Genomic DNA, 144179 nt, shown 5'->3' on the forward strand with positions numbered 1-144179 from the left:
TAATGTCATATCAAGGAAAATGAACCCTTGGAGATTAAACTGACAAACGAGCTTAAAGTTGATTGCACAGGCCACAGTAGGGAAGGCAGCTAATTGCCCCTAATTATGTCGAGACAGTGAGAATACAGCCTGACATTTAAGGAGTTTTGCATGAAAACATGCATTGTTCTATGATCAAAACAAATGATGCTATTAGTAATATTTAATTGTAGTGTATGCTTCTGACGATGTGGAATATAGTCGTTATTTACACTCTTGTAAAATGTCCCAACTTGAAGACATGATATTAACAATGATATTAATGCAGTTACACTAATGACTTAATGACTCAAACCCTGTATTTAATTCTAATGCTAGTTAATGATGTGCGTCAGTTTAATATGAAAAGATGTTTTTTGGTTTTTTTAAAAAAAGTACATTTCTGACACAAGCTACATTTCATTTTGCTATGATTCTTTTTAGTTCAGACATAGTACCTACAATATAAAATACAGGAATTTAACATTAAATTGATAAAACCTAACTTTTCTATGAGATGCAGAGATCTATTTTATTTATTTTATTTTATGTATTTTAGTTGATAATAATAATAATAATATTCAACAGCAATAACTTTACATAAGATAGCGATTTCCTCTAATTATGTCTGAAATTTGAAGAACACTAAATGCTGACAGGCTGACAGGTTTTTCGGTCTGAGAATCTTTACCAGTGTCCAACAGAACATTCCAATTTCAACCAGCAGAAGAAAAGCATTTTTAAGGGTTCTTCCATTTTTTTTTCTTCTAGAATAAATTGCAAAGTAAATGTTGTTCTAATTGATTGATAATACGGTATATGTGTAATGTTTAGTCAGCGGTTACCTTTAACAAAACATTAATTTAAGATCAGTTCCAAAAGCATACATGTGTACAGCCAATTCATTTTAATATTATTACATTAATGGCATACTGAAGTAGTATACTGAAGGCTTATTACTTTTCTCGCCCCAGCCGCCGCCCTCCACATCCAGCATCTTTACTGCATTAAAAGATGATGTGGGCCTTTAAGACACGGAGCACTGGGATATGATGTCATTTGTCGGTGTGCAGTGCCTTTTAATGCAATCTATGAAGTCGACACAGCCTCCATAGTGTAAATGAGCTGGTTGGGGAGATCAACGAGCAGCAGCATAACGGGCGATCCACAGCAATTGCAGCAATTGGCCGAGGCCAGGATACGTATCCACCGGACTTAAGGACTAAGATAGATATAGGAGGATACCTAGAAAGATAGATATACATAATGAAAATCCTGAACTCTGTAATATACAGAAAGCCACTACTTTATCTGAATTTGGTCTTGACACTATTAGAATATATATATATATATATATATATATATAGTGGCATAATTTATATTCAGGCTTCTATATATTCTGCAAGCTATACTAATATGTGAGTTGCAGGGTTTTTTATCAACATATTTCTTACTTGCTGTTATTAAATAAATGCAGTAAGGTTAATGCTAACTTCTGCAGAAATCCTTTGCGTTAAGGGACTGCCAAGGTATTTTTTCAATTCCCAGTGGAATTCATATGAATAATTTATAATCATCAGCTGTCAGAGCATAAATATTGAGACATGATATATCCTATAGTAAATTCATGTGATCCATGGGATGTTACAACTGCATACAAAAGGAAACCAATATCAGGAATCCAACAGTATAAGAAGATCTATGAAAATAATCGAGCACAACCTTAAATGACTTTGCTGGTAGCAAGTGCTTACTATTGCACAATTTACTTGTGTAATTCTTTCAAAGGTCATTTCAAGGAGACAGCAGAGTATTATTGGCCAATGCAATTTCTCTGTGTTGTTTTACCACTTACTAATAGGTCTATTTTATTACTGCAGAAGTAGATCTTATTTAGGAACAGGAATCTCTGATATTCTGCTCTTAATGGCTAAGAAGCATCTGATGGCATTCTATGGAGTATTTCTTCAACAGGTTGGGGTGAAGGTTATCTGGCATTGAGCTTGGTGGACTAAATAAATACAACATGCGTCTTGACTTTCATTTGACATTTCCTTCTCAACCTGCCCTTCATTGAAAACTTACAAAAACCAGAAGCATAGCATTTTACTGAAGATAAGACCCATTCAGCCCATCTACTCCATTTTTCCTGATGTTAAGACTCAAACCTTAATCAGTCCTTGATCTTGTCTTAGATTCAGGACAGCCATACGCCTGTCCCATGCATGTTTAAATTCTAAAACTGTATTAACCCCTGCCACTTCTGATTGGAGGCTGTTTATTTATCTACCACTCTCTCTATGTAAAAAAGCAGACTAACGAGAGATCATTTTAAGCCATTGAATGCAGAGCAATATAGTGCTTTGAGGGAATGAGAATAACAATGTTAATAGCAATGAAAAATGGCATAAAATCCAACAGCACATATGATGGTAATGGCAGTTATAACGTTCTTTAGTGGAGCGTTGATGATTTCAAGGGCAGCAGTTAACACGGTCTACAACTAGAAAAGGGATGAGCCAGTTTTATGAGCTGACGCATGAGCCGTGCTGACTCACTCTCCGGAGGCACAGGTCCTTATTCATGCCCTGAAGGACACGACAATGACCTACATCTGTAGAAAGAGGTAGTTAATCTCCATGAAGCGGGGACAGGCACCTGGCTCAATCCAGATAGAGCATGAACCAGTTCACCAAACCATACCCACACCAGTTAAAAACTAACATAATCTCAAGTACGAATGACTAATGGAGGCCAGATGCAGAAAACCCCCCAAAACAGCATCATTAAGACTATCGGAAGCATTCTACTCTTTCTCTAGAAGTGAGCAATTAATACCTTGTCCACATTTATGTGAATGATTGGGAAGTTCCAATGAAGTCCCAATGAACATATTATAGAGGGCCCATAATTTATATGACTCCACTCGTATTGGTAAAGAGATAGCAAACATTATTATTATGTTATTATCAAAACATAAAAAAATCTAAATAATGGTAATGGGCTCTAGAACTTTTACAATTAAATATTTTCCTCTACATGTCTGTGTTTGAGATTAAATATTCCTGATTCACACTGTGTTGTTAATTCAGGGCAAGTAAGCAGCGAATTTCAGAAGCCTGCGTAAACTGTACACATAAACCCATAATAGTCGTTTTAGGAGCTAATTAAGTAATTTAATTACACGGGATTATGGCATAGGAGATTTGGTTCAAATTTTCTGTAGCAGTAAAGATGACTAGAATGCTTAGAACACGTTTACAAACCTGGTTTGTTGTGTTTATTATGAAAAATGCAATTCCTTTATCTATTTGCTATTCAGCTACCAGAGATCTAAATTATATATATATATAGGTATATTAGGTAAATGGATACAGCCCTTGGTGTTTCATTTTTTATTTTATTTATTGATTATTGATTAATTGCTATTTGAATTCCTTGTAACATGCAGTCTTAGAGATCAGTGATGTATCCTGTCTTAGGCTGACTTTACCCAGGGCACCTGAGCCGATCAATAAAATGCTCTATGCATATATGGTGCACCGGCAAATTATGTCATGCAGCGACTTTTATTGTACCGAAGACACCGACCACGGCAAACACATAACTCAACGTCACGTAACAGAATTTCACAAGTGGTTCTCCTTATTCAATGCTCTTCAACGAAAATGGTAATTTGTTGATTTCTTTTTTCTTGTGTTTTTGTTTACATTTTTTCTCAATCTAAAGACTAAATCAAATTTTGGCATTGATGGGCACCCATGGCACCATGAGAATGGTGCTACATGACCAAAATGTACACACGCATGAAAATCCTGAAAGAGCTAAACAAATGCTACTGGAAATATTGGACTTCACATCTGTCAACAATGTTTATTATTTCTGATATTATAATCCAGAATAAAAAATGCTGAAACATGAAAAAATTTAAATTAATTCCAGAATAAAGCTGACAATGTTTCGATTCTCACAGACCTTTATCAAGCCATTCATTGAAGAGGTGTGCTGTGTTCTTTTTCTGGTGGATGTATTGGGATGAAGTGGAGTCCTGGCATTACTTGCACCTTTATATTGCGTTGGCTGATTTTTATGAAGTATCAGCTGTTACATACATTTTATGAAAACAATGATTTTACACCAAACCCTTCTTTATGGCGTATGACCCGTGTGGTCACACAGGTCACCATAATTGGGGAGTTCAATCAGTGCACAACCTAACAAGAACGTGGATACTGACTTCCTATCCCAGAGATCAGCGTTCCAAAGCTGCTGACAAGCGGACTCTGATACAATAAAAAAGTTTTTGCATGATTGACCCAGTCTCCTGGCAAAGAATTTACTGAAAGCTCTACTGTATATCTCTTTATTTTATGGGTAGGGATTGGAGCCCCTGAAATATTCACACAGGGTGTCATAAATCCAGTAGGCCTTTCTCAGTTTTAAGTTTGGCTAATTCCCAGGAGATATGTCAGTCTGATAATTACATTTAAAGAACACAGAAACATAAACCAATTTTTTAGCAGCAGGCCAAAGCAAACCTTTTAATAAAGCAGAACATGCTGGCCCTAGCGCTATATAATTTTGAGGAATAAAAACCCTTCATTAATATTTCACAGGTTTTAACCCCTTCGTGACAAAGGCTGATTTTACTTTTTGTACCCTTCGTGACAATGGCCGTTTTAACATTTCTGCGCTGCTTGTGTTTACCTGTAATTTTCTTCTTTCCCGTTTGCTGAACCCACACACATTATATATTGTTTTTTTCAGGACAAGAAGGGCTTTCTTTAGATGACATTGTTTTGATTGTATAATTATTTACTATTAAAAAAAGTATAAAATATGGTGACAAATTTAGAAAAAAATGACTGTTTCTAACTTTTAGTTGAAAAATCTTTTACTCATCTAAAAAAGGTAATGAAAAAACCTGCTAAATAGATTCTACTATTTGTCCTGAGTTTAGAAATACCCAATGTTTTTATGTTTTTTTGCTTTTTTCTACACATTATGAGGCAATAAGTACAGGTAGCGTTTTGCTATTTCAAAGCCATTTTTTCCAAATCTGGTAATTCTTCCCCCCATGTGCCATTTCGGGTATATTTGAAGCCGGCCAATGCAATTTACCCCATCAAGTCATATATTTTTGAAAACTAGACAGCCCAGGGTATTCCAAATGCTAGTATTTTAACCCTTTCCAAGCACTAATTCTACCATCAGCCTTTGTCAAACTTTATGGTAGTAATTTTTTTTGCATTTGTTTTTTCACACACGTTTTACTTCAGGTATGAATAAACAGGTTCTGGTATATGTCAGTATCATAAAATACCCCAATATGTGTTTAGCAACATCTCCTGAGTACAGCGATACCTCACATGAATGATTTTACCTGGCTGTTTGGGGGCATGCGCATTTTCAATGTTGAACTTTGGCGTTTGGCAATCAACTGCCTATGCCCTATTTGGTACATCTTTGAGCCGGGCCATTTCAGTGTGCCCAATAAAGCCATATATTTTTGAAAACTAGACACCCCAGGGTATTTCAAATGCTAGTATTTTAACTCTTTCCATGCACCATATCTACCACCAGTCTTTGTCAAACTTTGTGGTAGTCATTTTTTTGCATTTGTTTTGTCACACACACTTTACTTCAGGTATGAATTAAAAGCTTCTCGTATATGTCACTATCACAAAACACCCCAATATGTGTTCGGCAACATCTCCTGAGTACAGCGATACCTCACATGAATGATTTTGCCTGGCTGTTTGGGGGCAAAAGGGCCACATTTGGGACATGCGCATTTTTCAATGTTGAACTTTGGCATTTGGGGATCCACTGCCCATGCCCTATTTGGTACATCTTTGAGCCGGGCCATTTCAGTATGCCCAACAAAACCATATATTTTTGAAAACTAGACACGCCAAGGTATTTTAAATGCTGGTATTTTAACTCTTTGCATGCACACATTTTACCACCAGAATTTTTTCAAAGTTTGCAGTAGTATTCTTTTGTGTGTATTTTTCCCCACACACACCTATGTAATGTATGAATTTACAGCCCCAATATGTGTTCAGCAACATCTCCTGAGTACAGTGATACCCCACATGCATGGGTTTGTCATTTTTTGGGGGAACTAAAAGGCCACATTTGGTACGTGTGCATTTTTCTAATTGGAAATTAGATGTGTGGCCATCCTTCCCCCTGTGTTAATTGGGACATTGTTGAACCCAGCCAATTCAATTTACCCCATCAAATCATACATTTTTTAAAAGTAGACACCCCATGGGCATTTAATATGCCAATATTTTAACTCTTTCCATGCGAGAATTGTTTTAAGCTAATGTGCTAATTTTAGGACTTGCTCACAAAAATATATTTTTTATATATATATATTTTATTTTTTTGCCTTTTTTAAAAAAAAATGTAAAAAAACTTTTCAACTTGAAGGCTCCCCTGATAGTGACATCAGTGGGAAATTATTTTTACATTTTACTGTTTTTTTTACTATTTTTTTCTAATTATTATTAATTTTATTTTATTTTTTAACTTATTTTTACTAATCACACTGTGATTAGAAAGCTGGGCTCCATTGACTTGCATGGTTGAATGCAGTACCTGTATTCAACCTGCAAGTGGAGCCAGAGTTCTCTAGAGGGTCTGGAGACCGTCTAGCGAACTTTTTCATCTTTATTAAGATCACTGGCAGCTGCGGCTGTGACCGCTCTCCGGAGCGGTCACAGTCCATCCAGAGGTAAGTGTTTGGTGTCGCTGGATGCCTCCTGATCGAGGCATTCCAGCGACACCATTTAAGTTTAGGAGGTAATCGTTGATCGCCTCCTAAACGCTTTTAAAACGGGTGTCCGTCGCCATACAATGTATGGCTGTTGTTGACGCCCCGGGGAGTGGCCAGACACGGCCCCTGGTGCCTATCGTGGCGATGCTGAATGCCTCGAGGTCGAGGCATTACAGCAACGCCGTTTGGGTGCAGAAAGCGTCATTTGTCGTAAACGACTTGTTTTTCCGTGTCGTGCCAGAACCGGCAATTGTCATTAAGGGGTTAATGTACATTGTAAAGTCATTGAATTAAATCAAAATTCAGTCAGCAATTGGCTTTAAGCTGGTTATCAACCTGAAGCTAGAAATGATAGTAGGAAATACTCAGTAGATGATACGTTTTAACAAGAACATATCCGTTTTATAGGGTCTACTCCCGTCAAAGCCTATTCAGTGTTCTCTTATAATAACAAGAGACTGTGATCATGTCTTCTAATAGATGAGAACTCCAGAGTATGTGACTTCTTCTTATTAAACAATGTTATCATCTACAACAACAGAAAAATAACTTTCTCAGAACAATAGAGTGATAATGCCATTTGATTATCATTGAAAGTGTATAATAAGGCAGCATAAGCCTTCAATTACATGTCTTTACTCCTATTTCTTCTTCAGTAGTTTGCTTCCTCATGTGATTGTTGAAGCAATATTTTCCTTGTGATTCTGCGTGTTATTTCATGTCTCTATTTACGTTCCATGGGGGAGAAAAAAGTACTTTTTACTTTAATGCCTTGCAGGAAAAAAGTACAGCCGTGTATTCTGCATATGGTTGTAATGCAAGCACGTGCCAGCAGCTCTCAAAAGCTTGCAATGTCTGGCTCCTGGCATCACTTGCATATGGTGTGATCACCTTCGCCATGCTGCGTTATGTGACATCACTGAGCTCTAGCTGCCCAAAGCGGGCCAGTCCACTGTTAAGGGTCATGGTTTTGTGTTATACCAGCTTATCCTTCCCTTTATTCCAATAATTTGGACTACTCAAAGACAAACCCAATGAAATGGGTTATTTCTACTTGTTTTTTTAATTTTACAGCAGATAAGAACCACTCGGCCCATCTACTCTGCCTGTTTTTCCTGCTGTAACCATAAAACCCATTAAATCTGTTCGGTTTTGCTCTATGGAGTTAAATGAAATATACTACTTCACGGCAAAGTCTATGTTTGTAGGATACTAAGTTTTAGAAATCATCCTATATTCCCTATTGTGCGGGGAGAGGCTAGGACAGAATGCGAGTTGCAAAAAAAAAAAACGGCCTATGATCTTATTTACCTATGTTAAGGTGATTGTTACTTTCCCTTAAATGTCCTTTTTCTATTAGTCTGCCCATTGAAATCATTTTTACTATGTAATCCAATGACACGTTATCCTGGTGAGCTGCAATTCATATCCGTGAGAGGATTGGGAGCGAGTGAATCTTATAGACACGGTTTCATGTTTCAATCTGAAGGTATAATGTTTTACAGGGAAGTTCAAGTAATTTATGTAGCATGAATAGCAGGTGCATTGGTGACCATTTTTTAGTGATTCAGAGAAATTAGCGGTGCGGATTCATCATGGTATAGCTTCAGTGTGAGGGGTGGCTTTATCAGTAAGATGTCAACCATGAACACATGGCGCAATGTGAAACCATGCACCCTGCATACATTTAAAAACTTTGAATTTTTATTATTATGAGCAGCCTTTGTCTATCAATGGGTTTAACAGAAAGGTGGACATATCCCCGCAAAAAAGGCAGATAGTTGAGCAGTATGTACAGATACATACTGGAAGGGTAGGGTTATCGAGCATATCATATATTTAAGTATATGCATCGGTAGTACGTCTGTATGATCTAAACAAAAGGGCTGCCGATAATGTGATATTAAATCTTTGGCAGGGTGGGAATCTCACGTGAACCTGTGATTATATGGCGCATGCACACTGGTAAGCAGGGGATGCATTCAGCAAAATGTATCCTCTTTAAGCCAGAAGTCTGGGAATACAGGCAAACCGAGAAGGGACACGCCAACCATCATATACATGTAAATGCATATGTAAATTTATAGTTGTGTTCCCCTTACAAACCCTCACTATGAAGGAATTCTACTGCAGCTTCTCCTTAAGGGGAGGGATTTTGTTATTCTTTTTAAAGAATGCCTTCTTCTTTGACGAGGCCGTCTGTGACATTAAACTGTGCTTTAAAAAGGGGAGAAAAATCTTTCAAAATTGTAAAAATTTGTAAAGCAAAGTCCCTAAGTGCCTCATAGCCCTCGGAGTAGAAATTTAAAAATTTAAAAAAACCAAAAACATATCTGGCTACTTACCATCAAAAGTATTCTTTAAGAGTAGACTTACCAACATTGATATATTTTTCTCCTCTTAATTTTATTTTAGCACTAATCAGTATTTCTTTGCATGTGTGAATATTCTTTCAAACAAACACTTTTTGTCCTGGGGTAAAAAACAAAACAAACGAAACGAGGAATCGTGGATGTACAAATATATGGTAAAAAAATACCTTGCTCATGAAAGTGTTAAAGTCAAAATGTCCAACAAAATATGAGTAAATCATTTTTGAATTTGTACTTAATGTTCCAATAATGTTATTCAGAATGATATTTTTCTGCTCTGACATTTCAATTCCTCGTTGAAGATTGCATAGAATCCTACTGTTAGCCCAAGTAAGAAGTCATGACACACTCGCAGGACTTTACTCTGATAATTTTAGGATGCTTAGTATGAACTTTACATGCTACAACCGGTAATCAGCAACATGACCTTATACACTATCCAAAGGGGCAATTACACAGATGCACAAAACAGATTTCTGGCCAAAAGATTAACCAGAGAATTTCAATAACCACTGATCAGTCACTTGGGTGCTTGGACATCAATAACCGTGCAGGACACAAGTGCAGAATCCCCATGTGTATCGCTGGGTAATTTGGTTATTTCATGGTGAACACACAAGCCAGACATAACTACATGGAGAACATGTGCAAGGGACACAGGATGAAGGAAGCACGCTTTCAGCCACTATCCAAATAAGACACAGCCTATTCCAGAGAGCTCCTGACGAACAAGAAGTGCTGCTGACATGGACAGGTAATTGAACATTGTGTTAAGAATTAATTTCAATCCAAAAAAAAATATATGTAAAACATAACAAAAAATCCACAGACACAACCCTATTTTCATGTTAGATGCTACGTGAGAAAACATTTTCACTAAGAAATTGGTGGTTACACACAGGGCCGGCCCGACAATGGAGCCTAGTGGGGCGACACTTTTGAAGGGGCGCCATTTTGCCGCCCCAAGCCCTTTTTTTTTTTTTTTAAAAGCGAAAGAGAGAGAGAGGGGCGCCGAGTGGTTTTCGCTTACCAAGCTGTCAGTACCCGCTCGGTGCCCCTCTCTCTCCTCTGCGGCGAGTCTCCCTGTTCGGTCTCGGTGCCGGCTTGTAATGCTGAGTGCCGGAAAATTTCCGGCGCTCAACATTACAAGCCGGCACCGAGACCGAACAGGGAGACTCGCCGCAGGACTGCTGAAAGGTAAGTACGGGGGGGGGGGGGGCGGCATTTTAAAATTCGCCCCAGGCGGCATTTTGCCTTGGGCCGGCCCTGGTTACACAGCATCGGGTTAAACCCAAAGACCACATAAAGACTGAAAGTCAAACTAGCAGACTAGACAGGTTACATGTCTGTCTTTCTCGTTCTCTTTGATGTATACACCGAATAAAGCAGATAGAAACCAATTCATATATTTATTTTAAATATAGAAACCATTCATTCATATCTAAATGAAAATGCCAAAGAAAGCTTTTCGTTCATAATACCTACATCGGCGTTTGCTTACATACAATGCATTTGTATGGCAGATTCACAACTCTGCATACCCCGATTTGCTTTATGAAAATCCTACAATTAACTGATTATGCAGAACATTATGTGAAAAAGAACTACAGTGAACAGGTAAACAAAATATATATATATATATATATATATATATATATATATATATATATATATATATATTAGTCAAAGCTCTTACAGAGATCAAAAACATGGGAATGAACATGTAAAATAATTGTTTTAAAAAATAAAAAAAGAACACTTATGCACGCCTATTTCCTGTTATTTTTTTCTAAAAATGAATAATACTTTTAAGTATATATGTGTGTATATACAATAGCATACATAAAAACGCATACATGGAGATAATGTCCCCACGTATATGTATATATGTATATATATATATATATATATATATATATATATATATATATATCTCTATGCATTCATCCACACGGACAGGATAAAAACAGAATTGGTGGCTCTCATTCATCTGTAAAATGTTTCTTAAATCAGATGTTCATAGTTACTAATTACTGAAAAACCTCTACATATTAAAGTGGTTTTACAGATGCATTTTTTCTTCCACAAAATATGTAACAGGTAACAGCACAGGCGTAAAAAAAAAAAAAAAAAAAAGGCTTTTACAGTTATTCATGCCCACTGTTTTCTGTGTAGGTATTAACATTTCATTGTTTGTAAAGCAAAATTCATTAGTACCAATCCTTTATTTACAGTTCATTGCGTCATTTATTTCTAAAACTATCACTGTCCCCATCTTTTGTAAAGCCCGTGGATACAAACACATTATTAGCCGGCCGTCAGGATGGCCTTACAGGTTCAGAGTAGTGTTAATACACATACGCAGGATCCATTTAGCTACATGCAATGGTTTCAAGCTGTTGCTCTGCTTCTGCTGCCATGGCCGCTGCCTGTAACTGTTCGGTCTCGCTCTGTATGGCACTGGTTGTGACTTGCTTGCGTTGCTCGCTATGCATATTGTTCTCGTGGCGTTTCAAGTCAGAGGCTTTTGCGAATGCTTTGGTGCAGGAAGCACAGATAAATGGTTTCTCTCCTCGGTGTCTCCTCTCGTGGTCTTTTAAATGAGACTTGTGCTTGAACGCTTTGTCGCACAGATGGCATGCAAACGGTCTCTCGTTGCTGTGTACCCGCTCGTGCTTTTTGAGATCCGGAGCTCTGATAAAAGATTTGGCACACACGTCGCAGCTGTACGGTTTGTAGCCCGTGTGGATTTTCAGATGTTCTTTTAGGTGAGCTTGAGTAGTAAATGCTTTGGCACACATTTCACAGACAAAAGGTCTTTCTGCAGTATGCAACTTCTCATGCTTTCTAAGCCTTGCTTCATCTGTGAATGCTTTGCCACACGCCTGACATGCAAATTGTTCCCTGTGCCCATACAATAAGTATTCAAACTTCATATCGCCGGTGGCAGTGGTCCATGCGGGTGCTTGTTCATCCTTTACTTCACTGATGCTATCATTGTATGTTAAGGCTTGTGGGGTCTGCACGCCCAAATCCTTTGGTTCGGTCGTCTCCATTGCCTCAACCTCCTGGCCGTAACAATTAACTTTCCTGACTTCCTCACTTCCTAACTCTTTTAGAATTGCTTCCTGTACCCGCAGTGTTGCAGTGGGCGATTTCTCCTCATGGCCCTGGGGAGTGCCCCCAACTGTGTCATCCGAAGGACTATCATCTTGATCGCCAATCTCCTCCACATCATCATCCTGACTGTCATTAGCCCCACCAACCGGACGTGTTATTTTCAAGCTTGTCTCATATGCGTATTTATTTTTTGGAGAGGAAGGGTTCTCGTCTGTCGTGGAAACATCACGCTTTTGAGAACAGAGTTTATCCAAAAACCTAATGCCAAGTATCTGGCCCGATGACATCATCAAATTGACATCCTCCTTTTTGACTGCAATCTTAGCAGTATACATGTAATTGAGAACTTCCTCGAATATATCAGATCGCAAGAAATCAATTTCAATTACTGAAGAGCTGTCAACTTCCAACTTCTTAAAAAGCTTCTTGAAGTAGGTACTGCATGCTGCCAGTACACATCTGTGGGCTCGGAATTTTACATCTTCCACCACAATAGCAATATCACAAAATTCACCTTCAAGGCGTTGTTCATTTAGAGTCTTTAAAAATACTGTTTTATGATCATCATCATTGTATTTTAGGGTTTCAGACATACTTATGAAAAACTCCTGCAAAGGAAGAAAAAAAACAAAACAAAACCATTATTACAGTACATTGAAAGTTCATGATAAAAATGCTCCTGTTTTACACAGTACAGAAGTAACTCATCCATCATAAAGTATGCTGCAAGCAAAATGTGTTTCTGAAGTGTATATACAATAATTCTCTTTACTGCATAGGGCAGAAAAAAATGACGTTTTAAAAACCATTTCCTTCTGCTCCACAGCTTCATACACCCATGTGGAATGGAGGCGTTATTCACTAAAGCATATGTTTAAGCAAGTTCAGACGAGATGGGACATTTCAACAAGACCTCATTGTGCATTATGAGGGTCTGACCTATCCTGCAGGAATGGCTGAGCTGACCCCCTGCATAATTCACTTGAAAAGTTGTGTTAGTTTTAACTATGCACTATGCATGCCCAGCCCAGCCCAGCCCTTATTGGAAGGGATAACGCTCCATGATCCACCCTAACGAAGCTGGTACGCTGAAATGATTATATGTTGGTACGTAAAGATCCAAGCTTGGGAATTTTGTGCACACCAGCCTATTACATGTTTTTATAAACTCGTGGAAACAAAAAATTGATATTCTGAAGACAAGGCTGTCGTTTCACCTCCACCATTAACATCGTCTTTCCGCTTACTTTCATTTACTCTTGAAACATACCATGAACGTTGAGAGGCTGTCCAAAACGAAGACTGACAAGACCCAAGACCCAAGTCACCTGAAAAGAAAAAAGAAAAAAAAATCATAGGCGGTTGTCAGAGAAAATATAGACAGGCTTTACTGAGGTTAAATAGGAATAAAACCGGAAAGAGATGTTACAAAAGATAAAATAAAGAGTATTAACAAAGATGACAACCCAAAGGGTTCTACCCATATGTAAAATAATCATGGTTACAAATAGAGAAATCACCACAATGTGTCAAGCTTAAAACAAGAAACCAATATAAAGAAATAAAACACAGAAAAGGTGCTAATGTTGCAAGGTGTCCCTTGTTTTTCTTTCTTATTTGATGCAGATTGTGATTGTTATATATCATATTACCGACAGTTTAGCTGCGATGGTTTGACGATATCTAGCCCGTGTAACGTGAGGAGTTGTAACCGCTGCAACAGGTGCATTTAAAACTTGGAAAACAAATTCTGCTCAAAAAAAACTCTTGAGCTCATCCTTAGAAGCATCTGAAACCATTATCCTCTTCGCCTGTCTTTTATCTACCATGACCCGGGTCCTGTGTGTAAACCTGCCTTGATTTTAATAGTATGTAGAATATATTTTTGGTTAAGCGATCAGAAAAGGGGGTTTTCAGATGTTCTATTGATAAAAGCAGAGGGTGCCCAAAGCCTTGTTTTAATGCTTTCTAAGACAGCTATATTTTTCCCCAAATACCTCACGCTCCACGAGTGCAAGTAATGCTCATTCGTCATTATTAAAAAAAGTTACTTTTGTTTTTTTGTTTAAACTGGATTATAGGAGGTAGCTTGACTTATACACTGTCTTCCAAATGAAGAGACTCGTTTACCAGTTAGCTGTAACCATAGTGAAAAGTCGATATAAAAAATCTCACGTCTAACTGAAATAGGATATTTTTGACATATAAACAGAATTCACTAAGGACTCTTAGCGTAATTAATTTAGATGCAAACCACAGAGCTAAAGATATCTTCAATATAAATGCATTCTGCACTCTATTATTTAACCCCTTAAGGACCAGGGCCTTTTTTACACTACAGGGCAGAGCAATGTTTGTGCCGTTTCTTTCTTCAATCATTATTTCCCTCTTTCTAATTTAGTGAACCCACAAAAACTATATATCGTGGCATGTAAGGATTTTTAAAAATCATTTTATTCATATATTACTCGACATTTTTTAAAACAATGCGATGTAAAAGAAAAAAAAAACATACAAACCCCCCCCACACATTTATTCACTGTTTTACGGTTATATAAATTACACAACTAGCAAATGCGGGAATAGCAAAAATATATTTCGCAACTTGGCCTGATTTCAAAACCGGCCTATATTCCTATAGTTTTTATTCATTTTAGCTTTTTTTCACTCGACCTAACACTAATTCCCCAATGAATAACCCCCTCTATACTAATTACACAATATATAACCAAGTAAAGGTAAAATAATCCCTGAGGACTATATAGATACAGTAATAAAAATATATTTTCATCTGCGTACGTGATTGGTCGTAGGAGTGATCACATGCACAGACGCACGGGGAATCCGCTGCAGACCAACCCACTCAGGGTCACGGAGCAACAAAGGTTCCCGGTGCATCGGAGACACGCAGGAGTGTTTTTAACCAACGACAAACCAGTACCAAGTACTGGTACGTCGTTGGTCGCGAAGGGGTTAATACTAGGAGAACAGGATGAAATACTCGCCCCAAAAACACATATTCAATGACTAATAATATCACCAGGTGGGATGTAGCAACCAGAAGACAGCAACGTATACACTTCACTTAATTGTTGTATACATGCAGATGAAAAAGTAACACAAGGCACTAATGTTGTTACTTATTGAATTATAAGGCACCATCATATGCTGCAGCGCTGCACAATGTGTCAACAGGACAACTTAGACTCACACAATCTATAAACATGGGTTGTGTGGGGTGAAAAGTGTGTGTGTGTGTTGTGTGGGGTGAAGTGTGTGTGTGTGTTGTGTGGGGTGAAAAGTGTGTGTGTGTCGTGGTTTTGTTCCGGTTGCCACGGTCCCTGGATACGGTAATAGAGGAGTTAAGGGAATACATATGCTTTACATTTCGAACAGACGGTACGCGCGACTCTGCATTTGTCTGGCACTATTGGGATAAGCACGAGCCGCTTTACGTGCGCTCTCCTCGCACCCCGGGTCAACCTTCCATCAATGTCGCGCGGGGAAAAAAAAAATCACGCGCACCTGCCGCTAAACAGGCACCCGCAACCATGAACCCGCCGCCATGACGGCTCCACCTTCAACGCATGCTCACCAGGGCGGCCCCACGGAAACGGACTTATTTTCACACTCCGTGAAAGAGAGTTTAGTACGCGACGACAGAAAACTCAATAATGCGACCGCCATTAAAAACAACAACAAAATAAACCTAACTCTAGCCAAGGATGACCCGTTAACCGAAAGCTTTGCATCGAGAGCGCGCGAAGCCGCGCCGCTCCCTGCCCTTAAGACAATGCACACGCACCGTTTTATTGCGGCGCCTTCTCTACGGGACTTACCTTGTGCGCGGTGGGTAGTTTGGAATGTAACGAGCGTTTGTTAAATTATAGAAATGTGTGAAAATAGTGTTTGTGAGTTATGCACTTCTTTCTGGCCCTCTTGCACGAGCGTTGTGAATTTGTGCATGCGCCGTAGAGAAAGGGCGCGCTGCGCAGGCACGGAACAACCCCCACGATGGGGGATGGGGTGGCATCCTTTGAGCGCCGATTACCAACATGAAGGTTCTGATTGCATCGGTTTATTATTTAATAACAAAAAAAGCACACAATAGATTCTTTGTTATTCACTGTACGGTGAATCTGCGTTGTCATCGTTGCATTGACGTTTACTTGATATATAAAAGCCATCATATACCCCACGCTGTTACTCCGTATATCCTCATATCTGATTTCATGCTAGCAGCCCGTTACCGAAAAGCGGGCTCCCGGAAGCACGTGCACACAGATGACACGCGTTTTATGTTCCCATATAGTGACATCGGCGATCTCACGCATATATTAAACAGTTTAAAACACACGAGACGTAACACAATAAATCCAGTTTATTTAAAACGCCGGGCGTACAAAACACCAAGCTCGCAGTAGCTCAGTTATAATTCATATGTAACGTATCTGGTGCTGTAGATATTTATGGGAAGGCTTTTAATGTCAACACGGTCTCTAGTGCTTAAAACTCGAACTCAGGCGGGAGCTGTTCTCACGGGTTCGGCGCTAATCTATGACATCAGAGCGCGAGACTTCGCTGTCTGGCTAAGCGCGAGCTGTGGGTTACGTGAAGTGCGCGCTGGTGTCCTGTTTTGACTGTCGCACAGATAGGTGGCTTGTGCGTGTGACTGGATCCCACTTAACCCCTTCCTGACCAGACTTTTAAAATGTTGTACTCTTCGTGTTTTAACATTTCTGCAGTGTTTGTGTTTAGCTGTATTGTACCATATTACAAAAAAAAATTATAAAATGTTTTTTAAACTTAAAATATTTTACACATTCAAAAAAAGCCAATGGAAAAAACCTACTAAATAGATTCTAATATTTGTCTAGAAATACCTTTTTTTTTAGTTAACCCAAAGGTTATAAAGAAAATGTAAATAAGTGATTTTGAGTTAACCCCTTCAATCCCAGGGGTTTTTGGTACCTCAAAGCCCGGAGCAATTTTGCCATTTTTGTCAGGGTTCAGCGATTATTCACTTTTCCTGTGAATAGTGTACCCATGTAAACTATATATTGTTTTTCCAAGGAAAGATGGAGATAGGTAAAGTGACAGAAAATTCCATCCAAATTTATCAATTCAGGTGTCCTGATTTCAGAAATACCTAATTTATATAGAATTTTCATACTTTTCCAGCACATAAAGCCAACATACTATAAGGTGTACATTACTTTATACAAAGCCGTGAAATTTTTACATTAGGTATAATGGGACTGTAACTCTAATTTTAAACAAATAAAACAAAAACACCCACAAAGGTATATATTTCTGTAAAGCAGACAACCCAGGCTATCCTATCAGGGGTATTTGGGCATTCTACATGCAGGTATTTGGCCACCAATTACTGTCAAAGGTGGCCACAGAAATTAGTTCCTGCGCTTTTTTCAACAACGCGTCTTAGTATTTTGTAGTATTCTTAGGATTTTTTGTACAGGCTATGTGTTACGGCAGAGAAATCTATCCTAAATTGTTCAGCCACCTCTCCTGATTACGGAAATACCCCACATGCCTAGTTTTTTTGTGGTTTTCTGGACATTACAGGGCACAAACGGGACCATGCGCGTTATAGATTCCAAACGTGAAATTTTCACCTTTTGCTTTAGTAGACCTATGTTTCATTTGGGGCTGTTTAGCACCCCCCCCTAATTATAAATATCCCCATAAAAGTATATATTTCTGTAAAGCAGACAACCCAGAGTATCTCATCAAGAGCATTTGGACAATTTTCATGCAACCATGTGGCCGCCAATCCACTGCCAAAGTCAGCCGTAGCAATAATTTCATGCGCTTTTTTCGCCAACACATCTGTGTTGCTGAGGATATTTTGCACATGGTATATGTTATGGTAGAGAAATCTAGCCTAAAGTGTTCAGCCCCCTCTCCTGATTACGGAAATACCCCACATGCCTAGTTTTTTTGTGGTTTACTGGACATTACAGGGCATAAATTGTAAAGTGCCGGCATACTGGATCACTGATTACGGAAATACCCCACACGCATAGGTTTTTTATGCATATGGTTATTTATGGGGTTTTTTTTAATTTGCAGGGAAAAAACTTATGGAATTGTGCCAATTGAAAATACCCCCCTGTGGCTCACCCTAACACAAAAAAAAAAAAAGAAGTATAACGGAAATGTAATAATCTACCTTGGTGTGGCAAAGAGGGACAGGAAGGGCAGTGGTACCTGAGTCCTTCCTAATACCCTTTTTGTAACAGACTCTGCATCTTTTCTGAGGCTTCTGTTTGGCAACAGTGGTGGGGATTGTAGAAGGAAAATGCCTGCCGGTAAGACGCAGGACATTCTCATCCTGCACATTAGGGATTGGCTGCTCAAAGAGGATATCCCTCAGGATTTTGAGCTGGAACTCTAGGAAGATGTAGATCTTCCCAGTAGCACATTTCTTGTACAACACATATGTGTTGTACATGGCAACCTGGGTGAGGTAAATGGCCACCTTTTTGTACCAGGTCTTGGTCTTACGCAGCACCAGGTACGGCTGCAGACACTGGTAAGAAAGATCTACACCCCCCATGTTCCTGTTGTAATCGGTGATGCACTGAGGCTTGAGCCCCTGAGCATCACCTTCCCCACGTACACTGACAGGTACCACCTTCTCGTTGTGTATAGTGGAGAGGATATACACATCCTTCCTGTCAGTGTACCTGAGGGCCAACAGCTCCTGCCTGCGCAGAGCACTGGTAGTGCCGCGCCTCTGCTTTGGGTATGTAAGGCTTTTAGGATAACCCTTGCGGGTTGGCCTAACAGTGCCACATTCCGGGGTCTGCTGAAAAAATAAAAAATGAAACAAATCTGGGCTGGTATAAAAGTTATCCACCCAGAGGTGGTAGCCCTTATTCAAATAGGAGGACAGCAGGTCCCACACTATCTTCCCACTAGTACCCACAGATTGTGGGCAGCCAGGGGGATCAAGGTGACTGTCCTTCCCTTCGTAGATTTTGAAGGAAACAGTATATCCCGTCCCACTCTCGCAAAGTTTATATAACTTTACACCGTACCTCGAGCGCTTGGACGGGATATACTGTTTGAAGTTCAGTCTACCCTTGAATAGGACCAGGGACTCGTCTATAGCCACATTTTTATCGGGGGTATAAATTTCAGGGAATTTACTTGAAAAATAATTAATAATGGACCTCAATTTATATAAACGGTCAAATTGGGGGTGCTCTCTAGGGAGGCATTGGGAATTGTCACTAAAATGTAAACATTTTTAGGAGCCCAAAGTACCTGTTCCAGGGCATTATTTGGGAAAAAGCAGGGGTGGATATGATGGGATCTGTGCTCCAATATGATCGTATAGTGGGCTTTTTCACAATACCCATCGTAAGGGTCAGGGCCCAAAATTTTCTAATTTCATGGGAGTCAGTGGGGTACCAGGTCTGGCTTCTGTCTCCTTGGTCAGCTGCCTGACACTGGGCTGCATAGATGTTTGAGCTGCTAGCAGCTTAAAAAACTCGGGGGCAAACATTAAATTGATAAATGACTTTGGCTCACTAGCATCAATGTCACATCTGATGCCAGGAGTCCCAGTAAAAGCAGGGATTACTGGGTCTATCATATTTGGGGGCACCCAATTATATTTAGAGTCAGGCTCTCCACGCCTGGCTTTAGCAGATGGACCCTGGCCATCATCTTCTTCCTCTGACTCGTCATTATCTGACGCACAGCTAGATTCATCAGATATTGGATCAATATCTGATGCAGTCAGAGTGGCATCGTCGCCTGACGCACTCAGAGTGAGGAAGTCATAAGCCTCCTCAGCGCTGAAGACATGTTGCGCCATTGTACACGACACCTACCTACCCAATTTCTAAAACTACACTATCCCCAATTCCCTCTAACCACCCACCAAACTAAACCCAATTTTTTTTTTTGAGGATTGTGGGGAGGAAAGGGTGCGTTGATTTTGGGTAAGACAGGTATTTGGGGGTTTATATATGATGTGGTTTTGCACTAAACACTGCAGCTCTGCAAGATAATCTCTCTCTCTCCGATCACAATAATGGAGGAGAGAGGAAGAGCATCTGCAGTAACAGTCAGACGATCGCTGTGATTGGTCATCACAGCGATCATGTGACATTACTGCCGGATGTGTGGCACTGCGGTACTGCCCCGGATGTGGGGCAGTCCCCCAAGGCTAATGACACACTGGAGGGAATGTATCTGTAATAGTTTACCGGCATTCGTGCCGGTAACTGTTACAGCTCTCTCATCGGAGTGATCGGGTAGCCCAGCAGGGTCTAGACAGACCCTGCAGGGATACCCGATCCTCCCGTGAACTTCCAGGTGACGTCACCTGGAAGGGAAAGCCTGATCGCGCGATCGGGCATTTCTATCTGTAACAGTTTTCCGGCTTCGCGCCGGAAGCTGTTACAGGAGATCGGGCAGCAGGAGTCCAGGCTGTCAAACGACAGCCTGGTCTCCCGTGCAGCGGCAGGGATGTGTCCCTGATGCTGCACGAAGGGCTAGACGTACCGGTACGTCCATAGGGGTTTCTTAGTGGGCGTTTTTTGGACGTCCCGGTACGTTAAATGGTTAAAATCCATTGGGCCGCCTACATTACAGTATTTATTTGAAGGGTACACTACACTTCATGAAATCCAGCTGATTCCCATCTGGCCCAAAAGCACTTTTGTCCACACGATGTGTGCATATTAGGCAAACCACCATGTTTAAAGCTTTTTGAATAAGGAGTTTGAGGGGTCTAAATCCATTGGGCCACCAACAGTATGTTATGGATACAAGGGATCCTCTCGCCTGAATAAAACCTAGGGGATTCCTGACTGGCCCAAAAGCTATTTTGCCCATAAGCAGAGTGCCCAGTATGCTAACCCCACAAAGCATTGTGAATAAGTAACTTAAGAATTTTAAGGGGTTAAAATCCATTGGGCCATCAACATTATGTTATGGATCCAAAGGGTCTCCCCTTCAGAAAACCCAGCTGATACCAGCCTGACCTAAATGCTGTGTTGCTCATAAAAAGGGTGCCCAGCATGGTTACCCCAAGGTCATAACCATTTTGAAAAAGCGTCGAGTTGTTAAGGTAAAAATCGGTTGGTCCGTCCACATTAAATTACTTGAAACCTGGTGGTTGGTACTCTGTGGAACGTTATTCTCTCAAAATGCCCTAAATCCTTAGCAGTTGCACACTGGGAACCTTCTTACGAGGATTGAAATCAGCTGGGTTTTATGTAGGGCACTGGGCACTTCGTACTCATATGTGGGTAATGTTGATTTTAAACCCCTCTTCTCCGTTATCGAAAACACTGGGCACCATGTTTATGGGCAAATACACTTTTGGGCCAGGCTGGAATGAGCTGGGTTTTATGCAGGGGAGGGGACCCTTCGTTTCCGTCCTATAATGTTGGTGGCCCAAATATATTTGCTGCTTAAATGTTAAATGCGTTGTTAATGTCATTTTGATGCCACCTTTTAGTGGGGAAAAAATGTCTCATGCCAAACTTACTTGTACCTTATAGAGGGGTCTTCATTATCGATACAGTATCAATATTTCTGAGATGATTTTCATATAGAAATATGGTGTATTCTGGTGAAATTCACATTGATATTATGTGACGTATCACTTACACATAAACAGTTTTATTTTCCTTCGTAGTTGGTTTTTATTAATGTATTTTAATTAGGTTAATAAACTAAATGCATGATTTCATCCTTTGAGTGAAAGTGTAATCTCTGTATCCTCAAACCTGTTAACCTCTGCCTGCCCACATGGGTGTGAGCATTCGTGGGTTAAAACACTGTCCGAATTAGAACATATCATTAGGCCCATCTAGCCGGCCCATACATGTAGAGACTCAGACCTTACTCAGCTCATGTCCTAGATTCAGTATAGCCCTATGCATATGCAATACCCTCTCCCACTTCTGCTGGAAGGCTGTTCTATTTATCTGTCCTCTCATTAAAATAAACTGTTCATTTAATAGTGTGTGTGCACATTGCATTCTATTAATAGTAGGATGATTTCCAAAGAAGCACACATTTCTGCCCTTTCAAGGTTGTTTTTTTTGACTACAAGACTTACCAAAACATATATCAGACCCAGCGTCTCAGTCTATATCTCAGTTCTTGAAGGCTTAATGTGGCCTTCTTTATATAAAACTTCCTCCTCATTCCTTGTGTAACCAACCTTAAACAGGAACAACATCTCAGAACGTATGTGCATTCTGGGGAGGGATAGTTGGGCATCCTTTCTGTCACTTGTAGAATTCTCTTAGAATTCAGTTTATCATTTACATTACATTTAAGCAGGAGACGCCATAGTGCCAATTACAATAGGGGACAGCGTGGCAATCAACACACGTTAAAACATACAGAGGCAGAAGAAGAGCGCCCTGCTCTTGCAAGCTTACGATCTATTGGACGGAGGAGGAGGGAAATAAGGAGGACTGCTTGGGTGAGGATGAGTTGTAGCGAGAGCCACATGGAAAATTCTTTTGAGATCCTGCACGCGGGGATAACGGATGGGTTCTTCATGATACCCGACGTTCCAGTTAGTTGCACATAACGAGTTGTGGCGCCTTTTATATTCTTCCATTGCTGCTCACATCATTCAAAGCCCAAAATATAAGGTCAAACTACTGTAAGTGTAGGTCTGAGGTGTCAGCGTTCCATTCCCAGTTCAATCATTTACATTTCTGTACTGAGGAGTTTAGATGTTTTTGTGTCATTTATGCTCTAGCTTTGCCTTCATCTTAGTCCCAAGGCTAACAGAGTACCCACTGGCTCAACCTCTGGGGAAAAGGCTCTGTTTCCGGTGAGGAGTTCTAGCTTAGTAGCCATGTGCTAACGTTGGGTCTAGACCTTAACTACTACTGCTGCTGTAGATGTGGAATCCTAAATCTTGAGTGACTGCACCGAGGGAACCACTGTATAATTTCACAAAACTTTATCATCATACATCATGTTTGCACATGAACTGAGCTATTTATTCAATGCAATGGATATATACATTTTAAGAAATATATTTGTATTGGACAATTTGCAGAAGGGTTGTGGTTCCTGCTCCCCAACTTCACCATTTATTATGACTGGGCCAACACTGGCAAGCGGTTTTAAGTTCTTGATTTCACTATAGCTTAAGACGGTCAACCAAGCTCTTTCTACAGCGGAAGCTCACTGAGATGGGTCTTCATAAGGCTTACGAAGACGAATCTCAGTGAGCTTCTGCTGTAGAAAGAGCTTGGTTGACCTTCGTAAGGTATAGTGAAATCAAGGACTTGAAACCACAACTCCCCCTTAACTGTATTAGCCCCAATTTTTTTTATTTTATTTCTTATTAGTTTATATTGTACCAGTTGAAATTACGATAAAATGCTGAGGCAGTACAATGTGTCGTACAGCATTTATTGGCAAAAAAAGAAAAGGAAAAAAAACTACGTGGGTCCAGAAAATTCAACGATTATAAAAACAAAATACAATTTGAATTCAGTTTGATTAAATTGCTGCAAAACAAATGACAATGCTGTTTCAATATATATATATTTTATTATTTAATTTCATGATTTGCTTGGATAGGAAACCATGGCTGGTGCAAATTAGAAAAGCGGATTATTGTGGGGGGTTTTTTTTTTTTTTCCAACAAGGACAATACATTTTAATGCATTTATCACATTTGTTTTTAATTTCACTATGCAGAAACAAACATTCACCATGTGTTGTGATGCAACTGACGATGTGATGAAAAAGATGCCCAGGATGTGAATTATTAGCAGAACTTGGGACAATATATATTTATATATGTATATACTGGAATTTTGTACAGGTTAAGGCTTGGCTCTCAACTAGGAAAGAGATGTAGAGCAGATTCTGAAATGAAACATTTAGGCTCAAAAGGAAAAAACTATTAACCAGACTATGCTAAAGTAACTATGATGAGAATTGTTAAACTATAGGAACACGAGTGCTCTTTCCAAAAAGACATATATAATGTAACACATCTAATTTTTGTATATGCTAACTTCACGTCGGCTGGATCCAGTTCAACAATGCTAACAAAAACAAACAAAATATTGATTCCAAGTTAAAATACTAAAGTAATTACCACCTCGTGTTATTAAATCGGATGTACAAACTGCACTTTATCAGCATTTAAATAGTTTCACAAGACTTAAGGAGTCATCCTTTTTTATTTTTTTATTTTCTCGGGTAATGATAATAAAACCAGATAAAACGATACAATATTCAAGTGGTTCACTGAGTAAAGCGAGTTCTTGGCACATATAAGGTATGGTAAAACATACATGGTACCCATAAAGCATCTGGGCATTTTAGGGTATTCTTCAATTTGTTTGCGTTTTCTTTTTGTAAACAAAGGCTTGTCACCAAACGAAATGGCGTTCTGTTGAGAATTTAAGGATAAAGGCATGGACTGTTTAAGCTCTACAATAGGTTGACTGCTTATAGTATTGTCATGTGTGAACGTGCAGGTATAGCTGGAAACTTAGACAAGGAAAATAAGAATGCTGCCTTGTTTTTAAAGTTGCTTCATGCAATACTGATTTAATTATGCTGAATTGCATTGCTTTCAATGGGAAAACATGTCGGTCGGTCTCTTTATAAATGATCAAGCTAAATCCTTCTGGACTGGAATTTCCCAAGGACAGAAGTCAGCCAAGTTGGGTCTGTCATTCCGCATAGGCTTTCATATTCCTCTTTACATGACAGCTAATTTCCAAGCTTAGTTATTCTTGCTGTAAAAAATGACAAACGACATCCATGGTTAGAAACCGAGCGGACTCATTTAATCCGCCAACGAGGAGAGTAGACGACTTCACTGAAATCACAAATTGCTTATTTTTCAGGGTGTAGCGCTGTTAGCAGGGATGCACACACAAGCCAGATATATATATATATATATACTAAAAGCAAACAACTTCATTAGTTTCACGCTGTAACAAAGAAGCTGAATAGGCAGCCATTAAGAGGTCATTCTGCACCCAAAACACAACGCAAGCGATAAAAAGAGACACTTATGTCCGTGTAAAACTGATGCAATGGAAAATAGTATGATGACACTAAAGCCACTGACCAATCACTGTTTTAAGAGCCACGTGTGATGAGATGTTGGACGCAGACTGAATTAGAAGCAAAGTTATGATGGGATACAAAACCATGACAAACACTGGTTAAAGGGGCAGTTCATTCCAAAATGTCCTCATTTATTAAATAGCAATTTGATTAAAAACATTGATTCCCCCCCCCCCGAAGGTAATGCCCCTTTAAGGTGAATGAAGGAGAAGTGTTGACACCAGCCACTGAACCCTTACTTTGAGTGGTAGTGGTGCATTAGAATGTATACATGCACTGAAATGTAAGATATAAGGTTCAAAGCTTGACAGCCTTCCATGCAGATTGCCAGGATTGGAATATGTTAGAGTTAAAATTTCATTGGCTCATGCAAAACAGAGAACAGAAATTCAGGGAGTATATCGTAAGCAAGGGGAGGATGCCTTTTTTTGCACATGCTAGCCTGCGGGTTGCTCATGAAAGTCAGCTCTTATTCTTACCTGTGGTCAGTCCTCCCCATCTTCAGGTGTGATTTCTGTTTCTTTATGTACCACTACTTTGGTCACTGACATGTCAGGGTGCTGCTCTTTGGCCTCTTTAATTGCCTGAGCCAGCGCCTAACGCAAGGAAATCACAAGGGGGCGAAAACAAAGAGGAGGTGGAACATGCATGATCAGTGGCAGGAGAGAGTTACACAATTTACAAATGAGGAAAGACAATTAAACACAAATCATTTAGAAAATCATACCAATTACAGGTGTTTGACAGGTTGGATGCTTAACCCATTCAAAGTGACATTTATGTGAGCGTTCACATGTGTGTCTGGTACACATTTATATTTTGGAGGAATTGGCTGGTTTTAGAGGCAATAGTCAGATATGAACCTGTTAAGTCATACTTTGTTACTGCAAATTCTACCTGGCTCCTAAGTAAATAGTTTACCTGATCGTGGTCAATGTCTGCATCCCCTGTAATCACTATTCGCTTTTCGATTCTGGTTTCAGAAATGCCCCCTTTCACAGTCTACAGGAAAAAACAAACAAAACACAAACGGAATAAGAACCAACTTTGATCATTAGGTAATGGTTACATCTTCCCATGCCTATTGTTTACGGGGTTAGCAAAATCAACAATTAGTACGCTGGTTGAACATGACTAAAAGGACAGCTTTTACATTTATATATGTACATTTTAGAGTTTACAACTCGGAACCCTTTTTATGCAAAGAAAACCAAATAATTAGATTTTATTCTTTCCCCCCCAATCCATGCCTTGTGCAGTTATTAACTTCCTGAGCTCATGTTCTCATGTCACTAAATCAAAGAGAATATCTCTAAAAATAATATTCATGGTTTAGCACAATTATTATAGAACATACAATGCATACAACATCACAAACACTTACCTTGGTGATATGTGTGGTAGTCGTGGTGCCAAGAGTTTCTGACGTAATGGTCTGAGCACTCATTAATACGCCGGGATCTGTGTCTACACGGGAGCCCATCTACAAATAAAACAAAAATGAAATGTTAAAATTGGACAACCTTCTAAATCCCGCAATTTGTTTTCTGAATGGTATTCGCTGGGTATGACTTTAGTCTTGCTTTGTTTTGTGTATTTATTGGTCGTTATTATTCTAGTAGCAACCCGGGAATGTGAATGTGTCTTTTATGCTTTAGAGGTTGTGTGCTCCCTTATTTTGTATATATTTTTTGCGCACTGTGTATTTGTAGGTTCTGACCAAACCTTAGGGCTGAGCAGCCCCTCCTGCCACACAGGAGCCTCATTAATGGTGTCCAGAGGAGGCTTTAAATTGCGTCTTTTTTTGGGTAAAAAATGCAAAGCTGTCCTACTGATTCATCTCCTTGGTAAGCAATATAGCCATAAAAAATTAGGACTCGTCACGCCAAACTCGAGGTAAGCAATATATGGCTGCACAGTGTGACGGAACCCGCAATATTTATGCCTTAGATAGGTGGGGTTTTTTGTGATGGTATATGTTTTGTGTATAGAAAATATGTACACTCGTTTGATCCGGGCCCTCCTCACCTGTTGTTCCTGTAAGTCAAAATGTTATGTTATGTATTACTTATTATGTCCTACGGAATATGACGGAGCTATATAAAACAAAAAATAATAATAGGCATTGAAGACATTCTTGTGCGTGACCATGAGGTGGCAGTGTCCCCCCCACATTACAAAAACTTATCTTTTTGATTATCTTGGGAATCTATGGGAAAAGAAAACTGTACACACATTCTTCACCATATAGTATATATAGTTTGTCATGGCAATCTAAATTCAACTCAAGATCAACCCAACTGACGCATTGTCTTGCTACAGAAATCCAAATCATGTGTTGATAAGATTTTATGGTCATTTAAACGTTTATACAAATTCTGAGCATAGACTTTGACTTGCTAAGTAGCATCATGCCATAATTCTACAAGTTACCCATTTAAACGGTTTATACCCACGTGAAGACTTTTGTGACAGCGGTAGTTAATTAAACCACACTATATCACCCAAGAAAGATATCACAAGGCCTGACAACTGTTACCAACCCTGGCAAGAGAGCTCTTTGCGATCGTGGTGTGATACCTGGGTAGAGTTTAACACTGGGTCATCCTTTCCCTTATTTCCAGCCATATTCCCAAAAACACAGGGTGTAGATCAATTTTAAGGTTTTATTCTTTCTCGACTGGAAACCTCTTTTTATACCAACTGTATCATTTAAAATAATTTGAGTTGCCTTTTTTCTTTGGCATAATTCCACGTGATGCAGTAAAAAACACAATACGCATCCTCGCCTATTTTTGCTCTGCATTCCATACAGCATTTTATTAGCACCTTTTTTTTTCACTGAGATACATATTAAAGGATTGTACTAGTTGTTACTTTCTTGCCTACCTCAGATGATTCGTAGGTTATGGTTTTTGTTTCTGTGTGTACTACAGGAACGTCCTTGGTGGAGGTATCTGGCTTCTCTCCTTCTGAGATGGTACCAAAGGTGATGATCTCTGTTTTCACAACAGGTGACTGTGTTTAAAACAAACGACAAAACTTAAGATGTGACCCTAACGAGATATCGAAATGAGAAAATGGGGTTCGTAAAAGCCAATTTCCTGCGTTATTAAAAATGTAATTTTATATGAAATCAAGTTAAGCACAACATAGTGTAGGCCATGCCTAACCACACCACTTTTGCACAAACAGAATCCAGTTACGTTTATGAGCCAATGAATGCAACTTTCACAGCTGAGCTGCCATTAAAACTTTAGAAAATGAAGCAAAACCATTGCCAAGACAAAGCCTTGAAGGTGCATTCACTTTTTAGCTTGTAAAAATATCATTCAATATTTATCATCTGTCATCTGTGCGCATGCTAGATTTTTATTTGAATGTTCTACGGTAATTTTTTTTTTGGCATTTAATGGCTTTAATGTAGTGGCAGTTTCTGGGTTGAGTTAGGCTTCAAAGGAAAATTTTCAGGAAAATACAGTTGCCAGTTCTTACCCCAAATACATATCAAGCAGTGTCACGTTTAGCTATCTGATAGTATGAACACTGATGAACTTAATGGACTTTAAACATTTGCAGATAGGGGATGTGATAAAATCCGTATGTACAATGCGAAGGGCTATCAGTGCTGATGCGCTTGATTTAAACCAAGGAAACAGACAAGACTAAGCATGGCCATGAAGCAGATTTTGGATCAGATTGCAGAGTGATTTGAATGTGTTAGGAACGCTAAACACATAAATCTGATTGGGCACACTAGTTGACTTGGGTTTCACGTTAAAGTGGATCCACCTTCTAAACAGCGGGCATACCGAAGAGGAGAAACAAACTGCAATCTTATACCCAACAGTATGCTTGAACAAAATGGGTGTTATGTAAGTAAAGCACTTCTAGTGTCAAATAGTAAAAATCGAGGGACATTCATGTGCTTGCTATGGAGGCTACACTACATTTAGCACTTTACTCAGGGGCTGGCCATCATATTTAACCTCCAATGTTCTTCTGAAGCCCAAGGCTCTGCAAAGCACTGACACAGGAATTACAGTGAATTAACATATTATTGACTGCACAATGACAGCACTTTAAAGGGACAGTCAACCCATTAAAAAAAAATATTTTTCTAAAAATCTCTTTCTATAAACATTCTAACCTAACAGGTTCCTGCGTTAGACCACAAGCATGGAGGAAAAGCACTAGGGATGTGTGTTTGCATACATCCATGTCTGTACACGTACGAGCCTGTGATACCAAGAGGCTTGTGATGAAAAGTTGTGCAGATGCAACACATACAGGGCTGGTGAACCAAACTTACTTTGCTTCACATTTCCTTGGAAAAAAAAAAACCATTTGGGCATGACTGCCTCTTTAAGGCTCACAGTGTTAACCAGTTACCTCGGTGAGAGGCTTGCCATCCAATGTCTCTGAATCATGAATCTCTGCGCCATGCTCCTCCTCTTGCACGTAACAAACAGAAGCATCAACAGCCATATCTTCATTAGCCTTTGTTGTCAGCGCAGAACACCCATCCCCGTCTAAGCTAGAAGCAATAACCGACACTGCCTGAGCCGCGGCCAGCTCAGTTGCGTCCCTGCTTGCATGCATACTGCCCACTTGATTCTCCTCAACATGGACCATGCCCCGCACAACCTTCTCTGTCGTTTTCTGTTCTGCGTGCTCTTGGACACTGGTTGACCACTCTGTTTTTGTCTCCATTTTCTGTAAGGAAAAACACAGCGTTATTAAATCTCTGTGATTGAGGATCCAGTCTACACATTAGTTATAAGTAAATATAACTTAAACAATCCCAACAATAACAAATGACTAAGATGACTTTTATGGCCAATTATTTTTGAAATATGGCCTTTTTTTTTAATTCTATACTTTAGTCCATACATTTTTGTGCTATAAAACTTTGTTAGGAATATTAAGTACTCTGGAGTCCAGCAATATTCTCCACCTATCACCACGTATCAGACGAAATACATTTTTATGGTCTCTCGGACATAAAATGCGATTAAAAAAACGAATAATTTAGATAAAGGATTACATGTGATAGAGGTTTTGACCCTTTACTGAAATTAGCGAAATCCATGGCTTTGGCTGGCGATGGCCTTCATTCCTGGTTTCATGGCTATCAGTCACCCATGGCCGCTGTGACCTTGTATGAGTGAAAGCTTTGGATTCTGCATGAAGCACTTTACAGCTGACAGCTCTTATACAAACGACTAAGGAGCTAAATGTTAATGTCATATTATAAGGTAATTAAGCATTATCCCGCACACAAGCGACCATGAAACGTGTCACCGTACTTTATGTCCCCGATAGCCTACAGTGGTTTAAAAATGAGAGATCCACATTTGCACATAACGTATACTTGATTTAAGTTCAGTAGCTAAGGCATTCAGCTGTTTGGTCAAATGATAAATAATCTATATTCTTCTATAATCATTTCATTAGACCTTAATTAGACCATAGCAAAAGAACCTACCTCTGTTTCAAATTTAAATAGGTTATTTTTCTTCTCTCTCCCCTATATTTTATTTTAAATTAGGACTCATTAAAATCAAATACTTCGCATGGAAATAACCAGAAGCTGCATGATTTATGCAGTCATTAAATATACTTTGAAGTAATTATCTCTAGAAATATTCACATCCACGCAGAGCTTCCTGCATCACATTGCTTTGCACTGCATGGCCTCTTTAGTACATCTCTTAAAACAGCCCAGAAAATGCCATAAAACCACTAAGGTCGCCATAAAGAGATGAATAATATCAACAGCCACCTGAGCCCAGGTTTGGGAAGTTGTAGAAACCTCTCCTATGAACTCAGATGGCTTTCTGGTAGAGTCTAATAAACTGTAGATATCAGAACCTTCCATGTTTGTTTCACCAGTGGATTGTTTGGTCTAAACAGACAAAGAAATGAGATGTAAGAAAACAGACAATAAAGGATTAAGAAACAAGCGAGAGGGTGAAACATAAGGGAGTAAGAGGATAAGGATATGGAAGTATACATTTAGGGAGTTAAGGAGGACTTAGAAGGAGAACTGGTGCGACACAGATAAAGACAAGACACAGAGAATATAGCACAATACGTGTTTTGATGTTAGTTGAAGTACGGTACAGAATATGAAAACGGTAAGGAAAGAAAATAAACAGGGCAGACAGGGAAAGTAAAATCAGCATACATCTGTTATGCCTGTAAGAAAAGCCATAAAGCAGAGGGCCCTATTCAACAACCTAAAAGAAGCGTAGGATCTTCAACACACGTGAAAAACCCTACAGCATGGCTTATATTATATCTCCTGGGAAGACGGAACATGATTTTCATTTTTTTTTCATCCTATGTTCAGGAATTGGGGTTTTTGTATAATTTGCATCCAGGAGTTTGGAGGGTATAGCGTCTAACGGAGAAATTTGTATGCCAATATTTCCCACCATGACCTGTGGAAATCACTTCTTTGGTGTTCGAGAAATGTAATCTGGTCATAAACCAGCTATTCCGATGAATGCGAGAGCCACATTGTTTCGTCGTTTACTGTTGTAAGAGTGATAATAAAGAAAATACACGATAATGTGAAACAAAAACGCCAGGTGTTCAAAAATACTCATAGATTATATTTCAAAGGGGCAGTCATTTTTTTTTTACTTTTTTTGGCAAATACATCCCAGGGGCCATCAGCAAGCAGAGCCCTGATCAAAAGGCTGAGGCTACTGACTATTCACTTAATTTATATTCCCTGTCTTGCAACAAATGTGACTAAATGCTACATACGGTTGATTCATGGCCGGATTACATAGTTTCTGCATAAAATAGTTTCCACAGACACTAGACGAGAGTATATTGATCACTTTCACAGTGTCCACACTTTCTGTACCTATCACTCTTGTATTTGAATAGCAAGCTGATCGCAGCTTTGTAAAAGATACTCCATTATAGCCAACTCTGTTAAGGTGGATCACCCGATGGTAAAGCCAATCAACAGAACTAAAATAACTGAAAATCAGGGAAATCCCCATTTTCAAAATTCTGAAACTGACAATTGTACAGATTTTTTGGTTACACATATTTGCACCATTAGGGAAACTATATTCGGGGGTATTCTAGATTGTAAGCTAGCGAGCAGGGCGCTCTTAACCTAATGGATCGGTTTGTCTTAAAGATGTGTCTATTCTAGTCTTGTCTTGTCTTTCCTCTTGAATATATATAAGAAGCACTGTGTAAATTGTTGGTGCCATATAAAGAAAATAGATTAGTAATAAGTAATAATATTCCAAAAATGTTTCCTTTGTATAAGAAGGTGCAGAATCAACCAAAATGCAAAGTCATTTCGCAAAACTGATGGTTAGATTTTTTCACTGCATACGAATCAAGTTTTGTTGAATAGGGCCCATGATTGTTAGATCTGGGAGATTGCCGAGTGAAGCGCATATTAATCGATATTGCATATACCACTGTATTTCACTTAAAAAGCCTAAGAATATAATGCCCGCTGCGGCTGCATTGCTCATAATAAAATAAACAAAAATAAATAAATAGAGGTTGGCTGCCAACAAAAAGCCAAGCAGCAAGTGGAAGGGTACTGTGAAGCAAGGGATGTTTATAATTCATGCTTTTAAAATCTTTAACACAAGGGCAGAGAGTCATTGCCACTTGTTACCACCACTTTGGATGCAGCCGACTCAGTGACATAATGGGCAGTTGCGATGGTGAAGGGCTGGTCTCTTGTGTATCTCCACTCAGAAAGCTTCTTGTCCTTCCAAACAGGGACATCTGTTTTAATGATTTCATAATCGGAATATCCACCACCCTTCTCAAGTTTCACACTTTCAATAAACTTCATTTCCACGTCCATATCCTGGACTTTCTTCAGACTTTCTTCTATGGGACTAGCCAGCTGAGAGTCTGCCTCTTTGATGGTTGCCAGTGACTCTGACATTTTCCTTTTTATAGCTGGCCCTTCCGGTGTTTTCTTACTCTTTTCATCACTCACAGACTCTAGGATCTCATACTCTCCCGTAACTGGAATAATTTTCACAGTTTCAGAAATATCCTTTTCCAGTTTTTGAAGGACTTCAAATGACGAAGGCTGCAGCACCTTGTCCCCTTCTTTTGCTTTGCTCGTCATAGTTACAATTTTACCCGAAACCGCGTCATACGACTTTCCTAATGTATACATTTTCTGTTTGCTCTCCTCTTCTCTGGCTCTAATCTCCATTTTCAAGGCTTCCAGAGTCTGGCTGCCAATAGGACTGGTTTTATATGTTCCAGCTGGGGTCTCCCCGCTCACAGTTGTCACCTTGTAAGTCACAATGCTTTTTGATTCACCATCAACTACCTTAATGGGTACTTTGTCTATAATAACCCAATCCTCTGTGCCCTATATGTGAGATATAAAAGCTAAGTTAGAATACCTATTTGCTATGGCTATACAGGATCACTACAAAACACATCCCTGATCTACGTTTGTCATTAATATTGTGCATTCAGTGTGACTGTATTTATTACATTGTTATGCTTTAGTTACAGTGTATGTCAGAGATGTGAATCCAAGCCTGTGTTCAGGGCTTTGCTAAACTATGAGCTAATCCGCTTTTATTTGCTTTTTTTTTGCTAGGATTTCTGGAATTCTGACAATTTATCAAATTCACTTAATAAATGGAAAACTTGTTTTACATGTGCACTGGAAGAACTGATCTAGATTAAAGGAATAAAAAATAACCTCAGGGGATGTTGGGATAGTTTTCTGCATAGTGATTTGATGAGAAGTAGCCACAGGGCTAGTGGCTCTTGCTTCCCGAAGCTTCTTCACTATGTCCCCTGGCTAGTGGAAGAAAAGCCAACAAGAATCAGAAGAATTGTACTTGAATTCAAAACACAACAATGGATTCAGTGCAGTTCGCTGCACCCCTATCGCCATCTTTCAAGAGTAAACACCACATGAGTAATAAACCTAGCATATGAATGAATAATGATATGCAAGAATGAACACAGAGCATTCTGGAGAATGCAACACAGATGCACTCCTGAATTCATTCTGTATAAACCTTTCATCATACTGAACTACAGAAATGCACGTTCCATCATTTACTTACCCACTAACATTACTATTGCAAACTTACAGCATTAATACTCTTAAGAGTATTAATAAGTCTAGACCTGATAAATAGTAAACATATATAAACATGAAAAGTTTTATGCCGTTTAACCCCTTAGCTCTCACACTGCAAATGGCCTCATATAGGAGAAACAACAATTCAGAACTCTTTAATAAATCATTGTATTGCAAATGGAGCCATTATTTACCTGAGACTCTAGCATTGAATAGCTAGTCATTTCCAAACTGGCCAACTTTTCAGATTTCTCCTTGTCATCTTTGATCTATAGAACAAATAATAGTTGGGGGGAAAAATAAAACCAAGCTTGTTTTTATATGGTATTAATAAAATTGTTCATGTACAATCTTTGCTTTCAAGACTCAAAAAAAACAAACTGTTTTTCTCAGTTATTTGTGCTAGAAGTTTAGCTTTGAAGTCTCTCTTCATGATAGATAAGGAGACAAAACAGCACAGTGCTATACACTTCCAATTACCTGCTTCCCTGCACATCCCTGCAGTGTTTTCACATGGCTAACACATGTATATATTGCTTACTATTCCTTTTTTAGGTTGGCTAACCCCGCTGTCAAATATGATACCGTTGGCTATTTTGCCACTCACATGCCATACTTTTGTAACTCTTCATAAACTTTGTAACCTGTTATAATCCTTGTCAGCCTTGTTCTTGAGATTGGCTGTCACTACTGGCATTGATTTCAACAAGGGCATGGCAGCACATGTGCAGGAAGGATGGTATAATTCAGTGCCTCAGCATGCTTCACATTTTATTAGATATAAATAAGAGGAGGAGGAACGAGAGAAAAAAGTCTAAATTTCTACCTAGTGAAATAATGTATGCATGGTTTTCAATTGGACCCCTATGTCAAATCAATTACTACTGGGGCTTGAATGTATACTTCACGTAAAATGTAATAACCAACAAATGGGCATACAACAGTACTTTGGCATTATATTTGTAAATAATACAATTTATGCACATGAATATGTTTGTTGTTTTCTTAGACTATAAGCAATACATGATGTTTACTCAAAGAGATACATCGGGAACGTACTTCTTCAGGCACAAGTGGTTCGATCATTGGCGCGTCTTCTTGCCTCGCAGCGAGTCTCACAGGAGAAGAAGAAAGCCTTTTTTCCCATTCACTGCCAACGGTGGTATCTGCTGCTGTTTCCAAAAATGTCCTTTTCAGCTCGCTTATGTTAGTTTGGTGTTTCATCAACTCCTCTTGTTTCCGGTCAAACTCCTATACGGAAAGAACGATCGAACCACCTATTGATTAATCAGATTTTTCTTTCCACATCCCTTTGTTGCCAGAAAAGCAAGCACTGATGGAAATTAAGATGTTTCAGTTGCTTGCCATTCCAGCAAAAACAGGGAGAAGTATCTGAAAACACATAGGTTAGTACAAAGAACACCAGATAATACTAGGTTGTCTCTTTTTTTATTCCTTTTTCTTCCAACCATTAACAACATTTGGGTGAAAACGTGAAGCTTTGGGGAAAATTAGAATAAAACGTGATGTGTGAGGGTGTACAGTGCATACGAATAAAGCTATATAAAGCTACATCTGCTGATGTAAAGTAAAGCAATATGTCAAACCAATAAACATAATACACCTAGAAAAAAACAAAGCATTTGTTTCTACTTAAGACAAATAAAACAACACAAAAAAACAACAAAAAGCCCACTCGATTAACTAGGAGGTGGGGATACTTAGTCCATGCTAAAACCCAACACACAAGGACATGCAGTGGTATGTACCAATACCAACCTCTAACATAAGATTACTATGTTTGACATATACATTTTCACCCTGTATTCGCTTAATGAGACTATTCTGAAAAAAGTGAGAAGAAGCAACAGTAAGATACACACAGAATGTCGGAGAATGCAACTGATGATATTTGCAATGATTTGTTTGCAGCAAGCTGACAAGGAACACGGGAAATTATTAAAAATGACAGTAAATCTGCATTTAGTACTAATTGGCTGTACCTGAGTTTTCACATCTGTATCTTCTTCTTGATCCGACTGGCAGCAAAGAAAGGTGAAAAGTTGTTTTTTTTAAATTATTTATTATAATATTTTGGCACACCTAAATGGCTGGGTAGATGAGCCACGGCACCGGGACAAGCAGAACAAGACAACATTCACCAAGTTTTAGACCTCAGCTCCATAGTAAAGAAATACAGTGAATATGAAATCTCTCATCAAGGTTACTCTGCAGAATGATGGAGGGATGACAAATACTGTTCTGGCAGATAGATAACCATTAACCTTAGGTATGTGTGTACTGCTGAGCAATTCTTTTGGCTCACAAAGAACGAACTTGGCTTCATCTTCTAGCTTTTACGTTAAAAATTATTTTTGGTAAGCCCTGAGTCACTCTGTTGCTATTCAAGTGATACGTAGGCGGAAAATGACTTAAAACTGAAGAAGAATCAGTCACCATTAACCAGGCTCTGAAAAATGATACTTTAATGCTGGAGACTTAAAAGAAGATGTTATATTGAAGAGGGTTAAATATGAAATGTTGTACATGCTGTGGTATTCTGATTATTGATTTTTTTTTCTATGCGTGAAAAATATTTTGTTAAAAAACGCGTCTAGCTAAAATGCGATGTTTTAAGATATCAACGTAACTGCTCCTCTATATTAACAAGTGTTAGAGGACCACAGATGATTTCAAAGGACAGTAGTGGGGACGTCTACATATTTTATTCAGTAAAAAGAGTCCTAATTATTCAGTTATAATTTAAAGCAATGAGTAGGTGTCTTCCTTCTTAAAACGTACAGCGTCCTATGCACTAACATCCCAGAATGCTATAGCGAGGCTGGATTCCGTTGGAGACCTCCATCATGGAAATCCTGTTCCAAAGTGTTTCTTTGCCTTCTTGACTATTAATATAGTATACGTAATTTCATACGGCCTGCTCTAATTTTAAATCTCTTTGTTCAATATGTTTGTTGGCCCTTCCTGCGAGTGGAGACATGAATGTACAATATCACACACACACACCATGGACACAACTACACAGATTATCGCTCTAATGGCCCTACTGTTTGGTGTTAATGGCGTCGTTTTACACACCTCAGTAGCAGTGGTTTCACCGTCAGCAGCAGTATCCGTCTGTTCACTGTCAGTCTATTTTGTAATAAAAAGGTACAGGTTCCATAGCGCAAGCGGGAACAAAGAATAAACCCAAGTTGTCAAAACTTTGGACATAATTTGTCTCACAATCACAAGCCCTTGTAGATAACAATAGCAATGAAGAGCCAACGAAAAAAAGAAACAAGCAAAACAAACAGAACAGATTTTGAGGAATACTCAAGGCATACACATTCTGAACGAATAGCAAAAACTATAGAAGTCATTTCTATTATAAACTCTCCTAGGTAAAGACACGTATATACTTTACTAAGTATTTACTGTAAGAAGAAAAAAATGTATCCCCCCTGTGATTTATCTACTCTTAGACCATTTTATACTTTAATTTTGGTGTAAAAAAATGTTCGGATTGAACTACTAAAACAATGGTCTGACTTTCAGCTCCTCATTTGAATTTTTTTTTTTTTTTTTGCGTGTCGATATTTTTTGCCCGATTTGTCTGCATTTCGATCACAAAGTAAGTGAATTGCGAACAAGTGAATTCTCCATAGACTTTAATATTAAAGTGAGTTATTGTTTTCAAATACAGAATTGCATGTGTTGAAGGAGAAGTTAAACCTCACATTTTCTCCTGTTAATTCTACGCCTTGAAATCTGTTGGGACTCTAGCGCAGTGCAGCATATATTTTTCAGCCTAAAATAACAAAATATCTTTTCAATATCTTTTTTGGGGACGCAAGTCAAGGAACCTGTAAAACATGTGACTATTCGTAGGTCGCTAGGTGGGCTACTGTATTGGGGGTTTGTTGTACTCTAAGGCTGATTGATAAATTTAATAAGATGTTACTGCATTGATAATTACAATTAATCAGCGTAATATAGCGCTCAAATATCCAACAGTAATCTATGAAGGTGATCTCAAGGTTAAGTAAATGTAATGGTAAACACTTTTCTTCACTGCTATATCTGATTATGATAAGCAAGTTGCATTTAATTGTAATTTTTATGGGACTTCTCCTTAAAACGGTACTAAAAAAATCTTTCAACTGCTCAGTGGGTGTCCAATTTGAATCAGTAATTATTATTAGGCATAACTGTTTCATGAATTAGCATGGTTCATGTATACTGTAAGAAATATGTCCCTGTTAGTCTTCTACATATTATGCCTCGGTTATTGCACAGACAATGATTCTGACCAACTACATCTTTAATGAGTATAGCCCATGTAACGCAGACACGTCAGACACGGTAATGCACATGCATCATGTAGTCAGAAGACGATGGATAAAAAGGATCAGGCACAAAGTCTCTGTGAAAAGTTCAAGTAAGAAGTGATATTGTGCTAACAAAGGAGGCAAGCTGGGAAAGGGATGCCATTTTGAACTTTTAGGGGACAATGTGAGCGCCAGCTAGGGCTGCCATATCAGCCATTTTTCCATAACGCATCTACTTCTTACATGGTGCTGACCAATATCTTTCTTGCGTTACAAGGGATGTAAATACTTGGTTAAGTATGTGGTAAGCAGCATAAAAGAATTAGATGTGCCTTGATAAAGCACAGTGTACATGACAAACCTAGTGCTTTTAAAACCACTTAAATGACCATTATGGCCACTGAGCTGGACATGGCCATGTACTGGAAAATAAACCAGGGCACCACTCTGGACTTTGTTATTCATAAAAGTGAGTTCATAATATTGTTCTGATGCAGTCTCTGTAGAACTGAATGATTTTAACAAAGGGCAAAGTACAGTGTAGCCAGCTTATAAATCAAAAGTCCTTAATTGTCAACATTGCTACAAGCTAATCTTTGTCTTTGGTAGGAGTATCTAGATGTAAACTATATTTCTAATTTAATTTATAGGCTCTATGTTTTTAAGCAATAATGTGGAGTTGCTCTGTCAAAATATGATGTGACCTTAGGGCCATATGAACTTCATTGCCCAAAAAACTCCATGTTATCCTGCCCAAGGATCGCCATTTGACAGCCCCGCTGTACATTATATTCATGAAGCTGCAGGGGAACTGTATATGCATAGGAGAGATCAAACCTAGTTTCCCAGGGAAAGATTAAAAAATATTTTCTGAAATCAGATGGAAAAAAATTAATGCTGTGAATAGTGTTGTGCCTAACCCTTGTAGCCTAAGGACAAACTCTGAAATATTAGCAAGCAGACATTAATGAGGCTCTGAAAGTTGGACCAATATGGTTGCAATCTAGCAGCATTTAGGACTAAAGCGCTGAACACAGAAAAATAATAAAATGTGTTCTATGCCGAGGTACACACCTCATCATCTGAACTGTCACTCAGGTCATTGTCAAGTGAGGCACTCAAGGAGACCGCCTTGGGCTCCAGGTAGCAGAGGCACATAGCCAAAGGAAAAGAGAGCGTGAGGGCATATGGCACGGAGAAAGAGGCGGAAAGCAGAAAGAAAAAGATGAACAGGAAGCATGGCACGAGAGATGGGGATCGGATCGGAAGGTAATATTGCAAACTTTCAGGCAGGAAGTTGGTTTCAGACATGTTAGGAAAGGAAAGGTAGCCATCATCATCCAGAAGAGAAGGAAATGAATGTGGAAGATGCAAGGAGAAGGAGAACAGAGTGCCATCTTTGCTAGGCTGCTGCTTATAGCTTACAGCCACCTCTTGTTCATCTGGGTACAACACCCCTTTTTGTCCTGAGTCCCATTCGGACTCAGACGACATCTGAGTCGTGAGAGGGTATGGCTCACATCCTACTGATTTTTGAGCCTTCTCCTTACATCTCCTGCGCAACTCAGTTGACAATGTTGCGGGGCTGGAATGTGGGCATGGTGAGGAGTGAGATGACTCTGTATCAATACAAGATGGCTGAGGACAGCAAACAAAGTGTAAGATCAAAAGGACAAAAAGAAAACTGCAGTTAGTTAAATGAATTTCTGCATATAGCGAATATAAATAAAGCATAACAGTTCCGTAAATTCATTCATGGAGCATTTACCTCTTCTATATATCACGCAAAACTGGCAAGTCATTATTCAAGCAAAACATTCAATTTAGCAACGTGTTGCATTGGAATTCTGAACCTTTTACATATTTATGACATAATTGGATGTTTATGGAAAATAGAGATATGCTAAAGAAATAGTCCACATCGGTAAAATACTAGAAGGTCAAACATTTACAGCTGAACTAGTCTTTCCATAAACATGTAACGCAAACTGTGCCATAAACAGTACTTTGCAACTGTAAAGGAATGACTTCATTAGTAGCAATTTCAACGATAAGGCATACATTAGCTTATTTTAATTTTTTGCCTGTTTGGGACATATGTGACTTAACAAATTGCAACAAAGAAGTACAGCGACAGCTATACCTAAAATTAATTACAAACGGGTTATCGTCACATGCATATGTGAAGCTTGCTTTATAAAGTGCATTAAAACGTATGTGCATTTAGATTTCATTTGAAATTCATTCATCACAGGGCATCGACTACAGCTGCTGACGCAGGGTATTTTGCTAAATCTCCAGTATTAAATGTCGGTTTGTAGAAAGAAAGCCATATATTTAAGATATACATTTACATAACGACCACAACATTAATGATCTATTATAAAGTGCCGGAAGCCATGACTTCTTTTCCATCTCAGGTTTCCCTTGCGCAACATGTAATCTAAGAAAGATTGTATCACCACAAGAACCTATTAGGGCTGAAACAACTAATCGATAAAGCATTTGCTCTGAAAAAAACTCTTTTTATAATTGTTAAAAATCGATTCGACTAATCGATAATGAAAATCGTTGTCAACGATTTTAATTATCGATTAGTCAAATCGATTTTTAACGATTACAAAAAGAGTTTTTTTCAGAGCAAATGCTCTGAAAAACTCCTCTCTTTATATAATCCGACCTCAAACAGATCAGATTATAACACTAGAATCCAGATCCCCCGCAACGCTGCAGGGGACCTGGATTCCCCTCACTGTCGGCCAATGGGTGTCCGTGCGATACGCACAGACAACTTCCGTCTCTCCCCTCCACTTCCATACACCCCTCTGACTCCCCCCCCCCCATACACCGCTCGGCCTCTCTTCCGACTCCCTGGTATTTTGTGAACCTCCGTTGCTGACAGGCACTTTCACTGCAGCTTCATAGAAGCCTCAGCGGAAGTGAAGGTGAGTAACGGAGGCTGTTTGTACACATCGTGCAGACCCCCACCGGCTGACAGAGAATTGAGGTCTCCTGCAGAGGATTATCCTCTGTCAGCTGGTGGGGGTCTGCGCGATGCGCACAGACAGCCTCTGTTACTGCCCTTCACTTACGCTAAGGCTTCTATGAAGCTGCAGTGAAAGTGCCTGTCAGCAACGGAGGTTCACAAAACACCAGGGAGTCGGGAGAGAGGCAGGGTGGTGTATGGGAGGGGGGAGGAGTCAGAGGGGTGCATGGGAGCAACCCTCCCATACACCACTCTGGCTTCTCCCCCTCCCATACGCCACTCTGCCTCTCTACCCGGCTCCCTGATGTCTTGTGAACCTCCGTTGCTGACAGGAGGCAGAGTGGTGTATGGGAGGGGGGAGGAGGCAAATTGGTGTATGGGAGGGGGAGGAGGCAGAGTGGAGTATGGGAGGGGGAGGAGGCAGAGTGGAGTATGGGAGGGGGGAGGAGGCCGAGTGGTGTATGGGAGGGGGAGGAGGCCGAGTGGTGTATGGGTGAGTTATAGTGGTGTATGGGGGGGTATAATGAATTTCAGGGTAGCAGAGTGGTGTATGGGGGTGTAATGAATTTCAGAGAGGCAGAATGGCATATCTGGGGGAGTTACAGTGGTGTATAGGGGAGGTAGAGTGGTGTATGGGGGGTATAATGAAGTGGCATATTGGACGTTATAAGGCATATAGGTATTAGGCATATCAGGGGGGCATAAGACATATCTGGGGTAAAAGGTATATCAGGGGGCTCAGTTGCATATCACTGGCATATAAGGAGTATAAGGCATATCGGGGGCACAGTGGAATCTCTGGCATATAGGAGGTATAAGGCATATATGGGGGCAGAGTGGCAAGCTGGGGGTCAGATGTGCATAACTGGGGGCAGTTTGGTAAATAAAAGAAAATATAAACAAGGCTTCTTTCTCATAGTTTTTATTAAATATGAAAAATAGTTAACATATGAATTAATATTTACCAATAACTTTGTATTAAAACCTAGTTTGAGAAACACAGTGTTTGGGTTCTTGTAGCTTTTATTATTATGTCAGTAAAATAAGAAGGTGAATAGAGAGAGAGGCCATTGCAATAAAGAGATGAAAGTGCAAATTGTACATTTTTTATTACATTATTTTAAATAAAAAACAAATTCATTTTTTTTATCCGATTAATCGAAAAAATTATCGGCCAACTAATCGATTATTAAAATAATCGTTAGTTGCAGCCCTAGAACCTATTGGACAATGTTGATCTCGGGCAGACAGCGCATCACATTTTATTGTCATGCTACAGAGAGAGTACTAGATCAGTGGAACAGTCATGCAGCAGAAGTGGTAGAGGCTAATACAGTAAGGTAATTTAAGCATGCATGTGACATGCATAAAGCTATCCTCAATCTAAGAAAAGACCAAGTTTGAATCTTTACATGATGAAAAACGGGCAGACTAGATGGGCCGAATGGTTCTTACTTGCAGTTAAATTCTAGGTTTCTATGTTTATTTTGTTACTTTAGTTTCAGCACTCATGTTGAAATGAAGCCATGAGCTTTCTACTCTTAGCAGATATGCGGTAGGGAATAATTTGAATTACTTTTGCAGTAATAGTTTCTAATAAATAATTTCCACAACGGAAAATTTATTTGATTTACCTATATATATAAATCGGTTTAAATGTGGCTGTAAAATGTAATTGTTCTCAAATAATATTTTAGGAGCTCCAATGAATACACTCGGTCTTCTCTTTTAGTTTACGTCCCTGTGTCCATTTGCTTTACATGTAATACATCATGTGATCGCGGTATCTTTCAATATACCTGGAATGTATACCCAGAATAGTTTAACGAGTCATTTCTCATTTTTTTTACATGGCACTGCCTGAAGTCACCCTGTGTTGCACCCAAGTTCAGCTTGACTGACAACTCACAGACTTTGAGCTCTGCTCGGTCCAGAAACACAAGAACCCAACATGGCTTCTGGTGAACGGTCAAGTAAAAATTTGAAGTTCATGCCGCAGAGTTCCTTGAGGGCTCAATTTTCAGTCAATACTCTCATATAACTGCGGGTCTAACTGTGTTCACTCTTTTGGATATTTCTAATTTTGTTATAGAAATAAAATAATGGGGTTTGCTCCCAAAAGTGGGAATTGGCAGGAGAGTTTGTAAGACAGCTGCTCTTTTAACTCACCAACTTCACTATACATTATGAAGGCCCAAAACCATCTGCTGCATGAAGAGCTTGGCTGGCGCTGTATCATAATGAAATAAGTGAAATTTCACCACAGAAGTCGTCTTAATTAATAAACTATGCATTGTGCAGGGTCTGCTCAGCCTTTCTTGGACCAGATACTTGTCAGGGTTGGCCCTTTATAATGCATAATAAATGAATTGAGTTCAAACACTCCTGCCAAATACCTCTATAGTGAATAGATGCCAATATGATGCTTGAGAGAAATATGAAAGTCAACTGAGTAGAGGGTATACCGAGGAAGCAGCTTAACATGGCACATTCACGAGAGAAAGATAAACTTGAATATGGGCATATACCCTACACAAAAAGACATGTTCCAAGAATTCAGCAATCCAAATCACGTATATATTTCAGTAAACCAGTGATACAAATAACATTGTTATAGGTCTGTGTCTAAAAGCACAAAAACCAAAATGTAATCAGCTTACTCATTTTATAAATATTTAGCCAACTGCTATTATTAAACCAACATGTGGGGTTTTGTGTTTTGTAAATCTTTTTTTTGGAACAAATAGTACGTACCTTTGTATCATGACGAATTGTAGTAATGGTTGTGGTAATTTCTACTTTCTTTTTCTTTTGTTCTTCCTCATCTCTCTCTTCCTCCACTTTTTTCTCGGGAGTTACCGTAGTAATCAAGTTGGTCTGAGAGATGCCCTTGCCTGTGATGTATGGGCCGGTGCCCACCTCTGTGGCAGACATAGAATCCTTCAGGTACATGTCATGGTTTTCATTCACTGATGCTAAAAGCAAATATGATATTTGGAATAAAAAAAAATAATACATGGAATGGTCTTTAAAAAAAAAATCTAAATCAAAAGACTGGAAATAAATGCACGCTTGACAATATCGATGATAGATAATAAATTAAGTTACAAATATATTACATAATTAAAGAGGATGCTTATGAAAAAGAAACATTGCATTGAGTATAAGGTGCAAACAACTTAATATACAGATTGGCGATAAAAACAGGAATTTATTGTATTTAATTAAAAAAGATTAAAATTGTTTTGCAGAAAACATTTTGCAAGTGTGCACACAGAAACACAATATAAGTGCTCCAGGGAAAATCTTCTTAAATGTAAATTTTAGTAAACGCTATCAGAATTTTTATTCGCGTCGAGTTTTAGAAATTGTAAGTTTTATATGTCACCCCTAAAACATTCTACTCAAGTGGAAAACCTAATTTGCAGCAAAAATGTTAACAAGATTACACACAATTATCACAGACTTGTGTTATGTGGGTGTCAAGAGGTACAGCGAGTTCTTTTTTTTCAACTTCAGGATACGGTTATTCTAGGTGATGGTACATTTTGGTGTTAATTAGTGCGAAAATTGCTATTGCAATACTAATAATAAGGATTGATGAAGAAGATTATTTATTTGGGCAGAAAATGGAGAGAGTTGCCAGGCAACCGCTTCCTGTGCACAGACAGTGAGAGATATCCAAATATTCCCACAATCAGGTTCACATAAGGAGAAGGACCTGTAATGGTCCTCATCTTACTTTACATAAATGCACAATACTTATAACCCAGACCAGAAATACTCAAAAGTGGTTAAAAAAATTCAAAAATATTAATACTGTGATGCATAAAAATACTTCAAAACAAGGAGTAATAATGGTGTTAACATTAAGAAATGTATATTAACCGTTTATAATTCAAATTAAACTATTCCAAAAAAAAAAATAACAAAAAGCAATATAAAAAAGTACCTCATGAAGGAATAATCTTTGATATTTAGGATATGAATAGTTGATACATATTATAAATGTTATTTGTAAAAGGAGGTGTATTTTTATGTATTTTGGTACATCAATGTACTCATATTTCTTGGGTTCTGTTGTGGTGAGTTTTGGCGGGAAAGCATCATTAAGTAAAGTTAATTTTTATGCTATCAGCCGCAGTGATAAACGGCATTTTAATAAGACACCCCAATGCTGTGTTTTTTGAAGAACTGTAAACATGAACACAAAGTATATTCTTAATGCCACAATATCCTGTTTTCTGCTGTAAATGTCAGTGAATCCGACCTATTCACTGGCCGTCAATAGAGGCATGAAAAAACATGGACTAAATGAAGGAAGATATGGGTGTGATGTGAAGGTAGACAAAGCGGTATGAAAGAGAAGAAGGGGCTGTCTAGAATAGGATGCTGGGATGAACAACAGTCACAATCAAGATGACATTTGCACAGACAGACAGGGATTTAACAGATCACTAGTTAAATCTCTGAGCCCTTGGTCATCTCATTTCTCTACTTCATCTTTCAACCCCTATTTACACCAAATATTTCCACAAACACCACAAAGAGTGTTGGGATGGCGACTACGATGATGTGAAAGTTGTTTAACTAGACTAAGCAAAGCATTTTCCTTTTATGGATTTTTCTAGGCCACTTTTAGGGGTTTTGTTCAGAAAGTGTGAGTTTTAGGTCAGACGTGGATTGTATTTTCAATGTTGCTAAACATTCTTACCTCCATCTAAACTTCGTGACATTGTATACCGTTTGCTAGAAGAACGTTCAAAATAGGGTGCAGGGCGATCAATGAGTGCACTCGCTCTCCTTGTCTGAGCCTGAGTCCTGCCACTATAACGAAACTTGGAACCCAGTGTGAGGAATTTTTTGGGAGGTGCCTCTGGCATCAGCAATCTATAAAATATTGACAAATGGTTTACAAGTATACTTTAACTATATATATATATTTTGATATTGATTCATATTTTTGCAGTGGAGAAAAAAAACACCTTATGTTAGCGACCCTTTTACCATGAAAACCTTACATTAAAGCCATGGTATGACCTAGAAGATCTGGCCGTCCCTTAACCTTGTGCCTGGGATGGAAGGAAGGGGCTGCATATTACCATGTGGGGAGTGCAGCCCCATGAAGAGGAACATTGGGGATCTGGCTTCCATTGTGGACGTACCACTTTGGATGACCTGACACCTATCTTCACATGACAAATGGAAGCACAAGACACCACAGATTTCTGTGGGAAAAATAAGTAAGGTGTGTTTTACACACATAGAAATAAAGGTCAATGGCTCTACAGTGTGGCTACACTTTCAGGCCATTCACACGCACATAAACTAATTATTGGAATGATGATCTAGCATGTTCCGTTTTACTCATTAACAAATATTTTCAGTATAACAGACAGAGCAGCTTCAGCTGTCCACGGTAATAAAAGCAGCCACTAAACTGCAAATAGAAATAGTCTTCAGAGAAGGAAAATAATTTTATTTGCAATCGCAAAATATACAATCCTAATTTGTGCCAGATACATTTGCCTAACCCTTCATATAGAACACACTGCTTTGTAATACTGTGAATTTATGGGGATACTGGAGGAGGTAGGTTTCACTGGTCATCCCAGTTATCACTTTCTCTAAAGACACAGGATGGTTACGTGTGGGGCTTTAATACTGCTCCTCAGTATGAATGCGTGTGAGGTTTCAGTGTAAGTAACTGTAGGGATGGAATAGACTAGGAGCCGCATCATGTTATTTTAGAAACCTATTTGAATTACAAAAAAAAGAAAAAGAAGATTGGACTTTAAAGCAATCTTCCTTTGTGAAGCGCACTGGATCCATCTATAGGCAAATGTACATAATGACATCTTATTATACCAGAAACACTATAATTTTACATACCTAAAGAAAGTGTGATGCTCAACACATACTTTCCATAAACGCTTTGCTGCTCGATGGTTTGGTAGTTTAAAACCGATAGTGCTCTCAAACTGTTCAAACTAAACACAAATAAATAACAGTGTAAGCTTTAGACATTTACAGAGCCATCACGGATTGCAAACACGAACATTTGACCGATCAATTTATTCTTCAACTCAAGAAAGTTAAAAATATCTAACAAGAAAAAGTGCAACATTATACCTATTACCGTGAAATGATGTATGGGCATTAGTACTTTATGGAGGCTAAAGGATGCTTCAAATGCCATGAGTAACTGTCATATCAAGCTAAACACATTTTAACTAAAAGCATCAGGAACAATTGTGAAATATGCATTTGTGTACTAACCTCGCCAGGGCGTATTTTGATGTAAAAATTATTCCTTTTATATGAAATCTTCAGAACTTTTGGCCAGGCAAATCTGTTTATTCGTAGCCGGTCACGGTATATTAAAAGGCCACTGGCACAAACACCCAACATTATCTCGACTCCCTCAGAATCCTAAGAAGCGAGATTCATTTTTACCATTTTTGGTTCTTTGTAAATAATATAATTCATACACATTTTTCCACATTAAATCCATTCTCGAACTATTCACATAATGTGAGTACATATGAGTTGTAAATGGGGATTTAAATTACCTTTGTTTAAAAAAATTTAAAAGTACATTAAAATATATAATCCGTCTAATTGAAGCCAATAATAGCATTTTTTCACTCAGTAAGGTGAAGAATCCTGCCAATTTATTTGTATTGATTTCCATTGTACTCAGTGGCAAAGGATTAAGGTAACCATGCCTCCGATTCTGCAACAGCATATCTGCGAGGTAGATGCATAGAAAACACATTGGGGATTATGTAAAAAAATTATGTGAAGTGGTGTCTAAAAAGTGTTTTTATTACCATAGCAACATGTGGATTGTCCAATCAGCAAGGAATATTCTGTAAGGTACTATGGAAATAAAACCACTTGAACTTTGCACCAGAAACACTTCTGATACCAGACACCTTAATGTCTCCCTTTTGGAACAAACTGGGAAAACATGGCGGAAGAAAATACCTTAATAGCCTTTTTATTTATTTTCTCTGTTTTACTGACAGTGAGCTGACAAAAGCACTTAGAAAATGTTTCTTTCTTTTTTAGCAAAGTATAATTTGCGACGGGACTGCATAAACACCACTTTCATTGCAGGCGCATAGAATCTGTAATCTTTTTCTCATTTCACAAACATCCGTCAACAGTGGCGTAAAGTCACAAGTTACAGTAAAAGCTTTTCTCTATCAATGACAACAGCCTTTTCATGCAGTTTAATTCAGAGGTCGACGTGGAATGATTAAGATAACCTAATAAAACAAGAACCACTTAATTAATCAGTAGGGATTCAACCTTTTGGTTTTGTTCGCATTATGAAAGCATTAGGCATCGCTTCAGTAAAATTTAGACAACAATTTAAAATAAAAATAACAGTACGGTAACCTCCACTTATCTTCTTTATTGCACGGCTGTGCATTGCAAGCACATTTCTGCTTTAAATAATCAATACAGCTGTACATGTTCTCACTACAACGCACAGCCTTTTCAAACCTTTTGGAAATGAATGGTAGCATTAACGACAATACAAGTAAGTTTTTTTAGTATGAAGATATTGGTAAGGAAAATGATAACAATATTGGTGTTTTCACTTTTTTAGCGCTATAGAAATGACTTACATTTTAAACATTTTATAGACCTGTAACATATTTGTAGATAATTATTATGGTGTCTACATGATAATCACAGAGTTTTGATGTCCCCCTTCCTCTGACTGGCACTTTCAGGGTATTCACAAGTCAACACCACCTCTACAGGTTGTCCAAACTGATTTTAAAGAGACTGTCGGAAACAATGATGTTGCTTAGTTCCCCTCTTGCCTATAGACTTGGGTTTTCAATACCTTTTCACAAAGAAGTTGCAAGGGCCCAACTTCGTACGTGATCATGACAACTGGCCCAACTGGATTTTTTAAGAATTAGAATTTTGGGCTTATTCTTGGTCTAACATGGCTCTTTGATTACTTCATCCTTAGCAATTCTGTATATAAGCCATAACAACAGTACTGGTAGGTGTATTAGTGGATTGGATCGCAATATTACACTTAACCGAGATTTAACAGATCTGGGAGACACATTTTAAGGGAGGTATCATCCAGAGTAAACAGAATCTGTTGCTTTCATGTGAGAGAAGATGATGTAGTAGCCAGTCAATTGCTAAACGTATATATCCAAAGTTTCGTATTTCTCAGAGGTGAACTCCAAGAAGTGTTTGGATGAATGTCACCTTGTAATGTATTAAAGGCTAAATTTTCTTGAGAAGACGCTATAGTATGCTTAGAGAATTCTGTTTACCTATCTGAGGTGCGAACAGCTGTTCAGCCTTGAAGAGTGGCTGGTTATGGAAAATGGATATGAAGAACAGGACTAATTTAACGAGCTAATTCACTTCCAATACACACAACAAATACATGTTCTCTATAGAGAGTTTGAAAATGCTGCATTACATTAAAGCATTACCTTTTAGCCTTTTTGGTACATTGCACACCCCTTGGGTTCCTTAATCTAAGTACCATGTTCACTCTGGAATCTGCGAGAGTCTTGACCTAAAGTCAAGTCAACAAAGCTTGTTCTCAGAGTTCTGTATTGTATTGTACAATAATGATCTACTTCCTTCTGAACAGCAGCTACCATTAGAAGCTTTCATGTCTTTTTATACAATCACTCTCTAGGACTAAGAGGACTGGGTTTTTGCCACCTGCCAGGTTTTGCTTCAAATATATACCAACATGATTCAATACCTTAGCATGATGCAAGTCTACCCCGTACATGGAAAGTTTTTTGGCATTCTCCAAGAAGTGCATTTCTGCTTCAGCAGGTGTCATTCCCCTGTAGATAAATAGAAATAACCCAGGTCAATACAGGACTTTGAAAGGCTTACTCACCTCCTTTGTTTCCCGGTGGGGAAAAACCATTTTGTAAGGGGGAAAAAAACAAAACTTTTGTACTTCATGATAAGACACATTTGCCGATCACACTAAAGCATTCTGAAAATCATTTGCCTCACAAAAAGCGGAGGAGAAATGCTTTATGGAAGACATACAATAAATGGCACTTGCAGAAAGTAAACAAAAGCTGAAACAGAACATGTATGGTGATCACGTTTGACAGAATGTTCTACAAAATGCATATGAGATGGGGGGGGGGGGGTCAGGGAATTAGTATGCTGGCAAAAGTGACCAGGGTCCGGAAAACTGCCAAAGAAAAATGCACTGAAAATTACACAAAATCAAGGAAAGCCCAAAATAACTTAGGGCTTCTCTTTTATGTGATATCTTATATATATCTAATAATAACACATCCTTACTCCATCACCCTTCATGTTCAGTTACTCACCTGGAAGATACACTATAGGGCCAAAAGTATTGGGACACTGACCATTACACCAACAGGGACTTTTATGACATTGCTTTAAAAAAACATAGACATTAATATGTAGTTGGTTCCCCCTTTGCAGCTATAACAGCTTCCACTCTTCTGGGAAGATTTTGGAGGGTTTCTGTGGGACTTTTTGCCCATTCATCCAGTAGAGTATTTGTGAGATCAGGTACTGATGTTTGATAAGAAGGCCCGGCTCATAATCTCTTTTCCAGTTCATCCCAAAGGTGTTCACCGAGGTTGAGGTCAGGGCTCAGTGCTGATCAGTCAAGTTGTTCCACACTAAACTCATCCAACCATGTTTTTATGGACCTTGCTTTGTGCACTGGTGCACAGTCAAGCTGGAACAGAAAAGGGCCTTCCCCAAACTGTTCACACAACTTGGTATATCCCATCCCAGAAGAGTGGAAGCTGTTATAGCTGCAAAAGAGGGGACCAGCTTTCATTAAAAGTCCTAGTGGGTGTAATGGCCAGCGGTCCCAATACTTTTGTCCATGTAGTGTACATTTGCATGTAGGTCTTTCTGTCTCTATCTGGGGATCCCTTATTCTCACATTTGATACAACCCTAAGACAAGGAGAGGGTGAGTGTATAGTAAAAAAAACAAACAATAGGAAAGGAAACCAAAATTATCATTTTTCACCCATATTAAGCGCTTTGTGTGAGACAACTTGCAGTTTCATCTCATCTTTATCTGTAAGCTTTATATTTTATTAATTAAGGATTTTAAGGATTTCACTATGAGTTTGCTTATTTACTACAGCTGCTGATTGAAGTTTCTAGATTTAAACCGTGGGTTGCCTATCCATACGCAATCCACATCAATTTGAGAGACTGATAAAGTCATACAGAAAACAATTACTTCAAGTTAAAGGTGCTTCTACAAGCTATTGAGTCATAAGGTGTACTTAGTTTTTCACACATGGCTTCTCTATTCTGGCTTTATTTTTGTAGAATAAATCATGACACGGTGTAATATGTTATGTGTTGTTGTTCATCAGAGGATTGTTATGATGTCCTGATATGTAAAACCACATAATTCAAAGAGGGTGTACTTTCTTTTTCACACAATTGTACATTCTTTACAGTGAGGGCAGTGAAGCTTGGGAATGTATCACCCAGGGAACATGTGAGGGCAGATATTTGCCAATGCTTCAGCCAGCCTTTATAAGTGTGGGTAATAATAAGGCAGAGAACATGAAAGGCAGTAAATTAGATATGCCAATCCCGTCTTCCATAAGGTAAGCTTTTACACTAGATATCTCTGATTACACTGGTTGACAAACAAAAAGTGCAAGCTATAGGTAGTTTTAACTAATTAGCATAGTTATGCTAAACATTAAATTGGTCCAAAAGAAGATGGAGCCTTTAGTTGAAAATTATAGCTTATATTTGGCCAACACAGAAGAAGATGTCACAAATGGTCTCAATCTTTCTGGACCCTTAAAGGTCTCTACTTCAAATAAAAAAGCTTTTGGCTCAAATCTATATTGGCCCAATAAAAGGTATCAAGGGCAGGTGAAGGATACATTAAGAGAGAAAGAGCCAGCACAGAGACGCAAAAGCAGGGGAATGGTGGTTTTTACGCTGCTATTTTGCCTGCTCTGTTTGTCTTCCATCCACCTACTGATTGATAATTATTGCCTTCCTTTACTCATATGATGGTGTCTCTCAAAAGCTGCTGTGATTAGCTACCTCCTCCTGATCTGTGTCTAGTCTTGGGCTTTTATAACCAAGCTCTTGCCGAGCCGAGAGATTTCACACCTACAGTCTGTTTTATCAGTGGTAGCTCCTTCTACTTGTTAGATTGATAGCCAGCCAGGCAATCAGCAGTGGTTTTTAGAAAAGGATTGTGTCTGTGTACTAAAATATATACTAGCCCATCACTATAACGATGCGCCAAAAAAGAATCATTTTAGCAATTAAGAATTGTAGCTGTTAAATTTAACTAGTATTCTGTAATTCATGCTGTAACTAGTGTACACACCTCAGGTTCTTAAAATGTAAAATTTATACAAAAGCATACCCTCCTTCCTGGATAGATGATTTTCAAAGGTAGTATACTCATGACGTGGAGGAAATTACTACACAGGCATCATTCTCACCTTCCAAGAAGAGCGATGTCTGTGTATCATAAATACACTGAGAAAAGTCAGTGTGTAAAAAACTCAGATACTTAGTATAACTCAGGTTATGTAGATGTGTAGAACTGGAGGAAGGCTAAGTAACAACTTGGGGAAGATAATTTATGTGTTATCAAGTGCTTTTACCAGTGACAAGTGTGTAGGTGAGTAGATACTCCTTGCTTGGGGCAATTACCCATCTTAAAGTCCATGCCCTGTCTTTTGTTGCCCTCCATCTTTTCCACAAGGATCTCATACAGGATCTCGGATGAGTTCTGAGTGCCAAAGATGGAGCCGCTGCACTAGGTGGCAATTCAGCACCAATACCTAACTGAAGTCTCCCTTGAACGTGCCTTGGACTGCCTGCTTCCAACTGCTTGGTCCAAGTGCCACCATTTTCAGGGTCCCGCAGTAGATGTGGTACAGTCTGTCCAGGGAAGCAGGCTGTCCCACATACCTGCTTTTAACCCAATGGCAGGTTTTGGTTCCCTTCTTCCATTAACTGGCTGTACTGCATTTTCCTCCCCACTCTTCTCCCCTGTCTATCCTCTCCCCTTTCTCCCCTGGTCCTACCTGCAACAAGTGCAAGTAGGAATCATGGCAAATGATTGGAACAAGCTTTATCCCAAACATTCTTATCATGGTTGCAATACAATATTAATTTACCAGTATTTTTTTTTTTTTTTTTACACACATTGATCTCACCTGTAACTTTTGTGCAACTCAACTACTTTGTCCTCCAGTTCCTTTGTCTGGTTTTGTGCAAAGTGAAACTCACTGACGTAGTCACTGCCGTACTCCTCGGGATCGTAGTCACCCAGTTCTGATTGCACAGTGTATGACCCAAGGAGGGCAAGAGTTACAAATGAACAAGGGAGTCGTCCATATACAATATCGTCTCGTAATTGCAGGCAGAGGTAATACCTGCACGTAGGAAAATGTGTTAGTGTCAAGGGTACAAAAACCCAAAATATTGATTCCCAGTGAAAAAATTGTAGAAATCTACACAGTGAGAAATTTTGAGGTCTATGATCTGATGATTTCTTTTTTGTTTTTCAGGGAAAGTCAGCACGTTCAAATCAAACCTACAGCTTTGCTCTTTATCCAAAATCCTGCACATACTTCAGGAACCAACCGGCAGTCTCCCTTGGCTACAGAAACTCCATAATTACACGTAGTGATTGCAGAGAGAGGACTCCATAGTTCTGCTACATATGTGTCATTGAGCTGGCACTTTAGCCCTGGCTAGTTAAGTACCATATACATCGCTGGCACGCTAAGCGTTCAAAGGAATGGCCATGAAGAAAACATCACAAGTGAATACAGTACCAAACACATCTAACTTTTATTTCACCCCTTTGTGGGGATGTGTGGTTATTTTGCCATTTTTAGCATTACTTTGTTTAACCATGATTTAGTATGCCCAAACAATTAACAACTCTTAATACTTTTTTCATATAGTCAGTCATTTATTATAATTATATATATATATATATATATATATATATAAAAAAATTGTTTTTAAAGTGGGAGAAACTTTCCTTTCCGTCTCTTCTCACTGTTTAGCCCTGATGTTCCAATGAGCCCCTTAATTAACCCATGCTGTACCAGATGTCAACAGTTACAAAGTCATGTCCTACATACGGACCTTTACATTACATTAAATTTATTTATATAGCGCCAGCAGATTCTGTAGCGCTTATCAGAGGTGGTAGGATACATACACACATTATATATATACACCGTATTGGCTCGAATATAGGCTGCACTTTTTCCCCCCACTTTAAGTCTTTAAAGTGGGGGTGCGGCCTATATTCGAGGTCTAGCGCCCGACAGGGTTAGGATACAGATCCCCCGCAGCGGTGCAGGGGACCTGCATCCTACTCTCTGATACGCTCAGACAGCCTCCCCTGCCGGCACTTCCCACGGGGGAAGTACCGGCACGGGAGGTTGTCTAAGCGCATCGCGCAGACGTTCACCGGCAGCGGCGATGCGAGCGTAAACAGCCTCCGATGCCGGCACGTCTACATGATGTGCTTTAACCATCTCCCTTGCCAGGAATTCCCACGGGGGAAGTACCGGCACGGGAGGTTGTCTAAGCGCATCGCGCAGACGTTCACCGGCAGCGGCGATGCGAGCGTAAACAGCCTCCACTGTCGGCACGTCTACACGATGTGCTTTAACCATCTCCCTTGCCGGGAATTCCCACGAGGGGAGTCCCGGCAAGGGAGATGGTTAAAGCACATCGTGCAGACGTGCCGGCAGCGGAGGTTGTTAACGCTTGCATCGCCGCAGCCGGTGAACGTCTGCGCGATGTACGCTAACAATCTTCCTTGCCGGCACTTCCCACGGCGGAAGTTGAGTACGCGTACTGCGTAGCTGTCCCCCGCCGGCCCTGCAAGACCCCGGGGAGTCTAGGAGGGGGGGACCTCCTGGGGCAGAGCGGCAGCATATCTCAGGGAGGGGTAGAGTAGCGGCACATCTCGGGGGCAGAGTGCATATCTCAGGGGGGGATAGCGTGGCAACATATCTCGGGGGGGCATAGTGGCAGCATGTCTGGGAAGGGCAGAGAAGCAGCATATCTCACGGGGGCAGACTGGCAGCAGATGTAAGTGTTTTTTTTTTTACTAAGACATTTTTTTCTTTAAAAAAGCACCTAACTTTTAGGGTGCGGCCTATATCCGAGCCAATACGGTATATATATATATATATATATACACACACATATACATATATAGTACAAGCAAGAGAGGGAGATTCATCAGGCAAAAATATGTTTTTCATACTTTAATTTCAAGGTATAATATTTAATTTTAAGTATTGTTTTGAAAGGCATGAAGGTAAGCACATAAGGTTTTATAAAGCAAACAGACATTTCCTATATGAAAAAGCATTTAGCATAAAGAATATTAATGACCAAGTACAATGATTATCGTCACAGCAGTTATATGATACCAGGACAGGATGACAGATAAGAATCTCTGGGGGTTCAAAAGTCTTCTCAATTTCCTACAACTATTTATTAGTTTATGGTCAAGTGTCAGCAGGATTCCTATATTCGAATACCATTATCATGGCATAATTCTCTCTAAAAACACTGAGATTAGCCGCAACAAAGACAGATAAACCCAAGGCTATGTAGAATATCTTTGCAATTTCAATAAACACTGTAACAAATAGGGGGATGTTTTCAGGGCCGGCCCGACAATGGAGCCAAGTGGGGCAACCGCTCCAGGCGGCACTTTTGAAGGGGCGGCACTTTGCCGCCCCAAGGCCTTTTTTTTTTTTAAGAAGTGAAAGAGAGAGAAAGGGGCGCCGTGTGGTTTTCGCTTACCAAGCTGTCAGTACCCCCTCAGCGCCCCTCTCTCCTCTGCGGCGAGTCTCCCTGTTCGGTCTCGGTGCCGGCTTGTAATGCTGAGTGCAGGAAGATTTCAGCATTACAAGCCGGCACTGAGACCGAACAGGGAGACTCGCCGCAGGACTGCTGAAAGGTAAGTACAAGGGGGGGTAGACGGAGGGAGAGGAAGGGTAGATAATGGGGGGCGGGCGGCAGGGACGGAGGGAGAGGAAGGGTAGATAAGGGGGGGGGGCGGCATTTTAATATTCGCCCCAGGCGGCATTTTGCCTTGGGCCGGCCCTGGATGTTTTACTTGCTTCATATCTGTGTGGATATGCAGAATAATTCATAATGGTTGTCCAAATGTATTAAAGCAACAGTAACATTTAAATGAACACACCCTGTACATTTGCTATTGCTGTAAATGTCCAATTTAGCCTGAGCCCAATATAACGGTAAGTGACATACCAAAACAAAATTATTTGCTATATATTTTTTAGAAGGACCCAATAAAACATTGAACAGCAGCGACCGCAATGCTAACAACTGAGTCTTCTATATAAATACCTGGTTATGTCTTCTGAGAGCTGAGAAGGATCAGGTGGGTAGAATTTAACGTTAAATGAAAACTGCCAAGCGCCATCTGAGGAAAGACACATATAAAATACATGATAAATTAGTTGCAAACTCAGAATGTTAAGGGCAGATAAGCAAAAACCAAACAAATCTCAAGTGAATTATTTGTAAATGGTTCTGTTTACTTGAAATAAGAACACTGAACACTTTACGACCACGGCTGGCACAGAATCATATACGTGACAAGTGGCTCTCCCACTTCGGTATCAGAAAAGTATTTGTGCCGCTACAGAGCTGTCTGCAGTGAACGAGACTTTCAGCAAGGGATATAACTAATTTAAGCCACAGTGGGTTGTAAACCTACTTTCATCAGGACTGCGGCAGCAATACGCTGTAAGATACAAGGTCATTACGTTCCATGGAAAAAGAGCCGTAAAACTCACATCTGATGAAAAATAAAAGTGATGGGCGAGAAATCTGCTGGGAGAGATGCAGAGTACTTGAGACATGCGGGGAGACTTCAACTAAAAATAAAGGGATAATATGGCATTGCTCGGCAATGTAATTACAGTCACATTGGAGCAAAGAGCTAGAAAAAGAACAATAACAGTATCTAGCTTCTCGTTGACTTTTAATCCAGACGTTGCTATTTTCTGCCTGTAGGAAAGGAGGCGCATACTTCACAGTGAATGCTTCCCATTTATCTCAAAACAACTTCATAAAACCATGTCTTGTAAAACAGAAGAGGAAAACTGTTTATGAATGCAAAAAGGTTGTAAGAAAAAGGACCTTCACTGAAGTGGCATATCTGTCAATCCTAAAAATTGAGGTTGATGAACCAAAGGAATATTGGGCTTTAACATCTTTTTGGATGATTATAAGGCACTGGGTACCGAGCAGGATTTGATAATATTACTAAATCCGGCTCGCTGATCCATTATCAATGTTATAAACCCATTTCACCGAGGAGTCGGAGGTAATGGAAGAAATGCTTTCCTCTGGTGAATGATCTAATTCAATATTCTTATGTCCAGAGGAATAATTTAATTGAATTTATTTTTATCCAGACATTACGGGCATGCAGAATGTCAGGCGCCATATGGTTTCAAAAGCCGCCCGAGCGCAAAAAAGTGTATTCCATAGTGACAGATACAGCTGGATATGCTGTAAGTGCTTGTAGCTTAATTGGCAAGGGGCACAACACCCAACGAATGCTAACTGCAAAATCAACGGTCATTCGTGATTGAATCAGGTGGAAGGTGACTTGTAATTAGCAATTAGATCCTTTCAAGGGTCCGCACACAGAGGTTTGGAACTCTTGTAAATGGAAAGGAAAGCTCCCATGAACCCTTAGGGATGGCTCAGCTCAGATGGTCCAGTACATGAACGGCCCCTGCTGGCAAAATGAAGATCAGGGTAACCATCACCTTTCATCTGGCAGATGAAACAAATACGGATAACAAGGTTTGTATTGTTTAGAGGTTAATGAAATGCCTAATAGTTCCAAAAAAATAAAAGAACTCTGCAAAGTTGATGCCTTTCTAGTGCTTCAATCCAAACACATATTCTGTGTCTAAATGGGGAAAAAAATCTGTGGCCTATTTACACCATCTGTTCTTCAGCGTGTTTTATAAGAACTAGCGGGGCAAAGACGCGGCATGCTACAGAAATCGTACGTGCTAAGAAAGGTATTTAAATTGATTGAAAGCGTGAAACAAAGTTAGGATATTTTTTAATTCTGCTAGAACTACGATAATGGATGCCCCAATTTACCCATTCGAAAACAAAGTGCATTGTATGTAGGGCTGCAACAACTAATCGATAAAATCGATAATAATCGATAATGAAAATCGTTGCCAACGAATTTCATTATCGATTAGTTGAATCGATTTTTATCGATTATAAAATGAGGGTTTTTTCAGAGCAAACGCTCTGAAAAATACCCCTCATTATATAAACCGTTTCAGTGACTCACAGCAGCAGCTCCTACTTACCAGCCCCTCCCTGTAATCACTGTGACAACTGGCCCCGCCCCTTCCTTCTCCCAGAAGGCCAGAACCACATGGCTGCGACACTCATCTAACTAAGTATAAAATTAATATTTGGGCTGCTGAAAGTTAGGGGAGGTGGGGTTTAATTTAGGGGCAGTTATGGTTAATGGGGTGTTTAGGGTTAATTTAGGGGAAGTTATGGTTAATGGGGTGTTTAGGGGCAGCTATGGTTAATGGGGTGTTTAGGGTTAATTTAGGGGCAGCTATGTTTAATGGGGTGTTTAGGGTTAATTTAGGGGCAGTTATGGTTAATGGGGTGTTTAGGGTTAATATAGGAGCAGCTGTGGTTAATGGGGTGTTTGGGGTTAATTTGAGGCAGTTGTGGTTAATGGGGTGTTTAGGGTTAATTTAGGGGCTGTTGTGGTTGATGGGGGTCTTTAGGGTTAATTTAGGTGATGCTGTGGTTAATGGGGTGTTTAGTGTTAATTTAATGATGAGGACTGAGGGTTAATTTAATAAAGTTAACTTAAGGCGCAGTTAGAGGTAAAGGGGGGCAGAATAAGGGGAATCTAAATCCTGGGGGCAGTGAAGATTAACCCAGTAGCTATTTATAAAAGTATGGTGTCAGTGTGATGCGAACAGGTCTGTGACTCTGAGGGGACTATGAGATATCTGGGGGGTATAAGGCATATCTGGGGAGGATGGAGTGACATATCTGGGGGTATAAGGCATATACGATATATAAGGCATATGTGGGGAGGGCAGCGTGGCATGTCTGGGGAGGATGGAGTGGTGTATCAGGGGGTATAAGGCGTATCAGGCACAGTGGCATATGTGGGGGTAGAGTGGAGTGGAATATGTGAGAGGCAGCGTGGAGTGGAATATGTGAGAGGCAGCGTGGAGTGGAATATGTGGGAGGCAGCGTGGAGTGGTATATGTGGGAGGCAGCATGGAGTGGACTATGTGGGAGGCAGCGTGGCATATGTGGGAGGCAGTGTGGCATGTCTGGGAGGCAGTGTGGCATGTCTGGGAGGCAGCGTGGCAAGCCTGGGCTCAAATGTGCATGTGGGAGGCAGCGTGGTATATGTGGGAGGCAGCGTGGAGTGGTATATGTGGGAGGCAGCGTGGAGTGGTATATGTGGGAGGCAGCGTGGATTGGTATATGTGGGGGGCAGCGTGGAGTGGCATGTCTGGGAGGCAGCGTGGCAAGCCTGTGCTCAAATGTGCATAAATTGGGGGGCTGGTTGGGAAATAAAGACAAGAAATGCATTTTATCAGTTTTTTTTTTTATTCTGCGTTTGTATTTAACATCATTTGTTTATTAAATTATTTTAAATAAATGAAAAATGTACATTCATTTTTTTATCCGATTAATCGAAAAAATAATCGGCCAACTAATCGATTATGAAAATAATCGTTAGTTGCAGCCCTAATTGTATGTATTCCTGTTTTCCTGAGCTATAACAATAAATTGCTCAAAAAAGGTATACTGAAAAAAATATATTGTTTACAACAACATAAGGCACAGACATCATCGTTGCTTCAAAATTGAGCAGTCGACCATGGATCCTTTATCAACAATATAGAATATACTGTTCTTCTCGGCGGTGTGTGTGATTCTTTCATAGGAGTTTTTCCTATGTCGATTTTGCATTGCTTCTTAGAATGATACTTTCTAAATATCTGTATCTGCATCTTGTATACACATAGGCACGGAGATCGATGAGTGGCAAAAGCTAATGAGTTTAATTTAATCTACATTTAGCCATGGGTAGTGTCACCGAATGGCTCTCCAGTGACTGCCTTAAAAGCAGCAAACTATTTTTATTGTCGCTAATGAAGGTTTTACTGGGCCTGCATGGAGGTCTAGGTCATAATACAGATAACCAGGAAGATAAAAGCATTACCGGTCTGAAAAAACCCTTGCAAAATGTTTCCTAAATTCAAGCTGTATAGTCAATGTGCATATAAATTTTTTATTGTATTTGTAGTATACTATAAAAAAAAACATTAAAAACCTTATAATCCACTTTATGATTATTGTTATCTTTTATTTATTAAGCGCCAACAAATTACGCAGCGCTGTACATTTGAAGTAGGGCAATTAATACACATAAGAAATATACATTAATACTTAGACACATCAGGATGTTGAGAACCCTGTCCGTGAGCTTGCCATCTAGCCTTATGATACTTTTATACAGAAATGGTATTGAATTAAAAATACTCCTTGTACCTGCGATAATTTACTTTGCATAATAGTAAAAATATAAAGTTACATCTGTTCATGTTCTTTTCATTCACTCCAGTAGGAAATTAATGTAACTGTTTTGAGGACAGCTACAATTCTTCCACCCCCACGCTATGCTCCTGTCATTGCATTCCATAAAGCAGAAGGCATCCAGAGAGGTCATCGCTTCCAACAGCCATCAGGCATTCTTGCTAATGTCATTAAACCAGATCGGGAGGGGTTCCTGGTATCCCTTTCCAACGCTATTGCATCTAATGTTAAACTGTTTGTCACTAAAACACATTAACTATTAATTACAGTTTGATCAAATAAATCAATACTGTTTTTTTTAATGAAAAGTATCCTTTACCTGGTACATGCTTTTATGTAATTACAGAACTGTCTAAGTAATGTCTACAATTGATACCAAATGACCAGAAGGCAAAAAGCAGCCAAGGCTCTGGATATACTCTCCTCTTGGTCACTTTCCTCTTTCTTTGGACAGTTTGGCATTGCCAAATCCCCACGTTTTCCCCTCCCTCTTACATTCAGGGCATCTAAAGAATCTTGAGGCTGGCCTTGCCTCCGCATAGGGCTAGTTCTGCCTCCAAGTGAAGCCATTCTCCCAGAGCAGGGAGTGCTCAGAGTGGCCCAATCTGGTAAGTTCCCAGGTATGCCCATGGCATTCTCAACCCACTGGCAGAGGGAAGGAAGCTCTATACAAGCATTGCTTCTGACTCAAACTACTAGTTCCTGGCAAGATGTGCCAAGTTAGATATTGGGTGGGAACGCAAACCAACAGTTTTGTGACATTATCATGAATGGTGCCATCATGCAATACTACCCCTCCTAGTAAGCACTGCATACACAGGTTTGCAAATGCTCATCTATGTAATGATTTATGCTTCGACATCTCTGACAAAATCTGTTATTTGCACCTTTTTTTACATTTTTATTACAGATACATTTTTTGTTACCTTCCAGTTATGTCTTGCCAAAGCGTGGCCTATATCTGGCAGCCTTGTTAAAGCTAAAAGCTGAATGCTCCACTGAGAATGACCTTCTGGAGTCGATAATTTATACCACCATTTCAGTCAATTTTGCTCATAAATGTCACAAAAATCACATGACATTCTGCAAAATTAGGACATAAACGTTTGAAAACTTACTTCGAATTTGCTTCTTGATTTCTTTAGCCGGGTCCAGCCAATTCTGCCGAAGGAGGGGAAAAAAAACCCATAAAAATGTCGCACAACAGTAGGTTTGAAATTGCTAAAGCTCTACAATTAACACAAATATGTAGACTGAATTTTACCACATTGTGTAACATATATCATTATGCATTTATAAAGAAATCTAGATATGGTCTCAAAATTGTCAAGCTACACAATAGTAGTCATTTCTTTCAATATAACGTTTTGCACACAAGATGAATGAAGGATGTAACATAAGGATGATTTACTTTACTAAGAGAGTGGTAGAGAAATGGAACAACTCTGAGGTTAATACAGTAAGGGAATTTAAACATGTGTGGAATAGGCATAACGCTATCCTGAATCTAAGGCAAGAGTAAGGACTATTTAAGGTTTCAGTTTTTACAGCAGAAGAAACCGGCAGACTGGATGGGCTGAATAATTCTTATCCGCTGTCAAATTCTGTTCCTATGTAATGCTTTTTTAACGCACGACTGACAAGCCTGGGCAAACACCAACGCTCAAACAGTGGGCAACAGTTCTTATCATAGTGTGCTTGTCTCTGAGATGCCAAACATGATTTAAACTGTAATAAACTGTTCCTTTAAGGTACCTTTTACTCCTAGGATTGTCATCTTGCCCATGCTTTAACTACATACCACTATTAACTTCTTGTATACCGAAATAACAGTCAATAACAACCTCTATACATCATTTTATGTATGCATTTCAATCTTTGAATTATGCTTTTCCTATCAGCATGGAACAGCATTTTACACAACACGATATCCCCTCGATCACTAAGCAATTTACTTAATTTTCTAAGCATTTTAACAACAGATGACAGATAACAAGCACAGGAACGATCTTGTCGAAAGAAGAGACATTTATCGAAAAAAAAGAAGAAAATCAAAGTTCGTTAAGTGTTTTGTCCATCTAAAATAACTTTGTCATAATAATAATGAAGAAAAAAAATAAATTATTGGATCATGCATATGTAAATGCAATTACTAACAATGTGTACACATTACGATGAATGAATGCCTAATGCCAACTTGAAAGCTGGAGTGGATTCAAGCAACAAAGGCCAGTGTATAATTATATGCCAATTATGTATGCACCTGCTTGCTAAAACAGCTTGCCCCTGGCTTCTTTCACTCCTGAAGCTCCACCGAAGAAAAAAAGGTGAATGCCAAGCCTACAAATCGCATGAATATCCTCATCAAACTGACAAAGAGAATGGTAATGACTTCAAAAAGGTACCGGATTTATAGTCTGGTCATTACCAAGTTATTGAAATTGCGTTAAGCCTTATGCATTTATGGATTCAAGGAGTCAGAACAGTAACTCTACCTAGTTCCTAGAGACCAACTCAATTTTGCTTAGGTGCCTTTCTTAGTGATCTCCATCCTTTTTGTGTCCATTGTATTTTCTTTTGTTGGTATAGCCAATGGCAGGACTAGTACAGGATGCCTTGCCTACAAGTGATATGCGAGATGGACGGAAGTATACCTGTACCTTCAAATAAACACGTGTGTATTTATCTACAGCTGTATGTGGGCTTAACTCTCTTATTCAACCAGATCCCCTGGAACTCCCACTCGAGGCAGCCTTGGAGCTGGCTGGCGGCGAGTATACGTATTGCATGTGCATTGTTGTGTAGGAGATGCAGTTGAGGGAATCTCCTACACAAATGATGGAGGGGATCAAGATAAAAATATATGTTTTCACTGATTGTTGAACCATCTTTGTATAAAAAAAGCTCTGGAGCAATCTGCAGGTATGTTCCACTGGTTTCTATGGTAATTGCTCTACTTTTAGAAATTTGACCCACAACTTTTTATTGATTGCAGGCTTTGTTTTTTCATCCCATATAGTGAATCCAGACAAACAATAATAATTGATTTGACAGCTCCCATTATTTCAGCCCAGCTGCATTAAGTCCATCCTTTGGGGGGGGAAATGCCATACATTATTAAAAACATGCACAGTTGCAGCAATTCCTTGTTGAATAAGTCAAGCCACAATTAAGTGTATTACACTTTTTTTTATGTGCTTCTTTGGAGCTAAATCATTTCCAACTAGTCTCCGACAATTTTTCAAGACAGCAACCCAAAGCCAACATTTCAAGGAAAACGTCCACCTTTTTTATTGCTAGAATCAACTTAAAAAAAAGTTTTCAAAATTATTGTGCTGTTTTTTAAGTTCTTGTTTTAGCATAATTTAATGCTTTCAGACAGCTGCATATTTTACCCTAATCTACTTGACAAACACCATCATCATCCTGATTGTGGTAAACAATAGAATGGTTCAGTCTTAATAACCCAGCCAGACTTTATGACCAATGCAAGTCTGTAAGGGAACAGGTTACATTAGCATTGCCATAAAGAATCAGCTTGGTGTGGTTTTTGAGCGGGGAAAATCACCTAAAATATCACAGAACTGATGCCAATGGCAGCCTCCAGGAAGTTTTTTGGAACAAAAGGTAATAAAACTTGTCAATGATAACCTACGTTACTGTATACTGCATTGTATGTTTTTCCATTATACAGTCGCATTAAATGTCATTTTTATTATCTAGCCTTAAGATTGTGGGTTTTTTTTAATCGAAGGCGCACATTTGACTTAGAGATCAGCGGTGGTATTTTGCACAACATTTTACCGCTGGATATCGGGCACAGGATTTACCTTTTGACTTTCAGAGTCTTTGTAGGTCAGTCCAAAGTAGTCTTTTTCCAAAAGGTTTAAATGTTCACACACTCTATCCAAGAGAATCTGGCCTCTTGCGCGTTTCTGAAAAACAGGAAAGTGTCATTTTATTCACCGTATGTTTAACACAAACAAAATAAGAAAAATAATGCATTTCTACGCTTATGTCATCCAGTCATAATCCAGAAATCAGGACATTTCTGTGTCTACACAGCGCTGGCATTTCCATATAGGTGATCTAGGCGACTGCCTAGGGCCCTGATCTGTTGAGGGAAGCCACAACTTGGTTTCTTTTATTTTCACAAGATAACGTGCAGGAGAAAGGCACTCCATTCATAGTTTGCCATTGGTGTCGATCCCAGTCTGTTTCTTAGCAATCTTAATGGTGGTGTAAAAGCAGTTATTTATTCCGTCCTGTGAAAAAGTTTCATATTTTTTTTAAATATTTCTTTAAAACCAACTGCTTTATAAGATATATATTTGCTTAAACAATCTGTACATCCCAATGCGGTATTACGAAAAACAAGTAGCAAATATTTTTTGCAATTTTAGAATGAGAGCTATTCCAGTGGATTAAATGAATCGCTGCTCCTGAGCCAGGTAATTACTATTGTTAGCGATAACAGAGCTGTAGGTGGCATCACTGGACCCGACGCAGAATACATTTAGTTACATTATTATGCAGATTTCCATTCATTAATTTAGCAACTAGATAAGCACATAGTGAGTCAAACCATTAATGTGCTGCACTCATCTGCAATGAAAATGAACCTTGGCATAAAGCGGAAGAGGAGACATCGGCTTTAAGGCATTTCAGGCTGCGATTCAAGAAGAGCTATAATAAAGGAAATATGTAAAAACGTCAACAGGGCTGTCCAACCTGCTGCCCTCCAGCTGCTGCAGGACTACATCTCCCATAATGCTCTTTCAGATAAGGGGATGGCTGAGGAGTATGGGAGATGTAGTCCTGCAGCAGCTGGAGGGATGCAGGTTGGATACCCGTCATAGTATGTATGTGCTATAACATCCATAAAAAGATGTCAAAAACAACCTTTATAATATAAAAGCATATCCAGTGTTAACAGACTGAACTCCCTTGTCAGCATTACTGCAATATATATATATATATATATATATATATATACTTCACTGCCCCAAATTAAGAGTACATACAAATTATTAACGTAGAGTATTACTATACGTGAATGTTGCTTTAAATATCTTTGTTCCAATACCTATCCTGCAAACGAAATCCTAAGCAGAATTCCAAAAAATGATCATGTCTTTATTTTTCACAATCTTAGCCCCGTTCATTTTCATATATTGATAAAATAATAAATATAACATTATGTGTCATTTAAAACGAGGAGAATAAAAAAAAAAACATGGCAAAAATGGTTTTGGGGAATGAAACATAATTTTGTCCTGAGGGTGTTAAACTAATATAAATCGCTGTCTGTTAAAGTATAATAAATAGTACAAATCTGTCAGCAAGGCCCCCCTGAACATCAAAACTAAATGTAAAAAATGTGTCATTCATTTTAACGATCAGCTATACTAACGCAAAAAGCAATGTTTCATTTTCAAGAGAGATTTAGAAAAACACAGCTCATGTTCATAAACATAAGTTAATATATTAACAGAAAACTTACAACTCAAACCCCTGAAAAAAACGACAAAGCAAAATAGCGACAGATGTACAACGTTAGAATATGGCATAGCAGGGAACACCACCTGTTACATCAAGTACATGATTTCTATTGAAAGGCATAGTATATATCAGGCCCGGACTGGGACAAAAAATAGGCCCGGGCATTTAAGCCCGAGCAGCCCATTTATATTTATTTATTTATTTATTTATTGTTAAAGCCCACCCTTCATGTACCATCTTTGCATTTACTCATTTACTCATACACAAATTATTCAAGCAATTCATCCACACATGAATTCATTAATTGTCATACGCATTCACACAATTCATCCACACATTTATTCATTCATTCTCATATGCATTCACACTACCCCCTCTCCCCATCTTATCTGCCCCTTCTCACTATGTTCCCCCTTTTCACTATGTACCCCTTTTCACTATGTACCCCCTCTCACTATCTATCCCCTCTCCCCATTTCTCACTATCTAACCCCCCTCTGCCCCTTCTCACTGCACCCCCCTCCCTCACCCTACTTCCCTTGTTGCCGGAACAAGCAGCAACTGCGGCCGGGCCCGCGGCAGGACTGGACTGACTGGGCCTATGCGGCCTCTACGGCCGCATTAACGCAGGGCATAAGGGGCACCTTCCCCTTAAGCCCGCCGCAACTGCGACCGGGTCCGCCACTCTAAGGGGCCGGGAAGCCCCCACCAGGGCCGGCCTTAGGGGTCTGCGGCCGCAGCCCCTAAGTCAATCCGGCCCTGCCGCGGCCCGGCCCACCGGGTAAACGCCCGGTTTGCCCGATGGCCAGTCCGGGCCTGGTATATATACATATATATATATTCTCTAACGGCATTATTCATATCTATTTATTATTATCGTTTTATATAGTGCCATCATATTCCGTAGCGCTGTAAAATGGGCAGACAGGACATAACAAGTAGTATATAACATAGTAATTAGACTTACAGAGACAACAGGTGAGGAGGGCCCGGATCAAACAAGCTTACAATCTAGATATCTATCTATCCATCTATCTATTGTATCTCCCTTGTATCTTGTGCTGAATATAGATATTTTTTTTGCAGGCTGTTGATTTTATTTAATTTCCCATGACTCCGATGATAAAGGTCATTTCTGAGTCTTCAGTCAGATACATTTTACAAGGCATAATGCTATTGCTGTCAGATAACACGCAGCACAGGACAAGCCGCGCGGAATAATATTCTGAGTGGCAGATGTAAGGCGTGACGTTGATTAACACGGAGACGTGTACCGGGGTCTCTGACATGAAATTCCGACGCTGGAATGTAACAAACAAACCCGGTAAAGAATAATGTGCCTTCAGGTGCTGTGCTTATTTTAAATACAAACATGATGGTACAGCATGGACATTATAAATGCATTATTTTGAATTGATGTCATAAAACCCTTGCCATTGCTGTAAAGTTTATGCCAGATAGACTTAGAGAAACAGGTACCCAGCAAAATAAAAAGCATTATATTTACATAAATTGTGCGGGGATGGACTAGTTCAGGGGTGTCCAACCAGGGCCCTCCAGCTGCTGCAGGACTACATCTCCCATAATGCTCTTTCAGCTAAGGGGCTGGCTGATGAGTATGGGAGATGTAGTCCTGCACCAGCTGGAGGGCCGCAGGTTGGACACCCCTGGACTAGCATATATTAACTTGACCTTCCTGCCTTTATGCAACACCAAAGGACACGGTATGAACAAGCAAACTGGCTAAAGTGCTATGCCTTGCGTGGAAAGAACAATGGCTTTTCCATATGGCCTAAATATGTCCTTTCCAGTATCAATAAAGAACACAGAAGAACATATACAAGCAGGGTCCTTCACTTAATTAAAATGTTCTTTTGTTTGTTTTTTCCATTTAAAAAATAAATAAATAAAAATGACACTTTAAAATCAATTGCTTTGTACGAAATACTTACATCCACATACGGTATCAAGAAAAACAAGTAACCAAGATTTATATGGCGGCCTTTAATAATGAAGACACAATAGTGATATAGAACACTTTGATGTTGTTTGTGGACACTGTGCATATTGGTGCCATGAAATATACACTAACATAGCCTATAGTAAATTGGCATCAATAAAAACACAGGGCTTCTAATTTAGGTCAATTATGAAAGAAGTAATGTTACACATATTTTGGAAGGTTGTAAATATTGCTTTGTGTGCACTGTGTATATTATTTTTAACTTCTATACTAATTGCAGATATCAAAACAGCTCAGTAAATTTCCTTAAATCCTACATTTTATAGTTCCACACTAAATAAACTTGTGAAATGTTTACAGATTAATATGCCTTGTATAATGGATAGCTCCATGGGTGATAAAAACCTTTAAGTAATCATGAACTATACATTACGCAGGGCAAGGTCAGTCCTTCTTGCAAGAAAGGGTCTCTAAGTCCGACCCTTCAAAATGCGTGAAGTACAATCACAACCCCAAGTCTCCGGCAAGCTTCCGGAATACTGAATATATTTGTTAGCTATCTTTTTCCAAGGCAGGCAAGCTTTAAAAACAACAAAATGTTGCATTTCCAGCAGTTTCAGCTGTAGAAGGTCCTTATTAAGAATGCATTTTTTTATAATATTGCTTAATTATCATCAGCTCTTATTGATCCGTCTCCTGCCGCCATGCATGCTGATCACCAGCTATTCATAATCTGAAAGAATAGATTACTAACCTACTGACATTTTGCTTTCCATTTCAGAAACTGCTTTTGAGATATAGCTACTTATTCACCAAGTATATTAAAAAAAAAAACATTTAAAATGATACATTGAAAGCTTCAATAGCGCAGAACATTTGACACAGAGGGAATTCAGCACGATTTCTCTGATTTCAAGAATAAAGTCTGCCAATCGGCAGCTCATCCTCTTACTTTGTGGTTCGAATGTGCGTGCAAATCTCCGTTTATACATGAATGCCTCGTACGTGTAAAGGTGAAGCATCTGATGGAAGTATGAAGAATGAATGCTGAGCCGTCAGTGACCGTTATTTCAAAATTTAATGATATACATACAATATAAAAATGCGTAAAAAGATAGGAACTCTCTCTTCTGAGCACGATGACGCTTATAGGTTGGCATTTGTGGCTCTTTAAACAACGCGTGCCTAGAAGGGATCTTTTCCTTGCAACAATATACCCGGGGCAAGCTACACAATGAGAATCCAAAGTGATGTCTATTACCTGGCATGGAATAGGTTAAGTACATTGTAGCTGGGGGGAAGTATGGGCTAGTAAAGTGAATATTACACCTGATTCAATTGCTTAGAGGAAGAATTGAGAGCTACAACGAGAATATTATCCAAGGGAAATCTAATCACTGGTTTAGAAGAAAAAAATGTAAGAATAAATGACATTCTGAAGCATAGTATCAATTCAAATTTCCAGTACTGAAAACAAAAAAGTGTTTGATTTCCCATGGGTTCCTATTCATCCATTCTACTAAATTCATTTCTCCAACGCTGTGGAAAGCCGTGTTAGCCTAAAAGAATGAATGGGAGACTTAAAAAGTGAATATTTGGAAGGACGGAATAACAGGGAAGGAAAAACTAGGCATGTAATGCGAGTGTCGTAGGACTCATCATGTGTATACCGTGTTTCCCCGAAAGTAAGACAGCGTCTTACTTTCTTTTTATCCCTAAAAGCCCCACTATGTCTTACTTTCGGGGTATGTCTTATATTGGGAAAAAATTGTCGAATTTAATGCTTTCCTACCTTTCCTTTCTTCTTTCAGCTTCTTTTCCTCCTCTTCGCTCCTCTTCTTCAGTTCTTGTCTCCTTCCGGGTCAGAGGGCACGGACAGCGGTGGGCGCGGCTTCAGTGTTGTGCGCCGGGATCTGACAAGAAACCCCGGCGCACAACAGCTGTTGCCGCGCAGATCACAAGGGAGCGGTATCGGAGGTCATTAACAGACCTCCGGCTCCCTTGAGTGATTTTAAGCCGGGTTGAACCCGGCTTAAAATCACTCAAGGGAGCCGGAGGTCTGTTAAAGACCTCCGATACCGCTCCCTTGCGAGCCTGCTCCTCCAGCGGCGGACATTACTGTCCGTCTCTGGAGGGGTGCCGGGTGCCGCAGGTTGGCACCCCCTGGAGTGTGGCGCCCTGTGCGGTCGCACACCCCAAAGGTCGGCCCTGCTCTAAGGGGCCGGCCTTAGGGGTCTGCGGCCGCACAGGGTTTAAATAAAAACATCGGGGTTTTTTTTCAACTTTATTTAACATCCTCCATGTTAAATAAAGTTAAAAAAACTTTATTTAACATCCTCCATGTTAAATAAAGTTTTTTTTAACTTTATTTAACATGGAGGATGTTAAATAAAGTTAAAAAAACCCCCCGATGTTTTAATTTAAATCCTGTGCGGCCGCAGACACGTAAGGCCGGCCTTGGTGGGGACTTCCCGGCCCCTTAGAGTGGCGGACCCGGTCGCAGGTGCGGCGGGCCTAAGGGGCAGGCGCCCCTTATGCCCTGCGTTAATGCGGCCGTAGGCCGTAGGCAAATCCCCCGTGTTTCCCCGAAAGTAAGACATATGTCTTACTTTCGGGGTACGGCTTATATTAGCTGACCCCTCTGAAACTCCCGATACGTCTTACAATCGGGGGTGTCTTACTATCGGGGAAACACGGTAGCTAAAATTTTCTCTTCTATATCATAAGGCTGGAATTAATTTTATAGACTCTTTCTTCTCCCCATTTTGTTTCCTTGCCCTCTGAACTGAATGGTTATAGGTTTATGTAGCGGTAGTTCAATTGTGGAAGACAACTTTGGCAATTCAGGGCTGGGCATTGTGATTCTGTTGAATGCTTATTACCTGTGACACCAGCCGCCACAGTAAATAGGGAGTCGATGAGGTTACTCAACCCCTGAGTTGGTTATGGTAGGACATGAAGACAAATGGGACCATCTAAGAAGACACCTTATATGACAATTTCTCCAGATAAAAAAATGCTCCCAATAAACATAACATTTCCTTGTGGTCTTTCCCCAATGTAATTCACATGAAAATAGCATGAGAAGGGACAATAATAAAAAATAACAACTAATAATAGTAAAGCCAGATGCTGCAACCAATATAAGACTGTCTTCCCTCAACCCAACTCAATAAATAGCTAAAAAACATTAAAAATGATTAGAAGACAGATCTTTACCCAACGTTTATGCGAAAAACTTCTGTCAAGAAAACAATAAATCTCACCGAAGTAAGGCTCCAGAAGCAAGGCTATCTCAATATTCATTATTTTTTTTTTCAAACCAGATGACACACGTAGGGCAAGCACATAAGTGAATATTAATTTCCAGCCCACATAAATATCTAGGTGTTCCCATGGGAACTAAAATTTACCACCTGCATCAAGCAGTTTAAAGAAAAGTTATCAAAAATCATAATAATAATTTAAATAAAATAATTTGCAGTGGCAAACAAATGCCCCCCCCCCCAGCCTTTAACTTTAACTTTTACTTTTCTCACCCTCTCTCGGTCACTACATAAGCAGCTCCTTGTTTATATATTTAAAAAAGTTTATTGCATTCCCAGAGTCCAACTATGTGGGTGAAAATTCCAAGATGGCCGCATCCTGCAGCTGTTGAATTTATATAACGTAATTAAAATTTGCCACAGTTGACTACTCTACTGCACTTGTAGTGAAATTGTAACGTTTCCATTCAAGTGGTACTCATTCTCGCTCTATGCAAATACCCGTTGCCCATGTTTTTGAGCCATTTTAAAGGGTGTGAATAAAAGTGGAACACATTATAGTAACATAGTAACATAGTAACATAGTTCATAAGGTTGAAAAAAGACCAAAGTCCATCAAGTTCAACCTATATACATATTGTGTCCCTACTGTGTTGATCCAGAGGAAGGCAAAAAACCCTTATGAAGCAGACGCCAATTGCCCCATACCAGGGGGAAAATTCCTTCCCGACTCCAAATATGGCAATCAGAATAAATCCCTGGATCAACGTTCTGTCCCTATTAATCTAATATCCATAACTTGTAATATTATTGCTTTCAAGAAACACGTCCAGGCTCCTTTTATAATCACTAATTAAACGGTTATCAAACTTAAACATACTGAAATTTGATTCTGTGAGTTTAAAAAGCATAAGGCATGGTTCTTATCAAACGGACTTCTTTCATTGTAAGGCAATCATATGTACCAAGTGGCCAAAGAATATGCTCGACACTAATGTGACAATAGGGATACTTTGATTCCCGGTCTATCACATGGAAACAGACTGTTTTCTTCTTGATTCCAAACACAATACTTTATAATGGTTAAAGTGGGTCACCTGAAGACATCTGAGTATTGTCTCTTTAAGATATGTCATCGCTGAAAGGGAAGTGGAACATGTACCCAGCATGCAGCACTGGTATACAGTATGATATCACACACACAGCGCTTAACCTCAGGTCACAACTACTGAGACTCTACGGCAGTCCTGAAATTCCATTTTATCCGTACGGTTTGATGCACAGTACATTTGAAGTAACACTTCAAGCTGCAGAGAATTACGATCATATAGTGTAATGTGCTGTCACTTCACAATATGGTGTGTTGGGAATAAGCAATTAATGAAAACGATGGCTACAGAAGTCCAAATTATTTGTTATATTACAATATCGTGTCCAGATGTGATGAACAGAACAGTCCATGTATGAACATATATGTACTGTGTATATATATATATATATATATATATATATATATATATATATATATACATACACATATACACACACACACACACATACACACACAGAGAGAAAGATGGAATGATACGATTCCTTGCTATAGAGAATAACGCCTATGTGACTTGATGATGCCAAAAAATAACCTATGACTCGTATTCCTACATAAAAGAATCCAAACGCAAATGCTTAATCAGATAGTGTCAGTGTATATTTGCTCAATATTAGATAAATATGGCCTGCTCCTTTACGCTGACTAATTTAAGTGATATTTGCATTTTCTTTGCATAAAATGGTCTGGGCCATACCTCCACCTGCGCAGCAACAGCAGAAGGCAGTTTAATAAGGCATTTGTATACCGACAGGCTATATGAGGGTGCCTGCTTTGCATTGCCACAACTCTGGAACGCAAAGAGTTAAACGATAAATAGAAAATGGATTTTAATCGGTCGCGGGCAAATGCGATTTCTTTCAAAACACGCGTGAGCGTTTACCTGCAACACGGTAATTCTAGCTCACAATGACAGCCAGCATCAAACAGTGATTTGATTTGCGTCCAAAGGCAGCACTAGGTCAACAATCTTCTTAAAAGGGTTTAACAAACCCACTGTTATTTATTTATTTTGTAGATTAGCGCTGGCTTTTTTTTCTGGGATTGTGTGATCAAAAAGCATTAATGCGGTTTCCAATAGAGGGAATGTCAGTTACGTAATGTCTCCAACATTTGGTGGCGGGGATTTCACTGCGCGGCAAACATAATACAGCAATTACGAAACGGCTAAATATAGCACTTTTATCTGGATATTCGGCACAGCGTTTCAACGTGCATAAGGGATTATTTATGAAAAACTCTCAGAGATCAAAGTGCTTTCATGAAATATGCGTTTATGGTATATCCCTAGTTGAAACTAAAATGCTATATATTTCTACATTTGTACGAAAATGTGATTTGTAAACCAGTCTTTAAAACAATGAGCTTGTTATTGATTTAGAATTCTTAACAGAAATGTTGAATCCGGTAATTTCTATTACGTATTACTTGGTTCACATTAATTAAATATTTCGGGAAATGTCGAGTTTTTTGGAGAAGTTTGACTGTGTGTACACTGTATAGCCGATGTTATTTTGTGAACCTTTGCCTGGTGCCCCACAAGGCAAAACGTCTGTTTCGTTCTCTATAGCACATTCTGCCATTTATTCTTTCCACTAATCACATAGAAACACAGAAGCTGTCTTTCAGTTACTATGGCAACGCCCAGTGCCTTTTGTGTCATATGACAAAGGTTCCCTAAAAAAAAATAAAAAAAATCTTAATGACGCAACATAGCTTAATTTCTACAAATGGTTTGGGCTACAGTTCTTACAATACAAAGAATGGCACCATTGACCAACTGTGACTGTAAATTTAGTGTGTTTTTTGTTTGTTTTAAAAGGCCAGCACAGGCCTGTGATGGTAGGGAGAGGATAGTTGATTATACCAGCCATTTATATATGATGAGAATCTATTTTTCCTCTACCCTTTAACTGGGAAGCCCAATACACGTTTGTCTTACACGTGTGCGGTTTCGCAGATTCCACATTCAAGAGGTTACTGCACCGGCATCTCTTGAGAATGTGCGGTTACCAGGCAACCACTGTCAACAAGCTTGGCATGCCGAGTCTCTGTACATATGATAATGGTTGTCTTCGCCTAGTAATAGTTATTGGTTTGTAGTGTGTGAGGGATGGGGGTAGAATAAGAAATAAAAAAAAAAACACAAAAAGTTTTTAATTATGTAAAAAAATAAAAAAAAAAACTATGGAGAACATATTTGCCACTAACAAAGCAGTCTCCAGCCATCATATGCACTTTAATGCCCTGTAATCCAATTTTTCTGTGGTTCCCTTTGCAAATGCATGGGGAGATTCTGTTGTCCAAATGCACCCCCCCCCCAGATGTGTTTGGGTGGGATTTAATGAGACCCCCTCTGCGCATGTGCAGAAATAGCTCAAATTTATTTCAATTGGCAAGGGAAAAAAAATGATCATACAGTAACATAATAGAAATTATGGGCTGAAAGTCACCAACTTCCCCTTGTGTATGTATACTAATAAATTTGCAAAGCAATCCGTAAAAAAACATTGCTTAAATCATAGCCATGAGAAATGTATCCGTGACACAAAGGTATTGTGACACAAGTAGACAAAACTCATATGTGTGAAGACATACAAAGCTAAACACACATCGCATGGGTGCCAGGTAAGCCCCTGAATCTGTATGCTGGTATTATAACATATCAATCATATGCAGTGGCATAAAAAAACTCGAATCGACCACGTTGATTAAATGGTTAATAATGTCCCAACAGCAATACCAATGAAGTTTACAAAATGTAAAAAAGACAATCCTTTCAAAATTGGATTCTATTAGAACCAGCAGGTAGCGTATAAACAATATATAAAAGAACAAAGGCAAGACACGAACCTACATAATTCGTAATAAATCTATGCACATAGAACATTACATTTCTTTTATCTGACCGCAAATGTTTTCAAACGCTCATCCATTTCTAGATATTGGGCATGCAATGTGCCATTAGTATTTCAGTTAGGTACTTTTATATGAATAAATAATGTTAGCAAACAATATTCCACAGACTTAACGGTGATGTTCCACATTACATTTGGAAAAATGTTTTACATAAAAATAGATTTTAATATTTGCTGGTTCGCATTGATCTACAGAAAGGGAGTTAAAGGGATAGAGCCTCTAAGAGAAGAAAATGTGTAGAGCAGAAAATAGTTTTTTTTTGTTTTTTTGTTATACTATTGCAATAACGCATTGTTATGTGTACAAGAGACATATTATATGCAACATAATGTATATGTATAGTTAAAACGGATGTAATAACCACTGGACCATTGTCCACAATGTTTACAGGACACAGAGATAGACATGCTAGAATTTAAATGGGTAAAGTAAGCAAAGGCAGCCCATCAAATAAGCAGCTGACTGGCAGCCCATCAAATAAGCAGCTGACTGGCAGCCCATTACACTATAACATTGTAGTCCATTTATGTATGTAGTGCCAAACATATATCCCATAAGTGACACTGGAAGGGTTAATCATCTATATAATTTAATTCCACCGAACTTCCATCCCTCCATATTACGCCCGCCATCTAATCCTTGGTCCAAGGATTCTCCCCACAGATTGTCTCTGAACAGACCAATGCACTAGGGCATTTGAGGAGTGTTCCTGCATGCAAAATGGTTGGGGTATGGGGGAAAGGGCAAATGCATATGGGGGAATTCTGAAAAATCTTCCATGCATTTCAAAATAGGACACCACGAAAATTTAGTGGGGCCACATAGAATTAAAGTGCGTATGAAGGCTGGAGTGTCCCTTTAATAGTCACTTAATTTCACTCCCTTAAACCTCTTAGTCTTCTTCCATAAACCGCTTCTAACCCTCGACATCTTAGCTATTTTCCAGGTACTTGTTTAAGAAGTACATGTTGCTGACTACTGCTTGCAGGAAAGCACTTCATAGGTAGTGGTCAGCAGTACGCTAGAAAATATGGCAATCCTACCCTCTCGCTAGCCGATTCCATATACTAAAGGTTAACCTACATAAAATCAAGTTTTAGGCTAAAAAATAATTACTAAAAAAGGTAGTGTTTTTTTTTAATCAATGTGCAATACCATTCCCATATGTGTTACTGTATCTCTTCATTCTTGAGTCTTGAGTCCTCCTTGTGCAGTGGTTAGGTTTGATCTATTGTGTTAATGTGGCCAGGAGCTGCAGGCATCTGGAAGGTTCCAGTCATCCACTTCATCATAACTTGCTGCTTGACCCTGTCCTCTGTAGTCAATAACAATCCATTAAACCTCCTGCTAACAGTCACTTCTTGCCGTCTACCAATGGCTTCCAGCTGTACCGATGTAGCCTGGAGTTCTAGTACATGTACATGTATATGTAACCACGTATTGACTAATTGTTGCAGTCTCGCAACACTATAATCTCACATTAGACAAATGTAGGGATGGTATGAGCCGTGCCATTTAACCCTTTCAGTGCCAGCCACAACCGTGAAATGTGTTTTTGGAAAATGCACCCAATGTGCCACACATCCCACAGATTTAAAACTGGAGGGTTTTTTGAAAAAAAAAAAAAAAAAAGAGAGACAAAGAGAAGAAGAGATTGGTGACCAATCACTGAATATTAAATCCCTGCCAGCACCAGTGCATGGGTTGGTGCATGAAGCAGGCGGTCTGGTATTGTTATTTAACAGTTGCAGCCATCACAGGGTGTTTGACACAAATTGCTTTTAGGTTCTAGCTTCACCTGACAGCTGGCCTCCAACGAATAGCCACAGACTTCTATACTGATCATTATAATCAGATAGTTGCTATATAATTTAATATGCAGCCTACCTCACATGAAATACTAATTGTATGAGAGAAATAGCCGACATTCAGGGTGACCTGGATCAATACAAATCCTCTATTTGCAGAACTGTTCCAAATCCTCCCAAAAGGTGAGTGGTTAAACTTTTCCTCAAAACTTAGCAGGAACTCTGCTCCCAACACGCTAAGGAAAGCTCAGTGGTCAGGAACACTTAAGTTAATACCCAACATCATAAAATTTGGATAGCTATTTTAAATTTACTCAACAGCAAACTCAGGATAAGTAATGTCATCCACAGATAGCAATCCCTATTCTAACCTTTTAAAAGCATGAATATATACGGCGGGCAAATGAAGGACAATACCTATTCAAGAATATAAATAGCTAAATATAATTTTCTAGACTTTCCCAAAATGAAATACCAAAGAAAACAATTCTGTTCAAAAGTATTATCAGTCTTTTCCACCGATACCTATGTTTTTCTGTGTTATTGTAAACTTCAGGAATGACACAAATATGATATTTCTAAGAAATCGCATAAGCTATACTTTCAGAGATCAAACTTCTACAGCAAAGGCTATGGTTCCAAGGTATTATTGAATTAAAAATACCATCATCTCATGATAGGAGTCATAGTCTACGAAGAGCTCCAAAACCACTAGCTGTCAGACACTGAATCATACATTACATACAATAATTTGTGGTACAGAAGTGCACGTGTTCATTAGAAGACACGAAGCTGCAGCTGAAGTCATTAGATGACTATTGAGTCATTTAACTATAGAGAAGTTCCCATGGCACAAAAAAGAAACTGGTAATTTGGGCTGAACTCTCTTACTTTCTAAAGTTTACTGTGAGTGGGTGTAAGAAACCTGTACTAATGGCGCAGCAGAGAGGCACCATGAATTTTTCATTGCTCTACAAAAAGTAAATATGATCGGCTGCTTAGTTTAAAAAAAAAAAAAATGAAAATTGCTTTGAATATTTTAACCAAAAATGCATTTGAGTCACATGCATTTAAGCACTTAAATCATGAATGTTAATGCGTTGAGCAGCATCCATCATTGATCGGTACTGGGTGGTTGTACACTAAAGATTTAGTTTATACAATCTGGTATTGAGAACGCAATAGATTTGAAATGGTATTGGCAGTAAATTGTTGGTTATGTAAGTCATAAGGGTTTATTCACCAACCAGTTCAACTTAACTTTACTATTGCCCTAGATAACGCATAGTCAAAGATGTGAGTTGACACCCAGGAAACATTGCAAGGGGGATTTGCCCCTTACTGTAGGAGAAGTTCATTGGGTTTCAAATTGCATGTATGGTTGGCCACTTGAAAACTTGCCTCAATGCACCCATGGTTTAGGGAACCAATCTATACATCTTCACTGATTTCTAATAAGGTCTGAAGACTGCGTTGATGGTGGTGCATTTCTCCAACATTCATCTGCTACTGCTAATTATGAGCAAACGTGTCGATAAACTCACAAGCTCAGTTGATGAGCTCACATTAGCTTAACCATAGAATTTTCACCTTGAAGTTACACAAGGCATGTATTGGCCTTTTGTAAATGGACCACAGAATGAACAAAATATGAATCATGGAAGTTTCATGAAACTTGAATTACTGTTACTTCCAGGTCATGCTAAAATGCCCACATAGACTTTTTCCTTACCTCCACCTCACATGTATATTCAGACCCATCAAGGAGGGTGACTTTAGCCTGCATTTTAGTTCTTTTCACAGCTTTCAGAGGAGACTTGGAAAGTTTACTAGAAGCTGATTTTTGGGAGACTTTGTCGTCTTCAAGTTGCTGATATTCAAGCTGTTTTGCTATTGCAGCCTCTTTATCCCAGTCTTTGTCACCGTTCTAGGAAGAGAAAATAGGGTTTCATTCAGGAGTCTAGAACGTACTCATGTGTGTTATTGAAGCCTTTGAAGAATCACCCTTAAAACATGTGTAGACAAGATCTGTGATATTTTGAGTTGAAAGACCTCAACTGTGTTTTTTTATTTAAATATATATATATATATATATATATATATATTTATTTTTTATATAGTAGTTACTTATCTTTCTAGAAACAAAGATAAATAATTGAGTTGCAACACATGGGAAACCATTTTGTCTTTCTCTGCCCAATGCCAATCTACTTATACATTATACTTTTACACTTTTAGATTTAGAAGTAAGACATGTAATTTGCCGACTTTTTTATTATAATTAAATGTTTTATCTTTGATTTCAATTATTTTCTTATCACATCAATACCGGCTGTTGCTGTCCCTTAATGTTTGCATGTAACAATTTCTTCAAATAAAATTCAACATTCCCAGTAAAATATTCACTGGAGACTAAAGATGAAAACGGAGTGCTTTTCAGTTCTCCAAATTATAATGTATAAGGACCTGTATAAAAACGTATGAAATGTGCTGCTCAAGGACCTTTGCAAGGAACACGTGGTACCCGTATTCTATTCTGTTTCAGAAGCGAAAACTTCTATTTCAAAAATGCTTAATTAGCTGCTGCACAGACCTACATAAATATTCATTTTCAAACTCTTAATTAGTCAACATTTTGTAGCTAATTTTGAATAGTATATCCCATATTTAAAACAATAAATAATTTGAATGCACAAAACAATAAGTAGAAATGTTAAGTGAACTCACCGTGAAAAGAAGATTTAAAAAATATTAAGCTTTTTTTTTTTTCTTTAAAACAATCGAAAAAACAGCTCTTAATTTTTGCATGGTGTAATATATTCAGGCAGCTACATATGAGGCATTTGTATAAATTTCAGCTCTGTTATGTTAGCCAAATCTACTAGACAAAACACTTGGACTCATTATACTGCCTTGTGGAAAATAATAGAATGGCTTGGTTTTAATCCCCCAGTCAGACACTCTGCCTAATGAAAGGACACAAATGAACGGATGGACTTCATTAGCTTTGCCATAAAGTATCAGCTTGGTGTGGTGTTTGAGCAGGGAAATCTGCATGACTGGCAACAATGGCAGCCAACAGGTAAAGGAAGTTTACTGTGACAAAGTTAGACAAAACCAGGTTTTTGCCAATGCTAACCTGCATTACTATATTTTATGCTCTAATGGAAATCTTTTTTTCCCATGGACCTCTCCTTTAACTCGATCAAGGAACTAATTTCATAATTGTTAGCAAATGAGCTACGGAGGATAATCAGCTAGCACTTTCTGTCAAAAACATAATGTTGCTTGCTCAGGCTAGGTGCAAGACACAGTCTGCAGGGCCATCATCACTTGGCGACAACAACATTTCTAAAAATAATTAGATTAATAAGTATCAATGTTTTATATACATGAATGTAACTGTATTTATAAGACAGCTGAATACCATACAAAGTCTCTTAACCCCTGTGTTCTACTAACGTGAACATCCTACTTTGATTCAGACTTTCTTGCCAATGTCATGTATATACTGCTAGGCTCACTGCCTAATCCAACTTCAAGAAGAAAAGCATCAGAGGCACGTGTAACCTTGGAAAGGGGGGTACTAGATAAATAGATCAGTTTTCCAGCAGAGGTGGTAGAGGCTTATACAGTGAGGGGATTTAAACATGCACAGGATAGGTATAAAGTCATCCTGGATCTAAGGACTGATTAAGGTCTGAGTTCCTACATTGGGAAAGATGGGCAGAGAAGATGGATTGCACAGTTCCTATCTCCTAGTGCTGGGGTACTAATGAAAAGCTATATTATACTTCTCTGGACTATAGTACTTAAAGGGAGGCGCACATTGTAATCTACAGCTTACTGGAATGTCTATAACAAAATATTACAATTTTACTTTTTTTTTTTCTCTTTGTTTTCCACTTTACAATCATAATTTATATATTAGTCTTTGAAAATACTACTGCTGGTAACACTGCCCTCCCGAGAGGCCTGTTGGAGTGCTCATTTGCAAGCTGGCATCACAAGTAAAAATCCCACAATGACACTGTCATTGCAGAAATAGCAAACTTGCTATTTTTAGTAAAAGAAAGCTGTCAAAGCTGGAATTCGTCAAGAGATCCATATATTGCCTGTGACAAAGAAAGTGCAAATCCATTTGGTTTGGGAACTGAAAGGGAAAACAGTCAACTTAACTTAAAACATTATATGTACAAATCCAGTGGGAGTTTCATATTTATTTATTCTAAAAAAAAAAATATTTGAAAATATGCATTTCAACGTATATGACATTATTTGTGCTGCTTGGGTTCACCATCCTTTGTGGGTTTCAACTCTCATCACTATTATCACATTTTTTATGTAAAAAATAACAATAAGTTTATTTATATGTTATTTTCCCTGTGTGTCATTGCTATTTAGTTATTTATTTTCACTTATTTTTTGCCATGGTATAGGGATTTTTTAGTTTTAGAGCTCCTGGGGCACATCTGTGACATCATAATCAATGATCCCAGCAGGGATCAGACCTATTACTTGTGTATCATAGCTTTTCAAGGTTATCACTATTTTCTTCCAAAAAATTAACAAAAAGGAAAAGAGGAAAATATGCCCCAATAACCTTATTTCTATAAGATTAGAAAATTACAAAAGAAAATAAATAAAAAAAAATTTCGCTACCCCAAAACCAGAAGTATTTTTAAAGAAAAAATACTCGAAGAAATCGAGTTTGTAGCTTCAGTTCTAGGGCTGTTTGTTGGTAGGCATTTGCTTGACCTTGCAGGAGAGCAAAAATTGAATACAAATGTTGACATTGTTTATTACGATACTTGCCTTTTCGCTTTTTAGAGGTGTACTGTGTGCTGCAGCAGCTGGGAAATGTTCTGCTGCGTTCTGCTGTTCTTCACCAGCTTGCAGTCCTTGTTGGGCTCCAGCAGCTTCAGGCTGTTGAGCTCCGTCGCGCTGATCTTTCTCCTGCTCTTGCTTTGATTCAGAATCGGAACCTGTTTCTGTAGTCATGATTGATTTTCTGTTCACAAATGAAAATAAAAATCTTAATTAAACCAGACATGGCTTTTGATGAACACAACGTTTTCAGATGTAAATTTCCCATAAAGATATCTACACTAACCTCAAAAACAAATTTTAAGATTATACAGCATATTAGAAATCTTCACACATTGGAAAAAGCTGAATTATTGCCATCAATATATAAGTGAAATACTTCTGTCATTTTGTTGCTACTGAAAGCTCTATGCTATTAACGTCCCTTAGAGGAAGAGCCACCAGGTTAGATCTTCCATTCTACACACCAGCTGTGGGATATATTCACTAAAGGAATAGCTGATAGTGTTTGCAGGGAAGTTGTGTTTCAGCTCCTATATTATGAAGGCTTCTCCCCAATAAGTTCTGTAGCAGGAAGACCTTTGGTGGCCATGTAGAGATTTGTCCAAAGCATCCTCACCCTTTAAATGATGCATTGTACAGGGCAATTTCAGCCATTCTTCCTTTAGAAAGCCATTGGTGTTGGCTCTTCATAATGTGAAGTGAGAGAGGGGAAACTTCAACTCTCCTGACAACTCTCTTTGGTGAATAGACCCCTGTCTGAGAAAGACTTCAGTCTTGCAACTTTGAAAAGCAAATCAGCAGTCTTCAAACACAGCCTTATAGTTTGAAACACGTTAACAAAGTCCTTGAGCATATAACACCCCCATACACATGTAACTTACAGAATGATGACCAAGCATCTGAAATCTCACACATACAAAAACGTGGCAATTTAAAAAATCTGATAGACTATTAAAAAGTATAAAAAAAAAAAACAGATCTGCAGTAATTTTATGGCCACAAGAGCCTCACAGCTGATTCTGATTTTGCTTAATTCAACACTAAAATAAATATATATATATAAAAAAAAATAAAAAAAAATCACATATGCCAGTTCCTATTCATCAGAGTAAAACACTGCTTTAAATCTGGTGACCCTAGCAATTAAGGAACTGCACATGGCACGTAGCTGCAAGTGTTGGTTATAATCTTTGTTCTACAGTCGCTATTAAATTGAAATGAGCTACAAAAATACACAGTGACGCACATAACCTTCTAAGCCAAGCATAAATGGTATAAGAGATGGAAAGAGACATTGTCTAATATTTCTCCAAATGCAATTACCAGATAAAAAAAAACAACCAAAGCAAAGCTTGTTTTGAAAATGAAATATGCCATGGTCCAAGTAAACATTAGGGAAAGAGATAATGCCAGAACTGGGTAATTTATTCATTGGGTCTGATTATGGGATAGCTCAGACAAAGGCATTTAAAAATAAAAATAAAAATAAAATAAATCACTACACATATATGTTGTCCCAATATTCATTCTGGGATTCTTAAGTCATTATGCCTCCAACACCCTATTATTAGAATGGATTTCATTGTAAGTTTACATGACAATAACTTGCTCCAGTGCCTAGGTCTATGTATAGGACAGCAAAATGCATGTTACATTGCAAAAGCACTTTCATAGGCTATGTCACGAAAACTATTGATCTTGCAGTATATGATACAAACTATTACTTATACCATTAAAAAGTGTTTTTATACCTCTCAGAGGGAGCAGAGAATTATTAGTGACGTCGCTTGGTCAATCTTATTTTCCTAGCCCCATAGGCAGCAATGTTTGGAGGAATGGCTCATTTAAAACTAGCGCACCCAAAAGGTATGTAAAGATGTAAGAATATTTCCAGAGAAATAAAACCTTGGAAGTGTCCCCAAAAGGGCTTTCGATGAAATTATCAGTCTCGATAACACTTTGAAGAAGTTAAATCTCTGGTGAATGGCTTGTATGTTGACTACCCCCACCAGAGTGTTTTCTACAGGATTTCATAACCGTTCCTTTACCTCCAATGATAAATAATGAGCAAAGCATAATATAATGACTTCTGGAGTATCAGCACGTTCTTCAGCAGAAATAACATTTTATGAAAAAGGATTTTACTTAAGAACTGTGTATTTCGGTAAATGGACTACTACCCCAGAAGGCGGAAATTAACACTTGAGGATATATGATGTAAAAGTCATGAGTAGAGAGTTGGTAGAGAAGTTTGTGGTTTCAATTCCTTAACTTCACTATACATTAGGAAGGATTATCCCCAACAAGCTTTCGCCACAGGAAGAGCTTGGTTGGCCCTGTATAATGCATAGTTGAATCTGATTTTTCCCAAAGTCTCCTCTCTCTCAGTAAATTAGCCATTATACAAGCCCGGCCAAGCATTTATTGTTGGAGGAACCCGACAGTGTTGTCTAATGAATAGTGAAGTGAGGGAGTCAAAACAACAACCCTCCTGCCAATTTTCCCTTTTGTGAATAGACCCCATAGATAGCTTCAAACATTGAAATACATTTTTAATCCAAGTTCTGATATTTCCTCACTATATGAGATGACAAATATAAAATGGTTTGGTACATAACATGGAGCCATCACTATCTTGCAGCTCCAACCTTATCACTTCATCCTCTAGCCTCCCATCACAACATAGAACAGAATTTAACATGAAAATGAATGAGTGCGGTGTGTGGTTGCTTTTATGTAGAGGCTATATGGGGGGGGGCAATTTATGTGATCCTGGATCACTGCCTCTCTGTTAATTGGAGCCTTAAGGGGTGAAGTATAATAAACCTTTAAAAATATCAAGTCACTTAAAGAAAAAAAAGTGAGTGGGGCGATACACTGAAGAGCGTATATGCATTTTAAACTCTCGATTTCCTCACAAGAATGGTAAAAGTGGAGAAAATCACCGCAATATTGATTTTTAGATTGCCAAAAGGCATCACAAAATTACTATCCGTAAAACACTCTGGCTCCATATAAAGTGCACTATTTGCAGTAATCGCGAGTGCTACAAAACCCATAACTAAGGGTTTCAGTGGGACGCCAAAGTCAAGCTGTCTGGCAGGAAACATTCACCCATTAAAAAAAAAGACGTACAATCTAGAACCAGAATGCACAGATATTTTCTGTCAAGAGCAATATTACCATTCTGTCTCCAAGCTTTTGATACTTCTGCTTAGGAATAATTTCCAGATAACAGGGACATCAGAAGAAGAGGCACTATGTCCTTTTCCACTTGGATATGAATGTTTTTGCTCGGTACTCGACGGAACGAAAATAGGGACGGGCTGAGCAGTAGCCAAATAGATTTTTAAACATTCAAACTCAGCTTATACAGTTTCGTTGTAAGAACCCCAAAACCTTTCAGATCTTCTCATGTGATGGCAGCTCAGAGTAAGTGCCTCTAAACTTCAGGACTGTTAGAACGTAACAATTGAAACCGGGAAGAAAAGTAGATAATTTGTTCCTAGGACAATCATATCTCTAGTTTGTCCGCTTGACGCAGTTCCTGCATACATTATAGTGATTGCTCGTATTAAGCCTGCATAAGCAAACAACGATCAAATAGTGATGCCTGACTTTAAATATTTCAAGACTTTAATGCTGGTGATGAAAGCCGGAATGGAAAGGACTCTGACAGAGGGTGGGCGCAACGGATAAAAGCAATCTCAAATTTTCTAAAAAAAAAAAAAAATCGCGATAACTGTTTTATGTACCTGGTATAATAATTCAAGTCATTTGCAGATTACATGAAGTTCTGTTTAACAAACATTCCGCTCTTTTCGGTTATATGACAAACGCTATAATATTTTATCCATCTTCTAAGCGCATTGTACTGCAATTAGTTTTATTGTGTTCATCTAAATAATAATGACCCACACACTCATTTCAGCAAAGAACATTATCAATCAAAGAGTTGGTGGGATGGAAATATGGCTCCAGGTGAAACAAGATGAATCCTAAAAACCAGTACGGGGTTCCACATCCACAGGCTTCACTAAAATAACACTAATTTATAGGGCACATATTAATTTAGTAATATAAAGCAAAATTATTCTGTTATCACACCTAAGGTAGGAGTCGGAAGCTGCAAACATGCCATAGCACACAAGCAATACGGCGGTCAGTATAAGCTACCAGACTTCTTTCTCCTTAATGTAGGATCGTGACCCTTCACTCGGCATCAGAAAAAACAGGGCAATTCCCAACATAAAGGCAGAGTAGGCAACTGCCTATAAAGCTGAGCTGGTAAGAAGAACGGGCATGTTTCTTTTTCTGTGTTAGCCAACAAACACATACATAAGGGGATACTGGAAAAACAGCTCATCGTGGGGGCTAGATAACTTAGGGCTGACTTTGCACAGATAAAAAAGCTTTAAAGGAAATCTGTAATCTAAAATCTATCTTATCAGTGACCAAATCAACCCACTGCTCTGAATCCCCTGATGGTGCCCTAAACACCCTATGCCTTTAGTACATGTCCAAAATTAACAGTTGCCAATGAGCATTTTAAGATATATTAAAATTTTGCTTCAAACATTTTAATATCATTAACACTCTGAAACATTTTTCCAGGGAGAGAAATGTGATATTATTACTGCAGATAGGCTTATACTTGGTAATTCTCCCAAACACTGCAGCAGAAAAAAGTAGTGATTTTTAGAACACAACCACAATTTTAAAATAAAATTGAAAGTAAAAAGAAAAAAAAATAAGCAGAAAGAGGTGAATTAAGTAAATAAATATACTTTTAGCTCTTAAAGAAGAGGAACACATTGACATTTCAGTTGAGACAAATTCAATGTAGCGTTATTCTGTTGCTCTGGAAGCAATCAGGTTTTGTTTTTATAGATACAATATAATTATATGCTAGCACTAGGCTTGTGGAGCGGAAGTCATTGGAAGGCCTCAATCCTGCTAGGCTTTTTTCATGTAATTATCATATAATGAAGCACTTAGCACCGAGCTTTGCAGAGAACTTCACATAGATTATAATGAAAGGTTTCCTGAGATCCATGAAATTGGGAGTTTTTGGGAATGTGATCCCGTCACAATAACAAAACTCAAATATCAAAAAAATATACTATATATTGGAGCAACGGGAAAACCTTGCTTTGCGGGAAGTCATGCATGCTTTCCAAAAAACATTAACAACCATAAAATCATCATCAAACCCGTTCCTGCATGGACCATGTGTTGGTTTTAACATAAAACACTTTAAATGTTTCTAAGTAGATCATTGAGATAATTGCCAATACTGGTGCTCCATTAATAAAATGTCATGTAAGTAATACTTAACTTGTTAATGAATGAATTGTCTTGTTGTGCTCTTGTGGAAACATTTCCATTCCAATTAGCAACACCAATAATGCAAATTAAAACACCCGTCTATCTGACTTTTGTGTCGTTCATGAAAGGGATTCATTTTTAAATTACTTTTAAAAGGCTAGAAGTGGAGACTTTTCTAGATGAACTTAGTCATCAAGCAATCTCTGGAATTAATCCGTTCTGTTGTTTTTGTAGTGTGATTCAGCTCCAAAATGGATGCTGCAATTGGTATCAGAATGAAATACTGCAAAGATAAGCACTCTTCACAGCCTTGCGCATGGGAAAACGCATTAGTCAGTACAGTGGGATGTGACATGTACAAAACAAATGAAGTCTCAAAAGCCTGCTTCTGTCCCATTGTTCAGTACAAAAGGTGGAAGTGTAAACAGCATCCCTCACGCTTCACTACTCCGGATTAATTGTGTTTATTTATAATAGGATTTTAGTAATCAGTGTCAGTGACAGACATTCTAGAACACAAAACCCAGACCGTATCAACATAAAAAGGGGAAAACAAATATAATTATTAAAATTAATTTTTAAAAAGCAATTATGTATTCAATTCAGTTATTCTGTGTTGGAAAAGCAGAAAAAAGTCATATATATATATATATATATATATATATATATATATATATATATATATATATTTTAGATGAGAGTTTAATATTAGTAGAAATAGGTATCTCCTGGAACTGTGTAAATATTTGTAGAATTTCTGCCTGGTTACAACGGAAGTTAGATCATAGAAACAACACTCTACAAACCACATCGTTCTTCAGGGTCCCCCCCATTGAAGAGCATTCATAACCATAATTATTTTGTCATGACTTTAAAGCTCAATAAACCCGACTCTAAGAAATCCTAAAATAAAAAAAGATGATGTAAGGTTGTCAAGATAATATTAACTCTAGAAAACAAGGACCCAATGGTATAATTTTCCATTTGAGTACAATGAAGTCTAATGGAGTCTATTGTGAAGCTGCAATAGGGTCTAATCTGCAGTTAGAATGGGTTCCAACAGTAATCATCAATTTGGCATCACAGTTAAAAGCTAAAGGCACCCCTGGCACTATCAGACTACAAAAAGAAGTCCTCCAGCAACGCAAGCCGGTATATAATGTTGTCTAGGTTAACAATATGTAAGCTCTTGCAAACAGGATCCTTTTTTCCTGCATGAATGCTATTTCTTACATATTGGATAAACTGCTGCTATGTTTTTTATTAGCCGAATTCTACAATTTGCGTATTTCACGCTAAACTACACTCATTTCACTAGGGTTGTTACATTATTACCATAGGAGGGGTTTAGTAGTCAGACTACAGGCAGATTTATGACACCAGTTAAGGTGTTCCTATATTTACAAGTAAATAATATAAATTAGAAAATCGCATTATGCCGGAGCAGCTATCTAAACTTCCCGTTCTCAGGAGCTGCAGGATTCTTCATCTCCATTAAATGAAACCTCTGTGCCATGTTTCCTTTAGTAGTTTTTCTTAAGGTTTATCTAGAACTATACTAACTCCGATCCATGTAAATAAGGCTATTTACTCAGAGACTACATTAGGAATGAACCATAATTTCTTACAAATTTATTTCTGTGCTCTATTAAGGACAAAAGGTAAGCAGAGCATGTATTCATATGAAACATTTCAATTCTTGGGTGAGGACATAATTCTTTAGAAAATAAATAGATCTATAACAGTTTGTTTTCTTCAAGCACCATTATCGTCATCAATTCTTTCCTTTTCTTCTCTTCCAAGTATTATTCATGGCAGGGCCCCGTTCACCACCACTTGACCTTCCATCTGATTGTTCCGGGTCTTGCGTTGTACATCAACATCCCCAAACTTCCATTTAAGACGCCCCTCACTAGTACGATTGACACTCTGTCCGCGTAATGATACTTTTTATTGTGTTCAAATCAGTAATTATTGCCACTCTGTATAATCACTACCATTACTCCAACCCTGAACAGTTTTTTGTACAGGCTGCTGACTTCATTGTGACATTTCAACTAGTAAAGGAAAATCATAAAGTTGCAAGAGTTAGAGAATTTATGCTAATTTATTGAAATGTAAAAGTGACCTTATATTATACTTTTAGTAATTACAATGGTGGTAACTCTTCTAGACGATTGTTCTATTTATAGCCTCAGAGCTCTGTTCTGGTGAAGGAGGTAATGGGTGACATTTGAAAAACTCGAACTACAGCGTTGCCTAGTATAAACCTGGTGTATATACATTTGGTAAGTAATTTGTTGGTTTAAAGGAACCCCAAGGTAACAATAAAGGAAAGAAAGCAAGTTAAAGGGGGGGGGGTTAAACAGTCACAAGGCAGTCCTATAAGAAATAGGCTCACCTTGTAACTCAACTGTCTACAAGGTGGTCTAGAAGCTTTGGTGGAAAGTGGCTTACCATGTGAACTATTGATCTCCAGGAACCCCCAAGTAGTCCTGGAAGAAATAGGTGCGCCATGTACATCAAGGTTCTTGGGAATCCCTACTATCCTGAATGGAACAGACACTTCACATAATGTACAAGACAACCTGCTTAATGTACAAGAGACCCGGTTTATCAGCTGGCCGACTACTCTTGCCCTAACTTGAACATTATTTGAAAATGTTAGACTGAGGCATATGAGAATTTGTAATAGGATTCAGTTCAGAGAAAAAGCCAAGGGATTTGTGGTACGATAAATATTTCATTAGACCGTACAGACGTTAAACCAATGATTCAGTGACTGACATCTCCATTATTATTGCCACAGTGTAAGCGCAAGTTCTATTCTGCATACACGGATCACATTTGGAAGTTGTCATTTTCACTCAGTAAGATTTGCTGTTGACATATTCCAACTAGACAATACTAGGTTCTTATCAAAAGAAATAACTTTGAAAATGTCACCAGCTTTTCACAATGCTGGGTAATAATCACGCTACCAAGCCACATACTTTTCAAGAGTCACGGGCAATTTTATTGAAAGGACGGCATGTCTATACTGAAACACAGAATTATGTGGCCATATGTTATAGATAAAAAAATAAAAATAACGCTATATTAAAAAAAATAAAAAACACAACAACAATTTGTAAAACTGCATTAAAGCAGTTCTTTTCAGTGGACAACTATACATTAAAATATACCTTTACGTCATTAGGCAGAATATATTAGGACTCTTACTGTTTCATTACAAAAAGTATTATTTTTAAAGCTCACAATTGTTTAGTTTAGATTATGTACCAAGTTACATATGGAATTGAATCGTGCCTAAACGAACCAAAGGACAATAAAAATGTGGTTGTAAAAAAACTAATGCTATATTCATAAATTATAATGCAATATAAAAAAATTATAAATTGCATTAACTGTGACATCATTCTACACTAACAAATGTAAATCCGATCAGAGCTGGAAAGTGTTCCAAACATCAATAACCTAGCAGTCTTCCAAACAAAATTAAATCGTATACAATCTGCAATATATATCGAGAGAAACACATGGGGTAGGGAGTTTCTCATCCGCAGCCAAAAACGGTCTGTCAGCACTTCCCAATTGGAAAACTATCTTGGTAATGGATTACCTTTAAGAATGCCCGAACTAACCAGAGCCCAGGAACTAGCCTCTTCTAAGGGCAAATTGCATACGTATACAGTGATTGGATACTTCAGTCCAGGTTATCTTAGACGACTACCAGTCCAGATTTAGTATCCCATTCCTGCCAGACCAACTGGTAGAGGTCTTTGCTATCAGTACTACGAGTCTGAGCGGCAAGATGTCTTATTTCCAAACTGTTGTATGTAATCTGGTTAGCGTTAAGACTTTCTCAAAAGAAAGATCCCTTTAGGTTTTCACCCTTTGTCTGGTACTGCGGTTTGGAATTCAGAGGCTGGGTCACAAAAATGATTAGCAGAAACAAGTGCTGTCGGATTAAATAAAACACGTGCCATCGGCTGTCACTGGCAAGAGATGAGTGTTAACGCCTGACAACAGCTGGATGGCAGCTCTGCTTCAAGAACAGAGCTCACGGAGGAAACAATCTAACACTGAAGGTTAGAACAATTTTACTTATGGCCGAGCACCATTTTCTTTCATTAGAACTTCATTCTTTTCCAATTTCAACAATGGATGTGCCATTTAAATAGCTTCACGGCCACAGACAATGCTCTCTAAGCCTATAATGCCTCCAAAAGAATTAGTAGTATAATTCACATGGGTCTGCAGAACACGTTATTTAAGTAATCTCTCTGTGGTATTGCTGTGATTAGCATTTGGAGCCGGCAACAACACGATGTACGCAAGTTAGACAGAGAACATTAAGACGACTCGGGATGGACCAGTTTTTAATATGCTTCGCTGCATAATGATGAATGAAATAAGGAACTTGTTTTTATTAAAATTAAATAGTTGTAGTCTATGGCAAGAGCAGCTGGTATAACTATTACTGGCCCGGTCTTATCCATTTGTAGAATATCGCCCAGAGCCGTCCTTAAATTACTGTATATGTCAGAAAATATGCATTTTGCAGCAACTTGGGATCTGGGAACGTGATTATCATAATCACTAAAGGGAATAGAATTGTGGTTAATATGTCTGCACTGTTTTTACTTTCAAGGGGACTGCTGTATCTCACGCTCTGACAGGCAATGTTCCATCTAATTTTTCTTAGCTGGCGTGCGCAGAAAATTTCTCTTGTGCAAAAATTTTCACAGAGCAAAAATTTTGTTGCGCACAATATCCTCACCGCATAAAGTTTCCAAAAAATTTTTTTTTTTTCTTTTTTTGGAAAAAACTGTTGTGCGCGCAATTTTTGGACATGTGCGCTCTCTAAAAAAGCTACAAGCGCACAGCTTAGAGGGAACACTGATTACATAATTTTCATAATGGAGAAATCAAAGCCCGTTAGGATCTTAAACTTGTCAGTCCTACCAGCCAACTGTCCTGGATTCACACGTCCTGGATTCACATCTCACAGACAACCATCCTTCAAAACAAGCAAACATAGAAACATAGAATTTGGCCCATCTAGTCCATTTTTCCAGATGTAAAGAGTAAGTCCTTTGTCTTAGATTCAGGAGCCTATCCTATGTATGTTCCCTTATTATATCAGTTCCTACCACTTCTGCTGGGAGGGTGTTCCACTAAACAGGTATTTTATAATAATATACTGTTTTTTAAAGACACATATTTGACTGTCTAATTACATGATGATTAGAGACATCCTTAAATTCAGCTTGATTTTGTCTCTTTAATTTTTGCTCATCCAAATTCCACCTCCCGGAGAGAATCCACTATAATAAAATGCACTTAGGAATCATACGTTCATGTGTATTCTTTTTTTCATTATTCTCAGGTATGAAAATATCTGGTGTAGTTATGTGACATATTAATATGGAGAAATGAATGAATGATTGAACATTGAATGAATAAACCCTGATAAGTATTTTAGAAAAAATACTAATTTGACTTAATTCGTCCTTTTTAGCTGTGTTCAAGGTCATGACTGATCTTGTTCAAATGGTGAATAACAGGTAACAGCAAGGTTTAGAAATTATTTCAGGCAGATAATAGCAGATACCCACCAGCAACATCTGTGACATAAGCCATCAAAAATGCTACCATTTGTCAGGGCCATGTTTTCTAAAAAAAAAAACTTAATTTATTGTTATTAGGACCTATGTGTCTATTATTATTCGGTTAATCAGACATATGGAATCTCCATCTGTATTTGTTAGAATGTATTGGAATCACTGTAAAAATGTGTTAAAGAGTTCTAAGCATTTACTCATCACACAACAAGAAGCATTAACCCCTTGTTTAAAGATCAAAAATCCCATTACTTGTGCAGTACATAGTTTAGGGAAAAATATTGAGTACAGTTATTTCAATGAGGGTAAAAAATACATTTTTCTAATAAAAAATGTAAGTTAAAACAGACATATTTCCCCTTTTTTTATTAATTTATCTGCTTTAACACTTCATTGAAACTACACTCTGTAAAGAAAGTGACGTGGCTACTTTTGGTATTACCCCACGTTCTGTAGGGGAAAGCCCTCTCTGGATACAGTCGGGTGGTGCAGCGGGAGATGATTTTGAATACAGCGGTAGGCAAACATTCATTATTATAAACGTTAGTATGTTTGGAAAAATTGGTTGATCAAAAGTTCACCCATCATGGCATACTCCAATATAGCCAGGCTTTAAAGCCACAGTGCAAATACATATGGTTTGGTGCTGGCCGCATTTCCGGCTAAAACAACAACAATTGATAGCACTTTGACACATTAGGCTTTACTGGCAGTATCATTTAGCACCAGATAAAAACAGGAACCATTTAGCCCATCTAGTCTGGCCATGTTTTCTGACGTAAAGTCCTTGATCTCATCTTAGATTCAGATAGCTTTATGCGTCTCCCATGCATTTTTTAATTCCCTCACTCTATCAGCCTCTACCACTTCTGCTGCTGGGAGATCCAAGAAAGGAGCTTGAATACACAGAAAACTGATATGCAGCTTCTTTATTATTAACACTGGAAACCCGTCAAGTAAAGTTTGGCAAAGTTTTGGGGAAAACTGCTGATGTAAACTGTGTAGTTAAATGCTCATTTACTGCACATCTCAGCTCATTTCCCCTCTGAACAGAAGGCTAATGAACATTACAGCAAACAGCATAAAGATTGGGTCAGATTACAACTCATTACATTCATTTTTTTGTTTGGTGACAAAAATATAATACCCATGAAGAAACAATGTTTTTTTCACATAAAAACTGAAAAGATTTCTAGGAAAACACATACTGAGAGGCGTGGGATGTATAAAGGGGTTTGTTATCCATGACATACGAGAAGGGAAATCCACAAAAATAACCATGGCTAGACGTTTGTTCAAAGACTATATAATAAAATATTTGATTCATATTAGTTGGGATACAGATGAATGCTGATTTCATATTGTACAGGAACAGGCAAAAAAAAAACAACGTAGGTTAAATTAGTTTGGCTGCACAACTCGAGGGCTGCAAACAGGCCAGATTTTCGATATCCCAGCCAGAGCGCAGGCATCACAATTAAACATTAATTAAACTACTTGCATTCAGACAGGGATACACAGAATTCATGGCCTGCCTGCGCCCCTTGAGGACTGGAGTTCTGCAGCCCTGTCCTCTGACATGTATCTTGGCTGGCCACTGCTCTAGGCCTGAACCGGGTCCAGGGCCTAGGCCTCCCCCTACCACAGCCGCTGTCTGCAATGCTGAGCTTCATCCACGGCTCATAGTCCTCCATATGGCCCGATTACCATGCCTGTGAAATTTCTAAATCAGCTGACCCAAAGACTCTTGAAATATTAACCCTTTAATAGCCCAAAATGAAGATTCTATGTAGTGAATATGTAAACCAAATGGCTAAATTAGCAGTCCTCATCAAAACTTTCACTTGACATTATTTAAAGATATATTCCATTGAGTCACCTGCATTCGAGCTGGGGTATCATCCATAACATACTAACAGCAAACGCACCAATTGGCAGTCTCATGTAAGAAGGAGTCTGGACTGAATTTCTCTTCATCCTGAGACTGGGACAAAAATCCTGACACTCAAACTCAGAGTTACAAAGATATCTCCCTTGTAATCGGTATGCCGAGATTTGATGTGCCCAACTAGCACATGGAGAAGCGGCTGCCACCACCTGGAACCAGCACCCTACATCTAGGCCAAGTGGAGAATACACCGCTGTCTTAGGGCTTTGGTCAAGCATCACTGGAAGATGCTAGCTATCCATAAGTCATCATGACATTAACTACTGATATCACTTTTGTTAGGTGAATTGGTGAGGCATTTAAAATATACCGCTTTCTCATAACAGATCTACTTTGGAAGCCCAGTTATTTTATTTTAATGAGGTAACATTGTATTTTAGTTAGGGCTCACCTCCTAATGGGTGCTTTGGACTGGCATGTGTGCGTTGTCCAAAATACAGTACTAAAGCCTCATGCTCATATAATATATAATACTAATTATATAAGATGATATATTTGCAGGTCTGGATTTGAGTGCTTGTAATTTGTTCTTCCACGTATCCATAGGTTGTCATGTTGATTTGTATTTTATGGAGGTGATATTAGAGCATCAGGAAAAAAAACAGGATTTAAAGTATACTATGTCTATAAAGCTGCGTTGGTTCCAACGTAACAAAAGCCTTTTATCAAGTCAAAAAGAAAGCACAACATTTACAGCAGCTAATAAGAATATTTCTGTATAACGCTGCCAGTGAGAAATGCCTGTAGACAAAACTAAAAAGATCCAACACAAACATTTCAAATTGTGCCAAGGCCACTGCCTTGCATGCTTGTCATAGTAATACTACTAAGGAACAAAAACACAGTAGGATGTTGATTTTTCTGGTATCGGCATATTTTGTACATTTTAGTGAACAGAAACTATGAGACACGAATCACTGCCAACCACTGCAGACATGCAAAAATATAAAAGTTAGTAAAAATATAGACCTGGGGTTAGCTGTAGATGTGATTTATCTGGACTTTGCTAAGGCATTTGATACGGTTCCGCATAAAAGGCTACTCTATAAATTAACAGAAATAGGCTTAGAGGCATTTGGATCAGAAATTGGCTAAAAGATAGAATGCAGAGAGTTGTTGTGAATGGATGTTTCTCAGCCTGTACGCAGGTATTAAGTGGAGTGCCTCAGGGGTCTGTCCTCAGTCCTCTTCTTTTTAATTTATTTATAAATGATCTCCCAAGCTGCATTGAGAGCCATGTCACAGTTTTTGCCGATGACACAAAATTAGGCGGGTAGTTCAGACTAATCCTGATGTTTCTTCATTGCAGGAAGATTTAGACAGAGTTGGGGACTGGGCGTGCAAGTGGCAGATGAGGTTCAATATAGAGAAATGCAAAGTTATGCATTATGGTAAAAATAATAAAAATGCAACCTATTCTTTAAATGGAATATCCTTGGGGGAAAACTACCAATGAGAAGGATTTAGGAATAACGGTTGACAACAGACTTGACAACAGTGCGCAATGCCAGAAAGCAGCTGCGAGGGCCAATAAGGTTTTGGCATACATAAAAAGAGGTATTGATTCAAGGGAGGAGGATATCATCTTGCCTCTTTTACAGGTCATTGGTAAGACCTCACCTTGAGTATGCGGTACAATTCTGGGCACCGGTCCTGAAAAAGGACATTATGGAATTAGAAAAAGTGCAAAGGAGGGCTACGAAATTAATAAGGGGATTGGGAGATACTAGTTATGAAGAAAGACTAAAAAAGTTAAAATTATATACACTGGAAAAACTGCGTCTCAGAGGGGATATGATAACATTATATAAATATATGCAGGGCCAATATAAAGAGCTCTTCAGTGACCTGTTCATTAACAGATATGTACAAAGAACAAGAGGTTACCCTCTGAGACTGGAAGAGCGCAGGTTTCATAGACGACAAAGGAAGGGATTCTTCACAGTGAGGACAATTAAGGTATGGAATTCACTTCCAAGGGAGTTGGTGTTATCCAATACATTAGATACCTTCAAAAGGGGCCTCGATATTTTCTTAGAAAGGCATGATATACAGGGATATAAATAGAATATTAATATTTTAGAGCTTCTTGATCCAAGGAGAAATCCGATTGCCTCTTGGAGTCAAGAAGGAATTTTTTCCCCTGATGGCAGAATCCGAAGTGGCTTAATTAGGGTTTTTTTGCCTTCTTTTGGATCAAAAATATAAAGGTTAGGTAGAAGGGTTGAACTTGATGGACTTAGGTCTTTTTTCAACCTTATGAACTATGTAACTATGTAACATGGAGCATATTCCTACATATCTAAACTACTGGAAATAAAGCAAACCCAAGTACTTCACACAGAATCAGTCTGAACAGTTCCAGTTAAAGTTTGAAACAAAAAATACATACAATTGCAGCGCTAATTTTTAGTAGGCCATACAATCAATGGCTCGCCTATGTGCTTGCTTAACACGGGGATTACTGTGGGTAATGAAACCCTAATATTAAAACTAGAGACCAAAAGAAAAAAATGCCAGGCTATTAACATAAATCTCTACGATACCTAGCTACATGATATAGCATCCTTGGCTAGGTACACTCCTAGGTATCTACAAAGGTACAGAAAGTCTTACTATTATAGTCCTGTCTAGACTGTTCTCAATAAAAACGGTCGGCCCCTCATCTGACGCCCGACGTGCTTTTCTACATAATTCTGTCACGGGATTCTCCCAGCATCAAGGATAGGACTAGGGATTTATTTTAATATCCTGCCTTTTTTTTTTCCTCCATTAGTCGGTGACTACTCAGGCATACTTATACTAGCGCTGGAGTTATTTTAAGTACATTATTAAATGTTACGTTTTATAGGTAGGATTCCTTTAACTTTTGGTTTCTAATTTTAGTAGCCCGTTTCCCATGATATTTTCTGCCTTCATTTACATTACTGCTTTGGTGCCTGGTGCTTGCAGATGTCATTAACATTCTCCCCTTCTGCTACTACTACTCCTAATCGTTAAAGGGCCTCTGAGCCTATAATTAACCTTCCCAGCTGCCGCTCCCATCAATGACACCACTGCATTTTATAGTATTAAAACCCAACCCACACATACTGTTAGGCAACATACATTAAGCTTGTTCCATTCAACAGCGCTATCTTCATTTGTCTTACATACTACAATCAATGGCTGTCAAGGCAAATACCTTGTTACATCTCCCAGGCTTTCCAAGTTGTCCTGCTAGACATGCCTTCTGTGCCTTCACATAAGTGATTCTATAAAATACCCCTTTAAAATTAACACAGCAGAATTGGCTGATTGTCTAGCGTTCTAATGTCAAGGTGTCCTACTTCTGGCCAATAAGATGGATGTTGGTAGTTCAAAATTTGTAATTTCCTCTCATCTAGAATGTTTTGTTTGACATTGAAAAATCTACCTTAAAGATGTGTTAGAGGAGGAGCAACTTGGGCTAAATGTCCTAGATTAAAACAAAAACACCAAACCATGGTGACCAGTACTTGCAGGGTATCAAAAACAAAAAGGGTCCATGAGAATCATCCTATTTCTGTTGAAACAAACAGTCTCCTCGAACTCCTCAGATCCGCAACCAAGTCTAGCAACATCTCTAACACTATACAGGTATATAACAACATGATTTTCACATTCAAAATTAAAATCTATTCTGCTTGTGTGTTATTTATTGTTTCCACTCTATTCCTTTAGCTGCATCACATCTAACTTTTGAAATGCCCTCCATGATCTGGATTCATTCTCTAAAACAGAAACCAGATGTGTGTTAGGGGTGGGTGGGTTATTGAAGATAACAAACAGGGAATACAATGTGCATCTGGTGCAATAGCTCAATGCTTTGCTCCTGGAAGATAAACAGAGCATACACAAGCTGTCTCCAAAATTCTATTGGATTATTCATCTTTTTATTTACCTACAATACCCACTTCTCACAGAAATGTTTTGCCTAGTGTTTAGAATTGTACAATATTGATAACAAGTATAGTAAACATTATGCAGAACACTACTTTATACTTATTAAAAGAACTGGCCTGCCAATTTGTTCTTCTTTATTAAGCATCTGTAGAGAGCTCTGCTAAACAGCAAGGGTCACTAGCTCTACAAGAAAGACTGGTCACAGATGGGGCAAATAGGTTCAATCTCTATTTTAATGCAGTCTATTTGCAGTGCTGTGTGATAAAAGATGTGTACAAATAAAGCCAAATAGGCTTTATTTGTGACTTGGGAATGGCCAATGATGACCAAGATACAACAGAAAACCAACATAGAGATATTGGAAAAAAGAAAGAATGCTGCATTTCCCTCACAATACCATCTCCTAGAAAGACTGCAGGGCCAGCTAGAGAAAATGCTGCACTCCCAAGGGTATTCTATCCTTGCATGTGAGATGTCATTTAAATATCCAGCCCAACAGTGTACGGAGCTATATCAGAGAGCAATCATTAGATGCTGATGCTGCAGAATGAGTGTACACAGCCTTGGCTTTGAATATTAGGTGCTAAATATTCTTTTATGCAAAATCAACTCTCTGATGCAATATGGAAGTACCCTACAAGAGGTAAGTATCCCAAGATAGTGACCATCTCAGTTTAAGATGTAAATACAAAATGAGACAAATCAAAAAAGGCCTGACAAACAATGGTGAAGGTCTACTATTCCAGAATAGAGAGACAGGAGACCATGCTGATGGGAATTACACAAATGCATTATTTTAATACAGCAGCACTATTTATTTATTTACAGGAGAGGCATATTTACTGCAACTTACACCCATTAAAAACCTTCTGTAAAAGGACCAAAGCAGACCTTCAAGAGGAAGATGCATGTAGACAACAAGAAAAGAACCTGCCTTTGACTTTTGTTGTTTTGGATCTATATGCCACTGGCCACTATATGGAAATAAAATAGAAGATGGAGATACAATAAAACAGTGAAATGATGGAGTGAGACACTCTGCTATTCCATTTGTAATTATATGTAGCATTTTGATGCCAGGAGTTGTGCAGTGAAATAACATAGGGGGTGCAGAGCCTATGCTCAAAGTGGATTTAAAGACTAGTTTTCTAACTTATTTTTCCCCGAAGATAAAAGGAAAACCTATTTACTGCAGCATTTATATTAGTACCACTTTTTTATGGTGTTTTTTATCATTTTTTTTAACACATTATTATTATTATTTATTGTGGTGACATCATATTCCATAGTAATGTACAATAGGATTTCATGTTTTGTTGGAAAATGGTTTGCTGTATGGTGTATACTCCTGCCTTTAAGAATTCTTCTTTCTAGCACAATCTGATTAAGGTATTAAGCAATGTAAAGTACAATCCAACACAGCTAGCCCGTACATATTTATGTAAGTCTCGCGTTATCCTTGAGTTCCATCAGCCACAGAGGAACTACACATTTTAGTATAATTTAAAGGGACCTCCCAAGATTATTATTTTTTTTTTTAAATGTCTGTGTGGCAGACTCACTTACTGCAATAGTAGTGGCTACTAAAAGTAATGTTACCCAACTATATTATGCAATACATATTCTTGACAAATTATCATTTACAACTCAATCATCTTAACATATGGCTGTGTTGATAACATCATTGAAATGCACTTAAAATACACTGTATGGACAAGAATATCTGTCCATTACACCAACAGGGGACATAGTAAGACATTTTGGACAATGCTAAGCTTCCAACTTTGTGGGAACAGTTTGGGGAAGGCCCTTTTCTATTTCAGCCTGACTGAGCTCTCGAGTGCACAAAGCAAGGTCCATAAAGACATGGTTGGATGAGTTTGGTGTGGAAAAGGTTGGATGAGTTTGGTGTGGAAAAGCTTGACTGGCTACAGAGCCCTGACCTCAACCCCATCCAACACCTTTGGGATGATCTGGATTGGAGATTGCGAGCCAGGCCTTCTCGTCCAACATCAGTGCCTGATCTCACAAATGTTCTACCGGATGAATAAGCAAAAATTCCCACAGAAACACTCCAAAAATGTTGTGGAAAGTCTTCCCAGAAGAGTGGGAGCTGTTATAGCTGTTATATATTTAGAATGTGATGTCATACAAATCCCTGTTGGTGTAATGGTCAGGTGTCCCAATACTTTTGTCCATATAGTGTACATACTATTTTATAAGTATTAATCTACAGGCTCCATCTTGAATTTATAAAAAGGAGCAAGGATTCAACAATGAATCAAACTATTGTTCTGTTCTAAGAAAAGTAACAAAAACTTTAATAATATATCAATAAGGTGCTATTTGTTACAAACAAAATACTGACAGTATAGAGGAACACATCTCCCCTGATGATAAACAAGCGCCTTATACAATAAGGGGAACGGAAATCCATTAATCTCAACAATATATTAAGCTTTTTCTCAAACTACAGGCCACATTCATCTGTGATCCGTTTTTATACTTCGATTTTGTTAACAATACATGCATTCTTTTTGACAGATAGCCTCCTATGTTACATACTTTGCCACATGCCGAGGAGGACTAACAATGTTTTTTTTCTCTCTCCTTTAGTTAGATTTAGAAAGAGGCTTAACCATTTGTGGGGGGGCAGCCAAGTTAAAGAGGCAACAAGCCATCGAGTTTCATGTCACGAATTTAACGGTAAAGTCTTGTTCCAGCTCTATTATGTGTTGTTGGATAGCTCAACTTTTCTCCTTAATGGTGTAGAAAAGGCCTCGAAGCAAGTCTTTGTCTCACTGTAGTTGTTAAACCAAGTACTGTAACGGATCTCTAACAGAGATCATTTGCAATGAATTGTGGTTTTTTTTTCCATCAGATGGTGTACAAAGGACAACACAACTTGGACCAGAATACTAAGTCAGTGATTATCTGGGAACTGCAAATGCATAGAGAAACGTAAACTGTTGTGTTCTCTGCATGCCGGTGTCAGTGTTAAATGGCAACTGGAGCTTTTTCTATGTCATTTAGGAGTGCCAATATGCACGGCCAAGGCTTGTTGATTTATATCTTCCCAGCATACAACCATTATCTTTGATAAAGTGACAATAATCAAAAGACGCTAATTTACTAAGATGCTTGGATGGCTGGAAGGATCATGTATCACTAATGTGTAGCATGTTGGTGCATATCGTATATTTCCAGGTAGCACCAAGCCAGTAACGTATTTTTTCTTCTGCACTGCTTTAGGCTAGAAAAAAATCCCCCGACACGGCCAGTAGCCGTGTCTGTGCTCTCAAAGCCACCACGCTGACAACTCAAAGTCACTGTGGCCATGAAAGGCGCTCCAAAAAAATAAAAATAAAGTGTCCCTCGAAAAAGGACCAAATCACCAAATGTTCTATTTATTTCCAGGATTTGTCATAATACATTCTCCTGTATTTCCCTGCCGTTTTGAGACCAGTTTAAAATCTGCTGGTCCATTTCATTCCATCCTTTTTTTTCTGTATTCATGTGGATCCTGAAGATGAAGATTTAAAAAAAAAAAAAATGCTCCAGAAATAAAAATAATGAGCACCAAGAAAAAAAAAGACACGGGAAGCAAATGACTATGAAATGGTTTCAGCTTGTAGCTTACAATCTAGAGAATATAATAGTTATTTCAAACACAAATACCCAGGAATGGAATACTCAATATGTTCTTATCCTAGACGACAAGTCTAGTGCTTTGGAATATTTCACACCTTGTGGCAAAGATATAAATTAGCCCCAGGTGTCCTACAGTAAAACAGACACCTAAGATAAAGTGTAAGAAACTGAAAAGGTTGTCATTGACTGGACATTAAATGGTAACTGTATCATATAGGGTGTGGACATTGGCAAAGAACTGCATTTCATTCATGATATATCTGGCATCTGAATCACTGTAAAAAAATATTTTTTAGCAACTCAAGATTGGAAAATGTGAACCTTAACCGAATGGGAAATGTAATTTGGATTTTTATGTTCGTGTTTTATTTTTTGTAATTGCTCTTTTTTCGACTCTGAAGATGTGGATGACGTCCATTAATTATTTGTCCTCAAATGTACTCTCCTTGCTTGAAGAGAGACTAAAATAGATATTGATACAGACAGGTGACTTTGGCTGTGTTTTGTACAAGTTAAAAATACACTAAGAAAAAAAAAAAACATATATTACACATCGCTGATTAAATACAAAAGTGTCTTTTAAGACAAATGGCGTAACTTAATATACCCCTAATATTGATTTATTGTCTTCTCCAGTATGGTGGAGTGCGTCACTAATTCGGTCTCAAATCAGTTGTTCGCATGCACACTTCTGATTGAGGACATTAAAACAACATGCATCCAACACAAGTGAGGTTGTATTGATGCCTGATGGTTGGTAGAGACTGAAAGTGCTGAAACACACAGAAAACGAGGACATCATTGTCTGTCAAACAGTTTACTGCAATGCCCAAAGTGGGAGCAGTCTCATCCACTTAATTGGTGATGTTAAATCTTACGGAAGAGCCAGACAGCGAGTACCACACCCTTAATTCCCTGGGCACAAGTGATGTCACAGTATGGAGCCATGTACCGTTCCACCACTCCTGCTGCTCCTTCCAATTGTCACTGCCCAACGACCATCCGAATCGCCGCAACAAGAGTTCTTCGGTTTTATTTGCGTTATTGCAGAAATTAACACTTATAAAAGGAAAATGCATATTGTCTCATTAAAATAGCAATATGAAAAGCATATGATATTGGAACGGAAGGCTAAGGGACCATTCGACACACACTTGGATCGTTGAAAGGGTGTGGTTCAAAAAAACAACCTTGGTTTTCCGATTTTCTCTGCAACTTTATAAGTACATGAAGACAACTAATAGAAAGGACCACTGTACATTTATATTTAAACTATAAAAAGGATAATGAAAATCAGACGCCCACAGATTATAACCCTATTGCATACACATTTGAGAAATGCATACACATTTGTGTTCATATTTTGAAAAAGTAATGCTTTGCATCCCCACTCCTGCCCAGCAAGATTAATGTAACATTTCAACTGCACACAGCTTTACGGCTAAAATCGTTTTGAACACACACCACTTTATAACTAGTTTTATTAAAACAGCTGGGATTTCATTTTCATATCCACACCCTACACTTTTGCATCGTCAAAATGCATTAAACTAGAGATAGAATATAGCAAGTCCAGCATTCTACAAATGGTAGAATCATTTTTTCTCCAAAACTTGTATAGCGTCTTTCACATCCACCCTGATCTCTATCACAAGTACGTTGTCAGTGTGAGATGGGAGTCAAAAGAGGATTTGTCCGGACAGCATGAACAGTGCCATTGTCATTCAAATGGTTAATGATGGAAACCAACTGGGGAGGGTCTGCAAAAGTCCACATTAACCAGGCAACACTCCAGCATCGGCAATAACTGAAATCTATTTTGTCAGATGGTGCCATAAGGCATTATGTATAGTAAAGATATGCTTTGGGGCCAAGTATGAAAGAAATCAGCATGCATTAGACTGAAATAACATATACTGAGATACATTCAAGTCATTTAATTAGGCTCAGAAGACACCAATACAATCTTCTATCCAAGTGAATAAAATAGATTCTTCACATGAATTTTGATTGTCAGACATACTATCTAATACCCAAGTTAAAAAAGGGAAACTAAGGTATTGGGTCAAGGCATGCAAGAGTTAATAAATATATTTTTCCAGAAATGTATCCTTTTTTTCTTTGGCAGCAGATGCATCGTTACTACAACTTGTATCATCATCAGCCCAACAAGAAGACTTCACAATGTCACAATGTAATCTCTGACACTACAGACACTCCAAAAACTGTCAAAAAGGACTCGATTTTCGCTCTATAGGACAGGGCAGCTAGTGCTCAGGAAACGTAATAGCCTAATAAACTAGTGCCTTTTGTTACTGAAACACCAAACTATTCTGTGGTTCTCATGTTTCAAGTGCGGATAATGCAAACCATGTGCTACTAACTCACCAGATTTGCTTCCCCCCAAACTGAGGTCCCGAGAAGAGCAGCTATGAAGAAGCTGCCAGTGACTTTATAGGTTTAGAAGTAAAGATGCCAAGCTGGAGACACGGAGCACTGGCACTGCAGAGGTCCAGATCTCCAATTTACTATATCACCACACCCACCGCATTGCAGAAGCCACGGGCTGGGGATGAGCATTAGAGATTCTCAGTGACCAAGATCACTAAATAAATGCACAGTGATTGTGGCACATCCCACAGCAAAGTAAGCCGTAAAGTCACACTGCCCCCCTTTCCATTCTCGCATCACCGATTTGCCAGCGTGCAGATGTAGGACAGAGGGGAGCAGGTAAAAGGCCATCGTGGAAATTATTCAATGGACAACAAAAACCTATCTGCATCTCAGCATTCATCTATCTCCATGCAGTGATTACAGAAGCCACATACCGCATGATCAGATTGTTCTTCTCTACTACTGCAAGAGGGGTAATACGATCACCGCAGCCTCTGTATCCATGTAAATAGATTACCCAGGGGATCCCAGGCAAGCATATGCAACAGCAATCATGCAGCCCTTCCACATACCATCGTGTGGCCCTCCCGTCCTGATTCAGAGCTAATGGGTAACATAAGCTGAACAAGTATTCAGTTAAAACCCCATGCCCCCCCCAATGACCCGTATTCATGCAAGCAGCCAGTCATTTCCAATATTCAGTGTATTAACCCTGATGCAAATGCAGGCATATTTCCATCTATTTTAGGTGCCACTAATGAAGCTCTGCACAATGCATGAAAGAGGATGCCGTACATACCTGTGATTCTGTACAGGGACTGCCGCCCAGGGGTAGAGTGTGTGCTAGTGTCACAAACCGGTGTGTGCACAGCACTGAGCTGCACACTACAATTTGCCCAGCCCAGCAGAATAGCTGCAGTAAGGTAATGGCTTGTTCCAATCCTCATAAAGGACCTTCTGACATCAGCTGGTCATGTGATCCCCTTGGTCACATGGTACAGGGAGCTGCAGGAAGCAGCAGGGCGAGAGAAATGAATGAGTGCGAGCGAGATGACAATGTCAGAGCCCAGCAAGCTCAGGGATGGTAGTTTACTTTTTATTAACAGGATAATTAGCTTTTTTTTTCCCCCTCAGCGCTGGGATTCTAGGGGTGGAATAAATTAAAAAGATCACACTGATTCCTGCAAGGGAACAGTGAAAAGGAGAGCTCATGGAACCAGCAATTGAAGTCTTTAAGAGAAGGAGGAGGGCGAATGTCTTGTTATTTTTGCAGTGTTAACACCACAGTGCTTCATTTTAAGGAATAAAGTGAAAAGCAGCATGATATGCAATGATTGGAGTTTAAAGCCCAACATTTTTCACAGTTTTTAAAGGGAATCATTGATCGGTATAAAGAAAGCAATGCATTGCTGGTCTTAGCAATTCATGTGTTAATCACGCATTATTACACAAATAGCACTCAAAGGGTTACACATGACAGCTGTGTGTTTCTGACCCCCTGCTTTGCCACTGTGACCCCCCCCCTCACACACACATACACACACTGCCTGTGCGACCACTCCTTGCACGGACCACTCCTAGCACCGCATGTGTATATATTAAGCTGTCCTTGGGGAACTTGCAGTCGACGTCAGATTCTTCTTGCCAATTCACATGAATGCAGCTGCAACTACATATGAGAAATGCCTAATCCTAGAAAAATGTACATAAAAAAGCTTTAGTAAATTAGACATCCTCCAGTCTGGGCGGTGACAGACACCGAGAAAGGATCCTTTTCTCTTTGGCAGGTGAAATAAAACCAACTGAATATTTCCCATAAACAATAAGCGCAGACATTACAGCAGAAGAATGGGACATAAGTAGGTTTTGGTGGCCATCACCTCGCTTCATTAGCAATGAAGGTTCTGCATGGAGATATGGTGGCGACCAATAACGCATTAACCCATTTTACCGGTTTCAAGATGTGTCACACAGGGTGACCACATCGGCCATGTTTTCTAGGACACGTCTAACTTTTACATATTGCTGACCAGCCCGGATAAAATGCAGCCCTGCAGTAAGTAGGATGTATAGACTCACGGAAGGGAACCAATTTGTCAGTTATACATCACCCATGCTGCAGGGCGGCACTTTATCTGGGCTGGTCAGCAATATGTAAAAATGCTGTACTCAGCATAAATCCAAATATGCTGGGTTTTTTTTGTTTTTTTTAATTTAACGTGTCTTTATTTTTCTATCACAATCAGCCAACACCAACTGTTCCCAAGATAATATATGCTGAAATGACACCTTACATAAATGTATGTGTTATGAACATAAAAAGATGGCAAACACAGAGTTATTTTGGATAACAGAACAAGAAACTTTATCAAGTCATAGAAAGGATATTATGTCAATTTTTGTTCCAAAAATGCGGAGTATTACTGATTGAGTTGGTATCGCAACTAAAACTCAAGGACAAAACTAGGCAAATACGCTGAACTTGAGATCAGAGAACCTAGCATGTCTACTGCGTTACCCAAAAGATTGGGGAAGAGATCAGGGCTTATGATGACCACTTGGATGAAGAAGGACCTGTACGGCTCATTATAAGAATTACTAATAATTAATAATGCAGGTCACTTTAGGTCACTCGTCTGGGCAGATACGGGTATATCTGTTAGTGAGGCACTAGATTCAACCACATTCGAGAAAAATATGCTCGTTCCCTGATCTCCAAGATAAATGGACATTTCCCTCTTCTCACATGTGGCTTTTCCTCCAAGCAAAGAATTCTGTATTGCAAATGCTAAGGGCTATACACCCCGCACAAGTCAAACACGCCTTGGGAATATTAATATATATAAGCATTACTACAAAATATCTATTCCAAAGCTGTATAGGTGTATACTTCATCGGTTAGTGGGATAGCAAACTGGGCATCAACTTACCCCAAACTATAATTAGAATTACTGCTAATAGCTTTAAAAATAGGCTGAAAAATTTGCCATTCTCTTCCTTGACAGTCTCAATACACAGGTTCTTCCTTAACATAGAAACATAGAAAGTGACGGCAGATAAGAACCATTTGGCCCATCTAGTGTGCCCAACCTCTAAATACTTTCCTTATCTTATATCTAGCTTGGCCTTATGCCTATCCCATGCTTGCTTAAACGCCTTCACTGTATTAACATCTACCACTTCTGCTGGAAGGCTATTCCATGCATCCACTACCCTTTCCGTAAAGTAATATTTCTTGATGTTACTTTTAAACCTTTGCCCCTCTAGCTTATGACAGGTCTCACCAGTGATCTGTACAACGGCAATGAGCACTTCCCTCTTTCTACTGCTAATACCTCTCTAAAACCAAGCATTCTGCCAGCATTACCTGCTGCTCTACTGCATTGTTTAAATCCTCAGAAATAATTACCCCTAAATCCCTTTCCTCACACGTTGAGGTTAGGACAGTACCAAATATTCCATACTCTGCCCTTGGGTTTTTATGCCCCAGGTGCATTACTTTGCATTTATCCACATTAAATGCCGGTTGCCACGGGTCTGACCATGTTTCCAGTTTACCTAAATCGTTTGCCATTTGGCTTCTTCCTCCAGGAACACCAACCCTGTTGCAAATTTTTGTATCATTAGCAAAAAGACATACCTTTCCATCAAGACCATCTGCAATATCACTAATAAAAATATTAAAGAGAATGGGTCCAAGTACAGATCCCTGAGATACTCCACTGGTAACAAGGCCTTGCTCCAAATATACCCCATTGACAACAACCCTCTGCTGTCTGTCACTCAGCCACCGCCTGATCCATTCAACAACATTGGGATCAAAACTCAGATTGTTTACTTGAGAGATGGGACCGGCGTAACGAGAAGTGCTTAGATGAAGTAACGAGAAGTGCTTAGATGAAGTGTAGTCTTATCAAGGCAGATTTAATACATGTCCAGCTGGGTTCCGGGAATCCCTAGGGGGATTCTTACATAATGAACTAAAACACCATGTTCCTACACCCTCTTGTAGGACGCAAACCGTTTCTCGGCTTCGAATACTTGATTACTTAATAGTTTCAGCAGTAAAGGCGGTGTTGGATCATTAAATCCAGAAAACCGCTGCTACATTTTCCTACTGGAAAAAAAGTAATATAATATTTGTATCATGAGTGGCCAGCTACCCTCCAAGATAAGGAGAAAAAGGGGATTATTTTTTTTTTAATCTAGGAATCTTCCATCATTACCATTAAAATAGCAACATTTCACTGGTTTCAGTGGTTTTCTCTCTAGTATATCATGCAGGTTTAGACAAATACATCAAATTTCATTTGGGGATGGCAGAACCTTGTTACTGCCAGATGGACCCTGACCCTTAAATGCGGGGGGCTCTCCTTGGGTAAATGTCAATCGGAAATGGGTGGGAGATACAAAGTTTAAAGACGGTATATGATGTTTTGATTATAGAATTAAAAAGGTGGCACAAGAAGAATATCTCATTTATATATCTCTGACAAGCTTCTGGTGCGGACTAGAACTAAATACACTGCAGTTTTGGGGTAATGAATCTTAATTTCTGTTCATTTCTCATTCTTGGTAAAAAAAAAAAAAAAATAAACTGCTTCCACCTACTCATATTGTCTCCTTGTATATTTATTTAAGCATTTTGTTTAAAATCAGAATCTTGTGTTTTTCTGCAAATAAATAATTGATGGCACTTTTGCTAATAAAAGTGAGAAAAAGGAGTTGTGAAAATATTATTTTGACATGACTATTCCTTTTAAGCATTCTGTAACCTGCCCATTAAAGCTACGTATTTTAACGTTTAATTGAAAGCCAATTTACTCCCACCTCGTTTGATAATGCGCGGCGTCACCAGAGGCCGTATACTGGGAATGATGGTTAGAGAGGCTCCTGTTTGCGGACAATGAGGAATGGAATCTGAGGCAGCCATGCTTATCTCTAGCCGGCAGCACAGGAGTCTGGAACACCGACACACAGAGTCAGAAGCCTAAACCACTGTGGTTTACAAATGTTATATATTATACACACACATATCCAGAAACATACAAATGTAACCCTATGAAAAATAACAGGGGAAAAAATTATGTGATATATAATGTTCATATAATTTAAAGATTGTCATTATTTCACGTTGAATATTTTAACAGCCCTTTACAACACATTCCGGTAAATTACCAGTTTCTTTATTAATTCTGCTACATCCTCCTTCGAGCTACACATCCCCACACCCCATATCAAAGGCAAAGTCGCTTATATAACAATTACATCTGCAAGCTGCTCTTCCGCAGAGCGCATTTTCTTAATTGGACACCAAAGCGTATTGTTCTTTCTTATTGTACAGAATAATGTCAATAAACAAGAACTTCGTGTCAGAATGACGGTCCCCTGCTACGAAAATGAATGCTTAAACTTTTGCTAAACATATATTTTGCCAAATGAGCTTTGTCTTGACTCAGATATCATTGTTGCAGAAGACCATTATCCTTTAATTATGTATTATTTTGTTGTCTTCTAAAGATGTTCACTGTTGATCTAAAACGTTCCTTTTGTAAAGCAAAGATTAGCAATAGTTTCGGTAAAGTAACTAAAATATACACATACGTACACACATACATATCTACATCTTTTTGTTTTTTAATTTCCCTGAAATGGCCAAAACAAATTAAAAAACAACATGAGAGCCTCATCTCAGACCAAGAATGGACATTGCTGAAACACCTTGGCTAATAGGAAGGTGCCTACTCGTGAGGCATCAGCGCACCATTACCATACCTGGGAAACTTCTGGGCTCCGGCTACCCGGCTTGCGGGACGCGGCCAGGACAGCCCACTGACGTCGGGGGCGTTCCTGGGAAACACTCCCATTTAAAGGGAAAATGGGCAGGGACCGGGGTTTGTCAAGACTCCGCGACCCAGAGGATTTGGGTCCTGACCCGGAGAACCGGAGAAGCAGTGCTTCATCCGGCAATCTCCGGGTCAAGCCCGGAGAGTTCCCATGCATGACCATTACAGAGGAGACCTCTTCATTAAGATATCATACTGATCCAACCCAATCCAGACCCAAAATACATGGCAAATCTCCCCTGCACGAGGAACACAGCATCCACATTCATATGTTTCAACCTGTCATAGGCCTCGTCAGAGTGGTACCCGCTAGGTTTCAGCACTCTCTGTTCTTGGTCTGAGCCTCCGATGTTGTTTTTCTCAAAACAGGTTTAAACCCTGTAGAAGTTAGGTATTTGTCTAATCAGATCAATTGATCTGTTTTGGGATAATTTTGTTCACTTGATCTAGGTATAAAACATCAGTTGTATTGTATGTATTGAAGCTTCAAAATGTTTTAAAACAACATTAAACAACCCAATAACAGAAACCAACCGCTAAAAGGTGTGTACTTTGTAGGGGGGAGAGAGATAAAGATATTTTTTGTACACTTATATCACAAAACATTGAGTACGATGAAAATAAAGGTCCCAAAAACCAGATATGCAGTATTGAAAAGGTACATATGATACTGCCCTCAGAGTAATATTACGATGTATTAATACTACATGAAGGGTTATAAAAAGGGTTATTATTTGTCCTTTAAAGAACAACATTTGAGAATTGTGGTTAAGCAACCACCAAGCACACATGCCAAAAAAGCTCCATTCTTTGGGGTTCATAGGTGCTCAATATCCTTGGTCAGGAACTGGTTAGGTTTTATTCATGTAAAATTGCCAGTAAGTATTATATCACATGACTGGTAATTAAATTGTATATCCCGCTCCAGTAATACAGCTTGTTTAGAAACCAGAGAACAGAATACTAAACCCAAGCCAAAAAAGATAATAAAATGTGTATTGCGCTGGAGATGTTCAAAGCTACAATCTTTAGATCACTACATAAGATATTTCCAAACAGATCTCTATTTTCACATCAGGACAGCATCTGTTTCTCAGTGGGAATTCACTGGGTATCGATTGATCAGATATTAAACAAGTCTGCTGCAGTGAGAATACAGATTTCTGCTTTACTGCATATACAGGAAAGAAAGACTTATTATACTGTTTTGCTATCAACCCTTACATTTTAGCCAATGTATACAAATATATCGTTGGGAAATGTAGTCCCAAAACATCTGTGAATGGTATAGATAGCACCTCCTATGTTATATGTTGTAAGATCCATGGTCTCACATATTACTGTAGCATATGGTGGATGCCAGAGGAACATTTTTGGATGCCAGAGATGCAAGGTCCATATAAAGTCACATTAAAGTAACATTTTTGACATGCTACCTCAAACCGTTAAGTTGACATGCCTTGCGTGTTTAATCTTAATACTCTAATAAAATGAACTCTAAGTTTTAAAGGTATAGTATTTTGTCCCTGATGCCCCCTACTAAAGAAGAATGCTTATTAAAAATAGTTTTTTTACATCATTCCTATTGCTTTTGAATGCATATACTTCCCAGAAATAATACTTAATCATGTAAAACATATTTCATTCATATTCTTAAACTATAAGATAATAATTTAGCTGGAAACACTCAGCAGACACAGTTGCCACGGAAAAAGTTTCTCAGATGTTTCTGTTATTTATGTCATAAAACCATCAGATTAATAAAATTACAGATCGACTAACATGTATTTCATTAGCAGATGAAATTCTAGAGACGGCAGATATACTTTAACCCTTTGAGTGTTGGGGTCGGGGGACATTTTTTCATCTTAGGAAACCGGGTCAGTATAAACATTTTACACATTATCAGGTGGAACAGCAATTTTAAACTAGTGTGTATACATGTTACCATCTGCAATGTGTGCACTGCACATTTTCGTATTTTCCCCATGTATAAGACGCACCTTTTTTAGAAAAATTTGGCGTCTAAAAATCATGTGCGTCTTATACAGTGGTGGTAGATTTTTTATTTATTTATTTATTTTTTACTGGAAAGGGGACCTTCTGCTTACCTCTGTGTTGCTGAGCAGCGTCTCTTGATCCGTTGCGGCGACACAGGAACCCAGTGGAGTCACGTGAATGCACATCACATGACTCCGCTCAGTTCCTGTTCGAGCAACGCAGAGGGAAACGGCGCCCCCCTCGGAAGTCTGCGAGCGGCACCAGAAGATCTGCAGCTCAGGTAAGGTGGGGGAGTAAATGAATGTGTGTGTATGTGTGTGATAGTAGGGCTGCAACTAACGATTATTTTCATAATCGATTAGTTGGCCGATTATTTTTTCGATTAATCGGGTAAAAAAAAAAACAATATGCAAATTTTTCATTGATTTAAAATAAAAACTTATAATTTACAATGGCATTTCACGATTTGCCTTCTTATTTTACTGATATAATAATTAAAGCTATATTTTAACAAGAACTCCAAAAATACCAAAAAAAGCTTTACTAGTAAATATTCATGTAAACTATTTTGGCCCAGTTATGCACATCTCACCCCCAGCTTGCCTCTCTGTCCCAGAAATGCCTTATACCCCCTATATGCCACTCTGCCCCTATGTATGCCTTATACCCTCCTATATGTCAGAGATGTCACTGTGGCATATAGGGGGCTATAAGGCATATCAGGAGGGGTATAAGGCATATCGGGGACAGAGTGGTATATAGGAGGTATAAAGGGGATACCTCCTATATGCCCCTCTGTCCCCTGATATGCCTTATACCCCTCCTGATATGCCTTATAGCCCCCGATATGCCACTCTGTCCCCTAATATGCCTTATACCCCCGATATGCCACAGTGCCCCCCTGATATGCCTTTTACCCTTGATATGCCACCATGCCCCCTGATATGCCTTTTACCCCTATATGCCACTGAGATGCCACTGTGCCCCCTGATATGCCTTATAGCGCCTTCATTCCACTGTCCACCCTGATACGCCTTATAGCCCCTTTATGCCACTGTGACCCCTGATATGCCTTATAGCCCCTTTATGCCACTGTGACCCCTGATATGCCTTATAGCCCCTTTATGCCACTGTGCCCCCTGATACCCCTTATAGCCCCTTTATGCCACTGTGCCCCCTGATACGCCTTATAGCCCCTTTATGCCACTGTGCCCCCTGATACGCCTTATAGCCCCTTATGCCACTGTGCCCCCTGATACGCCTTATAGCCCCTTTATGCCACTGTGCCCCCTGATACGCCTTATAGCCCCTTTATGCCTGATATGTCTTATGCCCCCCCCGATATAAGAAAAACTGACATCGCTAAAATAGTTTTTTTATATTTATATTTATTAAATAGACAAAAAAAAAAAAAAACACAATACAATATAAATATATATAAATATATGGACAATAAATCAAATATTATAGACATCAAAAAAAAAACAAACCCCACAAATGCACATAATTAATAGATCCCGCAAAAATTCTACCTGCCCCACCAGGAGTTAATATATCAACAGAAGAAACACAGGGCAAATGAGCATAAAAATAAAGAATACTTACCCAGTGCTGCTTACTTGTCCTTGTCTTCTGTTGATATATTAACCCCTGGTGGAGCAGGTGGAAGTGGCAGCGAGATGAAGTAGCGAGGTTGTGCACATCGCACACTAAAATCCAAATCCCCTGCAGCACCTCACGGGACCTGGATCCTCTCTTGCAGCCGGGAGGGGTCTGTGCATCGCGCAGACAGCCGCTTCTCCCCTCCGCTTCCGTTGGGGCTTCCATGATGGAAGCCGCACCGGAAGGTCATGTGACGCCGGGTTCAGTAATAGAAGTCCCGGCGGAAGTGGAGGAGAGAAGCGGAAGGGGAGGGGAGAAGCGGAGGATGTCTGTGCGTTTTGCACAGACCCTCACCGGGTGGCAGAGAGGATTCCGGTCTCCTGCAGCTTTGCGGGGGTCTGGATTCTACAGTTATAATCCGATCTCTATTTGAGATCGGATTATAGAAGGGAGTTTTTCAGAGCATTTGCTCTGAAAATCATCATTTTATAAATCGATAAAAATCGATTCAACTAATCAATTATGAAAAACGTTGACAACGATTTTCATAATCGATTATTATCGATTTTATCGATTCGTTGTTGCAGCCCTATGTGATAGCATGGATCCATGTGTAGGGGGGCACAGGGAGAGGCACAGGGAGGCTGAAAGTGATGTGCATGTACTAGCTGCCTGAGCATGATAGGAGTGCGATTGCTAACAATTGCTAGCAGCTAACATCAATCACACTCGTATCATGCCCAGGCAGCCAGTACAACAACTTTATGTAATATATATTTTTTTATTTCAGCCCCCAAAATTAAGGTGCGTCTTATACATGGGAGCGTCATATACTTGGGGAAATACGGTAACTCTTTAAATGTCAGAAAAGAGCAAATGGAGTACTTGGCCATATCACCCCTAATTTAAAACATAAAATAAAACAAGCTTGGTTGGACTGCACGGGCTGAATGCCTCTCACCTACGGTCAAGTTCTATGTGTCTATGTTACTAATTTACACACACCTCATTATCCTGCATACAAACACACATACCACTCTAAGGACTCCTAAACAAATTAATAGGCCCTCCCGAAAATATAATAATGGTAATAATAATACCATAAAAACCCAGAAGCCTCAAGTCTATATATATATATAACTAGTCTCTTTATGAAACATGACATTTCTTTCAAAGGCACAATAAAGTCTGCATATAAATTAGATTTAGCCTTTAATGTGCCTTCAAGAGAATATATAGAAGATAAAATTCTACAAACCATGAATACCAATTCAAATATCCATTAACAAAATATGAATGTAGATAGTTAACTTAGAGCATTTAGCTAGAAAATTAAGTTTTTGGTCCTTAGACATGAACATGCATTATATGATATACTGTTTGTTTCACTATGGATAACATCTAATATTTGTACAACACGGTAATTGGAATCATATTAAAAATAAACAATATGGGACAAGATAGCACTTTTTTCATTAATAAAAGGGATGAACATTTTTAAAACCGACACTAAATTCTGCAGCAAAAGATGGCAGAGAAGAAAAATGTACCATCTTAAAATGTTGTTACGAATTTAATAGGATAACATCAAAGCCAATGTGGCAAAATAAAAATGAAAAGGAGTAGGCTAAAAGTATGTACTTAGAGAATTTAAATATGAAAAAAAGGGTAGAATTCAAAACTCCACAGGGATAATGTGGCAAAACCTTTAAAAAAAAAACCCCAAAAACTACAAAGCTACAGGCCTTCAGGTAAAATATCTGGATGCTTACACTTAGGAGAATAGACTTTTATCATACCAGTGATTAGGCCCATACACTAATGCTTTGGGATATGTTGTTTTGCAGAATACAATCTCATGTCAAGTTCCAATAACGTATAAAACATTATAAAGGCACAAAGTCTGTACAGAATCTGAAACAAAAACCCGGAAAAAAAGAACCTCTAATGCTTCAGGCTATCTAACCGTGGTAAACATGTTCATTCACCTCCCTGACCACTCTGTAGCACATTCACATTTTAAAAGACCAGCAAGGTTCTAACCCATAAACAATTGTCATGAATGATCTAAACAAATGTGAATGTATGATAGACTTGGACTGACAATGGCAAAAAGAGGACAAATGTCTGGAGACTGCTGGCCTGGGTAGCTTGTTCGTGTCACTAGTGTGGTCTTACAGACAAATGCCCAGAAAGGTTTTCTGATGCCAGTATATATCGATCTTATATGCCTCAAAAAAAACGCACAAACAATAACCCCTTAGAGGACAGTCAATTGGGAAATGCAATGTGATCTATGTCCCTGAAGCAATCAATTCATTATTTTAATACATATGACTAAGAAAAAGCTGTGGGCTAGTAAGAAATATAAACCTGCATATAAAATCATCTTCAGAACCAAGAGCTCTGAGCTGTCACCATAAGCACATTATTTATAATTAGTTAACATTTAAATTAATCGCACATTCATTCACACTGACGCCTTTGAAAGATCAGAAGAAGACTTTCAAACAAATACTGCCGCTGAGATGATTAAGGGCTCTGTCGCCAAAATTTTATCTATGTTACCTCTGAAACATTTATAACTTATCAGCTATTAGGCAATTGTAAGTTAATTAACATGACCCAATAAACTCTGCTCTACCAATTACATTGCAGAAGAGTTTAAAGTATCACTGTTGGCCATGGCCTAATTTAAACGTGCTACATACTGCGAGTATCGAGTAATGATGTTTGTTACACTATATAAAATATACTACACATAAAAAACATTTCGGTAAGGAGATACATTTATCCTTGGTATGCCATGACATTAACTCGGACAACAACAACATATACTTGGTGGGTCGATGAGACAGGCAAAAGACAAGGAGTATGATAGATGCTGGCAGGAAATAAAGGAAAAAGAGGTGATGATAGGTATGGGGTAGGTTAGGGAGACCAAAGGATACTGATGATTTTTATGAACTGGATAGTTCTTAAAAATAGCTATACATAGAAAGGTTAGTCGTGTATAGTTAAATCATAAGAATATGTATGAAGCATGTAGCCATCAAGCCATCCTGATCTACATAACATTTGTAGGTACACGTCCCATGCACCTGCCAGCACGTGACATGGGTTTCCTTGGTAGATTGTTTGCACATTTCTCCTCACACAATTAAAACGGCTTCTGAAGATTTAGACATCAAAGAAGATTAAAAAAAAAAAATTGTCCATTTCAGATCCTTCCCTCTGAATGTTATCTAAAGTAAATAGCTTTAATGCTTTAGTAGTGTACTTTGGCCAAGATCGTAAGCTTATCTAAAACAAGGAACCTCATGCATATGGTATTAGGATAATAGACTCTAAAATCTAAAATCCACCTTATCTGATTAAATGGACCCTCACTCCTTTTAAGTCATTTGGGGTGGTAAATGTAAGAACTGAGTTTTGTATTTTCCTGCACTTGTGCAATCATATAGAGTTTTATGGCTAATCTGAAATCTACTCCAGTGTGATATTCCACTAACCAAAGGTGTAAATCAGCAACTAAATATTTGTGTCTTGGAGTTCCACTGCCAGGTTGGCTTACCCTGAAATCCTGATTTTTGCAAATATTTTCCATTCCTTGGATCTGTTCTTCAAACAGGAGTTTGTAAAATGCAAGAGGAATAGGAGAGGTCATTTTATAAATGATGAAGAAGGGCAGAGAAACAAGAAACATAGAATTTGGCAGCAGATAAGAACCATTCAGCCCATCTAGTCTGCCCATTATTCCTTAAATTGACCCTTGGTCTTTTCTTATATTTAGGTTCGCCATATGACTATCCCATGCATGTTTAAAATTCCCTCACTCTATTAACCTCTACCACTTCTGCCGCCCTCTTGGAGAAGTAAAAGTTCCTTACAATATATCTAAACCTCTGATCCTTTCCATAAATTTCAGTGTACATCAAGTTCTGTACCTGGTGCTACATGATACTGGGACTGAAGCATTGGGTTGTATCAACTAAAGCGAGAGTTGTTTGGTTTTTTTTTTACGCACTCACTTCACCATTATGATGGGCCAACACTGGCAAGTTTCTCCTACAAGAAGGGCTGAGCTGGCTCTGTAGAATGAATAATTCAATCTGTAAGGAGACTTTGAAGAAATCTCACTGATTTGCTTGTATAAAGCTTTAATTCTATTTATTCTGCAAAGCGCAACTATGTCTATCGAAAGAACAATATAAAGCCACTTTACTTTTTCACTTCCAGCATGTGGTGTTCACCAGACTCCAAATGTAAAACAAAAACAGGACTTTATCAGGAGATGTGTCTACGGTGTTAAACTGTGTGCACACACCTTTCCTTAATCCACATCATACTTTAATTCATAGTCTCACCAGTGACGCGAGGCTATCCAGGAAAGAAAAAAATGGCCATCTAACTGCCCAATCATTGTTACTGGCTGTCACGGTGATGAGTGGTAAAAATTGACAGAAGAGTGATGTTCATGATGCCCCCAAACCCGATGCCAATTGGGGGAGGGGTGTTTCAGGATGCCTCTGGATTGCGGCAGGCCGGGAATTCCCTAGGGGCTTGTCACAATCCACAGCTATTAGATTAATCACAGTGATCACACACAATAAATGACAATTCTGTGTCCTGTGAACATTTAGTTGTTAAAATCCTTCATCTTTTTGATCCTGTCATTTTTCCCGGTAGGGCCATCTTATATTCAGGCCTTTTCTTTCATTAAGATCCAAAGTTTAGGGGGGTTGTCTTATAATAAGGATAGTCCTAAAATTAAGTAAATAAGGAAATCTCATATATTTCATGAGCATCACAGAGTAACAAAATACCAGGAAACCCACAACCCCCAGGTGTCAAGAAAATCCATAGGTAGCCTACACAGTAGTGACCATACAATGTTCTATTACGTATCAATAAAAGGCATCCAGTAAAATTATGTATTTAAGATCAAAGTACAAAGATTCAGTTACCTCGCTGTTCCCCCTTGGATACCCTGTTTAGCATACAGATACCACACTGTCAAGTGTTTATTAAGACAGTTGGTGGCTGTATATACTCCCCCTATTGGAGGGTCAGGCAGAGGATGACACAGGAAGCTCCGCCACTTTGGCAGAAGTTCACTTGGAGGTCATGTCCACAAAGATGCGGATGAAAAATGAAGAAAGAAGAAAAGAAAACAAGGAGATAAAGCACAAGACGATGAGAGACACAGAAGCAGAGCTGCGAGACACCGAAGCTGACGTGGCACACAAAGTATGATATAATGGGAGTGAACGAGTCAGCAAAATTCCGGACTGTTTAAACGACTGTTTTCCTTTTTGGTGATTCGTACAATTTGCCGAAATTAAAAAAAAAATGGCAAATTTGCAATTCGTATGAATCCAAATGCACAAGTCCACTAAATGGGCCGTGAGGTTATTACCTGCCGTTGATATCATACATCTTGACTTCATCATCCTAAATATTTTGGTGTCATATCCAACAACAAAAAATGTTTCATCTAATAAAACTGGTTTTAGGGAATCAAACAAAGGTTCTCTCTAGGGCTGAAACAACTAATCGATAAAATCGATAATAATTGATAATGAAAATCGTTGCCAACGTTGTTTATCGATTATAAAAAGAGGTTTTTTTCAGAGCAAATGCTCTGAAAAACTCCTCTCCTTATATACTCCGACCTCAAACAGAGATCGGATTATAATACTAGAATCCAGATCCCCCGCAACGCTGCAGGGGACCTGAATTCCCCTCACTGTCGGCCGGTCTCTCACTTCCGTCTCTCTCCCCCCTCCCATACACCCCTCTGACTCCTCCCCCCTCCCATACACCGCTCTGCCTCTCTCCCGACTCGTTACTGACAAGCACTTTCACTGCAGCCTCAGCGTAAGTGAAGGGCAGTAACGGAGGCTGTCTGTGCGCATCGTGCAGACCCCCACCGGCTGACAGAGAATCATCCTCTCTGTCAGCCGGTGGGGGTCTGCATCGCACAGACAGCCTCCGTTACTCACCTTCACTTACGCTGAGGCTTCTATGAAGCTGCAGTGAAAGTTCCTGTCAGTAACGGAGCCGGGTAGAGGCAGAGCGGTGTATGGGAGGGGGGGAGGAGTCAGAGTGGTGTATGGGAGCCACCCTCCCACACACCACTCTAGCTCCTCCCCCTCCCATACGCCACTCTGCCTCTCTACCCGGCTCCCTGGTGTCTTGTGAACCTCCGTTGCTGACAGGAGGCAGAGTGGAGTATGGGAGGGGGGAGGAGGCAGAGTGGAGTATGGGAGGGGGAGGAGGCAAAGTGGTGTATGGGAGGGGGAGGAGGCAAAGTGGTGTATGGGAGGGGGGAGGAGGCAGAGTGGAGTATGGGAGGGGGAGGAGGCAGAGTGGAGTATGGGAGGGGGGAGGAGGCAGAGTGGAGTATGGGAGGGGGAGGAGGCAGAGTGGTGTATGGGAGGGGGAGGAGCCAGAGTGGTGTATGGGAGGGGGAGGAACCAGAGTGGTGTATGGATGAGTTATAGTGGGTATTATGAATTTCAGGGCATAAAGGGGGTTTAAGGCATATCGATATTAGGCATATCAGGGGGGCATAAAACATATCTGGGGGTAAAAGGTATATCAGGGGGCTCAGTTGCATATCACTGGCATATAAGGAGTATAAGGCATATCAGGGGCACAGTGGCATATCAGGGGGGCACAGTGGAATCTGGCATATAAGAGGTATAAGGCATATATGGGGGCAGAGTGGCAAGCTGGGGGTCAGATGTGCATAACCGGGGGCAGCCTTTAAACAAGGCTTTCTTCTCATAGTTTTTATTAAATATGAAAAATAGTTAACATATGAATTAATATTTACAAATAACTTTGCATTAAAACCTAGTTTGAGAAACACAGTGTTTGGGTTCTTGTAGCTTTTATTATTATGTCAGTAAAATAAGAAGGTGAATAGAGAGAGAGGCCATTGCAATAAAGAGATGAAAGTGTAAATTGTATGTTTTTTATTACATTATTTTAAATTGAAAAAAAATTGCATTTTTGTATCCAATTAATCGATTAATCGAAAAAATAATCGGCCAACTAATCGATTATTAAAATAATCGTTAGTTGCAGCCCTAGTTCTCTGTAATCCAATATTCCTTCACTTGTAAATTAACCATATTTATTATTTAGTTTTCCATTTTAGAGTATTTTTTCACTTTAATATTTGATATCAGCCCATAAAGGAATGTACTAAAAAAGTAATAAGATATAACAGTTAATGGGTTGCATCTAATCTGCTGATTCAGTTAAATCTTTAACAAAGCCAGTGTCCAAATGGAACTTTATACGGATTTACAGTAAGTAGATACCAAACTGCACTTATTTGACTGTATCAATGCCAACATTTTGCATATTCCTATTTCAGAGGCTCTACAAGAATATGAAATTGATTTGTAATTTATAGTTTAAATTCGTGGATGACTTAATACAGCTAAGTTTTTTTTTTTCTTTAAAGAAGTCTGAAGTTACTGATTTTGATGGGAAAGAAACTTGGCAGGAAAATAATTTTTTACACCATTATTGGAAACCCGTTAAATACAAAAATTCAGTTTTATCAGAAATAAGAATTATTGCAAAATACATTAAGTTATAATAACTATAACCCATGCACATCTACTACAACCCACTTAAGTAATTATTTGATATAACGTATTTGTTCAATTATAAGACAAGTTTTTTTTCCAGATGCAAATGCAAGTGCTCTGAAAAATACCGCTTGTCCTTTATTCGAGGGTTGTCTTATAATCAGACCTCAAACAGAGGTCTGCCTACAAGACTAAGTTCCAGATCATCCGCAGTGTTGCAGGGGACCTGGATCCTCTGCTCTGGCAGCCGGTGGACGCGTGCATGATGCGCGCAGACAACCTCCCCTGCCGGCACTTCTGTCAGTGCTTCTATGACGGAGCGCCGGCATCAAATGACCTTCCGGTGCTCCACCATAGAAGCCCCGGAAGTACTGGCCAGCAGCAGCGGAGGTTGTCTACGCACATCGTGCAGATGTTCAACGGCTGCCAGAGAGGAGGGTCCCCCACAGAGCTGCAGGAGACCAGGATCCTCCTCTGTGGCAGCCGGTGAATGTCTGCACGATGCGGGCAGACAACCTCCGCTGCTGCTGCCGGCACTTCGGCCGGGGCTTCTATGACAGAGCACATGCCCTTCCGGGGGCTGAGTGGCATATAGGGGGGGGCAGAGTGGCAAGGCATGAGGCAAATTTGCATTACTAGGGAGCAGGTTGGCAAATAAAAGGAAATAAAAACAAAAAAAATGCATTTTTCAGAACAAAGTTTTTAGAACAAAGACACAGAGATCAAGATTTAAGAAAAGAAGCCAAATGCTTGCCTTTATGTTATAAATTAATTAAAAAATAACACATCACATACAGCAAAATCCAATACTCTTTGCAGGTAAGAAAATTAAAGCATATACTTTAAGAACTATGGGTGGATTTGCAAATTAACCTTTTTTAACATACCTTACTAAACATCTTGCCTTAAAGAGGAACTTCAACCAAATGTTTTATTTGTTAGTATCAGATTTAAAAAAAAAAACAAAAAAAACAACTAAAACCGTAATAATGATGCATAATATAATAATATATTATTGCTAATAAAAGTCTGTGGAGGAACACACTTCATTAGCATTGCCATAAAGAATCAGCTTGGTGTGGTGTTGGAGCGGGGGAAAGTCACCCAAAATCTCACACGTCTGTAGGTAAAGAAAGTTCAATGGAACAAATTAAATAAAAGCAGATTATTTTATGTTCGAGGTGAAAAATATTTTTTCTCCATGGTACTTTTGAAAACCGATTAATGTTTTACTTAAGACTGGCCATAGAAAGGTTTGTTAAAAAATAATGCCTGAATGCCAATGGTGCCCAAATAGTTAACACTAGAACCACTAAGAAAGGGCTTGGCTTTTTATTTAACAAAGTCACAGAAATACTCTGTTTCTGAATTCCATTACAAATGCATCAGGCCTTCCTTTGGACTGTATTCAGAGAACATACAAAAGGCTGAATGACTGCAGTATTCTACGTTCTATTAATCTAATGGTTGTGAACTAATCCCAAAAGTGCGTGACGGGGAAAAAACAAAAGAAAACATATTAAATACTGATAGTTAATCTTTATTTTCATGTCCCTTTTCTTGTAAGCAAGTAAACTAGCTGTGGACAGTATTAGCAGATGGCGTGCGCAGGTGTTTCACCAGATGCTCTTATCGCTTAGCCCAAAGTGCACCTCTAAGTGGTGAAGTATCAGCTCCCAAGGCCATTAATGCCTCGCAAATTGATTAGGGTAAACAAATGTGAATTACTGAAAAATGTTCTCTTAAAAGTTATTTTTCTTTACTAGTCATGGTGACCAATAGGAAATCAGACATCATTTTCCAGAATGGTTTCAAATTAAATAAATAAATAAATAAATGAAAAGAATCACCTAATTGTATATACATAGGCATTAAAATTAGAATATTAAAGTGAAATTACACTGGAGTGGATATACAAATAATGTACATGGAAAAACATGGAAAGGGCATTTAGTGTGCTTCATGGATTATAAAACATCTACTAATAAACAAGTTTATTATATTCAAAATATGAGTCTGCCAGAAGTTTAACATTTTCTCATTCTCTGTCCTCACAATGCCACCCGAGGTAACAAAAAAAGCCATCTGTGATCTTGTCTGGTATAAGAATCCATCTGTCAGACTGGGGACCCTCCTGGATTTGTTGTCTGACTGGTTGGCCGTGGACCTCATAATTGGCTTATGACAAGATGCAGAAGCCTGTCACGGCCTTGTTCCAGTTAACCACTAAATGGCCTTGTTGGCTGAGTGCTACTTTATTTTTTAAGGATCAGCGACATTATATATATATATATATGTGTATTACTTATATATACTTATATACTTACTTAAATTACAAAAAGTGTGTAATGGACTGAGGCAGCATCATCTTTGGAAGAACAGTCTTTACGCAGGAGAGTTTAGGACAATTTAAAATATGGGTTTTTATATATAGATATATATATATATATATATATTTATTTATTTATTTGTATTTTTATTATCTTTTTTTAAGTAAAAAATGAACAGAAACTCATTTAAAATCATCCACATTATAACTTTTTCTTTTTAATGCTCAATTTCTATTTTTTCGATTGAAAAGTTTTTTATTGACATCCAGGCACAGCAGACGACAGAATATGCAAAAATAAAAATCGTACAGGTCAGAGTAAAGCGGCGCCTAGACATCATTTCCTTTTTTTTGTTAACATGATAACAATGTGCAAGTAGCAGAAACATCAGCAGTCATCAACATAGGTATCATTGAACCAGTGCATACAAAAAGTAATATCGACATCACTAATGTCACGGAAAGTCACAGGCCTCAGCAAGATAAGGTGGTAGTGAGGAGACAAATAGGAGAAAAAAGGCCCATAGACAGCGGCCCCCAGGAGCATGCCCGGAAAACAAGAACACGATAATTCGTAGTGGGAACAAACAGGGGAAGGGAAACCTCAACAGGGAACGGGCCAACCCGTAGGCAGAAACCCCAGGCGGACACCTCACAAACCACTGGGCAGCAAAAAAGAAAGACGGAGCAGCCCTATTGGGCAGAGGTCTCAGCACAGGAACCAGGGAAAAAAAAAACAAAAAAACAACAAAAAAAGGGGGGGACTCTCAAAGGGAGGGAAGAAGAGGGAAACCAGGGCGGAAAAGCGAGGGAGCAAAATAACAGAAGAGAAGAAAAAAAAAAAAAATTAAAAAAAAAAAAAAAAAAAAAAAAAGGGAAGAAGGGGAAGAAAGAGACCACACCATGCACCCGAATGGTACCTCACAGAGCAGCAATCCGGCCTGTGGAGCCATCAGCGTAGGCGGAAGACATCCAGGGGGTCCACACCTTCAGAAAGCGTTCAGTAGTATCGTGTATGTATGCAGTGAGTTTTTCCATGTGCATAATATGCCAAATCTTAGATAAAATTAGTGATCGGGGAGGGATGCATGTGTTCCAATGTTTAGCGATAGAGAGTCGCGCCGCCGCGCATATCCTGTGAATGAGCCGCTGGGTGCATCTGGGAAATTGGGGGTCAGGGTGATCCTTATTGAGTAAAGCCGTCAAAGGGCACTTATCAACCCGGGTGCCCACAAGTTCACTGAGAAGATCAAAGACCCAGGTCCACATATCCACGGCCAGAGGGCACGCCCACCACATGTGAAAGTACGAGCCCCTCTCTCCACAACCCCTCGTACAGCCATCACCGGAGCCCGGGAACATCTGGGCAACCCGGGAAGGAGGAAGATACCACCTGCCAACCACCTTGAACGCGCCTTCTTTAATGAGAGTATTAGCGGTAAGTGAGAACGTGTTAGTGTATATTTCCGTCCAGTCTGACTGAGTGAAAGATATGATATAACCTCTCATTTATATTATGTTTATATATTTGTTGCCAACTTTATTAGGGTGAGAAGCGCAGACAGTATTTTGTTTTTTGAGTGAAAGATATCCCAAGGTCATTCTCCCACAAACGGCAATGGGAAGGGGCGGCAGAGAAGGTATGCGCTGTAAGGTGGGCATAAAGCTGCGAAATCGCGCCCGGACGTCTCTCCCCAGCCCAGCACAGCCGCTCGAATGGAGTCATAAGAGGGAAGGTGCGGGGAAGCTTGAGCCCCGCCAAAAACGAGCGAAGCTGAAGGAAACGATACGTTTCCGCAGGGGGCATCTGAAAAGAGCCAGTGAGAGTACGCACGGTGTGTAAATAGCCCTGGTGATATAGGTGACCAACCTTCGAAAAACCATGAGACCTCCACCAGTGGAAGGAAGCCAACACCAACCCTGCAGGAAAAGCAGAATTGTGGAACAGAGGGGTAAGGGCAGACGGCGTGCGGTACAAAGCGCGGCTCGTTTTAAGTCGGTCCCATAAAGAGAGGGAAAAGGACAGCGTAGGGCTATCGGTACAGGACGGGCGCGCGCTCCCCCCCAGCCAACAGACCCCCGAGACATCAGGTAAGTGACACAGAGCCCCCTCAAGGGCAACCCATCTAGGGGCTTGAGAACCGAGATGGACCAGCGCCAGTTGCGCCAACTGGGCAGCATGAAAATAGGACAGAAGGTGAGGGACCCCCAGGCCCCCCATAACGCGCGACCGGTAGAGATGAGCACGTCGCCACCTCGGCCTGGCCCCCCTCCAAACAAAGCGAAAGATCTCCGCCTGCAGAAGGTCCAGGTCCCGAAGCACCAGAGGGACAGGGAGCGAACGAAAAAGGTAGAGAATTTTAGGCAAAAGTGTCATCTTAACACTATAAACTCTACCGAGTAGAGAAATATTATAGGGCATCCACCGACGGAGGTCACCCTTCAGCTTCTGCAGCATCGGGAGATAATTAGCAGCATAGAGGTCGGGAAGGCGGGCAGTCAGGTATACCCCCAGATAGCAAAGCCGATGAGGCTGCCACTTAAAATCGAAGTTCAAGGCTATAAGTTCAACGGTGTGGGAAGGTAATGAGATATTCAACGCCTCACATTTAGAGCTGTTGATCTTATAGCCCGAGATGGCCGAAAAGCGGGACAAAAGGGCATACAGGTTCGGCAGGGACACCAGGGGGGATGTGAGGGAAAGGAGCACATCATCTGCGAAGAGACTAACTTTGTAATTAGAGCCTCCCACCTGCACCCCCTTAATGTCGGGATTCAGGCGAATAGAAGCTGCCAGAGGCTCAATACACAGAGCAAATAGAAGGGGAGAAAGGGGACAGCCTTGCCGCGTACCATTGCGGATAGGGAACGGGGAAGACACTGCCCCCCTGGTGTCCACCACCGCGCTAGGGAAAGAATAAAGACCACGCAGAGCAGTGAGTATACCCCCAGTGAAACCAAAAGTCCCGAGCGTCGCCCACATGTAGTCCCAGTCGACCCGGTCAAACGCTTTTTCCGCATCCAGAGAAAGTAACAAGGTCGGAGACCGAGCCAACCGGGACGCATGAACGACATCCAGGGCGCGGCGGATGTTATCAGGGGCCTCCCTACCCAAGACAAAGCCCACCTGGTCCGGGTGGATCAGGCTTGGTAAGCATGGGGCAATCCGCATGGCCAGAATCTTAGCGTAGAGTTTAACGTCCACATTAATGAGGGAAATGGGACGGTAATTGGAGCAAAAGGAAGCATCCTTCCCTTCCTTGGGAATCACAACAATTTTGGCGGAAAGCATCTCTGGAGGTATCGGGGATCCCGAGAGGAATTTGTTGAACAGTACAGTCAAATGTGGGGACAGAATGTGTTTGAAGTGTTTATAGTAGGCGGCCGTGAACCCATCCACACCGGGGGCCCTAGCGCCCTTCATGGTACTTAGGGCCAAATCTACCTCCTCCTGAGTGATCGCAGCGGATAAATGAAGCGCATCGGCCGGGGAAAGCGACGGTAACCGAGAGTCACGGAGGAAATCCCGTATAGATTGGGCAGTGTGGGGTGTATGAGAGGTCTTATGGCCATCGTAAAGCGAGGTGTAATAGTTAGTGAATTGCTTACAAATGACATCCGGATGAGAGGATGTCCCCCCCGAGGACGTATGTATTTGCCGAATATGATGGGATCTCGCGGCTAAACGAAGGCGTCTCGCTAGCATGGTGTCGGGCTTATTGCCCTTTTCAAAAAATTTCTGGTTCGTCCAGCTAATGGCCTTCAGAACATCAGCCGAAAGGATCAAATTAAGTTCCCCCTTTTTGACTAACAAAGAACGAAGGGCCTGAGGGTCCCCAGTCGACTTATGCCTACGTTCAAGGTCGCAAATCTCGGTCCTCAAGAGGAGCTCCTGACGGAGCTTCTCCTTTTTCTTTTGGGAGGCCAGGCGAATAAAGGTGCCGCGGATAACCGCCTTGTGCGCCTGCCACAATGTCCCCACAGCCAAATCGGGGGAGGAGTTCAAGCGGAAGTACTCCTCCAGGGCGTCCGCCACAAAAGCACCCATGGTCTGGTCCGCTAATAAGGAGTCATTCAGCTTCCATGTGGAGCTCGGGCGACGGGGGGAAAGATCAGAGAACGTCCCTTCGACTATACCATGATCAGACCAGGTGATCTCATGGATTCGGGAAGACAACAAAGAGCCAAATAAATTTTGCGATATAAAAATGTGGTCTATGCGGGAGTAGCTATCATGAGGGTTGGAGTAGAAGGAGTAGTCCCTGTCACTGGGGTGGAGCGCGCGCCAGGCATCAAACAGATTCATACGGCGTAAGAACAGTTGAAGGGGTTTGTACGAAGACCGGGGGAGAGCGACACGACGAAAGTCAGACCTGTCCAGGTAAGGGTCCGGAGTGGCATTAAAGTCCCCCCCTACAATCAGGGCGGTGGACCTGGGCACGGCAAGCAGAGCCTCCAGACGCGAATAAAAACCCGAGAGGTTGGGAGAGGGCGCGTAAACGTTGAGGGCTCAATTTCTATTTTAATCGTAATGCACCCAAAATGCATGTGTTTCAGCCATAAAAATTCAGCAGGATGTAGCTGACTCATTGCTAAAGTACAGAGGATCAGAGTTTATAGTATAGCTACATTTTTCACAAATTCTGACACCATCATGGAGAAAGAACTATTTGCAATTACAAATCAAACTGTATATTGAAGATGATTTTTATAGCATTTCTTTCATTTTAAGTTTCTACCATTAAATCACTATTTTCAGCAAGTCCTCCACTCCTTCATAAACATCTCTTAACCTCTCTAAGTGTGAGTAGTTGTGGTCTGCATGTAATAAATTGTCTTCAGTTAACTACAGTAAACTATGATCTTATGGATCAAAAAGGTATATCACAATACGTGTGATTGTTCCTATGAGTAATAGAAAAGCATTTACTCCTGTTTGACAGAAAACAGTTCATACGGTGTTAGTATCTCTGCCGATTTAAAATTGTCATACTCCATAATAATACATCATTAAGTAGACCTGTAAGGAGAAATAACACTTTGGGCATTTCAATGCTGCCCTTTTTCTGCAGCACATATAGAGCGTCATAAAGCTCTCACGCTGTACAGTTTTATTTGTACCACACAAAGCCATTGCCGAATAAAGTCCTCCCAAATGCAGAATGTCACCCAAGGACGTTATTCTGTATGAGTTTTTTTCTCCTACACACATCAATCCTTGGTCCTACAGCAAAGCCCTAGAGAATATCACGGATATTCATTTCTATTCTACTTCTTTGCTTTCTACCTTACAAGCCGAAAATATTTTTAAACACCTTAAACGCTGTGTTAAGTTTCACCATTACTCCTTTTAAACGTTCTACAGACTCAGTATCTTGCCTCATATTTCTAGGCTTTTTTTTTTTTTTTTTTAAAATCATTTTTACAGGATTTACAAAAGGAAGACCAACCTTCAAGTTTCAATGGACATTTGTTTTAGAGTCGTAAAATGTATTTGTTACACAGCAAAGAAGATATCTTTTGTTAATATATCTTACCTTTTACTTCTTCTTGAGAGTTCAGGCTCTGCTCAACTCCTGCATGTAAGTGTATGAGAGTTGAGGATTGTTTTTATTGTGAGTTGACAAGTAGAACTTTTTTTTTTAATTTAACTTATACAAGTTTGCTACTGGAAATATATAAACCTCACTACTCTGATTCCTTCTCCAAATCTCATCATGCTTTAATCTCTCGCTTATTAAAAAAGGTACAGGGAAGGGTTTCCAAGAAGAATATTAAGCAGAACTTGTGGAACGGCACCCTTAAGTTCCAATAAGGAGACATTCCCCCTTTTCTGATAATACCACATTACTCCAGGGATGTGTAATAGTTTGCGGAATCTGAATCAGGTTCAAACTTCATTGAGCTGCTTGGGTTATATTTGGTCGACCTTGAAGGAAGACAGAAGTATTTGCCAGGAAAAGCATCACTTACTAGCAATCAAAGCAAATTGTGTTGGCAGACAAAACTAATGTGTCCTTCTCATTTGCAAACACATTAAAATGAATAATTGAATTTGAGGCAATGCTATGAAAAACCAAAATAGCACATAGCATTAAAAATGCGCTGATTGAAATGGCCAGGAAAAAATATATTCCTCTAACATCCTTTTATGCAATAAGGGATGCATCTTTTATGAATACAACAGAATTTCATCCTTTGTCCTGTTTTGATGACAATATTGGGAAGCATATTAGGCTCCAGATCTTCTGTTCTAGTGGTTACAGCTGTCAGCCAATGGATCTTGCATGAACTTAAAAGGAGAACTTTACCTTTCCTAATATAGTGTTACATTACACTTTACATTTCAGCATCTCACTATTTACCCCACAGACCTCCCACTCGGGTACCCAGATCATAAATTGCAACAAAAAATTCCAAGATAGACTACTGTTAAAAAGTTTGTCACTTAGAAATGTTCTTGTTTTTGGTTTTTGTTTGTGACTTGTCCTTTCCTCCTTGCTTAGTTGTAGAGCTAGCTTGCTCTAGAAAGTGTGCCTTGGTGCCTTTATGCCTGGCTTTCCCGATTCGACCTACCGTTGTGAACCTGGCCACCAGCCCTAGACCTCTGCCCCTTTTGACCATGTATTTTGGATTCCCCTTTGGTAATAAAAACCCGGCCTCCTCACCCATTGGGCTCCTCCACCTGACCTTACAACAATAGGTAACGCTGCTCCATACACACAAGACATGTCTTTTTTTGCATAAGAATTAAATTTTGGCTTTTGACACTGAAATATATGCAATTACATGTATATAAGATAATAGCCAAAAACTATTAAAAACTGCGGTAAATATTACCGAAGCCATGATTAATACCGTATTTGCTCAATTATAAGACGACCCCCGAAAAACTTGAATATTAATTTAGGAAAAAAAGAAAAGGTCTGGCTACCGTATACGAAAAAAGTTTTACTAGTAAATATTAATTCACATGTAAAACTATTTTTTTATATTTAATAAAAACTATGATTGAGAAAAGTGCATTTCTTGTTTTTATTTGCCAACCTGCAACCCCAGTTATGCCTTATACCTCCCTTTATGCCACTCTGCCCGCCACATATGCCTTATATCCCCCTATTTGCCACTCTGCCTCCCTGATATGCCTTATACCCCCTATATGGCACTCTGACCCCTCCCCCGACTTACAAATGCTTCCCAAAACTTGTCCCCTGTGCTTCAGACTCCCTGGTGTCTAGTGGAAGTCTGTGCGATGCGCGTAGACAATTCCTCCGCTTCAGCCCGACACTTCCACCAGGGCTTCTATGACTGAGCACCGGAAGGTCCTGTTACGCCGGTACCCGCACAGACGTTCACCGACTCCCAGAGAGGAGGATCCAGGTCCTGTGCAGCGCTGAGGAGGATCTGGATCTTGGTCTTGTAGTCAGACCTCTATTTGAGGTCTGATTATAAGATGACCTCGAATATAAGATGAGGGGTATTTTTCTGAGCATTTTCTCTGGAAAAAAAACCTTGTGATATATTCAAGCACTCTGGGGTGTATTCACTAAAGGAATAGTCGTCAAGAGATTTATGTTTCAGTTCCTTGACTTCACTAATCATTATGATGGTCCAACCCACTGAGGGTCCGCTGCAGGAAGAGATTGGTTGAACCTGTATAATGCACAGATAAATCAGTAAGATGTCTTCAGTGTCTCTTCACCAACTGAATTAAGCATTACCTATCTCAGCCCTTCTTGTAGGAGAAACTTGCCAGTGTTGGTCCTTCATAATCAATAGTGAGGTGAGAGTTAAAACCACAAATCTACTGGCAATAAACCCCACTGCGGACTTTTACATTAATAAAACATAAGAATGTAGCATGCATAGTGATTGGAAACAACCATCTAGACAAAGACGTTGGAGGTACTTCCACAAGTATATTTTAAAATGAATTATTAGCAGAAATAATAGAATTAATTGCATGCCTACCTAAATGACAAACAAAGACTGGCACAACTCTGGGTCTGTAGCAAATGAGTCTCCGAGACTCCCGAGACACAGCTGCTGAGTTCCAGAGCAATAAAATGAAACTCCTGTTCATTAATGGGAAGACATGCTATTTATTCCTCTAAGATTGCGGTGACATTTGCTAAAGAAATGTTTTGTTGTTCAGACAATTCCAGACCTAACAGATCATCAAAGTCTAAACACAGACAAGAAAATGCAGCTGGGATATAATAAAAATATATTATATATATATAATATTATACAGGTTAAATTATATTTTATACAGGTACTTGATTTTCTATTAGCATCCCTTATTATTACTGTCATAAGTTTGAACTATTTTTACTGGGGGCCAAGTGAAATATAAATACAAATTGTGAATTCTGGAGTAGGCTGAGGATTTTAAATTATAAGTCTGGCTACTGAGACACAAAGCTTTCCAGCTATTCTGGAAATATAACTCTTACAAATCTCAGCTAGCAGCAGACATGCTCCATTTTTGCATTTTTTGTCCATGCCCTTAGCTCAGTGTATTTTACTAATGGTTATGACACTTCTTTATATAAAGTAAGTAATAATATTAATAATAATAATAATGCATTGCTTGTGATATATTCAATATAATAAATGCATAATATGAATTTGTTAGGGCAAAAAGCTTTGCAGGCATGGTTGATTTATTTTTCTTTTAATTATAATCTCACATAATCTCACATTTTAATTACAAATAATTGTATGCACTGTGATGTTACTGAGCAATATTACATTAATACAAATTTACATATCAGAATAACTAAATAGAAATTAACCACTTAAAACACTTTAAACATGGTCATCTTGTGGCTGTTGGCCTCAGATCGTGTGTCTGATGAATTACTAATTTCTGGGTTTATGTTGGCTAAACCCATTCTCTGCTCTCTCTGGGTCAACTTCCAATCCCCTTACAAAGTCATCAGATATAGTTACTTCATAATCTCTTTCCTGTGTCAAACCCCCCCAAAAAGGCCCAAACATAGTGTTCTACCATTAACAATGGAACAGACACACTTCCTCATTCATTAAGGGTCTTGGCATCTTAGTGCAAAAGGGAAATGGAAGTTTTAGCACTTCCCCTGTATCCAGTAGGAAGTATAAAAAAATCAAATTAAATTAGAAAAAAGAGCATTTTCTGGGCCCCCTATTGACTAAAATGGGCTGGTAGTGAATGTTGATCCTCCTTCACCTATCATATTTTCCATAGTGGAATTAAATTGGCATTCAAAAGCAGCAGATTATAAAACGGCTGCTTAGTTGTGCAGGAGTGTGTACATACACTCCTATGCACCAGCGGCACCAAGTGGTTTACGGATGCATTGCATCCTTCATTGCATATAATTAAAGTATTTCAGTAATTTTAATACAAGTAGCTAACCGCTGTTGATCCAAAAGAAGGCAAGAAGTGAAGTATTAAAAGTATATATTTGCCATATGTTCCCTTAACATAAGGGACAATTATTTCAAACATTTGCTGCAGAAATCATTCTTAATGCTGTCCCAGTTTATTATGCATGGACCCCTTTAGGGTACTTTTGATAACCTACCGGGTATTTTGCAAATATATATTAATCATTATAACGGTGCTTCAATCATTATAACGGTGCTTCAAGAAAACATTTGTTATGAGGGGTATTTATTGGGTAAACGTGCTGCTTTATCTGATTGTCACTAGCGGAAAGAAGGTTGAAAATCACTGTTCCTAACAACACACAACAAAAGCAAGAATTATCAGCTTGTTTCGCCTTCTGTTCAGCGATTGTTAACATGTTGAAACATGCTAACCTATCAAATAGATTTGTAAACACGCACAAAAAACAGGTGCAGCGATTACTCTAATGCACAAAAATTGAAGGGGTATAATTTCTCCTCTCAGCTTGATAGATGATAAAAAAGCATGTAAAACTAATAATTATATTTTTGCATGAACTTTGCTTTGACAACCCTGCTGTTTGTCATCTGAATTCACAATTACAAAATCATCAAAGTCTGCTCCAGAAAATAACAGTGTTCAGCAGAATGTCTTGGGTTGGTCAGCGAGGATCTCCGTGTCCACTGCATAGTTACATTTTTTCCTACATGAGTTGCCCTTCAGAGATAACCTTATTCTGCATTAATGCCCAAGCCATTTACCATATTGATTTCCAATTAAAGTTTTTAGTATCCACAAGACAGACATTTTTCCCCAACTAGAAACACACAATACATTTATTAATATAGGGGCAGGCAAATTGGTAGCCAGCTTGAAGTTGTTCAATTTAGAAGCCAGATCTAAAACTCTAGGAGCCATGGCTACTGGACTACCGGGATTTGGCAAACCCAGAATTAATGGCTTCTCTCCGTCCCACATTATAAAACAATCATTTAAAAAAATATTCTCATATTTTTCCTATTTCTGACTATTTTTTGCAGCCGGCTCAAACAAAGGTATGAGGCCCTTTACTGAGCAAAAGGACTCAACCGCTGACTGTGGAAACTAATAACAGTAATAATGAAGAATAAAAGCAAATACTTCTGTACTGACAAAGCAAGAATGCTTGATCAGAAGATAAAGGATTACTGTTTATTTCCTACTTTATTCCGAGGTGCTTATCATCAATCAACGGGTATAAACATAACCAGAGAATTAAGATCGAATTATGCCTCATAGCACACCGCAATTTGGCATCATGATTTTCAAGAGGTAGCTAAAGTATTTTTGGAATACACTTAAAAGGTAGGATCATTACAACTACATGTAACATGCTGAAGAAAAAAAAATAAATTCTGTCTAAAAATAGAGAAGAACAAGAGCCTCCGGAGAAAAGGAAGATAAAGAAAAAATGTGAAATCTCATTTCCAAATAAAGCTTCCTCTTAAAAGAAAACGTTACTTATCTCTAAAAGCAAAGTCTGCCACTTCTGTAGCTTTTAAACGTAACCCTTGCTCCATGTCTGAAACCGCTTTAGCCAGCAAAGCTTTTATCGCAAAAAAATGTACAGCGGGCAATAAAGTTGTTTACGACCCATGCAGAAATCTTAGCTAAACACATTTCGGCTGTTAGTCTTCCTGATTAGAACAACCTTTGGACGGTACAAACGTTCACCTTTCACCAAGAAGTTGAATGAAGTGGCTCTGTTAGATGTACATGTGTGGCCATTCATTGAGAGGAACACATGAAACCATATTCACGTGGTCTACAATGGGCTCTACCATTGGGTAGACCTTCTTATGGCTGACCCTGAAAAGGTCAGAAGTGGCCCATGCATCAACTGGTTAAGACCAAAAGTAGCCCACAGCTAGAAATATAGCTATTTTCTTACAATATGCTACTCGGTGAGCACCATATAAATAATCAGATGTGGCACTACAGAGGTAGGGGTAACTAAGGAGGGATGATCATTATAATGGAGAAAACTTAATTAATTAAAGGCCACTTAATGAGTCAATATGCTTTGACTTTATACAAAATAGTAAAATATTTGATATCAAAAATTTGAGTCACTTTTTTAGCCGGTTACTACTGTAACTACCTAATCCTGGAAAAGCGCTGATTAGCTAAACTTTAGTATGGACTGTACTGTATAGACCATAAAGACCATAATGCATGAACTATAAGCATGTCATTAGCTGCCTTCTGTTGAAGTCACAATCAATCCATTAACTGCATCCAGCAAGTGAACAAATATCCCTTAGTTGGACTTCCGTGATCTAATAAAGAGTGCTGAACACTGGATATGTTTGGAACGGTAAATGAAACCTCATAGGAGTAATGAACTGGACCTACGCCATTTGTCAGTTTGCAGACAAATACTTATCATCACCTCCTAAATCATTCAAAAACAGGATAACATTTTCTGTAGGTAGGTATAGATGAGAAATGAGTGGATAACTTATGTGCAACCTTCCCCAAACAAAACTAGAGCTTTGGGAAAGTATTTCTCAACATTTTTCCAACCAAGTACTCTTAATGTACAGGTTTTGTTCAGTAAGTATATTTTATAACCGTTTCCTATCAAACACTATTAACTTCAGGAATTAAAACGTCACGTCGAACCCCAAGGGGTATATATACCACAGGCTGAGACACTGCTCTGGGCGACTGCATAGTTTATTAATATCCAGAGACACAACACATGCATGACGGAATCTATACAATATATATCAGCGATGTTTGAGTAAAATACAATAAAAATGACAGTTTAATAACTGGAAAATAGCAGATTGGAAGCATAATGTATTTTTGGTACTTAAGTGAAAGCAATGTGCGAGATGTTAACAATCTCACCCCGTCTCTCAGAACGTCTACACCTCTACACCGCATTAGAGCTTTCACAATCGGCAATATTAAGTTAGACTGAGAATATGCCTCGACCTTGGCAGATTCACTAGATTCCACTTTAGAAATATAAATCTCAATGGCAACATAATTACTGGCCAGGACAAATGTGTTAAAGTGAGAATGACTCCTCAGTCATATTCATTCTTCATAGACCAAGTTACAGTGCATCAGAATTAGGTAGTCAAGTAAATTATATACAAGTGGACAAGTAGACAGAAAAACGTCCTGAAATTCTTCCATTTTTTCTGTGGCCAATCTCAAGAGGAATTATTCACAGAAAATGACCTCTACGTGAATTTTACACTAACATAAGGGACATTTATTTCCACCCTTCCATTTACTAATAGTTCTGCTCTGAGATTGAGTAAAGACGTCTACTGATTGTAATAAAACCTGTGCAGATATACAGGCTCTATAGTGTCTATATTCTCTGCAGGAAAATGTATATAGGTGGAACTGGAACTGCCAGACTGTAATACCGTAAATATAGCTCCACAACATCACAGAACAATAATCATCTTGTTGTGACAATCACACAGAAAGAGATTATGGTATCTGGGTTAAGAAATGGCCTACAGCACTTAACAACGACCTCAGGCCTTACTCTTACATTGTGAAGGCACCACCATACAAGCATATGAACTGATAAAACCGGTTGCTGTACTACATTTACACTTTATATAGGTTCATTCCACAGCACTAGAGCCCGTTCCAGCAAATTACTTTTTTTGTGTAACACTGTATTAGCCAGCAGTAAATCAACCTCCCTTACTTTCAGACACATGCACCCATCCATACCTGGGAACATCTCATGGTAGGCTGTTAGGAGCTTCCTAGCTTTGTGAGGGGACAGGGCTAGCTGTGAATGGTGGAGGAGCTATCCTCCTTAGTTGGGTCGCGACTAGGAATTGAAATGGTAGGAGAGTGGTCATGGTCAAACACTGCTCCCTTACCCAGAGAAAGAGACAAGTGACCTGGAGACCAGGGGAAGCAGTGCTTTACCCAGAGTGTTCTCAAGTATGTATCCATCTATCAGCTTTCCCAGAGCTTTGATAATAGCTTTGATAATATCCATAAGCGATGACCCAGCCAACCTCTGTTACACATCGGCTACTGCTGTATTGGACCCCAGCCCTGCCTTTGCAACTTTATTTCAACACGCGCTACCATTTCACCAAATATGAACAAAATAGCAATGAGAAATTCCATTTGCAAACTGTACTGGAAAGCTTTCACATAAAAAAGTCTCCATGTCCATATAAAAATAATATTTTCCTTCTGCATGACATACAAGCAAAATGCATACTAGACAAATATATTTATTTATACAGATGGTAATGTAAACACCTGCCTGATATACAGAATTGAAAAAAGAATTCTATTCATGTAGCAATTTACTGCACCAAATAAAACCAACATTTCACGTTGATTTATGCAATTTTTGGAAAGTTGTAATGTTGAAAAAATATTGCCTTTTTGACCATATGGTTGTAACAGTTTTATTTTAATACAGAAACAAACAATATTATACATATATTTTATATTATATATATATATATATATTTATATTTAAAGAGAAATAAACTTTGTGAGAGTAAAATCATTTTAAAACAAACATATAAAATGTGCTACGACTTATCTGGGTAGTTTCAGGCAACAAAACACAGACAGATGTTTACAGCTCTACCAGCCTTACAACTGGTCCAATATCATAAAAAAATACCATTAAATAAATTGTGTGGCTCCCAGAGGCATCAATGCACAATGCAATTTACTGTGTTATTAAAAGTGAAATAAAACATTCAGCGAACGAGTATACAAAGTCTTATGAGAGTCCACTAGTTCCCTGTTGAGATTACTGGAACAAAGAAAATAAAAGGCATTGCAACCAAAGCTGGCCCAAGTGAAATGGTCCCGCTTTTCTGTCCGCGACTCATAATGAAGTACGTGTTACATGACAGGCATTTATATCACTTAACATATGATTGAAGTGAAAATAAATTACATGCTGCGTTATAATTAGTTTTGCTTAAAAGTAGTTTTTTCAACTTCTACTTTCAGTAGCGCCTCAAAAAATATAGCCCATAAGTAAAAATATAAGCCTTAATAAGACAAAGCAGTGTTATGAAAGTATTCTATTTTCAGCTATACATTTATTGAGATAAGTGGCTAGTACATTTGTAGATACAGACGCCTATTCAATAACATGGGCGTTTTCTAGAGAGTTGAACATTTCAGAAGGGCCATCCCCAGTGAGTATGTCCGGCAATACCTTTTTGAATTGGCCCTGCTTAGAGTATACCTAATTAGGTTTATTCACTAAAGGGGGAGTTGGTATAAGTTTATAGGAGAGTTGTGCTTTCACCTCTTTGACTTCACTTTACATCATGAAGGACAAGCCCCAATGAGATTCTGCACCAAGAATTGGATGACCCTGTATAAACATATTTAATCAGTGAGATTGCTTGAAACCCAACTTACTGGTTGAACTATGCATTGTGCAGGGGTAGTGTGTTTTTGCAAAAAAAAAAGAGAAATTAGCAGGGATGGCTCTGTATAAAGCATAGTCTATTTCCCACTCTGTTCCAGCAAACTCTATTTACAACTCCCACACCCTCCCAATGTGGATAGATACGTTTTCCATTGGAAGTCATATTGGTGCATTATGATGGGTTCGTCTTGCCGGAGAAGGTTACTGGAGTTGGTCCTTCATAATGCACAGGGAAAATCAGGAATTGGAGTCTCTTACTTTGGTGAGTAAACCCTTGATCTCAATACACAGCACAAGGTCTACACCTGCAGACAGATTCTGCATTTCCATCAATACGGTAATTTTCTTGATCAGCAAGAAAGTTTTCCTGAGTTGTTCTAAACAATTAAAAGTACTCACCATTGTCACCATGTCCCCCATTGCAAACAAGGTGCAAATTCAGCCATGAACGGAGACCAAAATCCAAACGCCACGTACATGCAAATAATAGAAAAAGATATTGTTAGAACTTATTTACACGGACAAAACTACATGGTGTACATGATTATTATCTCATCATATTATTTCAATATGAATTACTCTTCATTCACAGAAATGCATATGAGCATGTGTGTAAATATATCTCATCTGCTGATCTTTCTAAATGAGATACAACGTATCTCTGCAAATCAAAATGAAAAATAATACAAATGTAACAGACCAATTTAAATGAGCCTGAAAGACATTGTATTTGGGACAAATCCATTAAAATCTTTTTAATAGTCACTTTTTTTTGTATCATTGAAGGTCTCTGGCTCTGCTATGAAGAAAAAGGTGTTCCTAGTGTCAAAACATGACAGGAAGGCCACGGTAGACACCAGGTCCCCTTCTTCTTTTCTTTGGGGGCCACACTCACTGAAGAGCTATGCGGCCCCTTCTTAGCCTCCCAGACCACTAAAATCGAATTGAGAGGGGGGCACTCAAAAGAGCTACTTAACCCCCCCTCGCCAGAAAACCAGGAACTTTTTTCTGGTATAGAAAAAAAACTATATGCATAAGAGTGCTCCAACATTGAAGCCATAGCACATAAGGCTAGTGTGATAAAAAAAAATTCCATGCACAGGATACATGCCTAACAAGGCTGGGGCTAGCGACAAGTAAAACTGAAAAAGCACCCGGAGGGGTCTAAAGTGATCAGTGCGCTTACCTATGTGCGTTCAAATAAAAAAGTGTGTGCTAAACCAGAAAGACTAAATTATGTGAATAAGCTGGACCAAGAACAGGGGTTTCTGAGAGACCTTGGGGGTCCAAGATACCCGGCCTTAAGGCCAGAGGACCAAGCTTTCCCCATCTCCATACCTGGGAACTCTCCGGGTTTGACCCAGAGATTGCCGGGTGAAGCACCCTCCCACCGATGTCAGCAGGACCTCCCGCCGATGTCACGGGACTGCCCACCGACGGCAGCGTGCAGTCCTGGCTGCGTCCCGCAAGGGAAGGCTACCCGGAGTAGCCGGAGCCCAGAAGTTCCCAGGTATGCCTATCTCACAGGTACTCACTTGATCATAGCTAAAAGGGCCAAACGCGAAAGACAAACTGCCACGTAATCCTCTACTACCATAATCCCTCAGATCAATTTAACCCTTAAAAGTTATTAAATCCATATTAATTCTTAATGGGACCTGAAAAGGGATGTTAATCAATACAACACCAAACTCTATACTGTTCATGGTATAAGCAGTGTTTAAAGATATATTTAAAAATGTTTTCAGTTTAAATATTTATCTGGTGCAGAGTGAATAAGACTCCCAGCATGCATCTGCTCATTCCAATTAACTGTTTTATTTGCATGTTATGAATTGTCTTCACGTGTCTTAACTCAAACACAAAACCAAGTAGTAAGCTTGCGAGCAGGGCTCTATCCACCTAATGTATCGGTTTGTCTTAGTCTGTCAATTCTCATCTTGTCATACCCCTTGAATATATGTATTGTATTAAGCGCTGTTAATTGTAAATTGTTGCCGCTTTATAAATAAAAGATAATAAAAATAATTATAATAATAAAGTAGTAGAGATTAGACACGTGCCATTTTGTGAGAAATTACAACAGCGTGTTTGAAATTGATCATTACAAATAACAAACATGGCTGGCCTGTTTAAATATATTGCTAACATGCAGACTGTTTTTTCGTAGGCATCCGATTGGACAGCAGCCACCTGAGGATCATGGGAGTTGTTCAATAACTAAGGGGTTGATGATGCCCTTTGATCTTCCTTTAGAACAGACATTCCTTGGACAAGTTGTACAAGCCTCGTCATCATTAAGTTCATCATGAAGGATTAAAATCACCCATTATGTATAGATTTCATTTATCATATTATTTCGTGTTCTAATTATTCTAATGTATCTAATATTATTTCTACAGTGGACCGACTAAAGCTTTACAGCAGGAGCAGACTAGATGTGCCGAGCGGTTCTTAAATGCTTCAAATTCATTATTTCTATGTGTATACATCAATCTAGTATATAGCTTGTTCTAAGGTTGACTAGTTTATACCCAGCAAAGCTGATTTACGATGTTAAATACAAATAATTCCACGTTGGCACATAGAATCATAAGCGCAATGTTTTGTTTGCCCTTGCAAAGTCTGGATTAAAAAATGACCCATTTGAGAACTATTTAGAGAATGGAAAACATATTTAATGTCTGCGTATACAACGCACAAACACAACTGCATCAACATCAGAAAACTCTTAGATAAATGGTCCATATTATAGCTCTGGTTTACAGAAATGCTGTTAAATATGTATCTTTCATTTTAATTCTATTTTAATTTTAGTTACCATCCTTCGGTCAACAAGACAGCATGACGGGTCCTGTCTGGTGCTGGGAAGCATGGCATGACCGAAACGATGCCCTCTTCTGCTGGACTTTGGCCTGATCTACTACAGCAAGAACACCTCTCCAATGTGACAATCCTACCCCCATGAATTAAGATGTTTAACAGATGTAAAGATAAAGATAATGGCGTTTGAGGGCAAATTAAATCATCTTAAATCATCATATGGCTAGAGGTTCCAGAAGGTGGCCATCAGATGTACGTATCTTTATCCTTGAGCGATATATTTAATTTTATGCATCTATTTTATAAAACTACGGAGCACGCATATGCCCTTTATTTTAGCAGATATTCTGTTCATTCAATCATTGGACATAATCACAGGATTCCTGGAAATTACAAGCGTAATTAAAACATTTGCCCTCGGTCATTAGTGCCAGTACCTAGAATTTGCTGATCTTAAGCTAAACTTTGAACTCTGATCTCTGAATTAGTCATCAATGCTCCATAACTGCAGTTCAGCGTTGTCCGCACATCAGCACAGCTCGGAAATCTGAGCTCTGGTCTTTGCCGGCAGGTAGGGCTGGTTAATCTTTGGCAGCGGCAGCAATCATCCTCCCCCACCCTCCGAACCCTGCATCTTTACGCTAGCGCCTGCTGACATGAACTTGGACTGCAGGAGTTGACTGCATACACTAGATATCTACACACTGCTGGTGATGAGGCAATGTGCAGATAGCAAAGTGAAGCTAGCGTGGGTCAAATGCCCTACGCTAAGGGACGACCAACATTGCTAAGCGGTCTTTTGGCACAAGTAATGCGTTCCAGTACAAAACATGCCCATTGACTTTTCAGTGTATATCCTATCCATGTCTACTTTGTGGGCACTGAGCTTAACCTTAACGTAATATACTGAAGGCTAAAGTACGAAGGGGCTGAGTAGCCTACAGAACTTAATATGTATATAAAATCATACAGCATAGCATGAATTATGTCAATAAAATGCATACACTACACAAATACACCAAAGAGTCTTATTCTACTGCATCCACTAAGGGACTTCGGCAAAACACAACTTAATAACCAGCTGCATTCTAAATTGTAATGTCATGCTGCATTCTTAAGGTCGGTTACAATGGCAAACTGTATAGCGGTCTCCATTCTTCTTTTACCTTTCCACTGTCTCCTCCAATATCAACCTTCATTGGTAATCTAAATGAATTGAGAAATGGAGAATAACACGCAGGTTTCCATATCGCAGACAGCAGGGGAAATGCAGATCTACCATAAAGAATTTGTCCCCCAGCCACAGTCATCCCTTGGGA

The 144179-nt window shown here is 39.1% G+C and overlaps 1 protein-coding gene and 1 pseudogene across 1 annotated transcript; both read right to left on the reverse strand.

The window, feature by feature from the left end:
* Positions 1-11549: 11549 nt before the first annotated feature.
* LOC149287863 (zinc finger and BTB domain-containing protein 14 pseudogene) lies at positions 11550-12899 on the reverse strand (annotated as a pseudogene).
* A 12996-nt stretch (positions 12900-25895) lies between these two features.
* LOC149287864 (band 4.1-like protein 3) lies at positions 25896-83114 on the reverse strand. Its single transcript, XM_089492453.1, has 24 exons — positions 82920-83114; positions 79846-80040; positions 65379-65483; positions 62667-62709; positions 57268-57343; positions 54069-54287; positions 50604-50691; positions 48122-48274; positions 47735-47832; positions 46557-46732; positions 44597-44817; positions 39931-40494; positions 37625-37678; positions 36529-36564; positions 36305-36370; positions 35585-35776; positions 34720-34794; positions 33074-33793; positions 31196-31318; positions 29803-30126; positions 28300-28428; positions 26795-26893; positions 26332-26412; positions 25896-26006 (listed from the first exon to the last, which is right to left on the reverse strand). The coding sequence occupies exons 1-24, from the start codon at positions 83112-83114 to the stop codon at positions 25896-25898; spliced, it is 4143 nt and encodes a 1380-aa protein (XP_089348579.1).
* Between the last annotated feature and the right edge of the window lie 61065 nt (positions 83115-144179).

Source organism: Sceloporus occidentalis, unplaced genomic scaffold (assembly GCF_023333645.1).
Source record: "Sceloporus occidentalis isolate IW3139 unplaced genomic scaffold, rSceOcc1.0.p SCAF_56, whole genome shotgun sequence".
In the NCBI taxonomy this organism is placed as follows: domain Eukaryota; kingdom Metazoa; phylum Chordata; class Lepidosauria; order Squamata; family Phrynosomatidae; genus Sceloporus; species Sceloporus occidentalis.

Coding starts and splice junctions, on each gene's coding strand:
- LOC149287864 (XM_089492453.1), bottom strand. CDS start 83,114: ATGACTACAGAAACAGGTTCCGATTCTGAATCAAAGCAAGAGCAGGAG. Junction 50,692..54,068: donor GAGTTGCACAAAAGTTACAG/GTGAGATCAATG, acceptor ATTTATCTACAG/GGGAATGACACCTGCTGAAG. Junction 26,007..26,331: donor CAGACATTGACCACGATCAG/GTAAACTATTTA, acceptor TCCTTGCGTTAG/GCGCTGGCTCAGGCAATTAA.